This window comes from Salvelinus namaycush, chromosome 21 (genome assembly GCF_016432855.1).
Source record: "Salvelinus namaycush isolate Seneca chromosome 21, SaNama_1.0, whole genome shotgun sequence".
Classification (NCBI taxonomy): Eukaryota; Metazoa; Chordata; class Actinopteri; order Salmoniformes; family Salmonidae; genus Salvelinus; species Salvelinus namaycush.
Genome location: NC_052327.1, coordinates 39,110,694 through 39,254,872, shown reverse-complemented (window position 1 = coordinate 39,254,872; position 144,179 = coordinate 39,110,694). Strand labels below are relative to the sequence as shown.

General features: G+C 43.8%; 2 protein-coding genes across 3 annotated transcripts; one reads left to right on the top strand and one right to left on the bottom strand.

Moving 5' to 3' along the window:
* Window positions 1-43,567: 43,567 nt before the first annotated feature.
* LOC120066361 (ubiquitin-conjugating enzyme E2 H-like) lies at window positions 43,568-77,085 on the top strand. Of its 2 annotated transcripts, XM_039017676.1 has the most exons (7): window positions 43,568-43,856; window positions 65,893-65,969; window positions 66,583-66,657; window positions 66,800-66,839; window positions 67,017-67,069; window positions 74,656-74,784; window positions 74,858-77,085. In XM_039017676.1, the coding sequence occupies exons 1-7, from the start codon at window positions 43,804-43,806 to the stop codon at window positions 74,977-74,979; spliced, it is 549 nt and encodes a 182-aa protein (XP_038873604.1). In that variant the 5' UTR covers window positions 43,568-43,803; the 3' UTR covers window positions 74,980-77,085. The 2 variants fall into 2 exon arrangements, with proteins under 2 accessions (XP_038873604.1, XP_038873605.1); XM_039017677.1 differs by lacking the exons at window positions 43,568-43,856; window positions 65,893-65,969 and adding an exon at window positions 65,976-66,415.
* A 10,552-nt stretch (window positions 77,086-87,637) lies between these two features.
* Window positions 87,638-115,068, bottom strand: LOC120065899 (genetic suppressor element 1-like). Its single transcript, XM_039016942.1, has 14 exons — window positions 114,927-115,068; window positions 114,084-114,286; window positions 100,127-100,299; window positions 99,719-99,907; window positions 97,601-97,762; window positions 96,894-97,153; window positions 96,414-96,702; window positions 92,588-93,207; window positions 92,343-92,455; window positions 91,973-92,255; window positions 91,556-91,669; window positions 90,746-91,402; window positions 90,455-90,558; window positions 87,638-87,775 (listed from the first exon to the last, which is right to left on the bottom strand). Exons 1-14 carry the CDS (start codon window positions 115,066-115,068, stop codon window positions 87,638-87,640), a joined length of 3,447 nt encoding a protein of 1,148 aa, XP_038872870.1.
* Window positions 115,069-144,179: the final 29,111 nt, after the last annotated feature.

Below are 144,179 nucleotides of genomic sequence, written 5' to 3'. Positions count from 1 at the left end.
TTGCAGCCATAAGAAGTTAACTATAGATTCATGTACATACTACCTCAATTAGCCCGACTAACCGGTGCCCCCGCTACCTGGACTATCTGCATTGTGTCCCGCCACCCACCACTCGCCAACCCCTCTTTTACGCTACTGCTAGTCTCTGTTAATCATATATGCATAGTCACTTTAACCATGTACATACTACCTCAATTAGCCCGACTAACCGGTGCGTGTATATAGCCTCGCTACTGTTTTAGCCTCGCTACTGTATATAGCCTCGCTACTGTTATTATTCACTGTCTTTTCATTGTTGTTTTTTATTTCTTTACTTATCTATTGTTTACCTAATACTTCTGATAATGGGATTTATTTGATCATGTGAATGATTAGAATATTTTACCCTGAAACCATATGATTGTATGAAATTGATTAGAATCATGAGATTATTCTAATGGTGTGTGTGGTTTTAGTCAGTAGAATTATATATCCGTGTGTGTAGGTTATATCTATTATAGTATCTTAAAAACAGACTGTCTGAGCAAGATTTGGTGCCGACTTTGGCTGGGGCCACAGAGTACTTCCCCGGGTCTCCCTATCTTGAGGGAGGATGGGGAGTAAGTCTCACGGATTCCTCTAATCTTTGTCGGCTGGGTAGCAGGACATTGTGTGCTAATGTTAGTGTGAATGTGTGTGCGTATGTTAGTGTGAATGTGTGCGCGTGAGAAGCCAGTATAAAATGAATTGTTTTGTACAACAGACCAGCGCTCTCGTAAATAAACTTTCTGACTATTGTAGCTGGGCCTCCGTCTGATTCATTTCAACCAGTTTCTTACAAATTCTGGGTTTCAGAATAGAGACGTCGTAAATTCCTGAGAATCTCCTCATGGCTAAACAGTATTAGAGAGAGGGTAAACTTTCAGGACAAAGGAAGTTTCCTCCACCTCACAGAACTTGAGGTACGAACATATTTCATGTTCCGGAAAAAGTATTAAAGCTCGGTGGAGATTCCAGCTATGAACCGATCCGTTTGTCCCCATGTGGGAAACTCATGAGAGACGGGGTGGCTGCATTACCATACCGCTGTTTATATAATAACCTCAGATATGAGGTTTACATCTGTTTGTTGTATAAAATGAATGAGTGAGTATGATACTGTTTGTATAATATGATTTTGGACTGTTTAATGAAGAAAAATACAAATCCCGTTTGATTTGAACTGAACCCGAGGACCCGCCCCTGAGCCAGTTGGGTCAGACATCCAAGGACAGCCCCTCTCTGCTATCCGAATAAAAGCTCAACTCTGAGAAATTACCATTAGACCATGTTTTTCTCCATTAGGAGGAGAACGAAGGTTAAGTAACATTGCTGAATCTTTAACCATACCACGTGGTTAAACTCTTAGACGAATAAGAACAAGTCGTTGATATTGACTACTAGTCTGCTGCTAGGAATTCGGTATCATTGAACGCGAAGAAGACAACCGCCGAGACATCCATTCTATAACAAATGTCACTCTGAACTATCCACAATAACTACGGCAGAAGGAACTCCAACAAAACGAACTTCTCTCCAACGATCAAGACGACACACACCGAGCGTAACTATATATATATTGATTGCAATTGTTCCCGAATGAGTGAGCGTTCATGTGTAAGGATTAGCATGTCAATTGTTATAAAGAGTATACTCTGTAGTGACTTCTGAATCGACCCCCCATTTTCCCTTTTGTCTAACAAGCCGCCATGCCGGTTCAGCCACTAGGGCATATTTCTCCCATTTCATGTAACCAATTTTAAGTTTGTTTGTTTGTTTATGCATTTCTGTGAATTAATTAGTTAGTAATAAATAAATGATTTAAGACAATTGATGTATGGATGACTCATAGTGAAGACTGGGTTCGTGCAGATAACCAACAATTTGCGACGTTTGGAATGAGACTAACGTGAGGTAAAAATAGATAAATCATTAATCAGAAGACTATTGATCAGATATGAAAATATCTGAAAGGTTATATTGGGAAATTATAACTTTGTAATCTGACTACTTTCCCTGGTGCCCTCGAATTCATAGTTAATTAGTTACGTTATTACTCAGTTGATCACGTAATCCCTAATTACAGGAATCTTTGATAAAAACTATAAGTCTTCAATTTAATGATAGCAAAGACACGACACTGCACTGTCGGAACCAGAAGCACAAGCATTTCGCTACACTCACATTAATATCTGCTAACCACGTGTATTTGAAAAATACACTCTGGCAGGTCATGGCTGGCTGGCGGCTCTGGCGGCTCCTGGCTGGCTGGCGGCTCTGGCGGCTCCTGGCTGGCTGGCGGCTCTGGCGGCTCCTGGCTGGCTGGCGGCTCTGGCGGCTCCTGGCTGGCTGGCGGCTCTGGCGGCTGCTGGCTGGATGGCGGCTCTGGCGGCTCCTGGCTGGCTGGCGGCTCTGGCGGCTCCTGGCTGTCGGGCGGCTCTGGCGGCTCCTGTCTGGCGGGCGGCTCTGGCGGCTCCTGTCTGGCGGGCGGCTCTGGCGGCTCCTGACTGACGGACGGCTCTAGCGGCTCCTGACTGACGGACGGCTCTGAAGGCTCAGGACAGACGGGCGGCTTTGAAGGCTCAGGACAGACGGGCGGCTTTGAAGGCTCAGGACAGACGGGCGGCTCAGACGGCGCTGGACAGACGGGCGGCTCAGGCGGCGCTGGACAGACGGGCGGCTCAGGCGGCGCTGGACAGACGGGCGGCTCAGGCGGCGCTGGAAAGACGTGCGGCTCAGGCGGCGCTGGACAGTCGGGCGGCTCAAGCGGCGCTGGACAGACGGGCAGCTCAGGCTTGCCGAGGCGCACTGTAGGCCTGGTGCGTGGTGCCGGAACTGGTGGTACCGGACTGGGGACACGCACCTCAAGGCTAGTGCGGGGAGAAGGAACAGGATGTACTGGGCTGTGGAGGCGCACTATAAGCCTGGTGCCGGAACTGGTGGTACCGGGCTGGGGACACGCACCTCCGGGCGAGTGCGGGGAGGAGAAACAGGGCGTACAGGGCTCTGGAGACGCACAGGAAGCCTGGTGCGTGGTGTAGGCACTGGTGGTACTGGGCTGGTGCAAGGAGCTGTCACAGGCGGACTGGTGCGTGGAGAAGGCACCGGATAAACCGGACCGTGGAGACGCACTTCAGGTCTCGAGCACCGAACCTGCCCAACCCTACCTGGCTGAACACTCCCCTTAGCCAGGCCAGTGCGGCGAGGTGGAATAGCCCGCACTGGGCTGTACTGGCGAACCGGGGACACCATGCGTAGGGCTGGTGCCATGTACCCCGGCCCAAGGAGACACACTGGTGACCAGATGCGTAGAGCCGGTTTCATGGCACCTGGCTCGATGCCCACTCTAGCCCGGCCAATACGAGGTGCTGGAATGTACCTCACCGGGCTATGCCCACGCACTGGGGACACCGTGCGCTCCACCGCATAACACGGTGCCTGCCCGTCCGTCAGTCAGGAGCCGCCAGAGCCGCCCGCCAGTCAGGAGCTGCCAGAGCCGCCCACCAGTCAGGAACTGCCAGGGCCGCCCGCCAGTCAGGAGCTGCCAGAGCCGCCCGCCAGTCAGGAGCTGCCAGAGCCGCCCATCAGTCCGGAGCCGCCCTTCAGTCTGGAGCTGCCCTTCAGTCCGCAGCTACCCCTCAGTCCGGAGCTACCCCTCAGTCCGGAGCTACCCCTCAGTCCGGAGCTGCCCGTCAGTCCGAAGTTAGCTTCACGTTCGTCGTTTATTGTTTTGTATTAGTCTGTCAAGTGTTCTTCATTTTCGTCTTCGTTAAATAAATCAAGAATGTATTCATTTCACGCTGCGCCTTGGTCCTCCTCTCTTCAACGTTACGACGATCGTGACACCTGTACTCCACACACAGAGTACACTCGCCCTCCATTTGGTAAATCTGACCACAATTCTATCCTCCTGATTCCTTCTTACAAGCAAAAATTAAAGCAGGAAGCACCAGTGACTCGGTCTATAAAAAAGTGGTCAGATGAGCAGATGCTAAACTACAGGACTGTTTTGCTATCACAGACTGGAACATGTTCAGGGATCCTTCCAATGGCATTGAGGAGTAAACCACATTAGTCACTGGCTTTATCAATAAGTGCATCGAGGACGTCGTCCCCACAGTGATTGCACGTACATACCCCAACCAGAAGCCATGGATTAGAGGCAACATTTGCACTGAGCTAAAGGGTAGAGCTGCCGCTTTCAAGGGACTCTAATCCGGAAGCTTATAAGAAATCCTGCTATGCCCTCCGACGAACCATCAAACAGGCAAAGCGCCAATACAGGGCTAAGATTGAATCGTACTACACCGGCTCCGACGCTCGTCTTATGTGGGGCTTGCAAACTCTTACAGGCCACAAAGGGTAGCACAGCCGCGAGCTGCCCAGTGACACGAGCCTACCAGACGAGCTAAATCACTTCTATGCTCGTTTCGAGGCAATCAACACTGAGGCATGCATGGGAGCATCAGCTGTTCCGGACGACTGTGTGATCACGCTCTCCGTAGCCAACGTGAGTAAGACCTTTAAACAGGTCAACATTCACAAGGCCGCGGGGCCAGACGGATTACCAGGACGTGTGCTCCGGGCATGTGCTGATCAACTGGCAGGTGTCTTCACTGACATTTTCAACATGTCCCTGATTGAGTCTGTAATACCAACATGTTTCAAGCAGACCACCATAGTCCCTGTGCCCAAGAACTGAGCTAAGGATCCTGGGACTAAACACCTCCCTCTGCAACTGGATCCTGGACTTCCTGACGGGCCGCCCCCAGGTGGTGAGGGTAGGTAGCAACACATCTGCCACGCTGATCCTCAATACTGGAGCCCCTCAGTGGTGCGTGCTCAGTCCCCTCCTGTACTCCCTGTTCACCCACGACTGCGTGGCCAGGTACGACTCCAACACCATCATTAAGTTTGCAGATGACACAACAGTGGTAGGCCTGATCTCCGACAACGACGAGACAGCCTATAGGGAGGAGGTCAGAGACCTGACCGGGTGGTGCCAGAATAACAACCTCTCCCTCAACGTAACCAAGACTAAGGAGATGATTGTGGACTACGGGAAAAGGAGGACCGAGCACGACCCATTCTCATCGACAGGGCTGTAGTGGAGCAGGTTGAGAGCTTCAAGTTCCTTGGTGTCCACATCACCAACAAACTAGACCGCAAGGCACTACAGAGGGTAGTGCGTACGGCCCAGTACATCACTGGGGCTAAGCTGCCTGCCATCCAGGACCTTTATTCCAGGTGGTGTCAGAGGAAGGCCCTAAAAATTGTCAACGACCCATCTCAGTCATAGACTGTTCTCTCTACTACCGCATGGCAAGCGGTACCGGAGCGCCAAGTCTAGGACCAAAAGGCTTCTCAACAGCTTTTACCCCCAAGCCATAAGACTCCTGAACAGGTAATCAAATGGCTCCCTGGACTATTTGCATTGTCCACCCAACCCCTCTTTACACTGCTGCTACTCTCTGTTTACCATAAATGCATAGTCACTTTAACCTGTTTGGGCTGAAGGGGCAGTATTGAGTAGCCAGATAAAAGGTGCCCATTTCAAACGGCCTCGTACTCAATTCTTGCTCGTACAATATGCATATTAGTATTACTATTGGATAGAAAACACTCTCTAGTTTCTAAAACCGTTTGAATTATATCTGTGAGTCAAACAGAACTCATTTGGCACAAACTTCCTGACCAGGAAGTGGAAAGTCTGAAATCGGGGCTCTGTTCTACTTCCTGCCTATAAATGGGCATGATACGTAAGAGTATACGTGCACTTCATAGACCTTCCCCTGGATGTCAAGAGGCGGTGAGAGAAGAAATTTAGTGTTTATCTTGGTCTGAAGTGGAATACAAGCTCTTTGTATGACGTGTCCCCCATTTCCGGTTTTCTGGAGAGCGCGCAGGGGGACTTGGATTTGCCTTCTGTTTAGCTGCCGTTATAGGCGACTAATATCTCCGGCTTTGATTTTATTTAATACATGTGACCATATCATCGTAAAGTATGTTTTTTCAATATAGTTTCATCAGATTATTGAACATTTTTCGGGAGTTTTGCCGTGTTCCGTTCTCTTCCGTTTGTTGACATGGAGAGCGTCGTGCCACTTGGCTTGTGTGCTTGCTAAATCGAGAGGGATAATGGACGTTCCAAATCCAATGTCACGTTCCTGACCTGTTTTCTCTTGTTTTTGTATGTGTTTAGTTGGTCAGGGCGTGAGTTGGGGTGGGCATTCTATGTTTTGTGTTTCTATGTTTAGGTCAGTGGTAATTAGCCTTATATGGTTCTCAATCAGGGACATGTGTTTGACGTTTCCTCTGATTGAGAACCATATAAAGGTAGGCTGTTCACACTGTTTGTTTGTGGGTGGTTGTCTTCCGTGTTTGTGTCTGTGCACCACACGGGACTGTTTCGTTGGTTCGTTCGTTTGTTGTAGTCTGTACCTGTTCGTGCGTTCTTCGTGTTATATGTAAGTTCTCATAGTTCAGGTCTGTCTACGTTCGTTTTGTTATTTTGTAATCATTTCAAGTGTTCTTCGTGTTTCGTCTTTTCTTTAATAAACGTAATTATGGATTCAACATATGCTGCGCTTTGGTCCAATCCCTACTCCTCCTCTTCTTCCGATGGTTATATGGTTTCTTCTTCGCTAACTTTTGGCTTGTCTTTCTGGCTATTGTGGTAAGCTAATATAACGCTATATTGTGTTTTCGCTGTAAAACACTTAATAAATCGGAAATATTGGCTGGAATCACAAGATGCCTGTCTTTCATTTGCTGTACACTATGTATTTTTCAGAAATGTTTTATGATGAGTAATTAGGTATTTGCCGTTGGTGTCTGTAATTATTCTGGCTGCTTTCGGTGCAATTTCTGATTGTAGCTGCAATGTAAACTATGATTTATACCTGAAATATGCACATTTTTCGAACAAAACATAGATTTATTGTATAACATGTTATAAGACTGTCATCTGATGAAGTTGTTTGTTGGTTAGTTTGGTTGGTTCTTGGTTAGTTAGGTTGGCTTTGTGCATGCTACCTGTGCTGTGAAAAATGTCTGTCCTTTTTTTGTATTTGGTGGTGAGCTAACATAAATATACGTGCTGTTTTCGCTGTAAAACATTTAAAAAATCGGACATGTTGGCTGGATTCACAAGATGTGTACCTTTCATTTGCTGTATTGGACTTGTTAATGTGTGAAAGTTAAATATTTAAAAAATATATATTTTGAATTTCGCGCCCTGCACTTGAGCTGGCTGTTGTCATATTGTGGGCGGCCTCGGGCTTGCAGCCATAAGAAGTTAACTATAGATTCATGTACATACTACCTCAATTAGCCCGACTAACCGGTGCCCCCGCTACCTGGACTATCTGCATTGTGTCCCGCCACCCACCACTCGCCAACCCCTCTTTTACGCTACTGCTAGTCTCTGTTAATCATATATGCATAGTCACTTTAACCATGTACATACTACCTCAATTAGCCCGACTAACCGGTGCGTGTATATAGCCTCGCTACTGTTTTAGCCTCGCTACTGTATATAGCCTCGCTACTGTTATTATTCACTGTCTTTTCATTGTTGTTTTTTATTTCTTTACTTATCTATTGTTTACCTAATACTTCTGATAATGGGATTTATTTGATCATGTGAATGATTAGAATATTTTACCCTGAAACCATATGATTGTATGAAATTGATTAGAATCATGAGATTATTCTAATGGTGTGTGTGGTTTTAGTCAGTAGAATTATATATCCGTGTGTGTAGGTTATATCTATTATAGTATCTTAAAAACAGACTGTCTGAGCAAGATTTGGTGCCGACTTTGGCTGGGGCCACAGAGTACTTCCCCGGGTCTCCCTATCTTGAGGGAGGATGGGGAGTAAGTCTCACGGATTCCTCTAATCTTTGTCGGCTGGGTAGCAGGACATTGTGTGCTAATGTTAGTGTGAATGTGTGTGCGTATGTTAGTGTGAATGTGTGCGCGTGAGAAGCCAGTATAAAATGAATTGTTTTGTACAACAGACCAGCGCTCTCGTAAATAAACTTTCTGACTATTGTAGCTGGGCCTCCGTCTGATTCATTTCAACCAGTTTCTTACAAATTCTGGGTTTCAGAATAGAGACGTCGTAAATTCCTGAGAATCTCCTCATGGCTAAACAGTATTAGAGAGAGGGTAAACTTTCAGGACAAAGGAAGTTTCCTCCACCTCACAGAACTTGAGGTACGAACATATTTCATGTTCCGGAAAAAGTATTAAAGCTCGGTGGAGATTCCAGCTATGAACCGATCCGTTTGTCCCCATGTGGGAAACTCATGAGAGACGGGGTGGCTGCATTACCATACCGCTGTTTATATAATAACCTCAGATATGAGGTTTACATCTGTTTGTTGTATAAAATGAATGAGTGAGTATGATACTGTTTGTATAATATGATTTTGGACTGTTTAATGAAGAAAAATACAAATCCCGTTTGATTTGAACTGAACCCGAGGACCCGCCCCTGAGCCAGTTGGGTCAGACATCCAAGGACAGCCCCTCTCTGCTATCCGAATAAAAGCTCAACTCTGAGAAATTACCATTAGACCATGTTTTTCTCCATTAGGAGGAGAACGAAGGTTAAGTAACATTGCTGAATCTTTAACCATACCACGTGGTTAAACTCTTAGACGAATAAGAACAAGTCGTTGATATTGACTACTAGTCTGCTGCTAGGAATTCGGTATCATTGAACGCGAAGAAGACAACCGCCGAGACATCCATTCTATAACAAATGTCACTCTGAACTATCCACAATAACTACGGCAGAAGGAACTCCAACAAAACGAACTTCTCTCCAACGATCAAGACGACACACACCGAGCGTAACTATATATATATTGATTGCAATTGTTCCCGAATGAGTGAGCGTTCATGTGTAAGGATTAGCATGTCAATTGTTATAAAGAGTATACTCTGTAGTGACTTCTGAATCGACCCCCCATTTTCCCTTTTGTCTAACAAGCCGCCATGCCGGTTCAGCCACTAGGGCATATTTCTCCCATTTCATGTAACCAATTTTAAGTTTGTTTGTTTGTTTATGCATTTCTGTGAATTAATTAGTTAGTAATAAATAAATGATTTAAGACAATTGATGTATGGATGACTCATAGTGAAGACTGGGTTCGTGCAGATAACCAACAATTTGCGACGTTTGGAATGAGACTAACGTGAGGTAAAAATAGATAAATCATTAATCAGAAGACTATTGATCAGATATGAAAATATCTGAAAGGTTATATTGGGAAATTATAACTTTGTAATCTGACTACTTTCCCTGGTGCCCTCGAATTCATAGTTAATTAGTTACGTTATTACTCAGTTGATCACGTAATCCCTAATTACAGGAATCTTTGATAAAAACTATAAGTCTTCAATTTAATGATAGCAAAGACACGACACTGCACTGTCGGAACCAGAAGCACAAGCATTTCGCTACACTCACATTAATATCTGCTAACCACGTGTATTTGAAAAATACACTCTGGCAGGTCATGGCTGGCTGGCGGCTCTGGCGGCTCCTGGCTGGCTGGCGGCTCTGGCGGCTCCTGGCTGGCTGGCGGCTCTGGCGGCTCCTGGCTGGCTGGCGGCTCTGGCGGCTCCTGGCTGGCTGGCGGCTCTGGCGGCTGCTGGCTGGATGGCGGCTCTGGCGGCTCCTGGCTGGCTGGCGGCTCTGGCGGCTCCTGGCTGTCGGGCGGCTCTGGCGGCTCCTGTCTGGCGGGCGGCTCTGGCGGCTCCTGTCTGGCGGGCGGCTCTGGCGGCTCCTGACTGACGGACGGCTCTAGCGGCTCCTGACTGACGGACGGCTCTGAAGGCTCAGGACAGACGGGCGGCTTTGAAGGCTCAGGACAGACGGGCGGCTTTGAAGGCTCAGGACAGACGGGCGGCTCAGACGGCGCTGGACAGACGGGCGGCTCAGGCGGCGCTGGACAGACGGGCGGCTCAGGCGGCGCTGGACAGACGGGCGGCTCAGGCGGCGCTGGAAAGACGTGCGGCTCAGGCGGCGCTGGACAGTCGGGCGGCTCAAGCGGCGCTGGACAGACGGGCAGCTCAGGCTTGCCGAGGCGCACTGTAGGCCTGGTGCGTGGTGCCGGAACTGGTGGTACCGGACTGGGGACACGCACCTCAAGGCTAGTGCGGGGAGAAGGAACAGGATGTACTGGGCTGTGGAGGCGCACTATAAGCCTGGTGCCGGAACTGGTGGTACCGGGCTGGGGACACGCACCTCCGGGCGAGTGCGGGGAGGAGAAACAGGGCGTACAGGGCTCTGGAGACGCACAGGAAGCCTGGTGCGTGGTGTAGGCACTGGTGGTACTGGGCTGGTGCAAGGAGCTGTCACAGGCGGACTGGTGCGTGGAGAAGGCACCGGATAAACCGGACCGTGGAGACGCACTTCAGGTCTCGAGCACCGAACCTGCCCAACCCTACCTGGCTGAACACTCCCCTTAGCCAGGCCAGTGCGGCGAGGTGGAATAGCCCGCACTGGGCTGTACTGGCGAACCGGGGACACCATGCGTAGGGCTGGTGCCATGTACCCCGGCCCAAGGAGACACACTGGTGACCAGATGCGTAGAGCCGGTTTCATGGCACCTGGCTCGATGCCCACTCTAGCCCGGCCAATACGAGGTGCTGGAATGTACCTCACCGGGCTATGCCCACGCACTGGGGACACCGTGCGCTCCACCGCATAACACGGTGCCTGCCCGTCCGTCAGTCAGGAGCCGCCAGAGCCGCCCGCCAGTCAGGAGCTGCCAGAGCCGCCCACCAGTCAGGAACTGCCAGGGCCGCCCGCCAGTCAGGAGCTGCCAGAGCCGCCCGCCAGTCAGGAGCTGCCAGAGCCGCCCATCAGTCCGGAGCCGCCCTTCAGTCTGGAGCTGCCCTTCAGTCCGCAGCTACCCCTCAGTCCGGAGCTACCCCTCAGTCCGGAGCTACCCCTCAGTCCGGAGCTGCCCGTCAGTCCGAAGTTAGCTTCACGTTCGTCGTTTATTGTTTTGTATTAGTCTGTCAAGTGTTCTTCATTTTCGTCTTCGTTAAATAAATCAAGAATGTATTCATTTCACGCTGCGCCTTGGTCCTCCTCTCTTCAACGTTACGACGATCGTGACACCTGTACTCCACACACAGAGTACACTCGCCCTCCATTTGGTAAATCTGACCACAATTCTATCCTCCTGATTCCTTCTTACAAGCAAAAATTAAAGCAGGAAGCACCAGTGACTCGGTCTATAAAAAAGTGGTCAGATGAGCAGATGCTAAACTACAGGACTGTTTTGCTATCACAGACTGGAACATGTTCAGGGATCCTTCCAATGGCATTGAGGAGTAAACCACATTAGTCACTGGCTTTATCAATAAGTGCATCGAGGACGTCGTCCCCACAGTGATTGCACGTACATACCCCAACCAGAAGCCATGGATTAGAGGCAACATTTGCACTGAGCTAAAGGGTAGAGCTGCCGCTTTCAAGGGACTCTAATCCGGAAGCTTATAAGAAATCCTGCTATGCCCTCCGACGAACCATCAAACAGGCAAAGCGCCAATACAGGGCTAAGATTGAATCGTACTACACCGGCTCCGACGCTCGTCTTATGTGGGGCTTGCAAACTCTTACAGGCCACAAAGGGTAGCACAGCCGCGAGCTGCCCAGTGACACGAGCCTACCAGACGAGCTAAATCACTTCTATGCTCGTTTCGAGGCAATCAACACTGAGGCATGCATGGGAGCATCAGCTGTTCCGGACGACTGTGTGATCACGCTCTCCGTAGCCAACGTGAGTAAGACCTTTAAACAGGTCAACATTCACAAGGCCGCGGGGCCAGACGGATTACCAGGACGTGTGCTCCGGGCATGTGCTGATCAACTGGCAGGTGTCTTCACTGACATTTTCAACATGTCCCTGATTGAGTCTGTAATACCAACATGTTTCAAGCAGACCACCATAGTCCCTGTGCCCAAGAACTGAGCTAAGGATCCTGGGACTAAACACCTCCCTCTGCAACTGGATCCTGGACTTCCTGACGGGCCGCCCCCAGGTGGTGAGGGTAGGTAGCAACACATCTGCCACGCTGATCCTCAATACTGGAGCCCCTCAGTGGTGCGTGCTCAGTCCCCTCCTGTACTCCCTGTTCACCCACGACTGCGTGGCCAGGTACGACTCCAACACCATCATTAAGTTTGCAGATGACACAACAGTGGTAGGCCTGATCTCCGACAACGACGAGACAGCCTATAGGGAGGAGGTCAGAGACCTGACCGGGTGGTGCCAGAATAACAACCTCTCCCTCAACGTAACCAAGACTAAGGAGATGATTGTGGACTACGGGAAAAGGAGGACCGAGCACGACCCATTCTCATCGACAGGGCTGTAGTGGAGCAGGTTGAGAGCTTCAAGTTCCTTGGTGTCCACATCACCAACAAACTAGACCGCAAGGCACTACAGAGGGTAGTGCGTACGGCCCAGTACATCACTGGGGCTAAGCTGCCTGCCATCCAGGACCTTTATTCCAGGTGGTGTCAGAGGAAGGCCCTAAAAATTGTCAACGACCCATCTCAGTCATAGACTGTTCTCTCTACTACCGCATGGCAAGCGGTACCGGAGCGCCAAGTCTAGGACCAAAAGGCTTCTCAACAGCTTTTACCCCCAAGCCATAAGACTCCTGAACAGGTAATCAAATGGCTCCCTGGACTATTTGCATTGTCCACCCAACCCCTCTTTACACTGCTGCTACTCTCTGTTTACCATAAATGCATAGTCACTTTAACCTGTTTGGGCTGAAGGGGCAGTATTGAGTAGCCAGATAAAAGGTGCCCATTTCAAACGGCCTCGTACTCAATTCTTGCTCGTACAATATGCATATTAGTATTACTATTGGATAGAAAACACTCTCTAGTTTCTAAAACCGTTTGAATTATATCTGTGAGTCAAACAGAACTCATTTGGCACAAACTTCCTGACCAGGAAGTGGAAAGTCTGAAATCGGGGCTCTGTTCTACTTCCTGCCTATAAATGGGCATGATACGTAAGAGTATACGTGCACTTCATAGACCTTCCCCTGGATGTCAAGAGGCGGTGAGAGAAGAAATTTAGTGTTTATCTTGGTCTGAAGTGGAATACAAGCTCTTTGTATGACGTGTCCCCCATTTCCGGTTTTCTGGAGAGCGCGCAGGGGGACTTGGATTTGCCTTCTGTTTAGCTGCCGTTATAGGCGACTAATATCTCCGGCTTTGATTTTATTTAATACATGTGACCATATCATCGTAAAGTATGTTTTTTCAATATAGTTTCATCAGATTATTGAACATTTTTCGGGAGTTTTGCCGTGTTCCGTTCTCTTCCGTTTGTTGACATGGAGAGCGTCGTGCCACTTGGCTTGTGTGCTTGCTAAATCGAGAGGGATAATGGACGTTCCAAATCCAATGTCACGTTCCTGACCTGTTTTCTCTTGTTTTTGTATGTGTTTAGTTGGTCAGGGCGTGAGTTGGGGTGGGCATTCTATGTTTTGTGTTTCTATGTTTAGGTCAGTGGTAATTAGCCTTATATGGTTCTCAATCAGGGACATGTGTTTGACGTTTCCTCTGATTGAGAACCATATAAAGGTAGGCTGTTCACACTGTTTGTTTGTGGGTGGTTGTCTTCCGTGTTTGTGTCTGTGCACCACACGGGACTGTTTCGTTGGTTCGTTCGTTTGTTGTAGTCTGTACCTGTTCGTGCGTTCTTCGTGTTATATGTAAGTTCTCATAGTTCAGGTCTGTCTACGTTCGTTTTGTTATTTTGTAATCATTTCAAGTGTTCTTCGTGTTTCGTCTTTTCTTTAATAAACGTAATTATGGATTCAACATATGCTGCGCTTTGGTCCAATCCCTACTCCTCCTCTTCTTCCGATGGTTATATGGTTTCTTCTTCGCTAACTTTTGGCTTGTCTTTCTGGCTATTGTGGTAAGCTAATATAACGCTATATTGTGTTTTCGCTGTAAAACACTTAATAAATCGGAAATATTGGCTGGAATCACAAGATGCCTGTCTTTCATTTGCTGTACACTATGTATTTTTCAGAAATGTTTTATGATGAGTAATTAGGTATTTGCCGTTGGTGTCTGTAATTATTCTGGCTGCTTTCGGTGCAATTTCTGATTGTAGCTGCAATGTAAACTATGATTTATACCTGAAATATGCACATTTTTCGAACAAAACATAGATTTATTGTATAACATGTTATAAGACTGTCATCTGATGAAGTTGTTTGTTGGTTAGTTTGGTTGGTTCTTGGTTAGTTAGGTTGGCTTTGTGCATGCTACCTGTGCTGTGAAAAATGTCTGTCCTTTTTTTGTATTTGGTGGTGAGCTAACATAAATATACGTGCTGTTTTCGCTGTAAAACATTTTAAAAATCGGACATGTTGGCTGGATTCACAAGATGTGTACCTTTCATTTGCTGTATTGGACTTGTTAATGTGTGAAAGTTAAATATTTAAAAAATATATATTTTGAATTTCGCGCCCTGCACTTGAGCTGGCTGTTGTCATATTGTGGGCGGCCTCGGGCTTGCAGCCATAAGAAGTTAACTATAGATTCATGTACATACTACCTCAATTAGCCCGACTAACCGGTGCCCCCGCTACCTGGACTATCTGCATTGTGTCCCGCCACCCACCACTCGCCAACCCCTCTTTTACGCTACTGCTAGTCTCTGTTAATCATATATGCATAGTCACTTTAACCATGTACATACTACCTCAATTAGCCCGACTAACCGGTGCGTGTATATAGCCTCGCTACTGTTTTAGCCTCGCTACTGTATATAGCCTCGCTACTGTTATTATTCACTGCCTTTTCATTGTTGTTTTTTATTTCTTTACTTATCTATTGTTTACCTAATACTTCTGATAATGGGATTTATTTGATCATGTGAATGATTAGAATATTTTACCCTGAAACCATATGATTGTATGAAATTGATTAGAATCATGAGATTATTCTAATGGTGTGTGTGGTTTTAGTCAGTAGAATTATATATCCGTGTGTGTAGGTTATATCTATTATAGTATCTTAAAAACAGACTGTCTGAGCAAGATTTGGTGCCGACTTTGGCTGGGGCCACAGAGTACTTCCCCGGGTCTCCCTATCTTGAGGGAGGATGGGGAGTAAGTCTCACGGATTCCTCTAATCTTTGTCGGCTGGGTAGCAGGACATTGTGTGCTAATGTTAGTGTGAATGTGTGTGCGTATGTTAGTGTGAATGTGTGCGCGTGAGAAGCCAGTATAAAATGAATTGTTTTGTACAACAGACCAGCGCTCTCGTAAATAAACTTTCTGACTATTGTAGCTGGGCCTCCGTCTGATTCATTTCAACCAGTTTCTTACAAATTCTGGGTTTCAGAATAGAGACGTCGTAAATTCCTGAGAATCTCCTCATGGCTAAACAGTATTAGAGAGAGGGTAAACTTTCAGGACAAAGGAAGTTTCCTCCACCTCACAGAACTTGAGGTACGAACATATTTCATGTTCCGGAAAAAGTATTAAAGCTCGGTGGAGATTCCAGCTATGAACCGATCCGTTTGTCCCCATGTGGGAAACTCATGAGAGACGGGGTGGCTGCATTACCATACCGCTGTTTATATAATAACCTCAGATATGAGGTTTACATCTGTTTGTTGTATAAAATGAATGAGTGAGTATGATACTGTTTGTATAATATGATTTTGGACTGTTTAATGAAGAAAAATACAAATCCCGTTTGATTTGAACTGAACCCGAGGACCCGCCCCTGAGCCAGTTGGGTCAGACATCCAAGGACAGCCCCTCTCTGCTATCCGAATAAAAGCTCAACTCTGAGAAATTACCATTAGACCATGTTTTTCTCCATTAGGAGGAGAACGAAGGTTAAGTAACATTGCTGAATCTTTAACCATACCACGTGGTTAAACTCTTAGACGAATAAGAACAAGTCGTTGATATTGACTACTAGTCTGCTGCTAGGAATTCGGTATCATTGAACGCGAAGAAGACAACCGCCGAGACATCCATTCTATAACAAATGTCACTCTGAACTATCCACAATAACTACGGCAGAAGGAACTCCAACAAAACGAACTTCTCTCCAACGATCAAGACGACACACACCGAGCGTAACTATATATATATTGATTGCAATTGTTCCCGAATGAGTGAGCGTTCATGTGTAAGGATTAGCATGTCAATTGTTATAAAGAGTATACTCTGTAGTGACTTCTGAATCGACCCCCCATTTTCCCTTTTGTCTAACAAGCCGCCATGCCGGTTCAGCCACTAGGGCATATTTCTCCCATTTCATGTAACCAATTTTAAGTTTGTTTGTTTGTTTATGCATTTCTGTGAATTAATTAGTTAGTAATAAATAAATGATTTAAGACAATTGATGTATGGATGACTCATAGTGAAGACTGGGTTCGTGCAGATAACCAACAATTTGCGACGTTTGGAATGAGACTAACGTGAGGTAAAAATAGATAAATCATTAATCAGAAGACTATTGATCAGATATGAAAATATCTGAAAGGTTATATTGGGAAATTATAACTTTGTAATCTGACTACTTTCCCTGGTGCCCTCGAATTCATAGTTAATTAGTTACGTTATTACTCAGTTGATCACGTAATCCCTAATTACAGGAATCTTTGATAAAAACTATAAGTCTTCAATTTAATGATAGCAAAGACACGACACTGCACTGTCGGAACCAGAAGCACAAGCATTTCGCTACACTCACATTAATATCTGCTAACCACGTGTATTTGAAAAATACACTCTGGTAGGTCATGGCTGGCTGGCGGCTCTGGCGGCTCCTGGCTGGCTGGCGGCTCTGGCGGCTCCTGGCTGGCTGGCGGCTCTGGCGGCTCCTGGCTGGCTGGCGGCTCTGGCGGCTCCTGGCTGGCTGGCGGCTCTGGCGGCTGCTGGCTGGATGGCGGCTCTGGCGGCTCCTGGCTGGCTGGCGGCTCTGGCGGCTCCTGGCTGTCGGGCGGCTCTGGCGGCTCCTGTCTGGCGGGCGGCTCTGGCGGCTCCTGTCTGGCGGGCGGCTCTGGCGGCTTCTGACTGACGGACGGCTCTAGCGGCTCCTGACTGACGGACGGCTCTGAAGGCTCAGGACAGACGGGCGGCTTTGAAGGCTCAGGACAGACGGGCGGCTTTGAAGGCTCAGGACAGACGGGCGGCTCAGACGGCGCTGGACAGACGGGCGGCTCAGGCGGCGCTGGACAGACGGGCGGCTCAGGCGGCGCTGGACAGACGGGCGGCTCAGGCGGCGCTGGACAGTCGGGCGGCTCAAGCGGCGCTGGACAGACGGGCAGCTCAGGCTTGCCGAGGCGCACTGTAGGCCTGGTGCGTGGTGCCGGAACTGGTGGTACCGGACTGGGGACACGCACCTCAAGGCTAGTGCGGGGAGAAGGAACAGGATGTACTGGGCTGTGGAGGCGCACTATAAGCCTGGTGCCGGAACTGGTGGTACCGGGCTGGGGACACGCACCTCCGGGCGAGTGCAGGGAGGAGAAACAGGGCGTACAGGGCTCTGGAGACGCACAGGAAGCCTGGTGCGTGGTGTAGGCACTGGTGGTACTGGGCTGGTGCAAGGAGCTGTCACAGGCGGACTGGTGCGTGGAGAAGGCACCGGATAAACCGGACCGTGGAGACGCACTTCAGGTCTCGAGCACCGAACCTGCCCAACCCTACCTGGCTGAACACTCCCCTTAGCCAGGCCAGTGCGGCGAGGTGGAATAGCCCGCACTGGGCTGTACTGGCGAACCGGGGACACCATGCGTAGGGCTGGTGCCATGTACCCCGGCCCAAGGAGACACACTGGTGACCAGATGCGTAGAGCCGGTTTCATGGCACCTGGCTCGATGCCCACTCTAGCCCGGCCAATACGAGGTGCTGGAATGTACCTCACCGGGCTATGCCCACGCACTGGGGACACCGTGCGCTCCACCGCATAACACGGTGCCTGCCCGTCCGTCAGTCAGGAGCCGCCAGAGCCGCCCGCCAGTCAGGAGCTGCCAGAGCCGCCCACCAGTCAGGAACTGCCAGGGCCGCCCGCCAGTCAGGAGCTGCCAGAGCCGCCCGCCAGTCAGGAGCTGCCAGAGCCGCCCATCAGTCCGGAGCCGCCCTTCAGTCTGGAGCTGCCCTTCAGTCCGCAGCTACCCCTCAGTCCGGAGCTACCCCTCAGTCCGGAGCTACCCCTCAGTCCGGAGCTGCCCGTCAGTCCGAAGTTAGCTTCACGTTCGTCGTTTATTGTTTTGTATTAGTCTGTCAAGTGTTCTTCATTTTCGTCTTCGTTAAATAAATCAAGAATGTATTCATTTCACGCTGCGCCTTGGTCCTCCTCTCTTCAACGTTACGACGATCGTGACACCTGTACTCCACACACAGAGTACACTCGCCCTCCATTTGGTAAATCTGACCACAATTCTATCCTCCTGATTCCTTCTTACAAGCAAAAATTAAAGCAGGAAGCACCAGTGACTCGGTCTATAAAAAAGTGGTCAGATGAGCAGATGCTAAACTACAGGACTGTTTTGCTATCACAGACTGGAACATGTTCAGGGATCCTTCCAATGGCATTGAGGAGTAAACCACATTAGTCACTGGCTTTATCAATAAGTGCATCGAGGACGTCGTCCCCACAGTGATTGCACGTACATACCCCAACCAGAAGCCATGGATTAGAGGCAACATTTGCACTGAGCTAAAGGGTAGAGCTGCCGCTTTCAAGGGACTCTAATCCGGAAGCTTATAAGAAATCCTGCTATGCCCTCCGACGAACCATCAAACAGGCAAAGCGCCAATACAGGGCTAAGATTGAATCGTACTACACCGGCTCCGACGCTCGTCTTATGTGGGGCTTGCAAACTCTTACAGGCCACAAAGGGTAGCACAGCCGCGAGCTGCCCAGTGACACGAGCCTACCAGACGAGCTAAATCACTTCTATGCTCGTTTCGAGGCAATCAACACTGAGGCATGCATGGGAGCATCAGCTGTTCCGGACGACTGTGTGATCACGCTCTCCGTAGCCAACGTGAGTAAGACCTTTAAACAGGTCAACATTCACAAGGCCGCGGGGCCAGACGGATTACCAGGACGTGTGCTCCGGGCATGTGCTGATCAACTGGCAGGTGTCTTCACTGACATTTTCAACATGTCCCTGATTGAGTCTGTAATACCAACATGTTTCAAGCAGACCACCATAGTCCCTGTGCCCAAGAACTGAGCTAAGGATCCTGGGACTAAACACCTCCCTCTGCAACTGGATCCTGGACTTCCTGACGGGCCGCCCCCAGGTGGTGAGGGTAGGTAGCAACACATCTGCCACGCTGATCCTCAATACTGGAGCCCCTCAGTGGTGCGTGCTCAGTCCCCTCCTGTACTCCCTGTTCACCCACGGCTGCGTGGCCAGGTACGACTCCAACACCATCATTAAGTTTGCAGATGACACAACAGTGGTAGGCCTGATCTCCGACAACGACGAGACAGCCTATAGGGAGGAGGTCAGAGACCTGACCGGGTGGTGCCAGAATAACAACCTCTCCCTCAACGTAACCAAGACTAAGGAGATGATTGTGGACTACGGGAAAAGGAGGACCGAGCACGACCCATTCTCATCGACAGGGCTGTAGTGGAGCAGGTTGAGAGCTTCAAGTTCCTTGGTGTCCACATCACCAACAAACTAGACCGCAAGGCACTACAGAGGGTAGTGCGTACGGCCCAGTACATCACTGGGGCTAAGCTGCCTGCCATCCAGGACCTTTATTCCAGGTGGTGTCAGAGGAAGGCCCTAAAAATTGTCAACGACCCATCTCAGTCATAGACTGTTCTCTCTACTACCGCATGGCAAGCGGTACTGGAGCGCCAAGTCTAGGACCAAAAGGCTTCTCAACAGCTTTTACCCCCAAGCCATAAGACTCCTGAACAGGTAATCAAATGGCTCCCTGGACTATTTGCATTGTCCACCCAACCCCTCTTTACACTGCTGCTACTCTCTGTTTACCATAAATGCATAGTCACTTTAACCTGTTTGGGCTGAAGGGGCAGTATTGAGTAGCCAGATAAAAGGTGCCCATTTCAAACGGCCTCGTACTCAATTCTTGCTCGTACAATATGCATATTAGTATTACTATTGGATAGAAAACACTCTCTAGTTTCTAAAACCGTTTGAATTATATCTGTGAGTCAAACAGAACTCATTTGGCACAAACTTCCTGACCAGGAAGTGGAAAGTCTGAAATCGGGGCTCTGTTCTACTTCCTGCCTATAAATGGGCATGATACGTAAGAGTATACGTGCACTTCATAGACCTTCCCCTGGATGTCAAGAGGCGGTGAGAGAAGAAATTTAGTGTTTATCTTGGTCTGAAGTGGAATACAAGCTCTTTGTATGACGTGTCCCCCATTTCCGGTTTTCTGGAGAGCGCGCAGGGGGACTTGGATTTGCCTTCTGTTTAGCTGCCGTTATAGGCGACTAATATCTCCGGCTTTGATTTTATTTAATACATGTGACCATATCATCGTAAAGTATGTTTTTTCAATATAGTTTCATCAGATTATTGAACATTTTTCGGGAGTTTTGCCGTGTTCCGTTCTCTTCCGTTTGTTGACATGGAGAGCGTCGTGCCACTTGGCTTGTGTGCTTGCTAAATCGAGAGGGATAATGGACGTTCCAAATCCAATGTCACGTTCCTGACCTGTTTTCTCTTGTTTTTGTATGTGTTTAGTTGGTCAGGGCGTGAGTTGGGGTGGGCATTCTATGTTTTGTGTTTCTATGTTTAGGTCAGTGGTAATTAGCCTTATATGGTTCTCAATCAGGGACAGGTGTTTGACGTTTCCTCTGATTGAGAACCATATAAAGGTAGGCTGTTCACACTGTTTGTTTGTGGGTGGTTGTCTTCCGTGTTTGTGTCTGTGCACCACACGGGACTGTTTCGTTGGTTCGTTCGTTTGTTGTAGTCTGTACCTGTTCGTGCGTTCTTCGTGTTATATGTAAGTTCTCATAGTTCAGGTCTGTCTACGTTCGTTTTGTTATTTTGTAATCATTTCAAGTGTTCTTCGTGTTTCGTCTTTTCTTTAATAAACGTAATTATGGATTCAACATATGCTGCGCTTTGGTCCAATCCCTACTCCTCCTCTTCTTCCGAAGAGGAGGAGGACAACCATTACAGAACCACCCACCAAACAAGGATCAAGCAGCGGGGAAAAGGGCAGCGACAGCAACAGCAGAAATCCCAGGACTCCTGGACATGGGAGGAGATCTTGAACGGAGAAGGACCCTGGGCACAGGCTGGGGAGTATCGCCGCCCCAAAGCTGAGCTGGAGAAAGCGAGAGCTGAGCGGCGGCGATATGAGGAGGCAGCAAGGCAGCGCGACAGGTACGAGAGGCAGCCCCATAAATTTTTTGGGGGGAGGCTAGAGAGGAGTGTGGCTAAGCCAGGTAGCAGACCTGAGCGCACTCCTCGTGCTTATTATAAGCAACGCGTCACTGGTCAGGCACCGTGTTATGCGGTTAAGCGCACAGTGTCGCCAGTGCGTGCCCATAGCCCGGTGCGCTATAGGGCAGCCCCCCGAAAGTGTCGTGTGAGTGTGGGCATCCAGCCGGGGCGTATTGTGCCTGCTCAGCGCGTCTTGTCTCCGGTACGCAGTTTCGGTCCAGGGTATCCTGCGCCGGCTCTGCGTGCTGTGTCTCCGGGGCGCTGGGAGGGTGCAGTGCGTCCTATGCCTACGCTTCGCTCGTACCGGGCAAATGTGGGAGTGGAGCCTAAGGGAGAGGTGCGCGTAGTAGGCACTAGATCTCCAGTGCTCATCCACAGCCCGGTTCAACCTGTGCCTGCACTCTGGAGGGTACGGGCTGGAGTAGTACTCCAGCCTGGGGGAGTGGTGCCAAGGCTGCGCACCAGAGCTCCAGTGCTCCCTCACAGCCCGGTCCTTCAGGTGCCTTTTAACATCAAGCCTCCTGTAGGTCTCTCCAGCCTGGTGGGTCCTGTGGCAGCCCCACGCACCAGGCTGTCTCTCCGTCTCCTCCCTACAGGTGTGCCAGTCTGCCCAGAGCCGCCTGCACTGCCAGTCTGCCCAGAACTGCCCGTCTGTCCCGAGCTGTCAGAGCTGCCCGTTTGTCCCGAGCCGTCAGAGCTGGCCGTCTGCCCAGCGGCGCCTGAACTGCCCGTCTGCCCAACGCCGTCTGAACTGTCCGTCTGCCAAGCGCCGCATGAACTGCCCGTCTGTACTGAGCCTTCAAAGCCGCCCGTCTGTACTGAGCCTGCAAAGCCGCCCGTCTGCCATGAGCCTTCAGAGCCGTCCGCCAGACAGGAGCCGCTAGAGCCTTCCGCCAGACAGGAGCCGCTAGAGCCTTCCGCCAGACAGGAGCAGCCAAAGCCTTCCGCCAGACAGGATCGGCCAGAGCCTTCCGCCAGACAGGATCAGCCAGAGCCTTCCGCCAGACAGGATCAGCCAGAGCCGTCCGCCAGACAGAATCCGCCAGAGCCAGCCAGCCAGGATCCGCCAGAGCCAGCCAGCCAGGATCCGCCAGAGCCAGCCAGACAGGATCCGCCAGAGCCAGCCAGCCAGGATCCGCCAGAGCCAGCCAGCCAGGATCCGCCAGAGCCAGGATCCGCCAGAGCCAGCCAGCCAGGATCCGCCAGAGCCAGCCAGCCAGGATCCGCCAGAGCCAGCCAGCCAGGATCCGCCAGAGCCAGCCAGCCAGGATCCGCCCCTCAGTCCGGAGCTGCCCCTCAGTCCGGAGCTGCCCCTCAGTCCGGAGCTGCCCCTCAGTCCGGAGCTGCCCCTCATTCCGGTATTGCCCCTCATTCCGGTATTGCCCCTTAGTCCGGTATTGCCCCTTAGTCCGGTGCTGCCCCTTAATCCAGTGGGGTTAATTTGGAGGGTGGTCATTGGGAGGAGGCTAAAGAAGCGGGGATTGACTATGGTGGGCTGGGGACCACGCCCAGAGCCTGAGCCGCCACCGTGGACAGATGCCCACCCAGACCCTCCCCTAGACTTTTGGTGGTGCGTCCGGAGTTCGCACCTTGAGGGGGGGGGTTATGTCACGTTCCTGACCTGTTTTCTCTTGTTTTTGTATGTGTTTAGTTGGTCAGGGCGTGAGTTGGGGTGGGCATTCTATGTTTTGTGTTTCTATGTTTAGGTCAGTGGTAATTAGCCTTATATGGTTCTCAATCAGGGACAGGTGTTTGACGTTTCCTCTGATTGAGAACCATATAAAGGTAGGCTGTTCACACTGTTTGTTTGTGGGTGGTTGTCTTCCGTGTTTGTGTCTGTGCACCACACGGGACTGTTTCGTTGGTTGGTTCGTTTGTTGTAGTCTGTACCTGTTCGTGCGTTCTTCGTGTTATATGTAAGTTCTCATAGTTCAGGTCTGTCTACGTTCGTTTTGTTATTTTGTAATCATTTCAAGTGTTCTTCGTGTTTCGTCTTTTCTTTAATAAACGTAATTATGGATTCAACATATGCTGCGCTTTGGTCCAATCCCTACTCCTCCTCTTCTTCCGAAGAGGAGGAGGACAACCGTTACATCCAAACAACGATTGTTCTTGACAAAGGACACCTTGTCCAACATTCTGATGAAAGATCAGCAAAAGTAAGAAACATTTTATGATGCTATTTCATATATCTGTCGTACATGTGAACTAGTCGCCGACGCCCAACGTTTGGGTACTCTAGCTATACCGAAGCTGCATATCGTAATGAAGTTATTTTTAGAATTCTAACACTGCGATTTCATTAAGAACTAATGGATCTATCATTTCCTATACAACATGTATTTTTTAGTTATGTTTATGAATAGCTATTTGGTCAGAATATGTGTGTCAGAAAAAGTGTCAGAAAAATATCCGGATGTTGTGGGAAAAAGTAGCTAAGTTAGCACAATGTGTAACCACTGATTTCAGCTCTAAATATGCACATTTTCGAACAAAACATAAGTGTATGTATAACCTGATGTTATAGGACTGTCATCTGATGAAGAATATCAAGGTTAGTCAAAAAATATATATCTTTTACTGGTTTGTTACGATCGCTAACTTTTGCTACGCTAACTTTTCGCTAACTTTTGGCTTGTCTTTCTGGCTATTGTGGTAAGCTAATATAACGCTATATTGTGTTTTCGCTGTAAAACACTTAATAAATCGGAAATATTGGCTGGAATCACAAGATGCCTGTCTTTCATTTGCTGTACACTATGTATTTTTCAGAAATGTTTTATGATGAGTAATTAGGTATTTGCCGTTGGTGTCTGTAATTATTCTGGCTGCTTTCGGTGCAATTTCTGATTGTAGCTGCAATGTAAACTATGATTTATACCTGAAATATGCACATTTTTCGAACAAAACATAGATTTATTGTATAACATGTTATAAGACTGTCATCTGATGAAGTTGTTTGTTGGTTAGTTTGGTTGGTTCTTGGTTAGTTAGGTTGGCTTTGTGCATGCTACCTGTGCTGTGAAAAATGTCTGTCCTTTTTTTGTATTTGGTGGTGAGCTAACATAAATATACGTGCTGTTTTCGCTGTAAAACATTTTAAAAATCGGACATGTTGGCTGGATTCACAAGATGTGTACCTTTCATTTGCTGTATTGGACTTGTTAATGTGTGAAAGTTAAATATTTAAAAAATATATATTTTGAATTTCACGCCCTGCACTTGAGCTGGCTGTTGTCATATTGTGGGCGGCCTCGGGCTTGCAGCCATAAGAAGTTAACTATAGATTCATGTACATACTACCTCAATTAGCCCGACTAACCGGTGCCCCCGCTACCTGGACTATCTGCATTGTGTCCCGCCACCCACCACTCGCCAACCCCTCTTTTACGCTACTGCTAGTCTCTGTTAATCATATATGCATAGTCACTTTAACCATGTACATACTACCTCAATTAGCCCGACTAACCGGTGCGTGTATATAGCCTCGCTACTGTTTTAGCCTCGCTACTGTATATAGCCTCGCTACTGTTATTATTCACTGTCTTTTCATTGTTGTTTTTTATTTCTTTACTTATCTATTGTTTACCTAATACTTCTGATAATGGGATTTATTTGATCATGTGAATGATTAGAATATTTTACCCTGAAACCATATGATTGTATGAAATTGATTAGAATCATGAGATTATTCTAATGGTGTGTGTGGTTTTAGTCAGTAGAATTATATATCCGTGTGTGTAGGTTATATCTATTATAGTATCTTAAAAACAGACTGTCTGAGCAAGATTTGGTGCCGACTTTGGCTGGGGCCACAGAGTACTTCCCCGGGTCTCCCTATCTTGAGGGAGGATGGGGAGTAAGTCTCACGGATTCCTCTAATCTTTGTCGGCTGGGTAGCAGGACATTGTGTGCTAATGTTAGTGTGAATGTGTGTGCGTATGTTAGTGTGAATGTGTGCGCGTGAGAAGCCAGTATAAAATGAATTGTTTTGTACAACAGACCAGCGCTCTCGTAAATAAACTTTCTGACTATTGTAGCTGGGCCTCCGTCTGATTCATTTCAACCAGTTTCTTACAAATTCTGGGTTTCAGAATAGAGACGTCGTAAATTCCTGAGAATCTCCTCATGGCTAAACAGTATTAGAGAGAGGGTAAACTTTCAGGACAAAGGAAGTTTCCTCCACCTCACAGAACTTGAGGTACGAACATATTTCATGTTCCGGAAAAAGTATTAAAGCTCGGTGGAGATTCCAGCTATGAACCGATCCGTTTGTCCCCATGTGGGAAACTCATGAGAGACGGGGTGGCTGCATTACCATACCGCTGTTTATATAATAACCTCAGATATGAGGTTTACATCTGTTTGTTGTATAAAATGAATGAGTGAGTATGATACTGTTTGTATAATATGATTTTGGACTGTTTAATGAAGAAAAATACAAATCCCGTTTGATTTGAACTGAACCCGAGGACCCGCCCCTGAGCCAGTTGGGTCAGACATCCAAGGACAGCCCCTCTCTGCTATCCGAATAAAAGCTCAACTCTGAGAAATTACCATTAGACCATGTTTTTCTCCATTAGGAGGAGAACGAAGGTTAAGTAACATTGCTGAATCTTTAACAATACCACGTGGTTAAACTCTTAGACGAATAAGAACAAGTCGTTGATATTGACTACTAGTCTGCTGCTAGGAATTCGGTATCATTGAACGCGAAGAAGACAACCGCCGAGACATCCATTCTATAACGAATGTCACTCTGAACTATCCACAATAACTACGGCAGAAGGAACTCCAACAAAACGAACTTCTCTCCAACGATCAAGACGACACACACCGAGCGTAACTATATATATATTGATTGCAATTGTTCCCGAATGAGTGAGCGTTCATGTGTAAGGATTAGCATGTCAATTGTTATAAAGAGTATACTCTGTAGTGACTTCTGAATCGACCCCCCATTTTCCCTTTTGTCTAACAAGCCGCCATGCCGGTTCAGCCACTAGGGCATATTTCTCCCATTTCATGTAACCAATTTTAAGTTTGTTTGTTTGTTTATGCATTTCTGTGAATTAATTAGTTAGTAATAAATAAATGATTTAAGACAATTGATGTATGGATGACTCATAGTGAAGACTGGGTTCGTGCAGATAACCAACAATTTGCGACGTTTGGAATGAGACTAACGTGAGGTAAAAATAGATAAATCATTAATCAGAAGACTATTGATCAGATATGAAAATATCTGAAAGGTTATATTGGGAAATTATAACTTTGTAATCTGACTACTTTCCCTGGTGCCCTCGAATTCATAGTTAATTAGTTACGTTATTACTCAGTTGATCACGTAATCCCTAATTACAGGAATCTTTGATAAAAACTATAAGTCTTCAATTTAATGATAGCAAAGACACGACACTGCACTGTCGGAACCAGAAGCACAAGCATTTCGCTACACTCACATTAATATCTGCTAACCACGTGTATTTGAAAAATACAATTTGATTTGATTTGAGATTTGGCCTTCTCAGTCCACCAGGTACTGGAGCCAACCCACACGACGTTGGGAGACCAGGAGGGATCTGACAGCATAGGCAGGGCTTCCGTCGATGTGGATGGGGTGTTGTGGGGGACAGCCTCAACCAGGGGACCAGGAACCACCAGGAACCACCGAGGGTGAGATCTGGTAGTCACTGGGGAGCTGTAATCTATATGTCACCTCATTGACCCTCCGGAGGACCTTGAATGGCCCCACAAACCAGGGACTCAGCTTATTACAGGGCAGGCAGAGTGGGAGGTTCCTGGTGGAGAACCAGACTCGATCACCAGGATGGAACACGGGAGCCTCACTGCGGTGGCTATCCACCTGATCCTTAAGGTGGCGGACAGCACACTGGATCCTCACGTGGGCATCGTTCCAGACCTCTTTTGCATGCCTGATCCACTCGTCCACCGTAGGAGCTTCGGTCTGGATCGGGGTCCACGGAGCCAGGGCTGGCTGATAACCCAGAAAACACTGGAAGGGAATCAGCCCGGTGGAGAAGTGACGTAATGAATTCTGGTTGTACTCCGCCCAGGGAAGGAATCGGGCCCACTACACCTGCCGGTCCTGAATGTGACTCCTCAGGAACCTCCCCAGCTCCTGGATCAACCTCTCCACCTGCCCGTTAGACTGAGGCCGGTACCCGGAAGTGAGGCTGGCCATGAGCACCAACTTCTCCATGAAGGTCCTCCACACCCGTGACATGAATTGGGGGCCATGGTCGGAGCCCATGTCCTCTGGAAGGCTATAGTGTCGAAAGACCTGCTGGAACAGTGCCTCAGCGACCTGGAGGGCGGTAGGGAGATCAGAAAGAGGGAGAAAACTGCAGGATTTAGAAAATCTGTCCACAACAACCATAATAGCGATGAAAACAACAGATGAATGAAGATCCGTGACAAAATCTATGGACAGATGGGACCAAGGCCTCTGAGGCATGGGAAGGGGGCGGGGTTTCCCTGCTGGAGTGTGCCAGGGAGATTTTGTTTGGGCACAGACGGGGCATGAATTAAAATAACGGACGACATCCTGTGCCAAGTTGGGCCACCAGTACTTAGCGGAGATGGATTGACTAGTGCGGGTGATACCTTGGTGTTCAGCGGCGAGGGATGTGTGTGACCAGGTCAACAGCCGATCCCCCTCCGTGGGGGCGTAGATGCGCTCAGGAGGACAGGTTGCAGGCACACACCCCTAAACATTGTTGGTTAAGGGCTTGTAAGTAAGCATTTCACGGTAAGGTGAGAAATAATCATAGATTTGATTTTGATTTGATTTATGGGGGTTATTAGTCAGAGTTAAATTAATCAATGAAGAGTTAACCTCTTGAGAATATAGGGGGTGCTGTTTCGACTTAGTGAAAATTGGTCTCCAAATTAAACTGCCTCGTACTCAATTCTTGCTCGTACAATATGCATATTATTATTACTATTGGATAGAAAACAATCTCTAGTTTCTAAAACCGTTTGAATTATGTCTGTGGGTGAACCAGAACTCTTTCTGCAGCGAAATCCATGACAGGAACTGCGAAGGTCTGAAAATGAGGCTCTGTTCTCAGATCAGTTTAAAGCTCTGTATGTATCCTATGGGTCGACATGAACTGCACCCGCCTTCCCCTGGATGTCAGTAACCAATGAGAAGTGGAATGGAGTTTCTACGTAGTTCTCAGAGTTTATAAAAGGCCAAGGAACGAGGGGAGCTCTCTTTTCGACGTTTGTCATTGCGCAAAGCAGGACCTCAGGATGGCATTTTGAAACGCTCAGTTATCGACCTTAGATATATCCGTCTGTAATTTAATTCGATATAGGTGTTAGAAACATCATAACGAAGTTATTTTAAACCGAGTTATATCAGTTTATGCGAGTATATTGCTATTTTCGGAATTTCCTTAGTATTGCGTTTGGAGGATTTGGGCATGTTGTGGCCACATAGCTATTCTTAGCTGCTAATTCCGAAGTTGAAGACGACGTTTTACAACCAAGCAACGATTCTTTTGGACAAGGGACCACTTGCACAAGATTCTGATGGAAGCTCGTCCAAAAGTAAGAGCTATTTATGATGTTATTCCGTATTTATGTGGAAAAATGTAAACGGATTTGTCCGCCATTATTGCGGCACTAGTCTGGCTGTAACGCACACTGTATGTCTAGTAACGTTAATTTTAAAAATCTAACTCAGCGGTTGCATTAATAACTAATGCATCTTTCATTTGATGTCCAACCTGTATTTTTTAGTCAAGTTTACGATTATTTATTGATTAGATTAGGTGCCTTTCCAAGATGGCGCCGGCCAGAATGCATGACCTGTTGCCACTGATCACATTGTATAACCACGATTTGTGCTGCTAAATATGCACATTTTCGAACAAAACCTATATGGATTGTGTAATATGATGTTACAGGACTGTTATCTGAAGAATTCTGAGAAGGTTAGTGAAAAATTAATTTATTTTGGTGGTGAATACGTTATCGCTGTGTTTGGCTGGAATCAATGCTGTTGTCTGGTTTGCTATTGTGGTAAGCTAATATAACAATATATTGTGTTTTCGCTGTAAAACACTTAGAAAATCTGAAATATTGTCTTGATTCACAAGATCTGTGTCTTTCAATTGCTGTACGCTGTGTATTTTTAAGAAATGTTTTATGATGAGTAATTAGCTAATACACGATGGTCTCTGTAGTTATTCTAGTCATTTTAGTGAGAGTTGTGATGGGGGCTGCAATTGTAAACTATGATTTATACCTGAAATATGCACATTTTTCTAACAAAACATATGCTATACAATAAATATGTTATCAGACTGTCATCTGATGAAGTTTTTTCTTGGTTAGTGGCTATTTATATCTTTATTTGGTCGAATTGGTGATAGCTACTGATGGAGTGAAAATATGGTGGAGTAAGAAAAATTGTGTCTTTTGCTAACGTGGTTAGCTAATAGATTTACATATTGTGTCTTCCCTGTAAAACATTTTAAAAATCAGAAATGGTGGCTGGATTCACAAGAAGTGTATCTTTCATCTGGTGTCTTGGACTTGTGATTTAATGATATTTAGATGCTAGTATTTACTTGTGACGCTATGCTAGGCTATGCTAGTCAGCTTTTTTACTGGTGGGGGTGCTCCCGGATCCGGGTTTGGGAGGAACTAGAAGTTAACAGGTTTTTCACATTTAGCCGGGGAGGGTTTTGAGATCAGTTGAGTAAGATTAATATGAATGCATATTCTATTGATCTGAGTCCTGGGAAATCCCCTAAAATGACCAGCTCCGAGGACAGAAAATGTGTTAAACACAGATATAGCACCAAAACCATCTGCCATGGCAGCAGGGGTGCGGTAAATCCCAGCAACAAATACATGTGTATTCTGGTTTATGGACACATCTACAACAAAATACATTGTAATCATTTACTTCAAGCCTTTATCAGAGACAGAACCATTTAACCATATTTCTGAGAGAACCCGAATGTCAGGACATGAGTCCTGTACCCAAATGTCACTTTGCTGATTTTTGAAATCATACTATGCATATTAAGGTACAATAGCTCAAACCCCCTACGAGATTTAAAGTCAGAGGGGGTATTAGGCTCATTCAAATAAGAGCTAACAGGCAGCTATTTGTTGATGGGGGTGGTTCGATAATGCCAGGGGTTGCTTTGCTGCCTCTGGTACTGGAGGGCCTTGATGGTGGTGGTGCAGCACGTCATGGTGCAGCACGTCTTCCGGATCCATGGACTGCCGTGGACATGGTCTCCGACCATGGCCCTCAGTTCTCGTCCGGTTCTGGAAGGTGTTCTGCACCCTCATTGGGTCGTCGGCCAGCCTGTCCTCTGGGTTCTACCCCCAGTCTAACGGCCAGTCTGAGTGAGCCAACCAGCACCTCGAGACCATTCTACACTGCCTGGTCTCCGCCAACCCCACCACCTGGAGCCAGCAGCTGGTAAGGGTGGAATACACCCGCAACACGGGCCAATCACTGTTTGAGTGTTTCCTGTGATATCAGCCCCCGCTCTTCCCTGAGCAGGAGAGCCCGGTCGGCCCTCCTCAAGACCACCTCCAGGTATCGACAACAAGCGGATCGCCATCGCTCCCCGGTATCGTCTCATGCAGAAGGTATGGCTATCCACCCAGGATCTCCCCCTGGTTAATCGGCCCGTTCCCCGTCTCCAAGATCATTAGCCCCTCTGCTGTTCATCTTCTGTTGCCCAGTATCCTTCATTTCCATCCCATCTTTCATGTGTCCAGAGTCAAACCCATGTCTCACAGCCCATTGTCTCCTGTTTCCAGGCCCGCCTGCCTGACCACTCTGCCTGCACCTGACCCAGCGCCTGCCTACCGACCTGTACCTTTGCCCCCCGCTGGATTTTTTACCTCTGCTTTTCCTGAGCCTGCCTGCCGTCCGGTACCGTTGCCCCACCTCTGGTTTACGGACCCCTGCCTGCCTTGACCTGTCTATTGCCTGCCCCTATTGGATCATTAAACTATTGTTTATTCAACGTGGTCTGCATCTGGGTCTTACCTTCATACTTGATAGAAACGCAGGAGAAGATGGCTTAAGATGTTTTTTTCATTGTGTCCCAGACCATGAAGGACACAATACACTTAGAATTGGTCTAGGAGACATGTTTTCTGTAGTTTATATGTGTTAGACTAGGCACAAGACAAGTCTAACACTTACTTATACTCAGGCAGACCTACCCCGGACATTACTTTTCCATATACGTGTAGCTCCCGCTCTTCCCCCCCGGCGCTCGAGGGCATCAGGCTCCCCAGCATTGCGTACTCCTGCCACCATTATTACGCACACCTGCCTTTCCCCCGTCACGCGAATCAGCGATTATTGGACTCAATCACCTCTGTCATTACCTTCCCTATATATGTCTGGTTCCCCGCTCTGTTCCCTGCTTCAGCATTGATTGTCATATGTCCTTGTTTACCCGTGTGCCGACGCTGTGCCTATCTTGTTACCTGTTTGTTGCTGATTAAATGTTGACTCCCCGTACCTGCTTCTCATCTCCGGCGTCGGTCCTTACAATACAAGGGGTCACAAGATGTACAGCAGCTCCACAAGTTCACAAGAAAAATTCCCAACTGTATCACATTTTTCAAACACAATTTCTTTCAGTTCAACAAGGTCACCTCACATCAATCATCAGGCCATTACTTTTATTGCAAACATTTGCTTTACTTCAAAGAAACAGCTGCACTACCACGTTACATAAGCACACCATAAACAGCATGAGGACATCCGGAAAGGACATGGACACAGAAATAGCTCATCAATACCTTTTTGACACATACCGTCTACTATATTATCTCTGGTGTGCATCAGCAGCAATGTGATCATCCTATGCAGTAGGTTTGACTGTAACAAAGTAAATAACTTGACAAGGTAATTATGTGTCAGTTATTCACTTTGACCAATCTAATCTTTTTAGATCAGAGGCCAGAAAGGAAAGGAGATAAGGAAAGGAAGCCATACAGGACTATTGGAACATACCACAGCCCAGGTTTGAAGCTAACCGCTAACTCTCCACAGACCACACAATGCGTCAGTGGGGAGCAGATGACAGCTCTTTACCTGTAGATTTGGTTGGGTTTCTTCCCTCGGCAGTTGAGCAGGTTCCAGCGTTTGGTGTGAACGTTGCAGACGCATGTCATTCCCGTTGCTTTCTCCAAAAGGAATCCCAGTGTCCCCAAACACCAATAGATTGTTGCTGTTTAAGACAGCTGTGACACAGAGAAAAACCCAAAACTGTTCAACTGTCTGCTCTTAGTCTGACCAGGGACTGAAATTAATGGTTTAACAAGTTAATTCTGCAATGGATAGTTGTACATATAATGGACAGAAAGACAGACAATCTCCAACTCTTTCCCGACATGGAGGCCAGCTCGGTGGGCATGTAGCCCTCTGTGTGCACCTGTTGCCAGGTAGCCGTGGCGAAGTGGAATCTCCACAGCTCCCTGTACAGAGGGTAGTCCTCGTTCTCTGAGCCGCATGCCTCCTCAAAATCAGGGTTGTACCCTCCAAACACATACAGGTTGGCACTGTCTGCCACACACCGGTGCCCACTGCGCGCTAGGGAGACACAGTGACCTGAGGTGGGGGAGATAACCATGTAGATGTAAGCAATAGCGCCACCTAGTTTTGATCTGACATATTGTTTTCACTGATTTAGTCCAGCCATATCCATGAGGGGGGTGAGGTCAGGAGGGAACCATAGAGCGGAGGGAACCGTTATGGAATGCAACCCTGAAACATTGGCTAGATTCCAATCTAAAAATGTGTATCCTGCACCTCTACCCTTGTTGACTTGACCTCCCCTACATGTTTTGCATGGGCTGGAGAGCCATAGATGTGTAGGCCTAGACTCTGTCATTTCTCATCAGTGTGTTATAGACAGCCGATCTAGAGACATAAATTAGTATAATAAACTGCGGTGAAGTAATCCAGTGGGTTTCCAGCAGATTTCTACCCAGAGCCATTATCCCTCTAGTAATTCTATAATCTGCTGCACAGATGACCAAGAACATGACTGCACTGAACTGTGTACACCTACACAAGCAGGCAGCTTTTAAGATGCATATGCTTAAATATTTTGGATTGTTTAAGAATCTAGCTAAATAGGGCTAGCGATCACACGAAGTAAACATCAGAATAGCAAGCATTTGTTTAATGTGCTCTCTATACGACAAGTTAATTTGGAAATAGTCACCAGGTTAAATGAATAATCAACTATTTCTTATTGACATGCTTTGTAACATCTGCACTGTGGATGGGGAGGTAGTTTAGTTCTGTGTGTATTGATTAACTGCCCATCCGTCATATCAGTATGATGAGGTGTATTTAAAAATTTCAGACACTGGAAAATAGGGGGCCACACAGGTCTATTGTTTCCTATAATGATTATGACAATAACCACAACATAACAGACTCAGAGATAAATAGAACAGAGAAAGCGAGACATCGGAGAACACCACTCCATGACAAACGTACATCCAAACCCAGAGACAGACACTGAAGGAGAGAAAGCCTCCCTGGTCCAAAAGTGAAAGCTGGAGAGGAGCTCTGCAGACTGTAAGAGGGGAGGTGGGATTGAAGAGGAAGACAGTGCTTGACCAAGTGTAGGAGAGATAGTTTACATTCGATTTCAAACCAGGCTGCCTCCTGGGCATGAGCCGGGTGCCCATTTCTGGCTGACATCGAATTAGGCTGAAAACAAAAGTGATGTAGGTTAAGCACGTGGAGTAATGAGTAGGATCCGGGTTTTACATGCAAAAGTGATTGCTTTTGAGAAAAACGCTTTATCTGCATAACCAATGAAATCTACTTTGAAAATTGAAACATATATTTTATGTAAATAAGATTTTTGTTTCTGAACAATGCATCATGCTGCCTTGTAGACAACATGACCGAGCGGCGCAGATTACTGTTCAATTTGAGCAGGGTGCGCCTCCCTCACTGGCTTCGCCCGGTCAAGTGACTGGCCATAATGTGTTTTGTCCTATATACAGTATATATATATTTTTAATCTCAGCCCCAGTCCCCGCAGGAGGCCTTTTGCCTTCTGGTAGGCCGTCATTGTAAATAAGAATTTGTTCTTAACTGAATTGCCTAGTTAAATAAAGGTTAAATAAAAATACAATTAAAAAAAAAACTGTTTCAACCCGGGCCAGTTTAATCTAATCCCATCATTCTTTAGCGGAGTCTGAATGAACTAAAGTTGCGTTAGTATTGGTCTGTGAAGAGAGCGCTGATAGTCGGGAAACTAGTTCAGGGAGTGAGTGTTTTAATAAAATAAAACATCATACAAAATAAGAAACTCGAACAGCACACAGACATGAAACAGAAACAATGACGCCTGGGGAAGGAACCAAATGGAGTCACATATATAGGGCAGGCAATCAAGGAGGTGATGGAGGCCAGGTGAGTGTCATAATGCGCTGATGCGCTTAACGATGGTGACAGGTGTGCGCCATAACGAGCAGCCTGGTGACCTAGAGGCCGGGGAGGGAGCACACATGACAGTACCCCCTCCCCGGCAAGCGGCTCCAGCTGCAGGACGCCGACCAAGATGATGATCCTGGGAATCAGGAGCGGACCGGTCACCTCTACTAAGGCACTGCATGGGTGCTGTGTGGGAACCTATGGCTTAGTCTGTCTCTCTCAATCGCACAGGTAAAAACATGCACAATGTGAATATTTTTGTCTTATCTGTGATATTTTGGTAAAATATTCCATGAAATAAAACAAAATACAACATGAATTCTTACTAGTAATACATGTATTGTTTTAAAAACATTACAAAGCATGCTAATCCATTTTTGGGGCTTTTTGTTAGTGTAATTTTAGCAGGCCAAAATATTTTGGCTGGTAAACAATCTAAGTGGCTGGTAGATTTACCTGACACAGTGGCTGGTAGACCAAAAAGTACATTTCAGGCCCTGACTAAAAGTGAGATTCACTCAATTTGGTCTTAGGACTCATCACAAAAGAGAAAATAACATGAATGCATTCAAAGATGGCCACGCTATACCAGTATATTCATATGCACATACGCTAATATGCTAAAATATACAAAAAATACTTAACTCTTATGCTCGTGAACCATAGGACCAAATGACACCAAATTTGGAATGGTAAATGTCTTAACTTAGTTTGAGAAAAGCTAAGCGATTGGTAAAAAAATGGCTGACTGATTGACTTTTGCATTTTACATGTCCATTTTAACCACTGTAAATCCACTCCACAGTGGCCTATCAATTTGAAACTGGTCGCCTATATAAACTCAACACAAGTGATGCCAATAAAAAATGACCGGCTGATTACCTGCTGCACAGTGGCGAACAGCTAACTTCCTGCAATTCTACACTTTTTAACATGTGCCAAATATCAAAATGTTCTGTTTTATAGCTAATCTCATCCCACTGGGCAAAAACTGGTTGAATCAACATTGTTTCCATGTAATTTCAACAACAAAAAATAAATGTGATGACATTGAATCAACGTGGAATACTGATTGGATTATTAAAAAGTAATCAATTTAAGGGAATTTCATATTTTTTTTACTTAACTTTTAACCTAAATCCAATGACACAGTGACCTTTTTTTGTTGATTTGTCATTGAATTCACGTAAATTGACAACTCAACCAAATGTAAATCAAAACTACACATTGAACTGACATCTTTGCCATAAGGCTCAGAGAAAATGTTGCTGTTACACATTTTAGTAAAAGGCATAAGCTGATGCACACCCCCTAATATTTTTGAGAAGCTTACTAACAGAAAGTATACTATAAAAAGAAAGTCGCACACTCTAATTATGCTCCCAAGCATTTAATTGGTGTAGCAACCAACGTTTTGGCATGCAGTGCCTTCCTCAGGGTTACATGGTAAATGCTTGAAGCAGGTTATGTAGACAAACAGTACAATTAGTGCAGCCAAGTAACACAGTGAGGGGTGTGTCCAGGGCCTGAAACTAACTTTTTGGTCCACCAGCCACTCAGATTTTTTACCAGCCAAAATAAAATAAAATCGCTAAAATTACACCAACAAAACACACAAAAAAACGGATGAGCATGCTTTGTAATGTTTTCAAAACAGTACCTGATTTGCTAGTAAGAAGTACTCTGCCTCACCTGCCCTGAATGACGGGTCGCCTCTGACCCTAATACATGTTCATGTCATCATCCTCAATCAACTGCATGACAGTTAAAAACGACGTTGACTATCACCACCAATTTCTGTATGCTAGCTATGCTACCAGATTTTACGAATGGGAGTTGGCCAATTCAGTGTCATTCTCTCCCCCACGGTCTGCATTCAATTGGTCAATTACGATGCAATGTCGCAGAGTATTTGAATAAAGTTCATTTTATTCAAGGTTATGGATATACTGACAAGATACTCGTCTCTCCGCCCTAACATTGGGAGTCATTGTCCACAAAGCGGCACGACGGGCTGTCTAGCTCCTGCCTATCCTTTCTTTGGATTGGTGGAACAAACTAATTATTGTAATCTTTTTTTAATATTTGATGAGGGTTGTTGATGTCAACCGCCGGTATTCAATGGAGAGAGATGCTGTGCTACTACTGTAGCCCATGACATGAATATGCATAGCCATCTCGAGACAACTCCAATATAAAGTGTATTTTCTCAAAGTTGCCAGAATGTCATGTGTCCTAATTATATCAGTATACTCGTAACAACTTATGCATTACATAGCTTATTTGATCTAATAAAAGTTTTCTTCTTTTGTTGACCAAATTCGACACTATCATTGAAAATGTATGGGCTTCAGTTGTTTCATCGCGCCCAACTTGCTATGTGGATATCTTGTGTGACTAGCAGCCATGTAGTCTTCTCTTTCCCGGCAGTTGAAACTCAAACATTGAAAAACAAACTAACTTGTGAACGAAACAATGTAAATAGCCAAAAAAAAAACACAAGGACAAGGTCTCACGTCAGTAGACTTCGTTTCAAGTAAATTAGACCAATTTTTATGCCTGTGCACAGTGCTCCTAAAAATTAACTCAGCACTTCACTTGTTGTGCCAGGTGGGATAGGCTAGGATTTGCAGTTCTTTGACTTTGTGCGATTAATTTACCAGCTATGAAACAAAATGGCCGAAATACTTTGAAAACAGCAACTGCAGCATTTATTTAGGTATAAATGTGATCATACTTCACAATTATTTATTCACAAATTAAAGTGAAATGCATTAAATTGATCTTTCGTCTCCCTGTGTTTCATAACTTTCCTTCAATTAGCAAGAGGCTTAATATATCTCACCGGCGAAAGCATCCGAGCGAGCGAAACAGCACCCCTCTGTCTCTGTATGTTTTGTCCATCTATCTGATGCTGTCTGGCCAAAAAAGTATGACCTACTTGTAGAGAGACAGAGGGGCTCTGTTTCACTCGCTCGGATGCTTTCTCATGTGAGATACATTCAGCCTCTTGTGAATTTAAGGAAAATCATGAAACACAGAGAGACGAAAGATAAATAATGTTATGTTTTATTTTTTATTTTAAACATGCGGCTATTCTGTGTCGAGTGGTTAACAAAGAAATAGGTACTCCTATATGCTTAATTTAGAGTTATTAATGTAACTTTAGTTGTTCTACAAACATTTTCACATGATTAGATTTTTAACACATTGTATGGTTGCATGATCCGAATTTAATGATCCGACTTTGTTTGAAAGGCATGAGCTCTGCTTTGTTTTTTTTGCGCAGGCTGTACACACTTCATCAGTCTCTCATTCACAATTTGACAAGCACGTGATAATGCCTCAAATTTCCTGGCGGCATCCCCTTTGTGGCTGTAATGCCCCCTAAAAAAATCCATGCCTTTTGCGGCCAGTGGCCGGGGTTCCCTTGGGCTAAATATAATAATTATAATTCCCTTCTCATTGAGTGTTGCGTGCTCTGAAGCACCTCTCACTCACTTGGTCTCCATCACGTGATCGGGTCTTTCTCACAGGCTACAAGTGAAGATAGACACATCCGAGATGCAAATGTGCTCGTTCTTATCCAATTCCGAGATACGTATTGAAGATATTGGAAGAACTGTACACATTTACTTTCCGTCAGTAAACAACATGAGTAGGTCTAGCAAACAGCTAAAGCACTAGCCTATGTCAATCTACTATCCCCCATAGTACAAAAGTTGACCTATTCTGTGCAAGAAATAAATATTCCAACCACAGTCTGGGACAGTCGTGGGATGCGATAGATCACAAATTAATACAACTACTAGCATCAAAAAAACTTTGGCGCAATGATGCTGACGCAACAGATCAGAATGTTTAGCTTAAAATGTTGATAAACTATTAGGCTATTTCTTCAAATTATAAGCGCAGCAATGCGCACACGGCAGTAGGCTATAAGCACGAATATTCCATTAGCTGGAAACACCATTATCAAAATTGACCGCAAGTGTGATTATGCATGTAATGCTTTTATTATAAAGGTGCATTTTTATAGGGAAAATTATCTTCCTCAAACTTGAAACTCACACACTGCTTATGTATGCCAGTTAGGCTCTACACTCCTTGTAAAGCAGATTAATGTGCTTAATTTAAAAAAGTTATTTGGCCCCTTTAGTTGTGGTACAAACCTTATCAAAACATATAGGCCTATGGGCTAGGCTAGATGAGGTGTGAGACTTTGATTTGAAAAAGTTACAACAAAAAAAGGCATTGTTTCTTGCCTTACGCTGGGCATCATTCACAAGTGATAATATACAATTTACAAGTGATAAGCTAATATTGTCACCCATCAGACTATTCTTTATTTAATCTTGTCTTTACATATACTAAATAATATGTGTGAAATTATTTTTGATTTAGAATGGACCATTATCATGCACCTGTCTCAAAAAAGGGGGGGAAAAATGTAATCTATGCACTTAAATAGCTAATGGAGGACGCTTTCCCGTGGTTCATTTTCATGCCAGCCTGGTAGGCTATATTCCTGTTAAGAGAAGCAATGTGCTTAATATTACAAAAGTTGAGAAATAAATATAGTAGGCCTAGCCTATAGAAATCTGATGTGATCCTCTTCTTTTTAATAGAGGCCATCACTGTTTTCTCACGCAGTTGCATAGCCTATAGAAATGTTGCGCAACATGAGCACATGCTCTCATGAAGTGTTTGTTTAGATTTTTGGTTAAATTTGCATTGGTGTCATAGTGATTAGAGGGACAATAGAGTGCTGAGTACCTGACAGGTAGCAAGTTTGGTAGGCTACTAATGACCATCAGCAGCATCAGAGCTTGGAGAAGCCTAATTACTGTGAGTAAATGTTTACGTGGAATTTGAATGCTTTCATGAGACGTGACCGCCTGTGTGGTGGTAATACGGTCACTGTAACAGCCCTACTCATCACTACATTTAGCCAGTGGTGACCCATCATTCAGGTGAGGCAGAGCCCCACCTGCCTAGCTCAGTGCTTTCTGTGGTGGTGGGGCAAGCCAGAAGAAAATACGGAGCGTTGCGCCGTGATTGGCTCAGTGTTCTGTCACTCATGGAGACACTATGTCACCGCCAAGTCTAATGGTAGAGCTTGAAAATTCAAGCCCCTTGGGTGCTGCCATAGAGTTAAATTAGAAGTGCCCATCCACGAAGGCTCAAGGTCATTGGCAACAGATAAAATGATGTCAAATCACGTTATATCAACAGTAGCTTTGATTGGACTGATCATGTCAACGTCACACTTTCAAAATGTTAGCTAGCAGTCATCATCATGAATCAAGTCGACAATCTTCTGGCAAATACTTTTTAATCCTTGTCATATGAAGAGAAATTATAGATCAAATGTATCGGTGCTCACCGGCCATTGGACATAACCATTACACAACAAGTTGGAAATTGCCAGTGGTGTAAAGTACTTAAGTAAAAATAATTTTAGGTACTAGTTAAGTAATTTTGGGGGGTATCTGTACTTTACTATTTATATTTTTGACAACTTTTACTTCACTATATTCCTAAAGAAAACAATGTACTTTTTACTCCATACATTTTACCTGACACCCAAAAGTACTTTTTGAATGCTTAGCAGGACAGGAAAATTGTCCAATTCACGCACTTATCAAGACAACACATGGTCATCCCTACTGCCTCTGATCTGGTGGACTCACTAAACACAAATGCATCTTTTGTAAATTGTGTCTGAGTGTTGGAGTGTGCCCCTGGCTATCCATACATTTTTAAAACAAGAAAATGGTGCCGCCTGCTTTGCATAATTGAAGAAATTTGAAATGACATATACTTTTACTTTTGATACTTAAAAGTATATTTAGAAACAAATACTTTTAGACAAGTAGTATTTTACTGGGGGACTTTTACTTGAGTAACTTTCTATTAAGGTATCTATACTTTTACTCAAGTATGACAATTGGGTACTTTTTCCACCACTGGAAATCGCAAATTCAACAATGAGTGGTTTGGCTAACTTCAAGCATTGCAAAGCAATCATTATCCTGCTATTCAGTGGAGTGTCTGTGTGGTCCCAAGTCTAAGATTAGTTATAAACATTCAACATCGGCCATGCTGTCAATGAAGCATGATTTGTGCCGTGCTCCAAACAACTGTAAACTCGGAACTGCAAAATCTGACTTTAGTGAGTTCAAGACAACTGGGAACTCAGGAAAAATGAGCTACAACTGGGAAAATAAGTTTTGAACTTTCAACCAAATCGAATTGTAAATTGGGAACTTGGGGCTCTTTCTAGAGCTACAACCTGAAGATCACTGATGTCATCATGATTCAACCTCTTAAATCACCTCTTAATTTCGCATACTGTTCTGACTTGGTGGTGCACATGTAGCCTATAACCTGTTTTTGAGAAATGTAATCATTGAATATTGTAAGAGCATTCATTGTCTGCTTATATGCCCCCTTTATTTATCATATGGTTTCTGACTTGGTGTTCAGGGAGAACACTATAAGAATGGCCTATGTTCTAAATTCTGTCGCTGTACATTTCAAAAGTGCTGAACAAATAGTTCTATTGACTACATCCGTCCTAGCTCGCTCATTAATGTCTTAATAGATATTACGGATTGCCTCTTATCCGCTTGTTGTCCCCTTTATGCCATAGCTTGTACATCTCCAATTGTCAGAAGAAACCACATTTGTTTAAGCAAGTCAGCCATATCAGCTATGTTTTTAAAAAAAAGGCAATAATAGCTGATAGCAAGGTGTAGCAGTGGTAAGGTGTTGGGACTGCTGTTGGGACAGCTTTATGTAGGCCCTAACAGTTAGTGGGCACCGCTTGTCACCATTATAGTGCAATTAATGTATTGTTTTATGTTGTATAGTGGTTTTGCTGGCATGCATACCACTTTTTTTTTTTTGCCCCACCAAGATTTTCATGCTAACATCGCCACTGAATTTAGCTAACATTACATAGTTAATCCAGAGATTCTTACCTTTGCCTCAATTCGGCAGTCTCGTCCAGGTCATCATGGCATTTGTAGTTATTTATGATACCCACATTATCAGCTAATTAACATTTCATTTGTTGGGGGTAAATACAGGCAAATATAATAATTTACTTTCATATTTGTTTTATTATCTTCTTGTGGTTCAAACATTATGAACATCATCAACATGGGAAACATGATATGCAGTTTAAGCTAATAAACTGTGGACAAATTATGTTCATTGGGTTGAAATGTTCATAGAAAGGGCCTGAGATCAAATGCAATATTCAAACCACTAGAGGTCCACGTTTTTAGGTAGGAGCTCCAGCTGTTACACATTTTTTCATGGGGCAGAGAGAAACATTTGCAGTTTTACAGATAATCTTATGCTGTTCTACATGTTTTGCCATGAGACTGAGACATTTTTGAATTTTTAAAGCAAATGTACTGCTATACTACACTTTTTTTTTATAAGGGTGAGAGAAAATGTTTCAGTATTAAAGCAAATTTCCTGTAATTCTAAACATTGCCATGGCTTCTTCTACTACACTTCACTTGCGTAATCCTTGTGGTATTGAGAGATAAACATGGTAATGCTTTCACTGATTGAACATAAACTTTGAAAAGCTGTGACCAACGATGGTTTACGATTTGACAAGAGTGATCTGCTCTAACGTGCCCAGGAAGTTGGTGAAGAGCAACTACAGAAACTTGCAGTGGACTGCAGCAAAGACTGGGCACGTTCGAGCAGATCACTTTTGATAAGTCGTTACCAACATGATCATAACCTTTCAAAGTGTGTTGCATTATGGGGATAAACATTTTCCGACTTGTGCCTACATGTTGACTGCATGAACTTTATAAAAATAATTTGATCAAAGGTCATGACGTTTTGACTGCAGTCGACTTCAAATTTCTGCAGTTGTTCTTCACCAACTTCATCCTGCAGCAATCACCTGCATTGTGGGAGGCTCTATTGTCAACCAATCATGGGGGTGTTTTTGTTTGACCCACGTGAACATGATCAAAGACATGACTGAAACAGGAACCAACTTTGCCTCAATTCATGTATACAGTGGATATGTACAAATTAATGTGTTATGAGTCTCTCTCTCACCAATTGATTGTACACACATTTTCAGCTTGAGTGTGTGATATGGGGGTTTGAGACATGTTTATTTCATTATAAAGAACAACTTTTATAAACAATGGCAACACTGTCATGTTGCACTGATCCTTGCTGTTGGAAAACCACACAGTGTCTGTATTTCGGCTTTCCCAGATGCACTTCCCCCAACTTTTGTCTACAGTTGGTTGCTTTTGCCTTACCATTCAAACAAGGCAGGTGGGCTGCCTTAATCGACCCATTGGGGGGCAGTGGGTTAATTGCCTTGTGCAGGGGCAGTATGACACATGTTTACCTTGTCACCTTGGGGATTCAATCCAGCAACTTTTCAGTTCCCGGCCCAACACTCCTACCCACCAGGCTAACTGCCGTTTTGCCTCTTCTGCTCTGACTGCAAAACGTAGTGTACTGTGATCACATGATTTCTGCTCATGCAGTCCACATATAGGCACAAGTCAGATCATTTATATCCCCATAATGCAACACACTTTGAAAGGCGTAACAAAAGTAATCTGCTCAAACGCGCCCAAAGCTTCAGGACAGGACAGGAACGAACTAGGTAGAGAGAGGGAGAGCGACATACATTATCTACTGTTAAGAGAAAGTGCAGATTTAGATCGATGGACAAACGTGAAAGGGATACGATATATTTGAAGTATTGAGCTAGCATCGGATTTAACGTTATTACGTTGACACTTCTCAAAGGAATACAACAATGTCGTCGCCAAGTCCAGGCAAGAGGCGAATGGATACCGACGTGGTAAAACTGTATCCTTTTCTGAACATAAACAACAGGCAGGCGAAAAATCGGTCGTATTTTAACTAGTTAGTGACAGGTCTCTAGCATTGATTGTTTATTGATTAAAGACAACTGACGTGTTGTGTAAGTGAACAATAACTGCTGATGGTTGTTAGATTTTCTGACAAGAAAAGCAGATTTTGTTTTTGTTTTGATCAGGCATCACACGATTAGTTTCAGTTCTGTAAGGTTAACGTTACATTGTTGCCAGATATAGGTTAAATATTTTACCCAACAGTAATATTTGCTAGATATGTGTGATCAAACATTTTTGCATGTTTGCTCAGATCAGAAAACTACAGGTGCCAGTAGGCCTATTGGATGACATTTGGGCACTTATCAAGCAATGTAATTTTGGCTTGCTTAATAGTGACGCTCTCATCAAAACAGCCCTTGATTGTTTTCAACAATGAATAATTTATTTTATGCAAAATTAATATAGCTTTATCCTTCAAACGACGATGGCTAGAAAAAGCTAAACAATGACGCTGGCCTTGTTGAGCACCATTTTCTGCGAGCTATGATCGTCAACCGTCCAAATGTAATGGTCTTTCTTTACAATCTAATAATGTTTCCTTGACTTTATGTCTGGGTATTTAGCTAATATATCTCGATTTTGTAAAGTCATTTCGGTTGACAGTCCCGTCATTGTAACGTTAGCTGATCAATATATCATCGAATCAGTATTGACATTGCACGCGTAGCTAACGTAGTCTTGTTTACAAGTCGTTTACATGTCCCCTGTCAAGTTTGCCAGTTCGCTACAGACAGGCCTACTTCTGTTTTCCACCCGTGAGTCATTGGGAAATTATATTATACAATGGGGAAATGTTTGTGGTAAAAATGTATTCCCATCTTAAAGTAGTAAATATTGTAGTTGCTAGTTATTATTGTTATATTTTTGCATTTGTGTTTTCCTCCCTAACAAAGCTATGATGTAGTGGTAATTGAATTACTAATATAATCCAAGCTCTCATTAACACTAGTTCTTAAACATGTATTGTAACCTTTTACACCGAGGTATCAGAATGTAGACATTATATTTTATCTCACGTCTAGTTATTTAAGTTTGACTGAAAGGTTCAGACGGCATGAGTTGAATTGTTTTGTTTTTGTGCTCCTGCAGCGTGAGCTAGCTCCTCGATTGGTCAACCTGTTACTACCCGGAAACTGGTAGAGGGCGGGACTAGATAAGCAGCTGATCAAGTGACAACAAACCCTGCTTGCACAGGATGGGGGGGCTGGGAATTGACCGAATGTACTAGTTAGTAGCTAGGCCTATCGGTCTTTAAGATGCGGCTCACCTGCCATATGAAATCAATCCAGTGGAAATTAATCATTGTGTCTATTTGTCTCTGTATATAATCTGCAGAATGGCCCTGTCTAATTTCAAAATATGTTTTATTTTGGTGTAAAATGCATGCTGTTGAATATTTGAGTAATATTTGACACTATAGGCCATTTTTGGAGAAACTGTTAGACGGTTGGTGTTTAAAAAAATATAGTATCCTAATCTCATGACGTGTGTGTGAGAGATTTCTGATTCATGATCACTCTATATGTCAGAATAGGAGCATTTCAATGTAAAAAGAAATTCATAGAAGCAGGTCAAATTGGGTGCCAAATCAAAGCTAAGAGTCTTATTTTTGAGAGATTAAGGCTACCATTTTCCATCCCACAAATTAGGAATAAGCAAAGGCTTTGATTTCTGGTCAAACAGATGGAAAAGTGGTCTAAGAAAACATCTACCAGAAAAAGTCTTAGAAGGTATTAAGAATACATCAAAACACAATAATGTTGAAGACCCCTGCCAACTAATATCAACACTTAATTTTTACAAAACTAAATATATTTGCCTTCTGTAAATTTAAGAAATATTGTCATTCTGTTACCAAAAACCCACATATATTTAAGATACTTTAATTTCTCTCCCTTATGAGGGAATATAATAAAACTTCAGAAGTAACAAGTAAAGGTTTACCTACCAATTAGTTGTTTTTACTGATAAGTTTGTTTATGAATTATTAAGTGATTTAAAACTCACTGAAAATCAGTAACCGAATGGCTGCAATTGAATTGGCTACAATGGGAAATCATAGTAGTCACAAACCACAGCTACCTGCTACTGTCCTCTCTTCCACTTAGGTGGTGGGCCGAAGCAGAAAAGAGGGAAGTTGATGGCTCCCCGTCGAGGTAAGAGCAGATTGTCTTGTACAGTGGTTCGTCCTTTAAAAGTTGCAGCGTACTGCAGCACAGCTTGCGCGGTGCTGCAGAATTCTATGGCACGTTATTTAAGTGCCAGCCACTGGTACCATTAATGCTAGTTTGACCACCAGAGGGCATCTTTGAGAAGCATTTGATAGCCTTCAATAGTGGCTGTACTTGAGAATTTAAAACCTTCTTTTGTAAGATCATGGTATATGGGACTGATTTTAAGAAATTTTGCTTAATTGATTTGATTGATACGGTGTTTCTACTCCAAGAAAAATGAAAAACCCTCTGGGTTTCCGTTAGGATGGAACGGAAAATATGGTGCTGTACAACGTGACGGTCGGGAGTTGGCTACAGTGCTGGGCTATTTAGCTAAAGAATCCCTGTGTCGGGCACGTGGGAGACGGGGGTTCAATTCCCCAATGGGGAGGAAAGGAGTAGGCTGTCCTTGTAAATAAGAATTTGTTCTTATCCAGCTGATCCAATTGAGATTATTGTCTTGAGAGCTAATTACTCATGATATCCATGCATTGATTTCAAACCAGACAGTATACAGTGCATTCGGAAAGTATTCTGACCTCTTCACTTTTTCCACATATTGTTATTGTCACGCCCTGACCTTAGAGATCCTTTTTATGTCTCACTTTTGGTTTGGTCAGGGCGTGAGTTGGGGTGGGCATTCTAGGTTTCTATTTCTGTGTGGTTCTCAATCAGAGGCAGCTGTCTATCGTTGTTTCCGATTGAGAACCATACTTAGGTAGCCTTTTCCCACCTGTGTTTTGTGGGTAGTTGTTTTGTTGCACCTTACAGGACTGTTTCGTTCATTCTCTTTGTTATTTTGTTTAGTGTTCTGTTTTAATAAATTAACATCAACACTTACCACGCTGCGCTTTGGTCCGATGATTCCTCATCTTCAGACGACGAACGTTAGTTATGTTACAGCCTTATTATAAAATTCAATAAATGTTTTTTTTCCTCTAATCTACACACAATAACAGATGACAAAAAAAACAGGTTATCATTTATAAAACATAAATATCACATTTACATTAGTATTCAGACCCTTTACTCAGTACTTTGTTGAAGCACCTTTGGCAGCGATTACAGCCTCGAGTCTTCTTGGGTATGACGCTACAAGCTTGGCACAACTGTATTTGGGGAGATTCTCCCATTCTTCTCTGCAGATTCTCTCGAGCTCTGTCAGGTTGGATGGGGAGCGTCACTGCACAGCTATTTTCAGGTCTCTCCAGAGATGTTGAATGGGTTCAAGTCCGGGCTCTGACTGGGCCACTCAAGGGCATTCAGAGACTTGTCCTGAAGCCACTCCTGCATTTTTTTGGCTGTGTGCTCAGGGTTGTTGTCCTGTTGGAAGGTGAACCTTTGCCCCAGTCTGAGGTCATGAGCTCTCTGGAGCAAGTTTCATCAATCTCTCTGTACTTTACACCGTTCATATTTCCCTCGATCCTGACTAGTCTCCCAGTCCCTAGCCGCTGAAAAACATTGCCACAGAATGATGCTGCCACCACAATGCTTCACTGTAGGGATGGAATTGGCCAGGTGATGAGTGGTGCCTGGTTTCCTCCAGACGTGACACTTGGCATTCAGGCCGGAGAGTTTAATCTTGGTTTCATCAGACCAGAGAATCTTGTTTCTCATGGTCTGAGTCCTTTAGGTGCCTTTTGGCAAACTCCAAGTGGGCTGTCATGTGCCTTTTACTGAGGAGTGGCTTCCGTCTGGCCACTCTACCATAAAGGCCTGATTGGTGGAGTGCTGCAGAGATGGTTATGCTTCTGGAAAGATCTCCCATCTCCACAGAGGAACTCTGAAGCTCTGTCAGAGTGACCATGGGGTTCTTGGTCACCTTCCTGAACAAGGCCCTTTTCCCCCGATTGCTCAGTTTGGCCAGGCGGCCAGCTCTAGGAAGAGTGTTGGTGGTTCCAAACTTCTTCCATTTAAGAATGATGGAGGCCAGTGTGTTCTTGGACACCTTCAATGCTGCAGAAATATTTTTGTACCCATTTCCAGATCTGTGCCTTGACACAATCCTGTCTCGGAGCTCTATGGACAAGTCCTTCGACCTCCTGGCTTGATTTTTTTTCTCTGACATGCACTGTCAACTGTGGGATCTTATATAAACAGGTGTGTGCCTTTCCAAATCACGTCCAATCAATTGAATTTACCACAGGTGGACTCCAATCAAGTTGTAGAAACATCTCAAGGATGATTAATGGAAACAGCATGCACCTGGCTATAATTTTGAGTCTCATAGCAAAGGGTCTGAATCAAAGATGTCATCAAGGCAAAGGGTGGCTACTTTGAAGAATCTCAAATATAAAATATATTTTTGGTTACTATTTGATTCCATATTTCTTATTTCATAGTTGATGTTTTCATTATTATTCTACAATGTAAAAAATAAAGAAACTCTGGAATGAGTAGGTGTGTCCAAACTTTTGATGGTACTGTAAGTATTCACACCCGAGTCAATACTTTGTAGAAGCACTTTTGGCAGTGATTACTGCTGTGAGTCTTTCTGGGTAAATCTCTACGAGCTTTCCACACCTGGACATTTTCCCATTTTTTATTTTTTGTTGTTGCTATTCTTAAAACTCTGTCAAATTGGTGGTTGATCATTGCTAGACAACCATTTTCAGGTCTAGATAAATGTTCAAGTAGATTTAAGTCAAAACTGTAACTCGGGCACCCAGGAACATTCACAGTCTTCTTGGTAAGCAACTCCAGTGTAGATTTGGCCTTGTGTTTTAGGTTATTGTCCTGCTGAAAGGTGAATTCATTTCCTAGTGTCTAGTGGAAAGCAGACTGAACCAGCTTTTCCTCTAGGATTTTGCCTGTGCTTAGCTCCATTCAGTTTCTTTTTTATCCTGAAAAACTCCCCAGTCCTTAATGATTACAAGCATACCCATTGCATAATGCAGTCACCACTATGCTTGAAAATATGGAGAGTGGTACTCAGTAATTTGTTGTATTGGATTTTCCCCAAACAAAACACTTCATATTCAGGACAATTATTTTTGCAGTATTACTTTAGTGTCTTGCTGCAAACAGGATGCGTGTTTTGGAATATTTTTTATTCTCTACAGGTTTCCTTTTCACTCTGTCAGTTAGGTTAGTAACTATAATGTTGTTCATCAGTTTTCTCATATCACAGTCATTAAACTCAGTTTTAAAGTCACCATTGGCCTCATGATGAAATCCCTGAGCGGGGGACGCCTGAATCTTTGTAGTGACTGGGTGTATTGATACACCATCTAAAGTGTAATAATAACTTCACCATGGTTAAAGGGATATTCAACGTCTGCTTTTTAAAATTATTATTTTATCTACCAATAGGTGCCCTTTGCGAGGCATTGGAAAAACTCCCTGATATTTGTGGTTAAATCTGTGTTTGAAATTCATTGCTCAACTGAGGGACCTTACAGATAATGGTATGTGTGGGGTACATACTGTAGATGAGCTAGTCATTCAAAAACCATGTTAAACACTATTATTGTAAATACATGCAACTTATGGAACTTAAGCACCTTTTTACTTCTGAACTTATTTATCTTGCTATAACAAAGGGGTTGACTATTTACTGACTCAAGACATTTCAGCTTTTTATTTTAAATACATTTGTAGAAATGTCAAAACATAATTCCACTTTGACATTATGGGATATTGTTTGTAGTCCAGTGACAAAAAACGTCAAATTAATCCATTTTAAATTCAGGCTGTTGCAGCTAAATGTTTCAGCCAATCATAATTCAGGGCTCGAACCACCCAGTTTATAATTAGTGTGTACTAACTAGCTAGTGTGTACTAACTAGCTAGTGTGTACTAACTAGCTAGTGTGTACTAACTAGCTAGTGTGTACTAACTAGCTAGTGTGTACTAACTAGCTAGTGTGTACTAACTAGCTAGTGTGTACTAACTAGCTAGTGTGTACTAACTAGCTAGTGTGTACTAACTAGCTAGTGTGTACTAGGTAGCTAGTGTGTACTAGGCAGCTAGCTAGCGTAGCACAAGAAACACACAGACTGGTATGTGAGTAGCACACTGACGCACTGGAACAAAGCTACTGGACACCGCAATACACAAGACCAACAAACGTCTACAGGTTGCGCGCACACATACCATTTGAGATGCAAAAATACCTTTGAGACACACAAGATGCGCTTCGAAGTTCGCAGACCATGCGGCGTCAGCACACATAATCTGCAGCTGGACTCTTCTCCTTTTATAGGCCTATGCCAACCAAAAAACATTGATTGCAACATTAAACAAACCATACAACTCTATGCACCGGGACTACTTTTAACAATCTCACAATTTCTTTAAACAAAAACAAAAACACAGATGCAAATGTGGGTCAAATCTCCCTCAGTTTTTTGTGACCAAGTTTTCCAAACTCTTAAATATTTACTCAAAATTAAGATTCAAAGATGTCTGCAAAAATATTGGGGTGTCAGCTGTAATATGATACCTTGAGTTAAAAAAAAAAAACTGTTATTGAAGTACAGTAAGTGAAGTGGATTAAGATATAGAGCAATTTCAGTGTCAACAGAAACTGATTTTGAATGTAATATTTTTTTATTTGTAATGCACATTTAATCTTTGAATTCATAAATTGAATTTATTTCATGATTCAAGACTGAATTGAATGAATATTGCATTCAGTTTTCAAATTTAATATTTAAATATGTATTCAGATTTCAAATAAAGTTCTCTAAATTCAGATTTAAAACAAGAAACAACATCCTGGTACTTTGCCAGAAAGGGATGGTAGAAGAGAATAGACAGAACCAAACACTCTGTGTTAAACAGGTTTCTGATGCCAATGTGGCATATTGAATTGATTTTCTCCTATGAATTTGGCTCTAGCATTTGAACTGTTTTGGCTATAAGCTATTTTACGTAAGCACCCACCAAATTATTATTATTATGACCCCAATCTTGAAAGCTAAGGATCTCTGGAACATGGTAGTGCCTTCTCTTCCCCTCCATGAGTAGGTTTACATGCACACTAATAACTTGATATGAAATGGATTATGGCAGTATGCAGCTTATGCAATAGTCATGTAAACACCTTACACTGATTTTAAGATAAGTAGAGTAAGGTCAAAATCGAAGTAAGCATACGCCGATTAAAACACCTGGTTTTCTGAGCAAGCATTAGAATTACTGGAGACCTGAAAATAACTGTGCAGCAACGCTCCCCATCCAACCTGACAGTTTGAGTGGATCTGCAGAGAAGAATGGGAGAAACTCCCCAAATACAGGTGTGCCAAGCTTGTAGCGTCATACCAAGGAATCGAGGCTGTAATCGCTGCCAAAGGTGCTTCAACAAAGAACTGAGTAAAGAGTCTGAATACTTACACTGCATTCGGGAAGTATTCAGACCCCTTTACTTTTTCCACATTTTGTTATGTTACAGCCTTATTCTAAAATTGATTAAATACTTGGTTTTCCTCATCAATTTACACACAATACCCCATAATGACAAAGCGAAAACAGGTTTATAGAAATGTTTGCAAATATAAAAACATAAATACCTTATTTACACAAGTATTCAGACCTTTGCTATGAGACTCTAAATTGAGCTCAGGTGCATCCTGTTACCATTAATCATCCTTGATGTTTCTACAACTTGATTGGAGTCCACCTGTGGTAAATTCAATTGATTGGACATGATTTGGAAAGGCACACATCTGTCTATATAAGGTCCCACAGTTGACAGTGCATGTCAGAGCAAAAACCAAGCCATGAGGTTGAAGGAATTTCCGTAGAGCTCCGAGACAGGATTGTGTTGAGGCACAGATCTGGGGAAGGGTACCAAAAACTTTCTGGAGCATTGAAGGTCCCCAAGAACACAGTGGCCTCCCTCAATCTTGAATGGAAGAAGTTTGGAACCACCAAGACTTCCTAGAGCTGGTCGCCCAGCCAAACTGAGCAATCAGGGGAGAAGGGTCTAGGTCAGGGAGGTGTCCTAGAACCCAATGGTCACACTGACAGAGCTCCAGAGTTCCTCTGTGGAGATGGTTGTCCTTTTGGAAGGTTCTTCCATCTCTGCAGCACGCCACCAATCAGGCCTTTATGGTAGTGGCCAAACGGAAGCCACTCCTCAGTAAAAGACACATGACAGCCCGCTTGGAGTTTGCCAGAAGGCACCTGAAGGACTCTGACCATGAGAAACAAGATTTAACTAATTTGCCTGAATGCCAAGCTTCACATCTGGAGGAAACCTGGCACCAGAAAATGTGTAAGAATTGAAGGTACCAACAAATGTTATAGTCATCATAAGAATGTTTTACCATCATATACAGTGGTTGCTCCACTAAAAGTTTTGCGATTATGCTGCGGTACTTAAGAGGTAATTTGTGGTTTAGTATTTTGTGGTTCACCATTTCATTGCTCCAGACCAGCGCAAGGGGCAGATGGATGCAAAAGCATAATCAGTGCTCTTACTGTGTCTCTAACTGACAATGAATGGGTGACATAAACCTAAATATAAACTGATAATTGTGCACAACTTCTGTATTACTTACTAAAACTGTTGTTACACTAAGTTTTTTATTATTTTAATGTTAGGATTATTTTGCTCTTACTGTAGTACTGTAGCCCACTCCCGACCGGTCACATTGTATAGCGCCTGAGTGGCGCAATGGTCTAAGACACTGCATAGAAGTGCAAGCTGTGTTGCTACAGATGCTGGTTCAATACCTGTGCCGGCCTCGACTGGGAGACCCATGAGATGACTGTAGCAACACAACACAGACTGTTTTTGGTTTCTCTCCCTCTAAAAACAGAAATAAATAATTCTAAGTAACAAACTGGCTTTATTTACAAATTAGTAATAATGTCTCACTCCATGTTCAAGAATGGCCTTGTTCTCGCTCATTTTACGTTATTTGAAAACTAAATCATCTCCAATACTGTTATTTTTTAAACAAAGCGATTATTATTAATTTATAATTATATAAAAGCCCCTTGGATATTCTCAGATATATTATTAACCCTGTTATTAGCAGGACAATATACACTGCTCAAAAAAATAAAGGGAACACTAAAATAACACATCCTAGATCTGAATGAAATATTCTTATTAAATACTTTTTTGTTTACATAGTTGAATGTGCTGACAACAAAATCACACAAAAATTATCAATGGAAATCAAATTGATCAACCCATGGAGGTCTGGATTTGGAGTCACACTCAAAATTAAAGTGGAAAACCACACTACAGGCTGATCCAATTTTGATGTAATGTCCTTAAAACAAGTCAAAATGAGGCTCAGTAGTGTGTGTGTGGCCTCCACGTGCCTGTATGACCTCCCTACAACGCCTGGGCATGCTCCTGATGAGGTGGCGGATGGTCTCCTGAGGGATCTCCTCCCAGACCTGGACTAAAGCATCCGCCAACTCCTGGACAGTCTGTGGTGCAACGTGGCGTTGGTGGATGGAGCGAGACATGATGTCCCAGATGTGCTCAATTGGATTCAGGTCTGGGGAACGGGCGGGCCAGTCCATAGCATCAATGCCTTCCTCTTGCAGGAACTGCTGACACACTCTAGCCACATGAGGTCTAGCATTGTCTTGCATTAGGAGGAACCCAGGGCCAACCGCACCAGCATATGGTCTCACAAGGGGTCTGAGGATCTCATCTCGGTACCTAATGGCAGTCAGGCTACCTCTGGCGAGCACATGGAGGGCTGTGCGGCCCCCCAAAGAAATGCCACCCCACACCATGACTGACCCACCGCCAAACCGGTCATGCTGGAGGATGTTGCAGGCAGCAGAACGTTCTCCACGGCGTCTCCAGACTCTGTCACGTGCTCAGTGTGAACCTGCTTTCATCTGTGAAGAGCACAGGGCACCAGTGGCGAATTTGCCAATCTTGGTGTTCTCTGGCAAATGCCAAACGTCCTGCACGGTGTTACAACCCCCACCTGTGGACGTCGGGCCCTCATACCACCCTCATGGAGTCTGTTTCTGACCGTTTGAGCAGACACATGCACAGTTGTGGCCTGCTGGAGGTCATTTTGCAGGGCTCTGGCAGTGCTCCTCCTGCTCCTCCTTGCACAAATGCGGAGGTAGCGGTCCTGCTGCTGGGTTGTTGCCCTCCTACGGCCTCCTCCACGTCTCCTGATGTACTGGCCTGTCTCCTGGTAGCGCCTCCATGCTCTGGACACTACGCTGACAGACACAGCAAACCTTCTTGCCACAGCTCACATTGATGTGCCATCCTGGATGAGCTGCACTACCTGAGCCACTTGTGTGGGTTGTAGACTCCGTCTCATGCTACCACTAGAGTGAAAGCACCGCCAGCATTCAAAAGTGACCAAAACATCAGCCAGGAAGCATAGGAACTGAGAAGTGGTCTGTGGTCACCCCCTGCAGAACCACTCCTTTATTGGGGGTGTCTTGCTAATTGCCTAATTTCCACCTGTTGTCTATTCCATTTGCACAACAGCATGTGAAATGTATTGTCAATCAGTGTTGCTTCCTAAGTGGACAGTTTGATTTCACAGAAGTGTGATTGACTTGGAGTTACATTGTGTTGTTTAAGTGTTCCCTTTATTTTTTTGAGCAGTGTATTTTGGTCATGGCTCCCGAGTGGCGCACAATGGGATTGCCTTGCAGTTCTCCATTTGTATCTACTGAAAGTGCGCGAGGCTCAATGCACGAGGGCAGGGGGCACGGGATGGGCCATAGAGCCGCACACAGAAGACAGACTTAGCCCATGGGGAACGGAGGAGGGAGGGAGTTGGACCCCCACCCCGCCACACTGGGTAGCACAGAGCAACACTTTAAGGGGCATTGCACTAATAATGGCGCTGACTAAGGAAACGTTGTAGCAGGTAGCTGGACAATAGACTTGCCAAGATGGAGGGTAGGGGGAGAATTATATCGTAACACCGTTTTAGCTCTGTTTTGCGCTGCTCTGAGACAAGCATGGGGACTGGTCTTGATAAATCAATGAGATTTTTATTTTGACTGAATCTCAATTTGTGTATTGGTTAGACTAAAATTATGGTGTAGAAATGTCTAAGCAAGTCAGTTAAGAACAAATTCTTATTTACAAGGACAGCTTACTCCTTCCTCCCTGTTGGGGAATTGAACCCCGGTCTCCTGTGTACGACACAGGGATTCTTTAGCCAAATAGCCCAGTACTGTGTAGCCTACTCCCAACCGTCATGTTGTACAGCGCTATAGTTTCCATTCCATTCCTAACAGAAAGCCAGAGGGTTTTTTGTTTTTCTTGGAATATAAACACCATAATATTAATCCCAAACTCTAAAAGTAATTGGAAAGGTAGATACAAGTTATTTGTGACATTGTAGTTACAATAAAGAATGTAAACAAGATGCTGTGCTTTTATTTACAGTAGTGATGGACATCTGGTAGCATTTTGAAAATAGGTTTTCAAACACTTGTAGCCCAATTATCAGGACAATAGACTCTTCATAGCCCGGCTAATTTTGGTGTGAACATCACCCTACCTGCAATGTATTCGATGCTTAAGTACTCTGAAGTGTTACATTTCTAACTCAAAACACTGGTACAGTATTTTTCATCAACATCTTCATGCTTTCGTTAATAAAATAACTAGAAAAAAGACACTCAAAATGCAGATGGTTATTTAAACTACATTTTAGTTGCAGTTCCACCCTGCTCCACGACCACGGGTAAAACCTTGCTGAGATGATCAATGTATATGTTGCATTGTAGTATCATCAATTTCTCTAGCCAAAATGTCTAAAAAGTTTGGACACACCTACTCATTCCAGAGTTTCTTTTCTTTTTACTATTTTCTACATTGTAGAATTATAGTGATGACATCCCAACTATGAAATAACACATCTTAAACTTCTTATGGCTGCAGCCCGACACCGGTACACTTATGACAACAGCCAGCTCAAAGTGCAGGGCGCGAAATTCAAAAGATATTTTTTAAAAATATTTAACTTTCACACATTAACAAGTCCAATACAGCATATGAAAGGTACACATCTTGTGAATCCAGCCAACATGTCTGATTTTTAAAATGTTTTACAGGGAAGACACAATATGTAAATCTATTAGCTAACCACGTTAGCAAAATACACTTTTTTTACTCCATCAGTTTTTTACTCCATCAGTAGCTATCACAAATTCGACCAAATAAAGATATAAATAGCCACTAACCAAGAAACAACTTCATCAGATGACAGTCTGATAACATATTTATTGTATAGCATATGTTTTGTTAGAAAAATGTGCATATTTCAGGTTTAAATCATAGTTTACATTGCAGCTACAATCAGAAATTGCACCGAAAGCAGACAGAATAATTACAGACACCAACGCCAAATAACTAAATACTCATCATAAAACATTTCTGAAAAATACATAGTGTACAGCAATTGAAAGACAGGCATCTTGTGATTCCAGACAATATTTCCGATTTATCAAGTGTTTTACAGCGAAAACACAATAGAGCGTTATATTAGCTTACCACAATAGCCAAAAACACAAGCAATTTTCCAGTAGCAAAAGTTAGCGATCGTAACAAACAAGCAAAAGATATATAATTTGACTAACCTTGATTTTCTTCATCAGATGACAGTCCTATAACATCAGGTTATACATACACTTATGTTTTGTTCGAAAATGTGCATATTTAGAGCTGAAATCAGTGGTTACACATTGTGCTAAAGTAGCATCTTTTTCCCACAACGTCTAAACAGCAACGATATTTTTCTGACACGTTTTCTGACACACATATTCTGACCAAATAGCTATTCATAAACATAAGTAAAAAATACATGTTGTATAGGAAATGATAGATCCATTAGTTCTTAATGAAATCGCAGTGTTAGAATTCTAAAAAATAACTTCATTACGACATCCAGCTTCGGTATAGCTGAGTACCCCAAAGTTGGGCGCCCACGACTAATTCACATGCACGACAGATATATGAATTAGCATCATAAAATGTTTCTTACTTTTGGTGATCTTCCATCAGAATGTTGTAGAAGGTGTCCTTTGTCAAGAACAGTCGTTGTTTGGATTTAAAACGTTAATTTTCCCTCTCGATTTAGCATGCGCACTTGCCAAGTGGCACAAAGCTCTTCAAGTCAACAAACGGAAGAGAACGGAACACGGCAAAACTCCCGAAAAATTTTCAATAATCTGATGAAACTATATTGAAAAAACATACTTTACGATGATATAAAATCATAGCCGGAGATATTCGTCGTCCATAACGACAGCTAAACAGAAGGCAAATCCATGTCCCCTTTCGCGCGCTCCAGAAAACAGAAAATGAACGGTCACGTCATACAAAGAGCTTTTATTCCACCTCAGACCAAGATAAACACGAAATTTCTTCTCTCACCGCCTCTTGACATCCAGGGGAAGGTGTATGAAGTGCACGTAGACTCTTACGTATCATGCCCATGTATAGGCAGGGAGTAGAACAGAGCATCGATTTCAGATTTTCCACTTCCTGGTCAGGAAGTTTGTGCCAAATGAGTTCTGTTTGACTTACAGATATAATTCAAACGGTTTTAGAAACTAGAGTGTTTTCTATCCAATAGTAATAATAATATGCATATTGTACGAGCAAGAATTGAGTACGAGGCCGTTTGAAATGGGCACCTTTTATCTGGCTACTCAATACTCCCCCTGCAGCCCAAACAGGTTAAGGATCGGCGTTCCGTCAACGGGACAGTTGTAAATCATTCAGCACGTTATGTCAAGATCACAGATTTTAGAGAAACAACAAATGTCGATACATATAAGTGTCTTATATCTGCTGAAAGCTTAAATTGTTGTTAATATAACTGCACTGTCCAATTTACAGTAGCTATTACTGCGAAAAAAATGCCATGCTATTGTTTGAGGATAGCTCCTAACAACAAAACACTTTATTCAACGCGATAGGTTTGATAAATTCACCTCTGAAGTTGAAATGTGTACTTACATTCTGAAATCTTGCTCTGATTTATCATCCAAAGGGTCCCAGAGATAACACGAAGTGTCGTTTTGTTAGATAAAATCCTTTTTCATATCCTAAAAAGGTCCCTATAGCACGCACAATCGATGTTGTATTTCCACTCGTTCAATTTCCAAAGAAAGGAATCTGTGAAAATCTCACCCTAAACGTTGTTTGAACGAGTCAAATCACGTTCGTATCTATTCTTCAGAGATCCTAGAAGGTAACAAGACTTCACTATTTCATTAGGGGTGTAGTATATCCTATACTACACCCCTAATGAAACCATATCTGGTCAGAGAGCACCAATCGGCGTCAAACAAAGCTAGCTAGATAGCCAATGAGCTGGGCTTTACGGGAGTATCCGGAAACCATGTATATGTCGTAAAATGTAGCTACTAACCTTGTACGACCGCATGCCTTTTCATTTTGGACAAAATTATAAGAATATTCAGTTATGAAAACTGGTTGTTTGCAAATGTTGAATTTATAATATGGCTACTAATACTTGGAAAGCTAAATCAAAGTCCAAGTATACAGATTTGATGATATTCTTGCAGAAAAATGAAATATGAATGTGAATGTCTCCTTCACAATTTGCCCAAATGTACCTGGGGACTTCACACTAAAATTATTGTAGGTCAGTCATTCTTCAAGTTATCCATCTTAAACTTTGCACGTACACTGCTGCCATCTTGTTGACACTATCGGAATTACAACCAGAGGGATGGCTAGAACTATGAACTTTCTCTTGCATTTCAAAGACGGTGGTAGAAAAAGGCCGGTTGTTTTTTTCTTTGTATTTTCTTCTAACAGATCTATTGTCTTATATTCTCCTACATTCAATTCACATTTCCACAAACTTCAAAGTGTTTCCTTTCAAATGGTGCCAAGAATATGCATAACCTTGCTTCAGTGCCTGAGCTACAGGGCAGTTAGATTTGGGTATGTCATTTAGGCGAAAATTTAAAAAAAGGGTGCTATCCCTAAGACGTTTGGGGTTTAAAGGATGGATTTGGGCTGTATCAACTAAATGAGCAGTGGCCTATTGAGTGGGGCAGGGGTCTGTCTGAGGGGTCTGTCTGTATATGCAGGAGACTGGCTGATCTAACAGGCAGCTGGGGCTCCCTGAGCTGAGCTGCTGCATTCTGTGATGCCTGGGAGCAGGTTCACACACACACAGCACTTTTGAGTGTTGGAAAGGGAGATATACTCTCATCTTGATATTTGAGCATGTTTGTTTTTTGCCTTTGGATATTTAGTGTTTTCTGTGTTTGTGTGTGCATGCATGTTTATGCACTTGTGGGTGTTCCTGAAGCTTAGCAGCAGGTGGGGTCTGGTTTTTGCGGTAAATCCTTCCTTTCTTTTTGTCAAACCAGCATTGTCTGTTGCCTTTACTCAGTCATTAGGACTTGTATGTTAGTCTCTGAGCTCTCAGCTCTCTTCATCTGAAGAGCCTGGTAGAAAAGCCTGCACACAGTAAATTGAGTGTTTTTAGCCCAGCACCTGTGGAGAAATGTGGCATGTCCATGATATCAGCCACCCAGTGTGAGGCCTGGCTGGTGTTTACTCTAGGCAGCAGAAGACCTGTGAATGTAGAGTGTGCTCAATGTAGAACACAGCACATGACTGTGTTTGTCAGGCCCTAGTCTCTTCCCTTTGCACCTTCTGGTTCTTTCAGTGTTTGCTTATGTCTGTGGGTGCACCACGGGAGGCTGGTGGCACCTTAATTGGGGATGATGGGCTCATGGAAATGGCTGGAGCAGAATTAGTGGAATGGTATCAAATACGTTGTTTCCAGGTGTTTGATGCCATTCCATTTGCTCTGTTCCGGACTTATTATGAGCCATCCTCTCAGCAGCTTCCTGTGTTGTGTGCACAACAGGTTGGACCCTAGGTCTATTTGGGCAACCCCCTGTGGAAAGACAAGACCGAGATACACCGTTCCAAACTGCATCATTGTAACCAGGCTTATTTATAGGTCCTGTCTGTTGTAGGTCACCGCTGCCTGCATTGCCTCAGTCCTTTATTCTAGGCCATTGTTCTTTAACCCGGCTTCTAGGGACCGCAGGCTTTTGTTTCAGCCCAACACTAACACACCACCTGATTCAACTAATCAGTGGCATCTGCCCTGTCCTCTAGGTTAGTATTTCCTAAACCCAATAAAAAAAAACATTTTCTTTAGACCCACAGACACGCAACCACAACCTAAGTGTTAGCCTAGCTGCAACTCAAGACAAGCTAAGTACAACCCAACTGTGGGTCCTCCTGATTGACATGAAAAGACACCATTTTGGTAAAGCTAATTTACCAGGCCCTCTGCTCTGGGTGTAGGTGGAGTCTGTGTTTAACAGACAGGTTATTCCAGGTCTGAGTATAGCTCAGGGTTCATGTTTGCATCTGATTACCATAACAGTGAGGTCAATAGAAGGTCTGTGGCAGTTAGCTATCAGGTTTATATATACAGTGGTCAGAAAAAGTATGTGAACCCTTTGGAAATACCTGGATTTCTGCATAAACTGGTCATAAAATTTGATCTGATCTTCATCTAGGTCACAACAATAGACAAACAGTCTGCTTAACTAAAAACACACAAATAATTATATGTTTTCAAGTCTTTATTGAACACACCGTGTAAACATTCACAGTGCAGGGTGGAAAAAGTATGTGAACCCTTGGATTTAATAATTGGTTGACCCTCCTTTGGCAGCAATAACCCCAACCACATGTTTTCTGTAGTTGCGGATCAGACCTGCACAGCGGTCAGGAGGAATTTTGGACCATTCCTCTTTACAAAACTGTTTCAGTTCAGCAATATTCTTGATGTCTGGTGGGAACTGCTCTCTTGAGGTCATGCCTCAGCATCTCAATCGGGTTGAGGTCAGGACTCTGACTGGGCCACTCCAGAAGGCGTATTTTCTTCTGTCGAAGCCATTCTGTTGTTGATTTACTTCTGTGTTTTGGGTCTTTGTCCTGTTGCATCACCCAACTTCTGTTGAGGTTCAATTGGCGGACAGATAGTCTTACATTCTCCTGCAATATGTCTTGATAAACTTGAATTCCTTTTTCCGTCAATAAGAGCAAGCTGTACAGGCCTTGAGGCAGCAAAGCAGCCCCAAACCAAGATGCTCCCTTCACCATACTTTACAGTTGGCATGAGGTTTTGATGTTGGTGTGCTGTACCTTTTTTTTCTCCACACATAGTGTTGTGTTCTCATTCCAAACAACTCAACTGTAGTTTCATCTGTCCACAGAATATTTTGCCAGTAGCACTGTGGAACATTCAGGTACACTTTTGCAAACTTCAGACGTGCAGCAATGTTTTTTTTGGACAGCAGTGGCTTCTTCCGTGGTGTCCTCCCATGAACACCATTCTTTTTTAGTGATTTACGTATCATAGACTCATCAACAGATGCTAGCATGTTCCAGAGATTTCTGCAAGTCTTTAGCTGACACTCAAGGATTCTTCTTAACCTCATTGAGCATTCTACGCTGTGCTCTTGCAGTCATCTTTGCAGGATGGCCACTCCTAGGTAGAGTAGCAACAGTGCTGAACTTTGTCCATTTTATAGACAATTTGTCTTACCGTGTACTGATGAACGTCAAGGCTTTTAGAGATACTTTTGTAACCCTTTCCAGCTTTATGCAAGTCAATAATTCTTAATCTTAGGTCTTCTGAGATTTTCTGTTCAAGTCATGGTTCACATTAGGCAATGCTTCTTGTGAATAGCAAATTCACATTTTGTGTTTTATTTTATAGGGCAAGGCAGCTCTAATCAACATCTCCAATCTCGTCTCGTTAATTGGACTCCAGGTTAGCTGACTCCTGACTACGATTAGATTTAAGAAGTTATTAGCCTAGGGGTTCACATACTTTTTGCAACCTAAAATGTGAATGTTTAAATTATGTATTCAATATAGATAATAGAAATACAATAATTTGTGTGTTTTTAGTTTAACCTCTAACGAGTCACCATCCGGGATCCTCCTCATCAAAAAAGCTGACTAGCATAGCCTAGCCTAATGCGACAGGGATATCATATAATATAATTTCATGAAATCACAAGTCCAATACAGCAAATGAAAGAAACATCTTGTGAATCCAGCCATCATTTCTGATTTTTAAAATGTTTTACAGCGAAAACACAATATATATTTATATTAGCTCACCACAATAGCCAAACACACAACGCCATTTATTCACTGCCAACATAGCTTTCACAAAACCCAGAAAGAGATAAAATTAATCACTAACCTTTGGACAACTTCATCAGATGACAGTCTTATAACATCATGTTATACAATACATTTATGTTTTGTTCGAAAATGTGCATATTTAGAGCTACAAATCCTGGTTTTACATTGTGAATAAGTAGCCATGATGCACCAAATTGTCCAGAGCAATTTTGGACAGTCACGTAATCTAACCAAAAAACTCATCATAAACTTTACAAAAAAATACATGTTGTGCAGCAAATGAAAGATACACTGGTTCTTAATGCAACCGCGGTGTTAGATAAAAAATAAAAAAACTTTAGTACAACATACAGCATGCAATATTGTGAGACAGCGCTCACCTATTCTCCGCCTTGTTGGAGCCAACATATTCCACAAAAATACGAAATAACATCATAAATATTCTCTTACTTTTGATCTTCCATCAGAATGTTGTGCAAGGAGTCCTAGTTCCAGAATAAATCGTTGTTTTGTTTTAGAATGTCCATTTCTTCTGTCGAATTAGCAACTTTGGCTAGCCATGTGGAGGGCACATGTCCAAGAAATCTTTGCGCACTGAACGAAAAATTCCAAAATTCCCAATCAACGTCGAATACACTGGTCAAACTCGGTTGAAAATCCTACTTTAGGATGTTTTTCTCATATGTATCCAATAAAATCAGAGCCGGAGCATTTCGTTGTGTATATGTAACGCATTTCAGAAGACAATGTTAGGTTCCCTGGTGCGCAGTTCAATACTGACAAAAAAGCGCGCCTGTCACTCCAAGCTCTCATTCGGTCTCAGATCAAGCTAGACACCCCATTCAACATTCTACTGCCTGTTGACATCTAGTGGAAGGCGTATGAAGTGCATACAGATCCATAAATATAAGCCAGTTGAATAGGCAGGCCCTGACAGAGCCCCATTTTCAGAATTTTCACTTCCTGTTTGGAAGTTTGCTGCCAAATGAGTTCTGTTTTACTCACAGATATAATTCAAACAGTTTTAGAAACTTCAGAGTGTTTTCTATCCAATAGTAATAATAATATGCATATTGTATGATCTAGAACAGAGTACGAGGCCGTTTAATTTGGGCACGATTTCTTTCCCAAAGTGAAAACAGCGCCCCCTATTAAGAAGTTAAGCACTATGTTTGTCTATTGTTGTGACTTCGATGAAGATCAGATCAAATTTGATGACCAATTTAGACAGAAATCCAGGTAATTCCTAAGGGTTCACATACTTTGTCTTGCCACTGTAGAAGTACAGGTGTGAGCGGCAGATTTCAGATCCTAGGGGCAAGCCGGCAGCCGAGGTGAATGTTGGATGAATCCTTTCCTGCTTCAACTTGCTTTTCAGCCTGTTTGAGCTGTCAGAATGAAGAGGATAAGACTTGAGGTCCCCCCCGAGGAGTGTAAGACACATGAGGTAAAATACATCAACCCATATACAGTACACAACAAGCTAGCATTTTTGCCTTCTAGTGAGCTGGAATAGGCTCTATGACTGCCTTAATTGAGAAGGGAAGTTTAGGAGATCATGTCATGTTTTTCATTGGGAAGGAAGTGACAGGATGATGAAACATGGAATAACTGTTGCTACTGGTGTGTGTGTGTGTGTGTGTGTGTGTGTGTGTGTGTGTGTGTGTGTGTGTGTGTGTGTCAAGTGAGAGTAACAGACACACTAAGGTCTGGATTCATGTCACACACTCAACATGTCCCTGGATTCTCCTGCTCGGTCACCAACACATCCTGTAATCATGACACATCCTCCCTACAGCAGCACCTTCCTCCCAACCACCACCTGTGGGCAGTGGAAGAACCCAAGAACTCATGTTGTTTCTAGTCCCCTTGGTCTGAATGACAGATTTCTTCACACGGAAATATCTGGATCATACTGTACTGTGTAGTCACACTGGAAAACAGTGGATGCTACACAACTGCCCAGCACACACACACACAACCATGTGTCAGCCATGTCTCTGATGCTGCAGAATGGAAACCTTTCTACCCTGGTCGTCTCTCTATCTTTCTCTCTCTCTGAGGTTCAGCTGCTGCTGTATGCCAAACTCTCTTCCCCATCTCCTCCTCTTTCAAATTCTCAGTTTTTCTATTTCTCTTTATTTTTCTTTTCTTTCCCATTATTTTCCCTCCCTGAGCCTTCTCTTTACCCTGGTGAACTAGAACATTGGCCAACTGAGCTGTAACAATTCATTGGTCTAAACAATACCAGGACACAGGTGTCAGAATGTGGAAGGTCATTCCATCCATAAGGCTGGAGAGGCTAACTCCAGCCCCAGAACCCCAGTGATTGATGCCCAGCGTGTAGCATCAGGGCAGGGATCCTCATCAGTCCAGAACCTGGTCTCCCAGAGCCCTAGTTGATGGGACACTGGTCATTTCTTATTGTTTTGGTTCCTATTCTCCCCAGGAGAGAAGCTTATACCTACAGTTAGTTCTGGGTAGAGTCTGAGGTTGTCGTGGGTGTTAGTTCTGGTTAGGTTATATTTACATTTGGTGTTTCTGATCCACTGGTTGACCTTTTCTTCTGACAGCAGGTCACACATTTTGCTGCTGGGATTGCACACTGCAGTATTTCGCCTAACATACAGGAGTTTGTCAATGTGATTTGTTTGAATTCTTTGGGGTTTGTGTAATTTGAGGGATATGTGTCTCTTATATGGTTGTACATTTGGCAGGAGGTTAAAGTGCAGCTTGGTTTCCACCTCATTTTGTGGGCAGTGGGCACATATTCTGTCTACTCTTGAGAGCCAGGTCTGCCTATGGCGACCTCGCTCAATATCAACGCTATTATTCAGGTATTCTGCCACTGTGTACTCTCTGTTTAGGGCCAGATAGAATTCCAGTTTGTTCTGTTTTTTGGTTGATTTTTTTCCAATGTGTCAAGTAGTTCTCTTTTTTTATATATATAATTTGGTTGGGTCTAAATTGTGTTGCTGTCCTGGGGTCTGTTTGTATTTGTGAAAAGAGCCCCATAACCAACTGGCTGAGGGGACTCTTCTCTAGGTTCATCTTGCAGGTTAGGGCTTTTTGATGGAAGGTTTGGGCATCACTTTCCTTTAGGTGGTCGTGGAATTTAACGTCACTTTTCTGGATTTTGATCATTAGTGAGTATAGTCCTAATTCTGCTCTGCATGCTTTATTTGGGGTTTTGTGTTGTACTCTGAGAATACTTTTGCAGAATTCTGCATGTAGAGTCTCAATTGGGTATTTGTCCCATTTTGTGAATTCTTGGTTGATGAGTGGACCCCAGACCTCACAGCTATAGAGGGCAATGGTTTCTATAACTGATTGGAGTATATTTCTTGCCAGATCTTAATTGGGATGTCAAATGTTGTGTTCCTTTTGATGGCGTAGAAGGCCCTTCTTTCTCTCACTCACTCACTCATTCACTCACAGACCACTAATGTCACACTATTTAGTGTACTACTTTGGACCAGTACCATTTCTCCCAACGAATTGTATCTTATTTGTAGCTCATTTAATTTGCTTGCTTACAGACATTTCAACATTTGTTTGTACTGTTTCCCTCTCCTTGGTAGTTCATTTTCAGTTGTGTCATTTCCTTAACAAGTGCTCAGCATCGAGAGCAAGCATGAGGTCACCATCCTCAGTGGACTCAACGAATTTGTGGTCAAGTTCTACGGCCCACAAGGAAGTAAGTAACCTTGAGCCAGAACGGCTCATAGGGCAGGAGTCTCCTGTTTCTGTAGCACGAGGCAGCTTGATGTACAAGTACACCCCCTGGACCGGATCTATCGCAGGGCAATACCCCATAATGCTGAGGGCCAACCAGAGATGCATCAGGTCCCATTGTTATAGTCTTCGGTATCCCGGGGCAGCATGTAGCCTAGTGGTTAGAGCATTGGGTCAGTAACCGAAAGGTTGCTGGATCGAATCCTGAGCTGACAAGGTACAAATCTGTCGTTCTGCCCCTGAACAAGGCACTGTTCCCCTGTAGGCCATCATTGTAAATAAGAATTTGTTCTTAACTGACTTGCCTAGTTAAATAAAGGTTAAATAAAATGAATGACTCAGCCAGGGATTGAACTCACAACCTTCAAATCTCAGGGTGGACACTCTAACCACAAGGCCACTAAGTTGGTAAGTAAGTGTTTTCATAAACATCCTCACTGGCTAATTGTGTCAATGCAAGATATGTATGTTGATATCTGCTATGGTGTGGAGGCAATCTTCCTCCCAGTGTGTGAACATGTGGTTGTATGTGCACGTGTGTGTGTGTGTGTTTCTAATCAAATGTTGTTTTTTAGCACCGTATGAAGGAGGTGTATGGAAGGTTCGAGTAGACCTACCGGACAAATACCCCTTCAAGTCTCCATCTATAGGTACAGTGTGACAATGCATCGGTCACAACACTATGTAATATACAATTATAAACACAACTGGTGAAAGCATTATGGAAATGACAGTAACACCTTTTCAAGCCACAGGTTTTCTATGCAGACTGACTTATTGTTCTCCTCGCAGGATTCATGAATAAAATATTCCATCCCAATATTGATGAAGCGTAAGTTCTTATGATGATTATCGTTTTAGTAGTTAGCAATTAATCCATGTTGACGTATAGGCCTGGACAATCTTATCAATTATCCATGATGTTTGTTTGATGTTAGCCTATATCACAAAAGGATTCTCACAATTTTGATAATTTTATTCTTTCTCTCTCATCTCCCCTCTCCTTCAGGTCTGGTACGGTGTGTCTAGATGTCATCAACCAGACATGGACAGCCCTGTACGGTGAGTAACAGTTCCAAAATGTCTACTTGGATATATAATGGACATGGTACCACCTCAGTTTGACAATGTTTGAAACCTACTGAATGGTTTGTTCCATGACATGGGTACATACCTTTTCTCTCATCAAATCTGGACTGTTGGCTGTAAGGAGCAGCTGTGACAAGCTGATATAAGAGGGACAGACTGGAAAAACAGGTATAGAATGTCTGTATAAACTTAAGTAGCTCCCAACTGAACATGATTGTCAAAAATCTTGGTCGACCGAAAGTCATCTGTTCTTTCCACCAATTGAAGGGTTGAAATTTTTAAACGTGCATCTTTCCTTATATAGACACACCGTATGTGTTTGAATAAAATCAACTACACTGCTCAAAAAAATAAAGGGAACACTTAAACAACACAATGTAACTCCAAGTCAATCACACTTCTGTGAAATCAAACTGTCCACTTAGGAAGCAACACTGATTGACAATACATTTCACATGCTGTTGTGCAAATGGAATAGACAAAAGGTGGAAATTATAGGCAATTAGCAAGACACCCCCAATAAAGGAGTGATTCTGCAGGTGGTGACCACAGACCACTTCTCAGTTCCTATGCTTCCTGGCTGATGTTTTGGTCACTTTTGAATGCTGGCGGTGCTCTCACTCTCGTGGTAGCATGAGACGGAGTCTACAACCCACACAAGTGGCTCAGGTAGTGCAGCTCATCCAGGATGGCACATCAATGCGAGCTGTGGCAAGAAGGTTTGCTGTGTCTGTCAGCGTAGTGTCCAGAGCATGGAGGCGCTACCAGGAGACAGGCCAGTACATCAGGAGACGTGGAGGAGGCCGTAGGAGGGCAACAACCCAGCAGCAGGACCGCTACCTCCGCCTTTGAGCAGGAGGAACACTGCCAGAGCCCTGCAAAATGACCTCCAACAGACCACGACTCCATTTTGTTGCTCCCAGCCTATAGACAGACAGTAAAACAGGAAGCACCCGTGCTCAGGTCTGTTCAACGCTGGTCCGACCAATCGGATTCCACGCTTCAAGATTGCTTCGATCACGTGGACTGGGATATGTTCCGCATATTGTCGAACAACAACATTGATGAATACGCTGATTAGGTGAGCGAGTTTATTAGCAAGTGCATCGGTGATGTTGTACCCACAGCCTCTATTAAAACCTTCCCCAACCAGAAACCGTGGATTGATGGCAGTATTCGTGCAAAACTGAAAGCGCGACCCACTGCTTTTAATCAGGGCAAGGTGACCGGAAACATGACCGAATACAGTGTAGCTATTCCCTCCAAGGCAATCAAACAAGCTAAGCGTCAGTATAGAGACAAAGTAGAGTTGCAATTCAACGGCTCAGACACGAGAGGTATGTGGCAGGGCCTACAGTCAATCACAGACTACAAAAGGAAAACCAGCCCTGTCGCGGACCACGATGTCTTGCTCCCAGACAAATTAAACAACTTCTTTGCTCGCTTTGAGGACAATACAGTGCCACTGACACGACCCGCTACCAAAACCTGTGGGCTCTCCTTCACTTCAAACTCAAGACCCTGAGTCTCGACCCCGCCCTGTGCAACTGGGTCCTGGACTTCCTGACGGGCCGCCCACAGGTGGTGAGGGTAGGTAACAACATCTCCACCCCACTGATCCTCAACACTGGGGCCCCACAAGGGTGTGTTCTCAGCCCTCCTGTACTCCATGTTCACCCATGACTGCGTGGCCATGCACGCCTCCAACTCAATCATCAAGTTTGCAGACGACACTACAGTTGTAGGCTTGATTACCAACAACGATGAGACAGCCTACAGGGAGGAGGTGAGGGCCCTCGGAGTGTGGTGTCAGGAAAATAACCTCACACTCAATGTCAACAAAACAAAGGAGATGATCGTGGACTTCAGGAAACAGCAGAGGGAGCAGCCCCCTATCCACATCGACAGGACAGTAGGGGAGAAGGTGGGAAGTTAAGTTCCTTGGTGTACACATCACAGACAAACTGAAATGGTCCACCCACATAGACAGTGTGGTGAAGAAGGTGCAGCAGCGCCTCTCCAACCTCAGGAGGCTGAAGAAATTTGGCTTGTCAATCAAAAACACTCAAACTTTTACATATGCACAATCGAGAGCATCCTGTCGGGCTGTATCACCGCCTGGTATGGCAACTGCTCCGCCCACAACCGCAAGGCTCTCCAGAGGGTAGTGAGGTCTGCACAACACATCACCGGTGGCAAACTACCTGCCCTCCATGACACCTACACCACCCGATGTCACAGGAAGGCCAAAAAGATCAAGGACAACAACCACCCAAGCCACTGCTTGTTCACCCCGCTATCATCCAGAAGGCGAGGTCAGTACAGGTGCATCAAAGCGGGGACCGAGAGACTGAGAAACAGCTTCTATCTCAAGGCCATCAGACTGTTAAACAGCCATCACTAACATTGAGGGGCTGCTGCCAACATACTGACTCAACTCCAGCCACTTTAATCATGGAAGAATTGATGGAATAAATGTATCACTAGCCACTTTAAACAATGCCACTTTCTATAATGTTTACATACCCTACATTACTCATCTCATATGTATATACTGTACTCTATACCATCTACTGCATCTTGCCTATGCCGTTCGGCCATCACTCATTCATATATTTTTATGTACATATTCTTATTCATTCCTTTACACTTGTGTGTATAAGGTAGTTGTTGTGAAATTGTTAGGTTACTTGTTAGATATTACTGCATAGTCAGAACTAGAAGCACAAGCATTTCACTACACTCGCATTAACATCTGCTAACCATGTGTATGTCACATAAAATTTCATTGTTTTGATTTAGATAGGTTGTTGTATTGTAGGTGATAACAGAAAAGAGACCTCTAGTGGTCGTTTATTATCATGACAGAACTGGATATGAAATGCGAAACTGCAAGGCCAACTAACCTCCAATGAAATACTTGGGATGGGGTGTTTTTTTTATTGTAGTTCCTGTGTGACCGCTAGTGGAGCGGTAATGAGTCATGACCGCAGTCAAATTCCATGTGACCGTTTATTCACGGTAACAAGGCTTCTCCAAAACTGTGCTCTGATGCCTCTGATGGTCATTAGTAGCCTACCAGACTTGCTAACTGCCAGTCGATAATGGCCTGGTACTCAGAGCTGTATTGTCCCTGTCATCAATGCAAATGCATCCAAAATCAAACACAGAGCCCATGACCTCACTTTGCGCAACATTTCTATAGGCTATGCAATTGCTTGAGAAAACAGATTTCTATAGGCTAGGCTTACTATATTTATTTCTCAACTTTGCTAATATTAAGCACATTGCTTCTCTTTACAACAGGAGTATAGCCTACCTGGCTGGTAAGAAAATTAACTGCGGGAAAAGCGTCCTCCATTCGCTATTTAAGTGCATACGGATGACATGCATTTTTTCCCCCCCTTCCCCTGTTCCAACAGGTGCATGATAACAGGCCATTCCAAATCAAAACTAATTTCACATATTATGTATTATATGTAAAGACAAGATTAAATTGAGAATAGTCTGATGGGTGACAATATTATCACTTGTGAATGATGCCCTAAAATATGCTATCTTAAGGCAAGAAACAGCGCATGCCTTTTTTTTGCAACTTTTCAAATCCTAGTCGCACTAATCATGTAGTCTAGTCCATAGGTTTATATGTTTTGGTAAGGTTTGTGTCACAACTACAGTACCAGTCAAGAGCTTTGACACACCTACTCATTCAAGGGTTTTTCTTTATTTTTGCTATTTTATACATTGGAGGATAATAGTGAAGACATCAAAACTATTAAGTAACACATATGGAATCATGCAGTAACCAAAAAAGTGTTATTTTACATATATTTTAGGTTCTTCAAAGTAGACACCCTTTGCCTTGATGACAGTTTTGCACACTCTTGACATTCTCTCAACCAGCTTCACCTGGAATGCTTTTCCAACAGTCTCGAAGGAGTTCCCACACATGCTGAGCACTTCTTGGCTGCTTTTACTTTACCACTCTGTGGTCCAACTCATCCCAAACCATCTCAATTGGGTTGAGGTTGGGTGATTGTGGAGGCCAGGTCATCTGATGCAGCACTCTCCTTCTTGGCCATATAGCCCTTACACAGCCTGGAGGTGTGTTGGGTCATTGTCATTGATAGTCCCACTAAGCGCAAACCAGATGGGATGGCGTATCGCTGCAGAATGCTGTGGTAGCCATGCTAGTTAAGTGTGCCATGAATTCTAAATAAATCACTGACAGTGTAACCAGCAAAGCACCCGCACACCATCACTCCTCCATGCTTCACGGTGGGAACCACACATGCGGAGATCATCTGTTCACCTACTCTGCGTCTCACAAAGACACGGCATTTGAAACCAAAAATCTCAAATTTGGACTCATCAGAACAAAGGACAGATTTCCACCGGTCTAATGTCTATTGCTCGTGTTTCTTGGCCCAAGCAAGTCTCTTCTTGTTATTGGTGTCCTTTAGTAGTGGTTTCTTTGCAGCAATTTGACCATGAAGACCTGATTCACGCAGTCTCCTCTGAACAGTTGATGTTGAGATGTGTCTGTTACTTGAACTCTGAAGCATTTATTTGGGCTGCAATTTCTGAGGCTGGTAACTAATGAACTTATCCTCTGCTGCAGAGGTAACTCTGGGTCTTCCTTTCCTGTGGCAGTCCTCATGAGAGCCAGTTTCATCATAGCGCTTGATGGTTTTTGCGACTGCACTTGAAGAAACTTCTTGAAATTTTCCGGATTGACTGACCTTCGTGTCTTAAAGTAATGATGGACTGTCGATTCTCTTTGCCTATTTGAACGGGTCTTGCCATAATATGGACTTCGTCTTTTACCAAATAGGGCTATCTTCTGTATACCACCCCTACCTTGTCACAACACAACTGATTGTCTCAAATTTATTAAGAAGGAAATAAATTCCGCAAATTAACTTATAACAAGGCACACCTGTTAATTGAAATGCATTCCAGGGACTACCTCATGAAGCTGGTTGAGAGAATGCCAAGAGTGTGCAAAGCTGTCATCAAGGCAAAGGGTGGCTACTTAGAAGAATGTCAAATATAAAATATATTTTGATTTAACACTTTTTGGTTACTACATGATTCCATTTGTGTTATTTCATAGTTTTGATGTCTTTACTATTATTCTACAATTGAGAAAATAGTAAAAATAAAGAAAAATGCTGTAATGACTAGGTGTGTCAACTTTTGACTCGTACAGTAAATTGGCTAAATAACTCCAAAGTAGCCTATAGACTAGGCCTCGGACCCCTGGAACACGGTTGGAGAGCACATAGCCTACATACAGCCTAGTGAAACATGTTCTTATAAGCCCAGTCATTGCACAATCATGTGTGAAAACAGTTTTAACCGGACATTATTTCAAAGAGGATCCCATCTTAAAATTAAGCACATTACAACCAGTGTAGCCTACCTGGCATACATAGGCTGCATGTAAGTTTCAAGTTTGGGGATGCTAATGTTCTTCATAAAAATTCACCTTTATAATAAAGCATTCCATGCATCATTGCATTTGCAGACTAAGATAGCCTTCTCTTTGTAATGTGATGAGCAGATTGGATAGTCATCATTTCGGCTAGTAATGTAAATCACTGTTTGCAAAAAAAGACAGTTCAATGCATGGCTGAGTGCATATAGTGTAGAGCAGGCTACAGGCTATATCAGACGTGTTTTCTTTCTTTGCATGGGAAAAATGTTGCTTTTTTATAAACACATTTCATGCAATTCTACTACACTTTATATGACTGGTGACATTATCAGAATCTTTTTTTAATAAGACAAATTACATGGTAGCCTACTCTGCTGACACTGACAAACCGATCAATAAAAATGATGTACATATAATAGGCCTACACAAATAGAATATGATGTTCATCTTAACTGGAGGAGGAAATGATTGTCCCCCCCCCCATTTTTTTTTTTACCCCCTTCTCCCCAATTTCGTGGTATCCAATTGTTAGTTAGTAGGTACTATCTTGTCTCATCGCTACAACTCCCGTACGGGCTCGGGAGAGACGAAGGTCGAAAGCCATGCGTCCTCCGAAACACAACCCAACCAAGCCGCACTGCTTCTTAACACAGCGCCCATCCAACCCGGAAGCCAGCCGCACGAATGTGTCGGAGGAAACACTGTGCACCTGGCGACCTTGGTTAGCGTGCACTGCGCCCGGCCCGCCACAGGAGTCGCTGGTGCGCGATGAGACAAGGATATCCCTACCGGCCAAACCCTCGCCGGCTGCGACAGAGACTGGGCGCGAAACCAGAGTCTCTGGTGGCACCGCTAGCGCTGCGATGCAGTGCCCTAGACCACTGCGCCACCCGTGAGGCCCCAAAAACAAACTTTTAAGTAGCACTCAATGATAAATAGTGAATATGCGCAGTGCACACTCACCGGGGATATTGGGATGCTGTCCGCTGGTGGCAATTAGATAGGCTATACTTTTGTTCACTCAATTAAGGTGAGCATTTTGATAACTATAAGACAGATTAGTCTTTTCAATGTCTTCTCTTTACAGCAATAATACTTTTCTTTCCAAACTGTTTTCCCGTGATTGTATTTTGTGATATGCCTGGCTTGGGCTCTCTACTTTTCACAGACAGTCACAACTCAACAATAATCTGCCCAAATTGCGCATGTCTTTCCTTCCAACTGTAGGCAAAGTGATTTAAAACAATCCACAAATAAAAAATTATTCCACAGATACAGTATATTAGTAGGCTATATGTAAAGACCAGATTAAATTAAGAATAGTCTGATAGGGGAGAATATTATCAAGTGCTTGTCAAATTGTGAATGAGAGACTGATGAAATGTGTACAACAGGGCAGAGCTCATGCCTTTCATGCAACTTTTTCGCATCATGCAGCCTTGGAATGTATAAAAATCTAAACATATAGCCTAACTTTTGTATCACAGCTAAAGTTGCATAAATAACTCTAAATTAAGCATAGAGGAGGATCTGTTTCTTTTAACGGCTCAACACAGAATAGCCCGCATGTGCGCACTCCATCAGCAATCGTTTGGGGGAAAATATCCTTTCTATTTTATTCAGCAGTTGAATTCTTCATACTATAAAATAATGCCATGGAATTCTAAGCAAATCTTGTCTGCTAAATGAACAAGTGTAGCCCACAGCCATACGACATAGCCAGATCAGGGCCTAACGTAAGGACATCTCAGAATGTTCTGTTATACTGAAATAGGCTGCATTTTCTTCATATCATGTTTCTTTAGACCGGTCTAAAATAATTAATGTGTTTATTGTAATGGTATAGGCTATATTACATGGATGTTTTAGACTTTAAAATGTAGATGTTCCTAAGGTCCGCATCAGTGGCTTGTAGGCTATGCATGGAAGCCAGGAGATGCTAAATGTGTTTAAGTTAATTAACGGTAAATTACCGCGAGACCATTAGTTATTTGCATGACAATCACCGACTGCCACAGCCCTAGTACAGCTCATTGAGTGTTTGCCTTGAGTAGGGTGCACATTATCATCTCTCTACCTCCATAATGTAAAACTCTGGTCATTCCTCCTCCCCTTGCAGACCTGACCAACATCTTTGAGGCGTTCCTGCCCCAGCTGCTGGCCTACCCCAACCCCATCGATCCTCTCAACGGAGACGCTGCTGCCATGTACCTGCACCGGCCAGAGGACTACAAACACAAGATCAAAGGTGAGAGACACACACACACACACACCAGATTTCCCGTCTGACTCCCTCTCTCTTTTCCTTCTCTCTGTTCCAGAGTATCTCCAGAAGTATGCGACAGAGGAGGCTCTAAAGGAGCAGGAGGAGGGAGGCGACTCCTCATCTGAGAGTTCCATGTCAGACTTCTCCGAGGATGAGGCTCAGGACATGGAGTTGTAGTGAAGGGGAGACAAACCCCCACTCCCCTCACACACACAGACTATAATTTCCTAAAGAGCAGAAACAGACTATTATATACATATAAACATGGCCATTTTTTTATTACTAAACAAGGATTTTTATGGATTATATGTATGAGAAGCGGCGGTGTGAAATGTTAAAATGTCACCCTCGTCTAGATATTCTTTATAACTCAGTCATAGTCCCCCTCCACCACCACCTCCACCTTTACCTCCACCACCACCACCACCACATTATTACCCCCTCTTACCCAGAAAGGAGTGCAGCATTCCCAGGATCCTAAATTCCCTCTGCTGTGGTCTGGGTTGTATTCTCATTGACCGTTGACCCACTATCCGCGGGGTAGGCAGAAAGCGGGTTTTTCAGGGATACAATATTTAACATAACTTCCGTTTCCCCTTAAATGGATGTGGGGACTCAGCTCAGGCGCCTGCTACATTAGGTTACCTTTGACCCAACCCTGATAGAACTGATGGGGTGAGACCAGAGAGCCGTGCACCATGGGAAGACGAGTGTCAGACTGTCATTGTCATGACGGAGACAGGGATGGAATGTTTATACTCAGTAACCCGGCCACCCCCCACTCTAATTAGATTTTTAATTCTCAGAATTGTTCTATATTTGATTTAGTGTGTGAATCACTGTTTTGACAGGCACAGCTTTTTACCCTCCCCTTGCTCTCAGAGAAGCTCTCTGGCTCTAGTCCACGGCCCACTGTTTCTGGAGTCATTACCACAATAAGGAATCGCACTTTGAGATCCAATTTCACTTGTTGACTTTCTACATTTTGGGGGTTGGAAGCTACCATCAGGAGCACCACATGATCACTCCTTCCCAAGGATCAGTTAGTGCGTTTAATCCAGACCTATCCAATATGGCTGCCATTGTCAGGCCTCACCCCAGAGGCCAGTACATCCTATCCAACCACCACACCCTGTTTGTCATAGAAACTGTTCTGTAAACAAGCCTTTTAGCCTGTAGTCAGGAGCACCAGCCCACCAACCAAGAGACACCTTACCACACCTAAAAACACCAGAGTTGAAGGTGGACTGAACATCCTTTCTTTTCTTTCTTTTTTCTCCTCTCTGCTCAGTGACTCCTTCAGAGGCTTGCTACTTGTTGTTTTCACAAAGGGAGGGTAGGGGGGTCTCTGTGTCTGTGTGAGAGAGAACCAATCTTATGTTTTCAGACCCAACTGACCCAAATGGAAGTGAACCAGACTACTAGAGCCATAGTAGTTTGTCGTCCTCGGTGACAACCCTAACACACAACACAACATGAAACAACACACTGTTGTCGCCCTGGAGGAGAGAACCACAGAGACTAACTGTCATACCAGGAGCTGTCTGTCACTAAACAAACTCACACAATCATGCACCAGTCACTCCTTTAGCCCTCTTCCTCCTATTTATCCTCTTTCTCCTCTTCCTCCTCTCCGTTTTAGGAAAGTGTTTGTGATTCTCCAAGCATCCTTTGGTACCTTGTGACATGATACAGAAGTGAAGTTGTGTAGGGCATTAAGTTTATATGCTGTAGAAAAAGAGAAACACCTTGTGTGATGGATGGGTTTCTATCTAGATGTCAGCAGTGTCCAGCGTATCCACACTGAGGGCCAGTATATGGCCAGGTTTCATTCCTTCCAAGCACTGTTTGGACCTCTGTCTTCATAGAAGACTATTATTAGTTGAATCAGGTGTGTTAGTGCTTGGTTGAAACAGAAGCCTGGAGCCATACGACTGGTCCTCTGTAGATAAGACTGGACAGTCCTGATCTAGGGGTTGGGTTGGATTGAGTAGTTGTGTGGGCCAGGGCTGGGCTGGGTTGGAAGGCTACCTTGGGACGTGTTGGATGGAATAGGGAGTGACATGGGGTGGGATGGGGAAGGAACTAACCAGGTCCTTGTTGACCTTCTTAACTTTGCCTGTTGCTTATGTTCAACTATAATATGTGTAGCTTAGGGCTTGTTAGTGTGCCGGGTGGTGAGTCGTATTATAATCTATGGTTTTATTTCTTCTATATCAAGCTACTTTCAAAGCTTATCATCCTGTAAAGGTGAACAGATAAATACATTTTGTTTTAATTTGAGTTGACTTGTTTTTTTCTCCTGGTTTGAATCTGATCCTCCAAAGACATGTTGCAACCCTGTCTCCTCTCCCTTATGAAAATACCCCCCTCTGTCTGTATTCTCAGTTCAGTGTGCAGGTGGACTCATCTAGCCTGCGTGTCTGGCTGTTTCTGCTGTAGCCAACTCCTTTTGTTGTTGTTCTTATGTAAATTTGGTCTAAAGCAGAAATGCACTGTCTGATACCCAGGCTAGATGAGTACACCTACATACTCAGACTGGCTAGCAGACAGTGTTTTTGGTTTTCAGCCTGTGTGATCACTAACTCAGAGCACATTGGGAGTGCTCCAGGATTCTTCTCTCTTACTATTGTGATCATTGAGGCTGCTCAACCTACACAGGGTGTCCCATTCCTGCCACAGTAAACTATATGTGCCCAACCCTATCCCAATGTGCCCAATTCTATATCCTATCATCTGTGTGCTTAGTTCTATAATATCCTATAGGTCACATTCTGATTGTTTCAGATAGAAATTGGTCATGATTGTCTATTCCACACGAGAGGATCTTGTCCATTCTGTACATGACAGATCTATCTATGATTTTCTAAACATTGTGCATCAGTTCAATATGCTACACTTAGTGATGTAAGTGAAAGGTCTAGGTCCTAGACTCAATGAGCTGGTTGCATATTACTGGTTTAATGACGGGGACTCTTTGCTCAAAGCAGATGTCAGAACGCTTCAAAACACGTGATAAGACGGACATAAGCCTGCTACAGAAGTGTACTGGCCACCTGTCTTGGGTCAGATGAGAAGAGATGTATCATCCGTATTTCTTTAAGAAAACCAATCTCTTTCATTGGGGACATCCTAGTCGTAAACATTAGAATTGAATCACAATTGATTTAATCCCTTTGTTTTTCTTTTCACAAAATGCAACAACTGTAAAATGTATAATGTTGACAATAATACTTAACGTATTAGGGTTCAGGATTGAAGTTAGATGTACAGATAACATACCGAACCCCCACCTCATCTCTACATTCTGATGCTATTGGTCTAATTTATATTCTGCCTCCATTAAACTAAGAACAGGAGAGTCAATGAAATTCATTTGAAATAATATTGCATTGAAAAACACTGTCTGTACTGACAGGGGGAACTACCTTAGTGTTGAGATGGTTGGAGTTGGCGTTAGAATTTTCATACATTATGATTGTAGGTTTAGCATAACTCTGTCTCAATAACATGGGCACCGGACATATACTGTGGTGTATTGTAATGGTTACCACAGCCATAGTGTGTAACTTCACTACATGACCAAAAGTATGTGGACACCTGCTCGTCAAACATCTCATTACAAAAATCATGGGCATTAATATGGAGTTGGTCCCCCTTTTGTTGCTGTAATAGCTTCCACTCTTCTGGCAAGGCTTTCCACTAGATGTTGGAACATTGCTACAGGGACTTGTTTCCATTCATCCACAAAAGCATTTGAGAGGTCGGGCGCTGATGTTGGGAGATTAGGCCTGGCTCGCAGTCAGTGTTCCAATTCATCCCTGTGCAGGCCGGTCAAGTTCTTTTACACCGATATCGACAAACCAATTCTGTATGCACCTCGCTTTGTGCGATGGCGCATTGTCATGCTGAAACAGGAAAGGGCCTTCCCCAAACTGTTGCCACAAAGTTGGAAGCACAAAATTGTCCAGAATGCTATTGTATGCTGAAGCATTAAGATTTCCCTTCACTTGAACTAAGGGGCCTAGCCCAAACCATTATTCCTCCTCTACCAAACTTAAGTAGGCACTATGCATTCGGGCAGGTAGCGTTCTCCTGGCATCTGCCGAACCCAGATTTGTCCGTTGGTGATTCATCACTGGAGCAGTGGAAACACGTTCTCTGGAGAGTCAAATGGCGGCAAGCTTTACACCACTCCATCCGACGCTTGGCATTGCGCATGGTAAACTTAGGCTTGTGTGCAGCTGCTTGGCTGAAAACCCATATCATGAAGCTCTCGACGAACAGTTCTTTGTTTGCTTCCAGAGGCAGTTTAGAGTATTGCAACAGAGGACAGGTGATTTTTACATGCTATGCGCTTCAGCAGTCCTGTTCTGTGGACTTGTGTGGCCTACCACTTTGCGGCTGAGCCATTGTTGCTCCTAGATGTTTCCACTTCACAATAACAGCACTTAGTTTACCGGGGCAGCTCTAGCTATGCAGAAATTTGTTTAACCAGGCAAGTCGGTTAATAATTTGTTATCTACAATGACGGCCAAACCCGGACGACACTGGGCCAACTGTGTGCCGCCCTATGGGACTCAATCACGGCCGGTTATGATACAGCCTGGAATCGAACCAGGGTTTGTAGTGATGCCTCTAACACAGATGCAGTGCCTTAGACTGCTGCACCACTCGGGAAAGGTAGCTTCCTATTGCAGTGCCACATTGAAAGTTACTGAGCTCTTCAGTATGGCCATTCTACTGTCAATGTTTGTCAAGTTGTCTAGGTGTTATAATTATTTCAGCTCTGCCCAAACTTGAAAACGGCTTGCTCAACACGTGAAGGATGCAAAGGGACAACTCAATTCCTTTTTAGTGTTTTATTATGGTTTTGATGCCATTTGTTGAATATGTTGAAACAGTTGATTCTTTGAATAGAGTAGTTGAATGACAGAGGAATAAGGAATAGGGGATAGGAATAGGATGATAACCTTAAACAGAGAATAAACATGCATTATTTTACACAAACGATGCATGACACAGCAACAAAGCATGGCTTTGAATAAAGTAAACGTTTAAACAATTTAATCTAGCACTTCAAGCAATTACTTCTGCAGTCAGAAAATATCCACACAAAGTCACCACTCCTACCAGAGTTAAACATGTAAATTGTGCTAAGCACTGGATGCAACATAATAAATAATTCCAAACATTACATACCAGTTGCGTCTTTAGGGTTGAACAATGAGCTGTTTGTATGTTGAGGACCCAAGCAAAGCTAAGCCCAAACATTTTATACCCATGCTTATCTGCCAGGTGCGCATGTAAAAGTAGTCCCTCCAGAAATCCTGGCTCAATTTTTTAGTTCCACCCGTGTTTTTGGGTTCTGCCCTCTTGAGGCCTGGAGTTCTTTAAAGGAAGGGCTGCCATTGTGCTCATGTTTTGAGTGTTCTGTTTTTTGACGCAACAATGTTTGTCTATGGAGATTGCATGGCGGTTTGCTTGATTTTATACACTTGTCAGCAACGGGTGTGCCTGAAATAACCGAATCCACTAATTTGAAGGGGTGTCCACATACTTCCGTATATATATATTGTATGTTGTCTATTAGCAACTTTGCACAGAAGCAGACCAAAAAGTTACAAAGTAAAAAAAGGTTATGTCTGCTCTCACTGTTTACTGAGTTGCAAGCTTGTTGAAAGCCGAAATCAGTGACCACGTTTACCTGCGCACCAATATCCCGTTATTATTTGGGATACTCAAGTATTCTATTTTTGAGTTAACACATGTAAACATCATATCCCGTTTACAATAACCCGAAAAAGCTTGAAACCAGGATAAAATGCCTGGGATATGCTGATTTTGGATGGGAACTGTGGCATGTAAACATCTTATCCCATTTTTTTTTTTGCGGTCTGCGCAGGCTGTTTCGCATATCCTGGGTATTGTTTGAAGATGTCATCTCATTGTCAAACAAATCACTTCCAAAAGTAGCAGTTCGATCCATCATAGTAATTTATTTCGCAGATATTCGGTAATGGACCATATAGCCTATTTGCTACTTACCCCTAATTTAGACAACTTTCTGTATATAATTTCCGACATTTGGTAGGCCATTTGTTTGTCTTAGTCTACAACGTGTTACACCAGAAGACTAAATAAAGTAGTGCTCACCAGAATGTCTTACATTGATGGAATGAATGCATGAGTGATCTAGCTAACACCGGTAAAGTTGTCTGTTTCGGGACCGGGAATAAAACGCAATAACTCCAAAACAGTTGAAAGATTTGTCCTGTGCAAAATGTCCAAATGTCATCAGTTTGACCGGTTTAAAGGAAGTTATAAGCTGAGAAAACGATTAAGCACAGCTTCATATAAGACTTCAGTTTGTTTTGTGTGGTTGAAAAACTGTCTGCTGCTTGCAAAACCGTGTCAAAGATAACACATGACATGTTTATTTGCATTTTCTCAAGAGATGCTGACAAAATTAACATTTGTTGTATAATTTTACTGCAAGAAATGCATAATTCTGCATGAGTTAATATTATATTCTGATACGTGTGAGGTTATAGGCCTACAGTCAGTGTCCACATTTGAGTTACTATTCTATTTATGTAAACCGCTTATCCTGAGTAAGACCTTAATTAAGCAGAATATCAGCAACTATCAGGAATACTGTGCACATGTAAACGTGGTCAGTGAGCGGACATTACCCTTTTCCTATGGCTATTTATCATCAGGACACATTAGTCATTACAATATCATTTGAATTATGAGATATATATTTGAAAGCTACATTATTTGTTTGACTTGTTTTAACCCTTCAAGGATGTACAAGACCAGAAATACAGATGTTTGTAAAGGCAAATAAGTGAATAAATAAATGTGCTTCCCTTGTAACGTCTGTAAAGAAATAAGCAAAAATATGAAAAAACTCCTTCAAAATGATCTGTTTTACTACTGTTCTGCGGTCTGATTTTCCTCATTCTCCCTGAAGTTTGCATCTGCTCACGCTCCCGTGTAAATTTCAAAGCATTTTGATTGGTGTAACCATGGTCTAGACTCAATTGTCTACCATATTTCTTTAAACACAGCCTGACAGACAGCAACACCAGAATAAGATAAGGCAGCTGTCATACAAGGTCTGCCCAGCAGAGGGCATAAACTACATATAAGTACTATAAGCCTCTTTACTGAATTTGGTTATACCTATTCTCAGATCAGTGTGTATATACAGGTAACTGCCAAAATAAAGGAAACACTTGATTAAATAAGTGTTACAAAGTATATTGAAAGCAGGTGCCTCAAGTTAAGAAATTAACATCCGATCAAGCATGCTGAATAGACCGGGCAGGTCTAGTCACTACAAAGATAGGCGTCCTTCCTAACTCAGTTGCCGGAGAGAAAGGAAACTGCTCAGGGATTTCACCATGAGGCCAATGGTGACTTTAAAACAGTTACAGAGTTTAATGGCTGTGATAGGAGAAAACTGAAGATGGGTCAACAACATTGTAGTTACTCCACAATATTAACCTAATTGACAGAGGGAAAAGACAGAAACCTGTACAGAATAAAAATATTCCAAAACATGCATCCTGTTTGCAACAAGGCACTAAATTAATCCAGAAAAAAAGATGGCAAAGCAATTCACTTTTTGTCCTGAATACAAAGTGTTATGTTTAGGGCAAATCCTAGACAACACATTACTGAGTACCTCTCTCAATATTTCCAAGCATTGATGCATGCATCATGTTATGGGTATGCTTGTAATTGTTAAGGACTGGGGAGTTGTTCAGGATAAAAAAAGAAACAGAATGGAGATAAGCACAGGCAAAATCCTAGAGGAAAACCTGGTTCAGTCTGCTTTCCACCAGACATTGGGAGATGAATTCACCTTTCAGCAGGACAATAACTTAAAACACAAGGCCAAATCTACACTGGAGATGCTTACCAAGACGACATTGAATGTTCCTGAGTGACCTAATTACAGTATGGCAAGACATGACAGAGCTTGAAGAATTTAAAAAATAATCATGTGCAAATATTGTACAATCCAGGTGTTCAAAGCTGTAATCGCTGCCGAAGGTGATTCTAACATGTATTGACTCAACGGTGTGAATAATTATGCAAATTAGATCCTTATGTACTTCACTTTCAATAACGTTGCTAACATTTCTAAAACATGTTTTCACTTTGTCATTATGGGGTATTGTGTGAGAAAACAAATACATTTCATCCATTTAGAATTCAGGCTGTAACAACAAAATGTGGAATAAGTCAAAGGGGTGTGAATACTTTCTGAAGGCACTGAATATTACATGATAGGCCTATTGTAAGCTAAATATAAAAACTAGAGCATGTAGAAACATGATTTAACAGCATATGTGTGAGTGTGGGGGGGGGGGTAGTGTTTATGTTGGTAGGTTATGTAGGTAGGGTAGGCGTGAGGTAGAGCGAGGCAGACTTTGGCCTTAGACTGGGTATCTGCAATGAACAGGGCTGAGTTCCTCTAGAGTCAATAGGATGTAGAGAGATTACCTGTTATTACAGCAGGGCTCTACGTGACACATCTGCTCCTAAATTGAACAATTTAGGAGCACAATGACAAATATTAGAGGTATTAAAGCGGCAATCCGCAATTTTCCTGGCCACTGTTTCGGTAAAAGGTTAAGGGCCTGGAGAAATGTAACCACACTCAAAGTCATTGACAGAGCCATATATAGATGCAAGGACTGTTCATCCATGATTATAGTTTGAACCATGTTTGGAGGTTATACAGTGTTTGTTTACATTCACTTTGTTGACAAATATTGTAAAAACAAGATCATGGGCTATATTCAATCCATATCACGGAAGTTCAGCATTACAGTGGAGACCGCTTTCACGGTAAACGCTGCATATGTCAGCTCAATCTGAAATGACCTTTACCTTTCTATCACGCAGTCTGTAATGGTTTAGCGATACAGATTGAATAGAGCCCTATATTTTGGCTTCTGATGGGGTACGACAGTGGAACTAAGCTCTGGGGCTCTTATAAGTTAAACTCTTCAATAATCAAAGGATTTACAGTATATCATTCTTTATAAGTCAAAATGTATGTAGTGACTGCAGAGTGCCCCTTTTAATGATGAGAATTGCCAGCAATTACAAAATGCAGGGTTTAGAAGCACCAGAAAAATAGATTTTTAAGATTGAGGCCCTACATTGGTCCTATGAATCCTAGCTTCGTTTGAAGCTCATCTCCATGTTTGCATACTACTGAGGCTATGGGACAGCAAAGATGGAATTATAACTATTATTATTTGGGTGATTTTTTTTTTCTAGGGGCACTGGTGCTCCCAAATTAACATTCCAGGTAGCATAGCAAAATAATTAGGAAAATATGTCCCAAAATGGCAGCACTGTAGAGCCCTTACTAGGATGTACGGTATAGGGTTCTGTGGAAAAACCTGTGGCATATTGGGTAGAATCTGTTTACAATTTTCTGTGTGACTTTGGCACTTCTGTCCTGTGGCTGAAGATATCTCAATGACAGACAGGTTATGAGGGGTTTGTGGCTGAGACTCAGCTTTAAATAATATAAAATAAAATAGCTATCATGATCAAAATATTACACTTCCTGTCCCTCACCTGCAGTGTATTTCTTCCTCACCTTCCCAAAAAATTTTCATTCAGTTTGGGACACTCCACATACAGCTCTTTTAACATGTTTATTTATCTTTAAATAAGTGGAGGGGAGAACGGCGCATAATAATGTCCAGAACGGAGCAGATGGAATGGCATCAAACACCTGGAAACTATGTTTTTGATGTATTTAATACCATTCCACTGATTCCGCTCCAGTCATTACCACGAGCCCGTCCTCCCCAAAAAGGTGCCACCAACCTCCTGTGTTTTAAATACTGACCAGCAGCAGTTCAACTATTGCAAGCGTCTTGTTTAACCCCTAATTTGTATTCTAAAGCGGGCTTTTAAATAACTATAATTAAAATTATAAAAACACACAATTCTGGCTTAATAAGTATTTACATTATCAATGGCAAAACTATTAAAAACATTATTTAGACTTAATTCTTATAAAAAATATAACAGTATATAACCTTATATATATATATATATATATATACACTACCGTTCAAAAGTTTGGGGTCACTTAGAAATGTCCTTGTTTTGGAATGAAAAGCACTTTTTTTTTTGTCCATTAAAATAACAAAAAATGTATCAGAAATACAGAGTAGATGTTGTAATTGACTATTGTAGCTGGAAACGGCAGATTATTTATGGAATATCTACATAGGCGTACAGAGGCCATTATCAGCAACATTCACTCCCGTGTTCCAATAGCACGTTGTGTTAGCTAATCCAAGTTTATAATTTTAAAAGGATAATTGATCATTAGAAAACCCTTTTGCAATTATGTTAGCACAGCTGAAAACTGTTGTTCTGATTAAAGAAGCAATAAAACTGTGCTTCTTTAGACTAGTTGAGTATCTGGAGCATCAGCACTTGTGGGTTCGATTACAGGCTCAAAATGGCCAGAAACAAATAACTTTCTTCTGAAACTCATCAGTCTATTCTTGTTCTGAGAAATGATGCCTATTCCATGCGAGAAATTGCCAATAAACTGAAGATCTCGTACAACGCTGTGTACTACTCCCTTCACAGAACAGTGCAAACTGGCTCTAACCTGCATAGAAAGATAAGTGGGAGGCCCCGGTGCACAACTGAGCAAGAGGACAAGTAAATTAGAGTGTCTAGTTTGAGAAACAGCTGCCTCACAAGTCCTCAACTGGCAGCTTCATTAAATAGTACCAGTCTGTGTTAACAGTGAAGAGGAGACTCCAACATGCTGGCCTTCTAGGCAGAGTTGCAAAGAAAAAGCCGCATCTCAGACTGGCCAATAAAGATTAAGATGGGCAAAATAACAGACACTGGACAGAGGAATTCTGCCTAGAACTCTGCCTAGAAGGCCAGCATCCCGGAGTCGCCTCTTCACTGTTGACGTTGAGACTGGTGTTTTGCGGGTAAAAGACGAAGTCCATATTATGGCAAGAACAGTTCAAATAAGCAAAGAGAATCGACAGTCTATCATTACTTTAAGACATGAAGGTCAGTCAATACAGAACATTTCAATAACTTTGAAAGTTTCTTCAAGTCAGTTGCAAAAACCATCAAGCGCTATGATGAAAGTGGCTCTCATGAGGACCGCCACAGGAATGGAAGACCCAGAGTTACCTCTGCTGCAGAGTTACCAGCCTCAGAAATTGCAGCCCAATAAATGCTTCACAGAGTTCAAGTAACAGACATCTCAACATCAACTGTTCAGAGGAGACTGTGTGAATCAGGCCTTCATGGTCGAATTGCAGCAAAGAAACCATTACTAAAGGACAACAATAAGAAGAAGAGACTTTCTTGGGCCAAGAAGCACGAGCAATGGACATTAGACCGGTGGAAATCTGTCCTTTGGTCTGATGAGTCCAAATTGGAGATTTTTGGTTCCAACGGCCGTGTCTTTGTGAGATGCAGTGTGGGTGAACGAATGATCTCTGCATGTGTATTTCCCACTGTAATGCATGGAGGAGGAGGTGGTATGGTGTGGGGGTGCTTTGCTGGTGACACTGTCTGTGATTTATTTAGAATTCAATACACACTTAACCAGCATGGCTACCACAGCATTCTGCAGCGATATGCCATCCCATCTGGTTTGGGCTTAGTGGGACTATCATTTTTTTTTTCAACAGGACAATGACCCAAAACACACCTCCAGGCTGTGTTAATGCTATTTTATCAGGAAGTGATGCATCAGATGGCCTGGCCTCCACAATCCCCTGACCTCAACCAAATGGAGATGGTTTAGGATGAGTCGGGCCGCAGAGTTAAGAAAAAGCAGCCAACAAGTGCTCAACATATGTGGGAACTCCTTCAAGACTGTTGGAAAAGCATTCCAGGTGAAGCTGGTTGACAGAATGCCAAGAGTGTGCAAAGCTGTCATCAAGGCAAAGGGTGGCTATTTGAAGAATCTCAAATATAAAATATATTTTGATTTGTTTAACACTTTTTTGGTTACTACATGATTCCATATGTGTTATTTCATAGTTTTGATGAAAACTTCACTATTATTCTACAATGTAGAAAATAGTAAGAAAAAACATTGAATGAGTAGGTGTTCTAAAACTTTTTACTGGTAGTGTGTGTATATATATATATATATATATATAAACATTTTCACAACCTCCAGTTATTTTCTTATAGAAACACTGTCTTAAATATTCTACAACTATGTTTTTGCAAGTCCATGAACCCAAGTGAAAAAAAAATCCAGAATAGTAATATCTCTATAGCACAGTGTTTACTGTTCTAGATAGTTCTAACAGCAATGTCACTAGTATGATCCCTAGTAGATCTTCTAGGTCTTTAAGTGCATCTTGGCTGATTCGTCCTTCCAGTTCAGTGGCTGGTTGGCTTGCTATTGGTTGTGCATTCCCTTTTGAGCTTGCTATTGGTTGCTTCCAAACCCTTCAAAATCAAGGAGGGAAAAAAGGAGGATATACTCGTCATTTTATTGTCCCAAATTCTAGAATTGGTTAAAGTGGGTGCCAATATTATGCCATACTCTTGTGTAGCTACGAACTCCAGCTTTTAGACTTCTAGTCTTTCACCAATGGTGAGTCTGACCACACTACAGAGTCTAGGAGTGTGGCACTCCTCCCTTTCTACCATCCTGTCTTCCTTCCCAGTCCAGAGCTCTCTTCCATCTCTGCCTCTGACTGGGAACCAATCCAGTTTCCTCTCTCCAGAGGTCAGTCAGTCTGTCTGTCTGTCTCTGTCAATCTGTCAGGAGCAGGGTAGGGAGTCACCGGGGGAGGCGACCTTTGAGCTGCCCCTTGCCCCAGTGCACGTTGGGAAGGGTCAGACACTTCCTGAAGTGCTCTAGCTGAGCCTGCAGTCGCTCTCTCTCATCTCTCACCCTCTGTCTCTGACTCAGCAGCTCCTAGAGAAAGAGAGAGCGGGAACGGAGCAAGAGAGAGATAAAGAGCGAGAGTGTTTACTAAAAGAGTGAGTAGGGGTGAACAAAGCACATTAGTGTAAACAAACAGTCACAAACAGACAGACAGAGTGCTGATCAAGCTTTAGTTTTTTACTTTTTGATCATAATAAATCAAATTGTATGGACAGATCCTAGATCCTCAAAGTTGATAACTGCTTGGCATCCGACCGCAAGGCACGACAGATGGTAGTGTGTATGGCCCTGTACATCACTGGAGCCCAGCTTCCAGTCATCCAGGACCTCTATACCAGCCGGTGTCAGAGGAAGGCCCTAAAAATTGTCAAAGACTCCAGCTACCCATGTCATAGATTGTTCTCTCAGCTACCGCATGTCTGGAACCAACAGGACCCTGAACAGCTTCTTCCCCCAAGCCACAAGACTGCTAAATAGTTAGTCTGGGTAGCTATTGGCTAACTATTTAACTATCTGCATTGACCTTTTTTTTATCCTGTTGCCTAGTCACTTTATCCCTACCTATATGTACATATCTCCAATCAAATCAAATGTTATTTGTCACATGCGCCGAATACAACAGGTGTAGTAGACCTTACTGTGAAATGCTTACTTACAAGCCCTTAACCAACAATGCAGTTCAAGAAATAGAGTTAAGAAAATATTTACTAAATTTTTTAAAAATTAAATAAAATTAAAAGTAACACAATAAAATAACAATAACGAGGCTATATACAGGGGGTTACCGGTACAGAGTCAATGTGCGGGGATACAGGTTAGTCGAGATAATTTGTACATGTAGGTAGGGGTAAAGTGACTATGCATAGATAATAAACAGTGAGTAGCAGCAGTGTAAAAATAAAGGAGGGCGGGGGGTCAAAGCAAATAGTCCAGGTGGCCATTTGATGAATTGTTTAGCAGTCTTATGACTTGGGGGTAGAAGCTGTTAAGGAGCCTTTTGGACCTAGACTTGGCGCTCCGGTACTGCTCGCTGTGCGGTAGCAGAGAGAACAGTCTATGACTTGGGTGACTGGAGTCTTTAACAAATTTTTTGGCCTTCCTCTAACACCGCCTAGTATATAGGTCCTGTATGGCAGGAAGCTTGGCCACAGTGATGTACTGGGCCATATGCACTTGTAACGGATGTGAAATGGCTAGCTAGTTAGCGGGTACGCGCTACTAGCGTTTCAATCAGTTACGTCACTTGCTCTGAAACCTAGAAGTAGTGTTTTGTGGAGCGATGGGTAACGACGCAATGTTACAGTATAACTTTAAACCGTCCCCTCGCCCCGACCTCGGGCGCGAACCAGGGACCCTCTGCACACATCAACAACTGACACCCACGAAGCGTCGTTACCCATCGCTCCACAAAAGCCGCGGCCCTTGCAGAGCAAGGCGCAACACTACTTCTAGGTTTCAGAGCAAGTGACGTAACTGATTGAAACGCTACTAGCGCGTACCCGCTAACTAGCTAGCCATTTCACATCCGTTACACTCACCCCCCTTTCAACCTCCTCCTTTTCCGCAGCAACCAGTGATCCGGGTCAACAGCATCAATGTAACAGTATAACTTTAAACCGTCCCCTCGCCCCGACACGGGCGCGAACCAGGGACCTTCTGCACACATCAACAACGGTCGCCCACGAAGCATCGTTACCCATCGCGCCACAAAGGCTGCGGCCCTTGCAGAGCAAGGTGCAACCCTACTTCTAGGTTTCAGAGCAAGTGACGTAACTGATTGAAACGCTACTAGCGCGTACCCGCTAACTAGCTAGCCATTTCACATCCGTTACACTCACCCCCCTTTCAACCTCCTCCTTTTCCGCAGCAACCAGTGATCCGGGTCAACAGCATCAATGTAACAGTATAACTTTAAACCGTCCCCTCGCCCCGACCCGGGCGCGAACCAGGGACCCTCTGCACACATCAACAACGGTCGCCCACGAAGCATCGTTACCCATCGCTCCACAAAGGCCGCGGCCCTTGCAGAGCAAGGTGCAACACTACTTCTAGGTTTCAGAGCAAGTGACGTAACTGATTGAAACGCTAGTAGCGCGTACCCGCTAACTAGCTAGCCATTTCACACCCGTTACACTCTACCCTCTGTAGCGCCTTACGGTCAGATGCCGAGCAGTTGCCATACCAGGCGGTGATGCAACCGGGCAGGATGCTCTCGATGGTGCAGCTGTATACATTTTTGAGGATCTGAGGAGCCAATCTACCTCAATTACCTCGTACCCCTGCACATCGACTCAGTACTGGTACCCTGTGTATATAGCCAAGTTATAGTTACTCATTGTGTATTTATTCCTTGTGTTATTATTCTGTTATTTCTCATTTTTTATTTCTTCATTGTTGGGAAGTGTCCATAAATAAACATTTCACTGTTGGTCTACACCTGTCGTTTACAAAGCATGTGACAAATAACATTTGATTTGATTAGATCAGTACTCCTACTCTGAGATACTTTGTGAATATGTGAGCTGTGTGGACACTTTGTGGATATGGGAGCTTTGTGGACACTTTGTGGATATGTGAGCTTTGTGGATATGGGAGCTTTGTGGGCACTTTGTGGATATGGGAGCTTTGTAGACATGGGAGCTTTGTGGACACTTTGTGGATATGGGAACTTTGTGGACACTTTGTTGATATGGGCCCTGAGTTTCTTACCGCCATGCTGTGTGAGAGTTGTTCAGCTGTCAGACGGAGAGTGTAGTTCTGAGTCTCCAGCCTCCTGCACTGACTGTGGAGAACCTGTCTCTCCATACCCCGCTCTGAGAGAGAGGGGGAAGAGAGAAATAGAGAGAGCGACAGGAGGGTAAAGGGGAGACATGGGGTCATAGAGGGAGGAAGACAGACAGGGAGATGGGCATAGATAGAGGATGAGAAATTGTGTGTTGGGGGAAGAGAAAGAAAATTTGACAAAAAACAAAAAACAATTTGTAGATGAAAGGTTCTCACCATCCACATACTCCTGATACGCCTCAAAGACTGACTCTATGCCCTTCCACTTCCTAGGGGTTTCTTCGTCCTCCTCTTCATCCTCCTCTTCCTCATCTTCCTCTGAGCGCTCAACCCGTACGCCATCAGGGTCATGGTGGGGTGGAGAAGGGTAGGGATGATGCCCATTGGTGGGGTGTGGAGGTGTGTGGAGGGGGTCTGGTCTCTTCAGAGGGGGGATGTTGTAGGGCGCTGAGGGCTCGGGCTCAGACTTTATACTGGACTCTGGAACGCATATGGAGCTACCCAGTGTCTTGTGGGTAGACTGCAACACAGCCTGGTGGAAGTGTTGGGCGAAGTCCTCCCGGATGAATCTTTCCCAGGGCTTGTTCTGCCCATTCTGCCCAGCCAGGGGCACCTTCAGTTGGGGAGGATGGCCAAGGTGGCCCGCTCCGATCTGGAGACCTTGGAGCCTCTTAGATGGGTGACGTTCGCACAGTCCTGCCCTGTCGGGGTGGAGGCCCAGGGGAGGGGGGTGGCAGGGTGGAGGGGGTTGGGGGTTTAGTGGGTCTGTGTGAAGTTTGTCGGGATGGTGGGGGTAGGGGGGCAAGGGGCTTGGGGAGTCTGGGTAGTGTAGACCGTTTGACTTGCAGGCTGGGAGGTCAGGTGTGTAGTCTGCTGAAAACATAAACACAGTATAAGGATCTCATGGGTGTTACCCTTTGTTTGTGTGTGTGTGTGTGTGTGTGTGTGTGTGTGTGTGTGTGTGTGTGTGTGTGTGTGTGTGTGTGTGTGTGTGCAAGCGCGCATGAGTGCGTGTGTGCGTCTTACCAGTTGAGAGAACAGGAGTGCTGCTACAGAGGGGTAATGGGTTGTATCTGATGGTGTCCAATGTCACACTCTTTAGCTTTATAGCCTTCAGCAACCCCTCCATCTTTTCCTTATCTACAGAGCAAGAGAGAGATAGAAAAAGAGAGCAAGGGGGAGGGGTGAAATTCAAATATGGACCTCAAAGCCAGTTCCACAGTTTTTTTTTATTCTTCTCCTCTAATCAGGGAGAGATTTAGACACCAGGTTGGTGCAATTAACTATCAGGTAGAACAAAAAAACAGCAGTACTTCGGAACTCCTAGGGTAAGATTTTAATACCCAATGGATAGGGCATTAGAGTACACTAGGTTGTAGTGGATAGGGGTTGGAGAATAAGAGCTAGGGTGTACTGTGCTGGGGTTAGTGTACTGTATTTTACCTCTCCTCTGCTGGCTCGTGACATGGGACAGGCTAAGCATGTTGAGGAAGTGTTTCTTGTCCTCCAGTTGGGGGAAGCAGTTCATCTCTTCAGGGGTGAGAGTGGTGCTGAGGGGGGGAACGGGTGCCACAGTAGAACAAGGGGTCTTCCTCTTGCCTTGTACAGGAGGAGGGGAGTTGCTGCGCTCTCTCAGCATCCTCCTCCTCTTCCTCCTCTTCTGATGAAACAGCTGGTCACGATGGGCCAGCGTGGTCAGGCCACACACATGCAGAAAACACACCTTCTACAGAGAGACAGATTACAGAGAATTAAATCATACAACGATATAATAGAAGAACAAGTGAAAATTGTTAATGTGTGTGGTAGTTACCTCTGAGGATGTGTCTAGTTTTAGGGGGGGCTGCTCTGCAACCCTTCTGAGGTGGGCCCTCACTTCCTCCTCATCACTCTCATCATACGAGTCATCTAGATCATAGTAATACCCTGGGGGAGGGGAGAGGGAGAAAGAGACAGACCAGATTTTTGTTAAAGCCCAACCAGATCTCGTCTTATCCCGTCTTGAATGCCCACTCTCCTCACCTCTCTCCCTCCCTCTTACGTCCCCTTTCTTCTTACCTCCCTCCCTGGCCTCTCTCCTCCTGCTCTCCTCCAGATCCAGCTTGCTGACCAGCCTGTGCTGCTGCTGAAGGATCTTATCGTACACCACTGGGTTTTGAGGCTCCTGGCCTGGCCGCTCAGACTTCTGGAGGTCCCTGGAGGGAGAGGGGGAGCTGGACGGGCGCTGAACCCCCAGGTCAGAGCTGGGGCTGGGGGAGGACAGAAGCAGTGAGCCCTGCTGGTGGAGGTGGTTATGGTGGTGGTTACTGTGAGTGGATCTTTCAAGCTCAGCCATGCTCCAGAGGCCAGAAACCTGCAGAACGGGTCCCCTGATGAAGGAGAACCTCTCTGGACCCTCCCCCGTCCTCCTGCATCCCTCCTCCCCCCGCTCCCAGCTGGGGGGCCACTCAGCTCTGGTCAGACCAGGAGGAGGGCGGGAGGGGGGAATAGGGGAGTCAAACCTGCGACGAGGGTCTGCGGGGGTCTCTGTGAGAGAGGCAGGGTTCCAGAGGGTGGTGGGAGGGACAGGGGGGTGGGGGAGGAGGTGAGGGTGAGCTTTGGGGGAGATGAGTGGAGGTGGGGCTCCTAGGTGGGGTTGAGACTCTCTGTTGCCTGGGTCACGCTGGCTGGCGTTGGACCTGTGAAGACAAGAAAAACAATATAGTCACACACAAACAGACACACTTGGTTTTTATCAGAGTTGACCTTGATGATGCAGCCAAGCTAAAAGCAGATGTCAGCAGAGTAGAAAGAGTACTGACTCGGAGGACACTGCAGTGTTACCTTAATACATGCATTAACGCACGCACATCAGTGTTTCATTTGTAAAAGTGAGCCCGAGAGGGGGGGGGGGGGGTGACGTGGGGGGCTCTGAAGTACCAGAAAAAAATCACCTTTATAATAATAAATCATTGCATGCATTACCAATGCTTTTGCGTTACCATTGCTTTTGCATTACCGTTGCTTTTGCGTTACCGTTGCGTTACCGTTGCTTTTGCGTTACCGTTGCTTTTGCGTTACCGTTGCTTTTGCGTTACCGTTGCGTTACCATTGCTTTTGCGTTACCATTGCTTTTGCATTACCATTGCTTTTGCGTACTGGCATAGAGCAGTAGAGTAGAGGTGCTTGCAGAAGTTGCACACATGGGGGAAAAAATGTGGAGCCTAGGGTCTAGGAAAAATGTTGTCTTTTAGAAACACATTTCACACAATTCCACATCATTTCTGATGACTGGATACTTTAGCAGAATCTTTTTTTGTTACCTCACAAATGATCAGAATGACAGGCTACTTTGACATTGACAAACTGAGAATCTCAGATCAATAAAAATAGTCTAAGCCTAGGTGTGAGGAGACACACAGTGTACAATACGAGGAGGAAACGATAGTCCTAAAAAAGCTTTCCAGTTTCACTGACTCAGCCAATGATGCACAGCTCACTCACCAGCGATGGTCAATGCGCTCGTGCCTAAAGCTCATCTCTCTCTTGTTTTACTTTGTAAAACAATGCTGTTCACTTAACAGGCCTATTTGGAAGTTGATCAAATATTTTGGTCGATTTATAGACAGATTAGTCTTCTCTTTTCAGCAGGAGCCATATGCTTTCCAACGATTGTATTTGAAACATTGCGAAAGGCCTGTTTTGGCTAGATGCTGTTCACTGACAGATTTGCCACGCTATTTCTCCTCTGTGGCTAAATTAAAGGCATAGGCCCACTCCTGGTGTAGTATTCTGAATGATTCCCTTTCTTTCTGAACTGACAGCAGTAATTCTATAACTTTGGCAAATGTATTTCAATTCATCAGGAGTGCTGTGGCTCCTCCAGCACCCTTCCGCGGCTATGATTATGATTCTATAAGGAAATAAATGATGAAGTGCAACACTGGAGAGATGAGAGTTGCAGGCTCATGTCTATCAGAGCAGAGAGAGATCATAGACAGTGAATATCATTCTAGTTCTGTGAGAGTTACAGGCACGCTGCTCTCTCTCACCACAGCAATGACCACTCGTTGGTCTATAGCAGGGGTGTCAAACTCATTCCACGGAGGGCCTAGTGTCTGCAGGTTTTTGGTTTTTCCTTTCAATAAAGCCCTAGACAACCAGGTGTGGGGAGTTCCTAACTAATTAGTGATGTTAATTCATCAATCAAGTACAAGGGAGGAGCGAAAACCCGCAGACACTCGGCCCTACGTGGAATGAGTTTGACACCTGTGGTCTATAGTAAGGGTACTGAACTCTTACACTACGAGGTCCGGCACCTGCTGGTTTTCTGTTCTACCTGATGAATAATTGCACACACCTGGTGTCAGTCCCTGATCAGTCCCTGACTAGGGGGGAAACAATGAAAAAATGCAGTGGAACCAGCTTCGAGGTCCAGAGTTAAGTTTGAGGGGTCATAGGCTACAACAGGGGTGTCAAACACATTCCACAGAGGCCCGAGTGTCTGCCGGTTTTAGCTTTTTCCTTTCAATTAAGACCTTTACAACCAGGTGAAAGGGAGTTGCTTACTAATTAGTGACCTTAATTCATCAATAAAGTACAAGGGTGGAGCAAAAAACCCGCAGAAACTCGGCCATCCGTGGAATGATTTTGACACATGCTACAATGTTGCGTAAACCATAAACCCGGGCCGGCCAAACACAAATCAATTCTAAGAAAATCAGCCACTATTCACATGACGTTTTTAGGGGGCAGGAGAATTACAGACAAAGCAACTTGAATGAGCTCTGATTGTTTTTATTTTAAAAATTACATTACAAACAGTGATAAGCAGTGGCGGAAAAAGTACCGAATTGTCATACTTACAAAAGTAAAGATACTTTAATAGAAAATTACTCAAGTAAGAGTGGAAGTCACCTAGTAAAATCCTACTTGAGTAAAAGTCTAAAAGTATTTGGTTTTAAAAATACTTAAGTATCAAAAGTAAATGTAATTGCTAAAATATACTTAAGTATCAAAAGTAAAAGTAAGAATAATTTCAAATTCCTTATATTAAGCAAATCAGACGGCACCATTTTCTTTTTTTCTTTTATTTATGGATAGCCAGGAGCACACTCCAACGCTCAGACACCATTTACAGATAGCCAGGGGCACACTCCAACGCTCAGACACCATTTACAGATAGCCAGGAGCACACTCCAACGCTCAGACACCATTTACAAATAGCTAGGGGCATACTCCAACACTCAGACACCATTTACAGATAGCCAGGAGCACACTCCAACACTCAGACACCATTTACAGATAGCCAGGAGCACACTCCAACACTCAGACACCATTTACAGATAGCCAGGAGCACACTCCAACACTCAGACACCATTTACAGATAGCCAGGAGCACGCTCCAACGCTCAGACACCATTTACAGATAGCCAGGAGCACACTCCAACGCTCAGACACCATTTACAAATGAAGCATGTGTTTAGTGAGTCCGACAGATCAGAGGCAGTAGGGATGACCAGTGATATTCTCTTGATAAGTTTGTGAATTAGACCATTTTCCTGTACTGCTAAGCATTCAAAATGTAAAGAGTACTTTTGGATGTCAAGGAAAATGTATGGGGTAAAAAGTACATAATTGTATTTAGGAATGTAGTGAACTAGAAGTAAAAGTTGTCAAAAATATAAATAGTAAAGTAAAGTACAGATACCCCAAAAACTACTTAAGTAGAACTTTCAAGTATTTTCACTTAAGTACTTTACACCACAAGAGGTAACGGATCCTAGAAAATGGGTTCCGGAACGAAACATTTAAAACTGAAAGGTGCCGGATCCTGTTCCTGCTGGGGAAACTGATTAACTTATGCATTTCTCAACTGCTTGTTCCTTGCCTGATTAGACACTAACCTGTAGCTGTGTCTCCTAGGCTCCACCCCTTCCCCAGGTGACCACGCCTCACTCTCCTGCCCCTGCCGGCGCTGATTTGACAACCAGAGATTCTCCCCATTGGCCTGTTGGAGCTTCATTGCAGAGGCCAGTGTTCCATGGAGCCCCCCGATAGAGGCTGAGGCAGTGTGTGCATTCCCCATCTGAGAGGGCACCAGGGTGGGAATGGGGTGAGAGGCTGACCCCCTGGAGGACTGGAGGTCTGGCTGTAGAGGTTTAGGGACTGGGAGGGCAGGGAGGGGGGGCTTACCTGGGGAAAAGAGATGAAGTATTATAATTAAACACTACATTATGCACTTTATAATGCATGATATGGATGGTGATCAGTCTACTTTCAAGAGAAATATCTGGTGCTTAATTAACGGGAAATCAACCAATCAGTGTGTGTATTTCATCTTTACTGTATATGTGTGTGTATGTGTGTGTGTATGTACACCGCACCCAGTCTTTTGGGTGTCAGTCTCTCCCCAGGTAAGACCCTGTCCTCCGGCGGAGCCGTGAGAGCCTTCAGTCCAGCAAGGTACTGGGTCCCCACCGCTTTCACCATCTCCCTCTGCCTCTCTTTCTCCCTCTGCCTCTCTCTCTCCCTCTTCCTTTCTCGCTCCCTTTCTCTCTCTCTGTCCCGCTCCCTCTCTCTCTCCCGTTCCAGCTCAAGCTCCCTCTGTTTCTCTCGTTGGCGAAGGTCTTCCTCCATCTGTAGTCTGTGGGGAGGTTAAAAGATACACACACATCCACACACCACAGACACATGGGAGAGATGATGAGAGATGCAACACCCAACATGGGGCAGATTAACCACACACTGTTAAACACATACCTATGCACACACATGCCCACGCTTGCAGGCGCGCACACACACACAGAGCATTAAGACAGCATGAGTGAGCAAGAGAAGATGAACAATTAATAGGTAACAACAGGATATAAACACACACAGACACCGATGTGTGTATTGGTGTGTGTGATGTGTATATGGTAGCAAAATATAACACAGTCAGCAACCTGTGCTTTTCCTGCAGAGAGATTACAAAGTGTGTGTGCATGTATGAGTGTAACACCTCTCAGCCAGAGTGATTGTTCAGCTTCCAAAGGTAGCAGCCCTCAGGGCAGGTGCAGGTGTGTGTGTGTATTATAAGAGTGTGTGTTACCTCTCAGCTATTGCGCTGTGTGTGTGGCTGAGCTCCCCAGGGTAGCATGCCCCAGGCACGTGCATGTGGAGGGCAGAGGGGTGGAGGGTAGAGAAGGCTCCGCCTGCTGGTACAGAGTAGAACTGAGAGCGCAGTGCAGACAGACACAGAGACTCCTCCATCCTGGAACACAGAGAGAGAGAGACAAGGGGAAAAGAAATGGCAGGAGAGGCAAAGAGAGAGGGAGCAATTAATTTCAACCTTTGGCACATTTTGGGGTTCAGTCACCATTTATACATCCCAACCCGGACACACAAACACAAAGGCTGCTTCAAACCTCTGTCTCCCTGTCTGTCGCTCTGTGTCCCTGTCTGTCTCTCTGTCTCCCTGTCTCTCTGTGTCCCTGTCTGTCTCTCTGTCTCCCTGCCTGTCTCTTTGTCTTCCTGTCTGTCTGCCTGTCTCTCTGTGTCTCTGTCTCATCTGTAGAACACTGATTCTATAGAGTCCGACTGAGGTGGTCTATAGACTGACCTGTGTAGGTGGTGGAGGAAGGCATGGGAGTCTATAGACTGACCTGTGTATGTGGTGGAGGTAGGAAGGGTGGTCTATAGACTGACCTGTGCAGGGGGTGGAGGGTGGTCTATAGACAGACCTGTGTTTGTGGTGGAGGTAGGAAGGGTGGTCTACAGACGGACCTGTGTTTGTGGTGGAGGTAGGAAGGGTGGTCTATAGTCTGACCTATGTATGTGGTGGAGGTAGGAAGGGGAGTCTATAGACTGACCTATGTATGTGGTGGAGGTAGGAAGGGGAGTCTATAGACTGACCTATGTATGTGGTGGAGGTAGGAAGGGGAGTCTATAGACTGACCTATGTATGTGGTGGAGGTAGGAAGGGGAGTCTATAGACTGACCTATGTATGTGGTGGAGGTAGGAAGGGGAGTCTATAGACTGACCTATGTATGTGGTGGAGATAGGCAGGGTGGTCTATAGACTGACCTGTGTAGGTGGTGGAGGTAGGAAGGGGAGTCTATAGACTGACCTGTGTATGTGGTGGAGATAGGCAGGGTGGTCTATAGACTGACCTGTGTAGGTGGTGGAGGTAGGAAGGGGAGTCTATAGACTGACCTGTGTAGGTGGTGGAGATAGGCAGGGTGGTCTATAGACTGACCTGTGTAGGTGGTGGAGGTAGGAAGGGGAGTCTATAGACTGACCTGTGTAGGTGGTAGAGGTAGGCAGATTGGTCTATATACTGACCTGTGGAGGTAGGCAGGGTGGTCTATAGACTGACCTGTGTAAGTGATGGAGATAGGCAGGGTGGTCTATAGACTGACCTGTGTAGGTGGTGCAGGTAGGCAGGGTGGTCTATAGACTGACCTGTGTAGGTGGTGGAGGTAGGCATGGTGATCTATAGACTGACCTGTGGAGGTAGGCAGGGTGATCTATAGACTGACCTGTGTAAGTGGTGGAGGTAGGCAGGGTGATCTATAGACTGACCTGTGTAGGTGGTGGAGCTAGGCAGGGTGATCTATAGACTGACCTGTGTAGGTGGTGGAGGTAGGCAGGGTGATCTATAAACTGACCTGTGTAGGTGGTAGAGGTAGGCAGGGTGGTCTATAGACTGACCTGTGTAGGTGGTGGATGTAGGCAGGGTGATCTATAGACTGACCTGTGTAGGTGGTGGAGGTAGGAAGGGTGGTCTATAGACTGACCTGTGTAGGTGGTGGATGTAGGCAGGGTGATCTATAGACTGACCTGTGTAGGTGATGGAGGTAGGCAGGGTGATCTATAGACTGACCTGTGTAGGTGGTGGATGTAGGCAGGGTGATCTATAGACTGACCTGTGTAGGTGGTGGAGGTAGGCAGGGTGATCTATAGACTGACCTGTGTAGGTGGTGGAGGTAGGCAGGGTGATCTATAGACTGACCTGTGGAGGTGGTGGAGGTAGGCAGGGTGATCTGTAGACTGACCTGTGTAGGTGGTGGAGGTAGGCAGGGTGATCTATAGACTGACCTGTGTAGGTGGTGGAGGTAGGCAGGGTGGTCTATAGACTGACCTGTGTAGGTGGTGGATGTAGGCAGGGTGATCTATAGACTGACCTGTGTAGGTGGTGGAGGTAGGCAGGGTGATCTATAGACTGACCTGTGTAGGTGGTGGAGGTAGGCAGGGTGGTAGTAGGCAGCAGTAACATGGGCAGCAGTGACGGGGTCGAGCCCCAGGTGCAGCGAGGGTAGGCGGAGGTCGTCTGAGGTAGCAAAGGGGCGGAGTCCTCTCAGGTACTCCTCTGGGACCGTCCCCGAGGGAACCGCAGGGTGTACCTGACCGGGTAGACTACAGGAGGGGGAGGAGTTGGGGATTAGATTGCAAAATTGAGTCTGCTGTTTTGGGGTGAACGGAGGATAGTGCATATGTGGTTTAAGCAAGAGAGACTTATCCGTTGCACTGTTGATGTGTGTGTGTGTGTGTGTGTGTGTGTGTGTGTGTGTGTGTCTGTGTACATGTGTGTGGGGTATTTGTATGTGTGTGTATAGACATCTAGGAGTGATTCACCTAAGGCCCTGTAGTCGCCGGTCCTGCATGACAGAGCTGGGGGTGAGGCTGAAGGGGTAAGAGGGGTGAGCCAAGACGTGAGGAGAGGGGACAGGATAACCTCCTTTCTCCTGGGTAGGGCTGAGCTCAGACCCAACACTCTCCCTACTCACTCCACAAACACCTGACTCAGCCTGACAGAGAGGGGGAGAGGGAGGGAGAAGAAGAGAGAGACGGAAATAGATCATGTTTGTTAAGCAAAATAAAAAAATCTCCCACTCACAACATGTGAAACTATTTTCATGTCAGGATTTGTCCCTTAATGTTGAGCTAACCATAGCATGTTAACACTGTCATTGGCTATCAATGTAGCTACTCCAACCCCCCACTCTGTTTGGAACACGCATCACTGAATCCCCTGCCAGCAATGCTCTCATCCCTACTCTGACACCCCTGTCATGTCTGTCCCCTACACACACACACACGCTCGCCTGCGCGCACACATCACCTTCTTCTAGGTCACAGCAAGAGACTCTCATGTTAATAGCTCTATGAGCTTGAGGCAAGGAAGGAGATGGGAATGGAGGGAGAGGGGAACGGAGGGAGTGGGGGACAAGGGAGAAGGGAATGGAGGGAGAGGGGGGCGGAGGGTGAGGAGAGTGGAGGGAGAGGGTGACGAAGGCAGAGGGGAACGGAGGAAGAGGGGAGCAAAGGGAGAGGGGGCGGAGCGAGAGGGGGTTGGAGGGAGAGGGGGACAGGGGAGAGGGGGAAGGTAGTGGAAAGTGGAAGAAGGAGAGGGGAAATGGAGCAGGGGGAAGAAGGGAGAGGGGGACAGGGGAGAGGGGAAATGGAGCAGGGGGAATGAGGGAGAGGGGGAGAGGAAGAGAGAGGGAGGATGAAATAGATGAAAGGGAGGGGAGATGACCTCTCAGCTGCGAGCTAAAAGCCCACCCGGGTGGAGAAGTGCTTCTGATATGTCAGAGCAAGTTAAGATCAGGGCAGGAGGCAACATCCTAAAACTCATCCTCTACTACCCCCTTCATCTTTCTCTGCTGTCTACCTCTCTCCCCATCAAGTATAAACAACCACACACTCACTCACTCTACCAAACTACTCCCACACATGAGTAACCTTGCTGAGGACATATTAGCTCCCAGTGCTAATGCCTAGGCTTAAGCTGAGTTGAATAATACAGTCTAGAGCAGTGGTCACCAACTGATCGATCGCAATCCAAGTCATTCCTAGTTGATCACCAAACACTGGTGTAAAAAGAACTTGAACGCACAGCAAAGTTGATACTGTGAGATTTCTAAACTTTTAAAACCATGACTAGAGAGAGACTCAATGAATACAGCAAAGAGATTCTGTTTTTATGAGTAAGTTCATGATTAAGTTGTTGTTCAGCACTGTCAACACTTCGTTCAACACTTTAATAAGCCATAAAAAGTGTGTTCTCCCTCCTTCCACTCACACTACAACCAGCACTGCAGCTGCAATGAATTACTATAGCAAAGTGTTCCCATACGCTTGTGTTATTAGCAGCTTGTGTATTTTTAATATCTATGAATATTTCACTTTCTCTGGTCATAGTAAAAACATGAATTGGTGCATGAGTCAACTGGAAGACCTTGTCCCCATTTCTCAGCGGAGGGACGGTGTCGGTGAGTCGGGTGAGAGGCAGACTCACCCCTGCTCCCTCCCTCCCCTCAAACTGACCATCATATGCAGGCCGTCAGTGTCCCCCCCCCCAAAAGAAAACAATATATACTATGCTCATTCAGCTTTGCCTCACAAGAAATACAACAAATGATCTATTACCAGTGTGCGGGGCCGTGAGTGTTGTTGGGATTATCTGGTGAAGACAAAATCGCAGCAGCCCCCAGAACACACCTTGACCCCTGACCTTGCTGATAGCCAATTAGCCTCCACAGGCTGTCCTTATTAGTTGAACTGGATGTACTCTGACTGGATGTGTTGTGTTCTGGGAGTCATTCTGAATAGAAACACCTGCTACATCCATGTAGAGAAAGTCAAAACATCACATCCTTTCAGTCCTTAAAGTGAAACTGACAGCATTTTAACTACTTTGCAGATTTGAAACAAACAGACAATTGTAATATCAGTCAAAAATATATCAAATAACCAATTTATGCTACAAAACCAACTTAAGAAGAGGTTTTTAAAATAGGTTATATTTGACTCAACATTGCATGACGTACACTAAGGCATTGTTGGCCTTAGTGGAGGCAGTTCAATGCATGATTTATATAATTCACCAATACATTTCTTGGTAGTCCAAAAAATATTGCTATCGGGTTGTAAATCACAGCTGGCCTGGTACATTGTTGGCTGCCTCCATTCGGGATGCACTGTTTCCCTTTCAATGACTCAATACTTTGGACAAAAACGGACTACTGTAACTAATGCTGGGAATGTCAATACAATCAAACTAGCAAGGGCAATGATCCCAAGTCAGTCATAACGTGGCTAAAAGACTAGCATATCTAATTATGTAGCAAGCTAAAAACACTGAGCCTAATGTTAGATAGATAGCTAGCTGCTAGGAGGATGTCATGTCATGTCATTGTAGGAGTGGGTGAGTGACTGACTTTTTCCCCTCATATTGTTTTTCGGTGGCTATACACAGCTAGAGATGCAGGTGTCATTTGGTTAGCTAGCAAGAACTTGAATGACTGTTATCCAGTTAGCATATCTCTTGCATTCGCAAATTCACTCTGGCCATCTACTCCGATTTCAGAGCACTCTCGTCTGAGTGTGCCAGAGCGCAGAATAACTGAGGAATTTATGAACTTGCAATACCTGCTTGATACAGTTGAAGTCAGAAGTTTACATACACCTTAGCCAAATACATTTAAACTCAGTTTTTCACAATTACTGACATTTAATTCTAGTAAAACTTCCCTGTCTTAGGTCAGTTAGGATCACCACTTTATTTTAAGAATGTGAAATGCCAGAATAATAGTAGAGAGAATGATTTATTTCAGCTTTTATTTCTTTCATCACATTCCCAGTGGGTCAGAAGTTTACATACACTCAATTAGTATTTGGTAGCATTGCCTTTAAATTGTTTAACTTGGGTCAAACGTTTCGGGTAGCCTTCCACAAGCTTACCACAATAAGTTGGGTGAATTTTGGCCCATTCCTCCTGACAGAGCTGATGTAACTGAGTCAGGTTTCTAGGCCTCCTTGCTCGCACATGCTTTTTCAGTTCTGCCCACTAATTTTCTATAGGATTGAGGTCAGGGCTTTGTGATGGCCACTCCAATACCTTGACTTTGTTGTCCTTAAGCCATTTTGCCACAACTTTGAAAGTATGCTTGTGGTCATTGTCCATTTGGAAGACCCATTTGCGACCAAGCTTTAACACTTCCTGACTGATGTCTTGAGATATTGCTTCAATATATCCACATAATTTTCCATTCTCATGATGCCATTTATTTTGTGAAGTGCACCAGTCCCTCATGCAGCAAAGCACCACCACAACATGATGCTGCCACCCCCATGCTTCACTGTCGGGATGGTGTTCTTCGGCTTGCAAGCTTCCCCCTTTTTCCTCCAAACATAACGATGGTCATTATGGCCAAACAGTTTTGTTTTTGTTTCATCAGACCAGAGGACATTCCTCCAAAAAGTACCATCTTTGTCCCATGTGCAGTTGCAAACCGTAGTCTGGCTTTTTTATGGCAGTTTTTGAGCAGTGGCTTCTTCCTTGCTGAGCGGCCTTTCAGGTTATGTCGATATAGGACTCGTTTTACTGTGGATAAAGATACTTTGTACCTGTTTCCTCCAGCATCTTCACAAGGTCTTTTGCTGTTGTTCTGGGATTGATTTGCACTTTTCTCACAAGTACGTTCATCTCTAGGAGACAGAACGCATCTCCTTCCTGAGCAGTATGGTGGCTGCGTGGTCCCATGGTGTTTATACTTGCGTACTATTGTTTGTACAGATGAACGTGGTACCTTCAGGCATTTGGAAATTGCTCCCAAGGATGAACCAGACTTGTAAAGGTCCACAATTTTTTTCTGAAGTCTTGGCTGATTTCTTTTGATTTTCCCATGATGTCAAGCAAAGAGGCACTGAAAAACTAGTTTTAATGACTCCAACCTGAGTGTATGTAAACTTCTGACTTCAACTGTATGACCGGTGTCAGTAAACCTAGGCACAAAAAACAAATAGTTAGTCAAGAACGCTCTAGATAACATGTAAACAGCCTAACCAGCTCTGCTATGGCGAGTAAAATGGTCAGAGTGAGGTGTTTTCTCATTTGTGTCTGGAAGTAGCTTGCTAGCAAGCTAGCCAACTTTAGCCAGTTAGCTTGGGTGATTGGTTGGGACAAGAATTAATGCATTGTCAAGCAAGCTGCAGAAGGACGAGTAGGCTACATTCCCCATCGTTTATCAGTGTACTTATGATGGGCAACTAGATAAAAAAAGTTTGAAAGGGTTTATCTAATTTTCCTTCGTTAGATTTTAGTTTATCTTGTTGTTGTTGATGTGCATAACTGAGGGAGAGAGAGCCTTTTCATGGTTGTTTGCTCAATAGGACTGTAATGTTCCCAAATATAAGAAGACTCCCGTGGTATTTACTTATTTGTAGAAATACTTTCAGGTGTAATTTGTGGCTTTTGGCGAATGTGTTCTAATTATCTAATGTTGCGCTGTTGCAACTGCCTGTAAACACACAGTTCAGTTCAAAGTGAATGATGGCAGGTCCATGTGGCAAATGGCTTGTTGGCATAAAGGCCTACTGTAGCTCTGGTTGGCTATTGCGCACCGATCTGCGTAGACTCTGGTCTTGGACGAGACCAATGTTTTTATTCGGTTTTATTTGCATTTAACGCATGGACTTTCCCACTCTATATGGTTATAGAATTTTCACAAATGCCTTAGTATACGTAATTCCCAAACATTCTAAGAATTTTGAAAACGTGGAAATGACCATATCTAAGTGCTCGCTTGGCAGAAAATGTTTTTAAAAATAAAAATATTATTCCTGGGGATGTATATGAACAGATTTTAAAAATATTTAATGTTGCTAAAATGCTGTCAGTTCCACTTTAACTTCCTTCATACTTACTTTCCTCGATCCCCTGTCCCCCTTTCTTTTTCACTCAGTCCAACTCCCTCTGATTATACCCCCCCTCTCTCTTTCTACCACACTCTGTCCATTTCCCTGCCTCTTCCTTCCTCTTCCTCTCTTTAACCCTCTCTCTCCTTGCTCTCTATTTCTCTCTTCCACTCCCCCCTCTCTGATTAGGAGCCCTAGGGTAGGAGGCCGAGCCAGACAGACTGCTCTTTGTGAGGGGGAGAAAGGCTGCTCGGGGGGCTAACCCCTGGATTGTTTAGAGGGCCTAGTTCCTCACTCCATCTTAAATACAAACACAAATACACACAGGGCTCTTGGGACACAAGGGACACAAGAAAATGCACACAAAGCTCACTATTCACAGCATACTGCACACACACACAACAACATAGGAGACAGTGTTTACAGCTACCACTTTTCTTTCCAGTATGGGTCCACTGGGTGACTCTCTCTCTCTCTCTCTCTCTCTCTCTCTCTCTCTCTCTCTCTCTCTCTCTCTCTCTCTCTCTCTCTCTCTCTCTCTCTCTCTCTCTCTCTCTCTCTCTCTCTCTCTCTCTCTCTCTCTCTCTCTCTCTCTCTCCCACATTATTTTAAGTGCATCTTATGAAGGCTTCATGAAGCATTCATATAGGCTCCATGAGCACTACATAAAGTGTGCAGCAGAACACTGTATCCTGGAAACACTTATTTTTTATTAAAACAAAACCGCTATTCATTAAATACAAATACCGAACTTGTTTTTGTTTGGATTCCGCGACACGGTTAGCTTTTAACAGCTAGGACCGCTATTTCTTGTCCCGGTATCCCGCTTAACAGACAGGTTGAAGCCTGCTTGACTGAGACGTTAAGCTGCTAGCCATCAAGCGAACGAAGTTGGTACCAGATGAGTTTTGCAATGGGGCCCTCTTTGTCTGGAGAAATAAATGAACAGTTCCAGGGCTGTATCTACTACGCTTTGTTTTGGAACACACCGGATCACTCAGCGTTCCAATGTGGCAATTGTTTGCTTGCCCAGGATTATAGGCTTGAGGTGGCTTCCTTAATCACGCAGGTCACCAGCCTACGTAAGAAACTGGGGAAAACTCAGAGTGGAATGTTTACATTTTCTCCGCCGGTGGCTGGACGCCGTTCGCGCTTGTTGGATGCATCTCCGCCTTGTCGTTATCCGACTGGCCGGTGTTGCCTGGAGCTCCCCTATCTGATAGCAGAGTCAAAGGATGTCACGTGATTATTGCAGCTCAATGTGTAACTTCTGTTGACAATTGCGATACCTTTTGGAAACAAAACACGTTTTATAAGGAGGATGGGATCCACCCAAATCATTTGGGATCCTGGATCGTTTCACAGCATTATAAGGCTGCGTTGAGACAATTACTTTTCAATGACTAAAGCCCAGCTCAGTTACTTCCTACCATTGTGACGCAGAGTTGTCATAATGCTTCAGCAATTGTACATTACACCAGGGGCGTCAGTAGACACAATATAAATAACCTAATTTATTTCCCTCTAACTGTCCTGAATGCCTCTACTGATTCTACAGATATTGTATGCAGCAATCATGTGCCTATGAACCAGAGTTATACTGTTAACACTGAGGCAGTGTGCCCTAGGAGCAAGTCCACTGTGTGCAGCTCACCCTGCACTAACATAAATAACATGAGCATATCTACTTCTGCTAAGCTTCCCAGTAAAGCAATGAAAACAAGTAAGCATCCCAGAAGAAAAGTGCTAAAAATAGCCCACGTTAACATATGTAGCTTAAGAAACAAGGTTCCTGAAATCAATAATTTGATAGTAACAGATGACATTCATATTCATATTCTGACTCTGAAACTCACTTAGATAATACCTTTGATGATACAGTGGTGGCAATACAAGGTTATAACATTTACAGAAAATATAGAAATGCCAACGGTGAAGGTGTTGCTGTTTATATTCAGAGCCACAATACTGTTGAAGTAATATGGCTACAGGTTCATCTGCCTCACCTAAAGCCCATTCTTGTGGGAAGCTGCTATAGACCACCAAGTGCTAACAGTCAGTATCTGGATAACATGTGTGAAATGCTTGATCATGTATGTGACATCAACAGAGAGGTATATTTTCTGGGTGATTTAAATATTGACTGGCTTTTATCAAGCTGCCCACTCAAGAAAAAGCTTAAAACTGTAACCAGTGCATGCAACTTGGTTCAGGTTATCAGTCAACCTACCAGGGTACTTACAAACAGCACAGGAATTAAATCATCAACATGTATTGATCACATCTTTACTAATGCTGCAAAAATTTGCTTTAAAGCAGTATCCAGATCCATTGGATGTAGTGATCACACTATAGTAGCCATATCTAGGAAAACCAAAGTTCCAAAGGCTGGGCCTAATATAGTGCATAAGAGGTCATACAAGAAGTTTTGTAGTGATTCCTATGTTGTTGATGTAAATAATATTTGTTGGTCTGTGTTGTGCAATGAGGAGCAAACAGACACTGCACTTGACACATTTATGAAATTGTTTATCCCAGTTACTAATAAGCATGCACCCATTAAGAACATGACTGTAAAAACTGTTAAATCCCTGTGGATTGATGAAAAATTGTATGGTTAAGAGGGAGGAGGCAAAATGAATGGCAAATAAGTCTGGCAAACGTATTGCAAATTGAGAAATCATGTGACTAAACTGAATAAAAAGAAGAAGAAACTACACTATGCAACAAATATAAATGACATAAAGAATGATCATAAAAAGCTTTGGAGCACCTTCAATTACATTTTGGGAAAAAAGGCAAACTGAGCTCCATCATTCATTGAATCAGATGGCTCATTCATAAAAAGATTGTGGGGGCTGTTAAGTTAGACTTCAGTGGCCAGTTACCGAGGTTACCTAGCCAGCTATCGAGGTTACCCAGCCAGCTACACTTTCAAACAAAGTCAACAACGCAGCCACTGCTAGCCAGCCTACTTCAGCAGTACTGTATCATTTTAATCATTTTAGTCAATAAGATTTTTGCAACGTAAGCTTAACTTTCTGAACATTCGAGACGTGTAGTCCACTTGTCATTCCAATCTCCTTTGCATTAGCGTAGCCTCTTCTGTAGCCTGTCAACTATGTGTCTGTCTATCCCTGTTCTCTCCTCTCTGCACAGACCATACAAACGCTTCACACCGCGTGGCCGCGGCCACCCTAACCTGGTGGTCCCAGCCCGCACGACCCACGTGGAGTTCCAGGTCTCCGGTAGCCTCTGGAACTGCCGATCTGCGGCCAACAAGGCAGAGTTCATCTCAGCCTATGCTTCCCTCCAGTCCCTCGACTTCTTGGCACTGACGGAAACATGGATCACCACAGATAACACTGCTACTCCTACTGCTCTCTCTTCGTCTGCCCACGTGTTCTCGCACACCCCGAGAGCTTCTGGTCAGCGGGGTGGTGGCACCGGGATCCTCATCTCTCCCAAGTGGTCATTCTCTCTTTCTCCCCTTACCCATCTGTCTATCGCCTCCTTTGAATTCCATGCTGTCACAGTTACCAGCCCTTTCAAGCTTAACATCCTTATCATTTATCGCCCTCCAGGTTCCCTCGGAGAGTTCATCAATGAGCTTGATGCCTTGATAAGCTCCTTTCCTGAGGACGGCTCACCTCTCACAGTTCTGGGTGACTTTAACCTCCCCACGTCTACCTTTGACTCATTCCTCTCTGCCTCCTTCTTTCCACTCCTCTCCTCTTTTGACCTCACCCTCTCACCTTCCCCCCCTACTCACAAGGCAGGCAATACGCTTGACCTCATCTTTACTAGATGCTGTTCTTCCACTAACCTCATTGCAACTCCCCTCCAAGTCTCCGACCACTACCTTGTATCCTTTTCCCTCTCGCTCTCATCCAACACTTCCCACACTGCCCCTACTCGGATGGTATCGCGCCGTCCCAACCTTCGCTCTCTCTCCCCCGCTACTCTCTCCTCTTCCATCCTATCATCTCTTCCCTCTGCTCAAACCTTCTCCAACCTATCTCCTGATTCTGCCTCCTCAACCCTCCTCTCCTCCCTTTCTGCATCCTTTGACTCTCTATGTCCCCTATCCTCCAGGCCGGCTCGGTCCTCCCCTCCCGCTCCGTGGCTCGACGACTCATTGCGAGCTCACAGAACAGGGCTCCGGGCAGCCGAGCGGAAATGGAGGAAAACTCGCCTCCCTGCGGACCTGGCATCCTTTCACTCCCTCCTCTCTACATTTTCCTCTTCTGTCTCTGCTGCTAAAGCCACTTTCTACCACTCTAAATTCCAAGCATCTGCCTCTAACCCTAGGAAGCTCTTTGCCACCTTCTCCTCCCTCCTGAATCCTCCTCCCCCTCCCCCCCCCTCCTCCCTCTCTGCAGATGACTTCGTCAACCATTTTGAAAAGAAGGTCGACGACATCCGATCCTCGTTTGCTAAGTCAAACGACACCGCTGGTTCTGCTCACACTGCCCTACCCTGTGCTCTGACCTCTTTCTCCCCTCTCTCTCCAGATGAAATCTCGCGTCTTGTGATGGCCGGCCGCCCAACAACCTGCCCGCTTGACCCTATCCCCTCCTCTCTTCTCCAGACCATTTCCGGAGACCTTCTCCCTTACCTCACCTCGCTCATCAACTCATCCTTGACCGCTGGCTACGTCCCTTCCGTCTTCAAGAGAGCGAGAGTTGCACCCCTTCTGAAAAAACCTACACTCGATCCCTCCGATGTCAACAACTACAGACCAGTATCCCTTCTTTCTTTTCTCTCCAAAACTCTTGAACGTGCCGTCCTTGGCCAGCTCTCCTGCTATCTCTCTCAGAATGACCTTCTTGATCCAAATCAGTCAGGTTTCAAGACTAGTCATTCAACTGAGACTGCTCTTCTCTGTATCACGGAGGCGCTCCGCACTGCTAAAGCTAACTCTCTCTCCTCTGCTCTCATCCTTCTAGACCTATCGGCTGCCTTCGATACTGTGAACCATCAGATCCTCCTCTCCACCCTCTCCGAGTTGGGCATCTCCGGCGCGGCCCACGCTTGGATTGCGTCCTACCTGACAGGTCGCTCCTACCAGGTGGCGTGGCGAGAATCTGTCTCCTCACCACGCGCTCTCACCACTGGTGTCCCCCAGGGCTCTGTTCTAGGCCCTCTCCTATTCTCGCTATACACCAAGTCACTTGGCTCTGTCATAACCTCACATGGTCTCTCCTATCATTGCTATGCAGATGACACACAATTAATCTTCTCCTTTCCCCCTTCTGATGACCAGGTGGCGAATCGCATCTCTGCATGTCTGGCAGACATATCAGTGTGGATGACGGATCACCACCTCAAGCTGAACCTCGGCAAGACGGAGCTGCTCTTCCTCCCGGGGAAGGACTGCCCGTTCCATGATCTCGCCATCACGGTTGACAACTCCATTGTGTCCTCCTCCCAGAGCGCTAAGAACCTTGGCGTGATCCTGGACAACACCCTGTCGTTCTCAACTAACATCAAGGTGGTGGCCCGTTCCTGTAGGTTCATGCTCTACAACATCCGCAGAGTACGACCCTGCCTCACACAGGAAGCGGCGCAGGTCCTAATCCAGGCACTTGTCATCTCCCGTCTGGATTACTGCAACTCGCTGTTGGCTGGGCTCCCTGCCTGTGCCATTAAACCCCTACAACTCATCCAGAACGCCGCAGCCCGTCTGGTGTTCAACCTTCCCAAGTTCTCTCACGTCACCCCGCTCCTCCGCTCTCTCCACTGGCTTCCAGTTGAAGCTCGCATCCGCTACAAGACCATGGTGCTTGCCTACGGAGCTGTGAGGGGAACGGCACCTCAGTACCTTCAGGCTCTGATCAGGCCCTACACCCAAACAAGGGCACTGCGTTCATCCACCTCTGGCCTGCTCGCCTCCCTACCACTGAGGAAGTACAGTTCCCGCTCAGCCCAGTCAAAACTGTTCGCTGCTCTGGCACCCCAATGGTGGAACAAACTCCCTCACGACGCCAGGACAGCGGAGTCAATCACCACCTTCCGGAGACACCTGAAACTCCACCTCTTTAAGGAATACCTAGGATAGGATAAAGCAATCCTTCTGACCCCCCCCCCCCTTAAAAGATTTAGATGCACTATTGTAAAGTGGCTGTTCCACTGGATGTCATAAGGTGAATGCACCAATTTGTAAGTCGCTCTGGATAAGAGCGTCTGCTAAATGACTTAAATGTAAATGTAAATGTAAGTGCAGCTTTTGTCATTTATCAATCATAGCGAGCTCCCGAGTGGCTTTGCGGTCTAAGGCACTGCATCTCAGTGCTTGAGGTATCACTACAGAAACCGTGGTTCGAATCCCGGCTGTATCACAACCGGCCGTGATTGGGAGTCCGATAGGGCAGCGCCCTATTGGCCCAGCGTTGTCCGGGTTTGGCTGGGGTAGGCCGTCATTGTAAATAAGAATTTGTTCTTAAATGACTTGCCTAGTTAAATAAAGGTAAAAAAATAATCCCAAAACCAACTGATATTGGTAACTACTTTAATGATGTTTCATTGGCAAGATTAGCAAATTTAGGCATGACATGCCAGCAACAAACTCTGACACTAAAACATCCAAGTACACTACCATTCAAAAGTTTGGGGTCACTTAGAAATGTCCATGTTTTTGAAAGAAAAGCACATTTTTTGTCCATTAAAATAACATCAAATTGACCATAAATACAGTGTAGAAATTGTTAATGTTGTAAATGACTATTGTAGCTGGAAATGGCTGTTTTTTATGGAATATCTACATATGCGTACAGAGGCCCATTCTCAGCAACCATCACTCCTGTGTTCCAATGGCACGTTGTGTTAGATAATCCAAGTCTATAATTTTAAAAGGCTAATTGATCATTAGAAAACCCTTTTGCAATTATCTCCAACACAACATGCCATTGGAACACAGGAGTGATGGTTGCTGATAATGGGCCTCTGTACGCCTATTTAGATATTTCATAAAAAATCTGCCGTTTCCAGCTACAATAGTCATTTACAACATTAACAATGTCTACACTGTATTTCTGATCAATTTGATGTTATTGTAAAGGACAGAAAATGTGCTTTTATTTCAAAAGCAAGGGAATTTCTAAGTGACCCCAAACTTTTGAACCAATTTATGTAATTTTAATTCCGAATTCCCTAAGGTGAGTGTGGAAGAGGTGAAAAAATTATTGTTGTCTATCAACAATGACAAGACACCAGGGTCTGACAACTTTGATGGAAAATTACTTGGGATAATCGCGGACGTTATTGCCACTCCTATTTGCTATATTTTCAATTTAAGCCTACTAGAATGTATGTGCCCCCAGGCTTGGAGGGAAGCAAAAGTCATTCCGCTACCTTAGACCCCTTTACTGGCTCAAATAGCCAACCAATCAGCCTGTTACCAACCCTTAGTAAACTTCTTGAAAAAATTGTGTTTGACCAGATACAATGCAATGCAGTAAACATATTGACAACAAACTTTCAGCATGCTTATAGGGAAGGACATTCAACAAGCACAGAACTTATACAAATGACTGATGATTGGCTGAGAGAAATTGATGATAAAAATATTGTGGGGGCTGTTTCATTAGACTTCAGTGTGGTTTTTGACATTATCGATCATATTCTACTGCTGGAAAAACGTATGTGTTATGGCTTTACACCCCCTGCTATATTGTGGATAAAACGTTACAGAACACAGAGGGTGTTCTTTAATGGAAGCCTGGACCAACCTAATCCAGGTAGAATCAGGAATTCCCCAGGGCAGCTGTCTAGGCCCCTTACTTTTTTCAATCTTTACTAATGACATGCCACTGGCCTTGAGTAAAGCCAGTGTGTCTGTGTAGGCAGATGACTCAACACTTTACACATCAGCTACTACAGCAACTGAAATGACAACACTTAACAAAGAGCTGCAGTTCGTTTCAGAGTGGGTGACAAGGAATAAGTTAGTCTTAAATATTTATAAAACTAAAAGCATTTTATTTGGGACAAATCATTCACTAAACCATAAACCTCAACTAAATATTGTAATAAATTATTTGGAAATTGAGCAAGTTGAGGTGAGTAAATTGCTTGGAGTAACCCTGGATTGTAAACTGTCATGGTTAAAACATATTGATACAACAGTAGCTAAGATGGGGGAGAAGTCTGTCCATAACAAAGCTCTCCCTTCTTAACAGCACTATCAACAAGGCAGGTCCTACAAGCCCTAGTTTTGTCGCACCTGGACTACTGTTCAGTCATGTGGTCAGTTGCCACAAAAAAGTACTTGCAATTGGCTCAGAACATGGCAGCACGGCTGGCCCTTGGATGTACACAGAGAGCTAATATTAATAATATGCATATCAATCTCTCCTGGCTCAAAGTGGAGGAGAGATTGACTTCATCATTACTTGTATTTATGAGAGGTATTGACATGTTGAATTACACTGAGCTGTCTCTTTGAAGTACGGGCGCACAGCTCGGACCCATGCATACCCAACAAGACATGCCACCAGAGGTCTTTTCACAGTCCCCAAGTCCAGAACAAACATATGTGAAATCTGTGAATGTATTGTAATGTTTTTTTTTAAATTATAAACTGCCTTAATTTTGCTGGACCCCAGGAAGAGTAGCTGCTGCCTTAGCAGCACCTAATGGGGATCTATAATAAAAGCGAATACAAAATACATAAATGGGTGACAAATCATCTATAAACGTATTTGATTCTTTATAAAGGATCAATAAATGTGAACAACTAAATGGATGCTTATGTCACACAGTTCTGCCACATTATGAATCTTTATAGAGCATGATATACAGTTATAGATTACTTGTGAAGCATCTATGCAGTGCTTTATAAAGCCTTCATAAGATGCACTTCAAATAAAGCGGGACCGTTTCTTCTTACCTGGTGCCCTTCTCCTATCCAGAGAATGTTGCTGGTCTTGCTGTGAATTGGGGCGATGGTGACTACAGGAGGGGTGGAGGGAAGGCTGTCTACCCCACTTGAGGTCTGGAGTGGCCCTGACAACCCCCTCTTAGGAGTGGTGACTGAATTACTGAGACAGGTGGCTGGAGAGGAGACTGAAGACTCACTACTGGGAGAAGAACCTAGGGGAGAGAGGGAGGGATGGATGGATAGATAGAACAAGAGAGAGCGACAGAGACAGTTGGATAGATAGAGAGTGCACGAGAGAGAAAGAGAGAGATGGGGGGAGGAGGAAAAGCAAGGCAGAAAGGCCATCAGAAAGCCATTACTGTAAAAACGAGACATAACACTAATCAACACACACGCATACACACAAAAGCAGCTAATGGGGTTCATCTGAGAGGAATGGGGGTGGAGCGAGATGGCAGGGTAGAGTGATGCCTGAAAAACAAATGGAAGAGATGAGTGAAAGAGAGTGGGATAGTATAAGGGAGAGAGTATAAGGAGAGAGTGTGTGAGATACAGTGAGAAGCAGTGAGAGAGAAGGAAATAGAGGGAGAGAGGGAGAGTAATTGTGGGTAATTACCTCCATTAGGAGCTAACACACAAACACACACCTACACATGCACACACACACACAAACACACAATAGCAGCACGGTTGGACATGAATCTGATGTCAGATCGATGTAAAGGAAAGAGGGGAAGAGTGAGGGGGTAGGAGGGAGGAGACTGTAGATGATGGATGGATTTTGGGTGTGAATAGAATAGATGTTATTGATTTCCTGAGGTAAGACGAGAGAGGCGGGGTCACAGTGCTCACCTCTGGGATCTTCAGCCTGTTTGGCCAATTGACGGAGGGCGGCAGCGAATCCAGAGTGAGCAGACTGAGCAGCCACACTGCCATTGGCTAGCGGGGTGAGAGGGCTGACCGTGGCCGTGGTGCGAGTTGGCGTGGCGATCATTCCTAATGACCGCAACTTTGACTAATGGCTCATACCTGGAGAGATAGAGAGGGTGGAAGGGTGGACAAAAAAGTGAAATGAGGGACAGGAGGGTAGTGAAAGAAAGGAAAGGGAGAATAATATTTATTCTCTATCATAATACAAAATGTGTGTGTGGGAAAGAGAAAGCGAGGGAGCTACTGAGAGGCTGTGTGTGTGTGTGTGTGTGTGTGTGTGTGTGTGTGTGTGTGTGTGTGTGTGTGTGTGTGTGTGTGTGTGTGTGTGTGTGTGTGTGTGTGTGTGTGTGTGTGTGTGTGTGTGTGTGTGTGTTAGCTCTGAGAGGGGGAAAGAGCAGACACTGAGGTCAAGTATCAGGGCAGAGGTCGGGTTAGTCTGTCAGAGCCTTGACACACACGCACATAAAGGCACGCACAATTCTAACATAATTTGTGTTCCCCCACTGCCCTCCTAGTGACCCACATACGCTGCCCCACCCCCTATATGCTGCCCCACCCCCACCTAGGCGCACACACACACACAGCAAAGGCTCGGATCCTTACAGCTGCCTGTTTGTTGAGACATCGTCATATCCTCTCTCTCTCTCCCTCCTGTACCCTCTTCTATCTCTCTCCTATCCCCCTCCTCTCTCTCTGTTTATCTGTTTCACTCACATGCTTCTTTAGCAACAAAAAAACATGCACACTCTCTAACACACATATTTCCCTTCCATGTTCTCTTTGGCTCATTTATCTTTTCTCTCTCTCTCAGTGTGTCTCTTTTTCTCTCATACAAACACATACACACTGATACACATGCTCACCACACACACACCATGCACACACGCACATGCACACACCATGCACACATACAAACTGACATACAACAAACAAACACTCACCGGCTGGCTCCGTGTTCTTCCTGCTTGCATGATATTTTTTCTCTCCCTCGCGCTCTCTTTCCCTTTCACACTCGCTCTCTCCTCTTCAAGTTCCCTCTCTCTCATTTCTTCTCTCTCGCCCCACTCTCTCTTGTTCTTTCACTCTCTCTCTCTCTGTGTGTCGTTCTCTCTCTCCTCCAGGAACAGCCCTCTCAGTTGTGCAGCTGCTACACTGTCACGTGATTCCCTCATTCTGTCCCCCTCCCTTATCTTTCTCCCTCTCCTCTCTCTCTCCCTTTCTATCTCCATATCCCTCCTACTCTCGCTTTCTCTCCCCCTTTCTCCTACTCCCCCTTCCTGTCTACCCCCTCCCTCTCATACCTCCACTCCACTCTTCTCCCTCTCTCCTCCCCCCTCATTCTTACCCCCTCCTAAGTATGAGGAGGAACAGGAGGAGGAGGATGGAGGGAGGCGGAGAGGTAAACTTCATCCATCACTCTGTCTCCACCCATCAGCCCTGTCTGCTGCAGGGGCACTGACAGTGACCTATCACCTATGCGTGGCCAGGGGGACAGGGGCTGACGAGGGACGGTGAAGTGTTTAGAGTGGACAACATGACAGCCCAGCACTTTAGACACATATGGTATAAACAAAAAACAACTCAGCCCTCTGTCTCTCACACATACACACTGTGTGGCAGGGGACCTGCTCTGCCCTCTCAGCTCATAAAAGCTGGAGTGTGTGTGTGTATTTATGTATTTGTGCGTGTGCGTGTGCGTGTGTGTGTCATTAGGATTGGAGAACAAGCAATTACACCACGGAAGAGAATGGAACACACACACACAAACACATCTCCCTCCTCTGTAAACACATCTCCCTCTTCCGTAAACACATCTCCCTCCTCTGTAAACACATCTCCCTCTTCCGTAAACACATCTCCCTCCTTCGTAAACACATCTCCCTCTTCCGTAAACACATCTCCCTCCTCCGTAAACACATCTCCCTCTTCCGTAAACACATCTCCCTCCTCCGTAAACACATCTCCCTCCTCCGTAAACACATCTCCCTCTTCCGTAAACACATCTCCCTCCTCTGTAAACACATCTCCCTCTTCCGTAAACACATCTCCCTCCTTCGTAAACACATCTCCCTCTTCCGTAAACACATCTCCCTCCTCCGTAAACACATCTCCCTCTTCCGTAAACACATCTCCCTCCTCCGTAAACACATCTCCCTCCTCCGTAAACACATCTCCCTCTTCCGTAAACACATCTCCCTCCTCCGTAAACACATCTCCCTCCTTCGTAAACACATCTCCCTCTTCCGTAAACACATCTCCCTCCTCCGTAAACACATCTCCCTCCTCCGTAAACACATCTCCCTCCTCCGTAAACACATCTCCCTCTTCCGTAAACACATCTCCCTCCTTCGTAAACACATCTCCCTCTTCCGTAAACACATCTCCCTCCTTCGTAAACACATCTCCCTCCTCCGTAAACACATCTCCCTCCTCCGTAAACACATCTCCCTCCTCCGTAAACACATCTCCCTCCTCCGTAAACACATCTCCCTCCTCTGTAAACACATCTCCCTCCTCCGTAAACACATCTCCCTCTTCCGTAAACACATCTCCCTCCTCCGTAAACACATCTCCCTCCTCCGTAAACACATCTCCCTCCTCCGTAAACACATCTCCCTCCTCCGTAAACACATCTCCCTCTTCCGTAAACACATCTCCCTCTTCCGTAAACACATCTCCCTCCTCCGTAAACACATCTCCCTCTTCCGTAAACACATCTCCCTCCTTCGTAAACACATCTCCCTCTTCCGTAAACACATCTCCCTCTTCCGTAAACACATCTCCCTCCTCTGTAAACACATCTCCCTCTTCCGTAAACACATCTCCCTCCTCTGTAAACACATCTCCCTCCTCCGTAAACACATCTCCCTCTTCCGTAAACACATCTCCCTCCTCCGTAAACACATCTCCCTCCTCCGTAAACACATCTCCCTCCTCCGTAAACACATCTCCCTCTTCCGTAAACACATCTCCCTCTTCCGTAAACACATCTCCCTCCTCCGTAAACACATCTCCCTCCTCTGTAAACACATCTCCCTCTTCTGTAAACACATCTCCCTCTTCTGTAAACACATCTCCCTCCTCCCTCCATGTCAGTGTTATACAGTAGCTGGCAGAGTATTTTATGTTCCACTGACTCAGAGAGTAGATTCTGAGCCAAACACGTTTACAACCCTTGTAAACATGTCTATAACATCATTCAGTACAATGTGTGATTGTGTGTGCATGGGGAATTTTAATATGTTGAGTTAACAGCCTCACAATCACATAACATAATGATGTCAGTTACACTGACATCTTAAGCGCACACACGCAGGCGCGCAAACGCACACGTACGCAAATGCACACACACACTACCTGCTGACTCAGTATTTGTGTATCATGTATCACACAACGTATGGCCCTAATCATCTAATCTCCAGGGACAACACTGCCAGCTAGCATCTTCAACGCTGAGGAGCTGAGGAAATGTAGGGTTTAGTAAAAACTATATACTAGTAGATAACTAAACAGAGTGCAAACATAAAAATATATATTTATGTTTTATTGTCACATATACCAGATACTGTAGGTGCAATGAAATGTGTTGTTTTACAAGGTCAAATAAAAAGCATAAGCTGGCACACACCCAGAGAAAATGATTTATTGTAGAGGTGCTGAATAACGGTGAATAAACTGGAAGCTATAAAAACAAAGAGAGTCGCACACTCTATGTATAAACTCCAAATCATTTATTAGGTAAACCATCAATGTTTCGGCATTACTGTGCTTTCTTCATTGTCAGCCATAGTAGTACGGCGCCCCTGGAGCAAATTAGGGTCAAAGGCACATCAACAGATTTTTCACCTTGTCAGCTGAGGTATTCAAACCAGCGACCTAGTTCGAATACTGTATGGCTCAGTTGGCAGAGCATAGTGTTGCAATGTTAGGGTTGTGGGTTTGATTCCCATGGGGGACCAGTAAAGGGAAAATGTATACATTCACTACTGAAAGTCACTCTTGATAAGAGTGACTACTAAAATGTAAGTGGTAGACTACCTGCCACCCTTTATTTAAACCCCCCACTGATATGTGCACTGTTAAAATGAAGTGTTTTGTAACTGCAAAACTTGTGGCAACTGAGCTGCTACCAACGCAAAGGAGACTAAACCTTATCTTTGCTGGAGTATCGAAACACATAATCCTGAGATGTTTTGAAACATGACACGGTATGTTGTAACACCACTTAATCAAGTGTTGTGCAACATCTTGCCAGGGACTGGGAGCATTACCAGAAAAGGTTGAAAACACTATTTTGGTGTTTCAAATCCTGTCTAGTGCAGAATTAGATCACTTCTTCTGGTGTATTTTCATTGATTTATGTATCGGACCATTTGCCAGTTTAACCCATTTTGGCAGGCAAAGTAGAGGTTTTACAGCAGGCAGTAAAAGTTGGAAATGTGTCAATGGGTCGTCTCATCCTTGATGATAATTTTGCCTGTCATTTTGCTTGACGGTTTGGATACCCTTTCAACATGATCCATTATACCTCATGGCACAACAAACTGATTAATACTATTATTTCGAAGTATTATTTTCTTTCTTCAAACATGCAACATTGTGTAAAACAATCAAAGTTTTAAAATGTTGAATTACCCACAATCCTCAAAAAACAGAGCCATGTGACAAGATAGGAACTGTAAGGAGATTAAAATACTTTAATTAGTTCAATCACTCAATGTTCTCTATCTTTGGTTATCCTCACATAAAATATATGTACATTTAGAGAAACATATTAAGTTGTATTTATTCAACAACCAAGAATTCACAAAATGGGACAAACACCAAATTGAGACTGCATGCAGAATTATGCAAAAATATCCTCTGTGTACAACGTAAAACACCAAATAATGCATGCAGAGCAGAATTAGGTTGATACCCGTTAATTAACTAAATTCAGAAAAGGGACATTAAATTCTACAACCACCTAAAAGGAAGCGATTCACAAACCTTCCATAACTGCAGATTTTAGAGAAACAACAAATGTTGGTACTGTCACGCCCTGACCTTAGAGAGCCTTTTTATTTCTCCATTTGGTTAGGTCGGGGTGTGATTTGGTTGGGCATTCTAGTTTTTTTCTAGCACCTTTAGTTTGTGGGATCTTGTTTGTGTGTAGTTGCTTTCTGCACTGCATGTAGCGTTACGTTCGTTTTTATATTTTGTTGTTTTTTCGGGTGTCATTTAAATAAAAGTAAAATGTACACCTACCACGCTGCACCTTGGTCCAATCCATCTCTAAACGATCGTGACAGGTAGATATAAGTGTCTTATATCGGCTGAAAGCTTAAATTCTTGTTAATATAACTGCATTGTCCAATTTACAGTAGCTATTACTGCAAAAAAATGCCATGCTATTGTTTGAGGAGAGCTCCTAACAACAAAACACTTTATTTACCACGATAGGTTTGATAAATTCACCTCTGAAGGTGAAATGTGTACTTACATTCTGAAATCTTGCTCTGATTCATCATCCAAAGGGTCCCAGAGATAACATGAAGTGTCGTTTTGTAAGATAAAATCCTTTTTCATATCCTAAAAATGTCCATATAGCATGCACGATCGATTTTGTATTTCCACTCGTTCAATTTGCAAAGAAAGGAATCTGTGAAAATCTAACCCTTAACGGTGTTCCAACCGGTCAAATCACGTTCATATCTATTCCTCAGAGATCCCAGAACGTAACCAGACTTCACTATATCATTAGGGGTGTAGTATATCCTATAGGACACCATATTTGGTCAGAGAGCGATGCCTTCATGGCACGACAATGACGCGGCCGGTCTTCATTTGATCGACTGTATCTTTGTCAAATCAGCACCAATTGGGGTCAAACAAAGCTAGCTAGATAGCCAATGAACTGGGTTTACGGGAGTAACCGGAAACCCTGTGTCTGTCGCAAAATGTAGGTGCTAACCTTTTGCGACCGCATGCCTTTTCCTTCTGGACAAAAATTATAAGAATATTCAGAGTTATGAAGTTATGAAAACTGGTTGTTTTGCAAATGTTGAACTTATAATATGGTTGCTAATACTGGAAAAGCTAAATCAAAGTCCAAGTATACAGATTTGACGATATTCTTGCAGAAAAATGTAATATGAATGCAAAGGTCTCCTTCACAATTTGTCCAAATGTACCTGGGTGACTTCACACTAAATGTCATGGAGAACGCTCATAAGTTATCCGTCTGAAACTTTGCACATACACTGCTGCCATCTTGTGGACACCATCGGAATTACATCCAGAGTGATGGCTAGAACTGGGACCGTTCTCTTGCATTTCAAAGATGGTCGTAGAAAAAGACTGGTTGTTAATTTCTTTGTATTTTCTTCTACCAGATCTATTGTGATATATTCTCCTACATTCAATTCACATTTCCACAAACTTCAATGTGTTTCCTTTCAAATGGTACCAAGAATACGCATATCCTTGCTTCAGGGCCTGAGCAACAGGCAGTTAGATTTGGTATGTCATTTTAGGCTAGAATTGTACTGGATGAAAACACAGCAAGAAAACACAGGCCAATATGTAATAGTCGTCTATATTATTGCAGTACTGGTGGTTGGTTCAACAACAACTTGTTTTACTAGAGGGGGAAAAAACTGAATACGCATAACCCATATTTAATATTCATGCAGTGACTGAACAACAACTCCATTCCCACCACCACCTCTAAAGGCATAGAATCATGGCAGGTCACCTGTCAAGTCGCCTGTCATGTCAGTCAGTCACTAATTGCTGCAGATGTGCTCAATAGTGCTTGAGCATATGATACTCCTCAAAGCATGGTGAAACACAGAGGTGTATCACAAGCTAAACACATGTATTTTGTCAACTTCCTCTGCTTACTTCTCCTAGTGCCAGACAGGCAGACTTTGCAGTGCCTCCGTGTGCAACTACCTTGAGCAGCAGTTTGAGGGACTTTGCAGGGAAAATGCTGTGCAGTGAGGTGTAGGGGATTGTCTGCAGCAGGACGACCCCCAGAGGATGGGCACCAAGGGGTGTGGTGCTCCTGTACTTCATCCACTTCATCACCACCAGCATCTTCAAAGGGACCTGGGACTTCGTCAGTGGACAAGGGATCCTCAGATTCAGGGTTCTCAATGGCTACAAGGTTGGGGGGCAGCTCCTCACTGTCACTGTCAGAATCTGATTCCTGACTTTCATACTCAGAAATCTCCTGAATTTCCACATTTGTGAGTTGTCTCCATTTGAAAGACATTGCTAATGCTACAGTTTAGCTCACTAGCTACATACATAAACAACAACACTGAATGGCTCAGAGTGGGAGTTTATGTGATTGACTGCCGGCACGCACCACTTGTATCAATAAATCACTATCAGAAAATGTTTTGTGTGGTAATTATTTCTATATTTACTGTTTTATTCACATTTTTTCAATTACCGTTGACAAATCATGCATTCCAATTCTTGCATAGATTGTAATGGGCACATATTATGTGTGTAAAATTCTTTTTTGAAGGTTGTACTGATTATGATGAGCTAAGCTAATTCCAGCTATGTGTAGCCATGTTTGTTGACATACAATGCATTCTGGGTTTCACGTAATCGTCTGTTGGACCAAAGATGTTATAACAAAATGAGGTGAGTAAGGGTTCACAAATTTTTTGAGGACTTCCGGAAATGAATGGTGGGATGTGAACGATGGTAGACAACACCCCCCCTTGAACATGCATACTATAAACAGACCAAACTCATATTGTCTCCTCTTATTATCTTTGGTTTCTGTGAGGGGGAAAAAGCATGGCAGCGTGCATAAACTACCCATCGTCGGATTACTTTCGATTTCTAGAGAGTGTTTTACTCAATTATTACCCGTGATGTGATTAATTATAAATAGTCATCTCTATTGGCTAATTCATATTGTAGTTTGTCAGCAAGAGTTATTCAAATATGACCGCTTGTGTTACTTCAATCTTTCCTCAGTTAGCGCTAGGAAAAATGTAGCCTACCTTTTTCCGGTTTGGATGATTGTGTTATGCTGTTGATACTTCTGTGAATGTCTGAACATTGCATCCAAAAAAAAACTGCTCACATTCTGGACATAACTTTGTAAGGACTGTGTTTGTGTAAATAGTTTCTGAAAAAAGTGTGGCCAGCTCAAATGCTGATGGTTGCGTCATTCGAAACTGGCCGTTCTAAATAAGCGTTCTAATCACACGGGTGTGATTGTACGCTTCAGGGACCACTGTAGAATGATCACACCCGTGTGTTGGTACATGTGTAAAGGTTAACTATTTGCACATCGTTACAACACTGTATATATACATAATATGACATTTGAAATATCTTTATTTATTTTTTTACTTCTGTGAGAGTAATGTTTACTGTTCATTTTTTATTGTTTATTTCACTTTTGTTTATTATCTACTTCACTTGCTTTGTTTCCCATGTCAATAAAGCCCTTAAATTGAAATTGAATTGAGAGCGAGAGAGCGGGGAAAAAAGAAAGTGAGGGAGGGAGGATAGTTAGCTAGTAAAACATGGCCCACAAGGGACCTGCATGGATATCTGGCCAATCATCAGAACAGGAGGCTGTGTCCTAATAGTTTTGAATCTCATCCTCTCTCCCTGACAAGATTCTCTTCTGTTTTGAACACTGATCTGACAGGACTAGATAGGTTAAATCTATACTGCTGTATCCAGCAGGTAGCCTAACAGTTAAGAGTGTTGGGCCAGTAACAAAAAGGTTGCTGGTTTGAATCCCTGAACCGACTAGGTGAAAAATCTTTTAATGTGCCCTTGAGCAATTAACCCAGATTAACCATAAACCAGGAAAGAAGAGCGCAATGAAGGGTGAGGGGAAGTTGTAGAATTGTGATATGACTCTGGTTCTGTTCCTGGAGTCTCCCATTGAGGGAAGATAACAGATTAAAACCTTTCTATGGGCAGTTTGTCAGCAATCTCACTGTTTCTCTTATGGTCTCCAGGATTAGGAGAGATCTTATGAAACGGTGCAATATTCTCTCTCTCGCATTCTCTGAGTGTGTATGTATGTTGTGTTTGCTCAGGAGGTTGTGGTCTAGCCAGAGTGGTTAGCCACCTGGTATAACCCAGCCTTAGGGCCTAGGACTGACTGTCTGTATCTCAGCAGTCTATAGTGGAATCATCCTCATCTTGTCTCCACACACAAACCGCTCCCCACAGACAGGTGTTTAATACAGAGAGTATTAAAAGGTACAGGAAGCAAGTCTGGTACTGTATTCGATTTGAATAAAGAGCTATAAAGCATAACTAGAACAATGTATTAGATGGTATGCTTATAATCTGTTTATAAACCATTATTAGTTAACTTGTTTACCATTTGTAAATTGTTTGTAAATCAATCATTATCATACCAAATCAAAGTGCAAAGGTAAGGATTCAAATAGAATAGGCCTATACAGTTTTGTAAATTGAAGTGAAAGGTAAAGGACCAGTGTAGTGCGCCAGTTTACACATAAAAGTTAGCATTTATAAAAAATGTACTTGATGTGACTATGTGTTCACCTCCCCGCAAAAAAATTAGGCCATGGGTACACACATCTGCTAGTGGTTGAAATATTGTATTGCAAGCTGGCACGTAAGGATTTTGTGCAAATGAGGGATATGAAAAGATTATTAATCAAAAAGCTAAAAATAGGAAAACATTTAACAAGAATGCAACCATTTACCATTAGTGAGAAGAGTGAAAATCTGTGTTTGATTTTTAGAATAAAATAATTAAACATAGGAATCTTATAATTTGACATAGGAATCGTTTTCCTATTTATACAATTTTCATAACTGTTGCAGAATATATTCCTCAACTTTTGTGGCCATGATTACCGCAACAAATTACAATGTGCATCTAATTAATTGGACCTAGTATCCTAGTAAATAGATATGATATTACAAATTTCAAATAGATATAGCCTAGGTATCAGGATTTATAATAGCAACAAGCTCTCATAGTCTTATGTCAGAATTAGACGTTCATCCATGTTTCTCAAACATAAAATGTTGATGTTGTTCCAAATGTCAAATTTCAGAGTGTTTAAGGTTAAGTTTAGGCATTAACTCCGAAATCTTAAGGTTAGGCATTAACTCAGAATGGTTAAGGTAAGGGTTAAGGTTTGGGATAGGCTCAAAACAAAAATCTCAAAAACAATATTCTATCCTGGATTCTAACATGTAACCTTTGTCACCAGAGGCAGATGCCTACACCCCTCCGCCATCCCTGTCCACAATGCCCTAGCAAAACCAAAACTTACTTGAAGGTAACAGCGCCCACTGTTGCCCCTAGTGGCCAGTTTCCGCATCATCTCCCCGATTTCCTCAGACATCGAATAGTGACTTGTATCACAGGTGACCTGGCTGATAATACCCGTATACAGTCGAATTTAACAGCTGATCTTTAACCCTGAAGTAGGCCCAGAGATGGAAAAAGTACTCAATTGTCATACTTGAGTAAAAGTAAAGATACCTTAATATAAAATGACTCAAGTAAAAGTAACCCAGTAAAATACTACTTGAGTCTAAAAGTATCAGATTTTAAATGTACTTAAGTACAGTGGTGGAAAAAGTACTAAAAGTTAAAATAAATGCTATACATCAAATTCCTTATATTTAGCAAACCAGACAGCACAATTTCCTTTTTTATTACTTTTTTGACAGACAGGGGCAACGCCAACACTCAGACATCATTTACAAAGGAAGTATTTATGTTTAGTGAGTCCACCAGATCAGAGGCAGTAGGGATGACCAGGGACGTTCTCTTGATAAGTGTGTGAATTTGACCTTTTTCCTGTACTGCTAAGCATTCAAATTGTAACTAGTACTTTTGGGTGTCAGGGAAAATGTATGGAGTAAAAAGTACATAATTTTCATTAGGAATGTAGTGAAGTAAAAGTAAAAGTAGTCCAAAATATGAATAGTAAAGTAAAATACAGATACGTCAAAAAACGACTTAAGCTGTACTTTAAAGTATTTTTACCTAATAAATACTTTACACCACTGAGTAGGCCTATCTATCAAATTTGTATTGTCACGTGCACAAGTACAGTGAAATGCCTTTTTTTGCTTGCTCTTTCACAACAATGCAGTAATGAATATCACTAGTACTATTTAAAAAAGTAAAGTAGAACAAAAACACAAGATAAATAGAATTGTAACTACTGTTAATACTGTAATTGTATTTTTTGGAGTAGCCGGCCCTACAATTTTTCTGAATTCGCGGGTAGTCCACCATATTTAGGTTGCGGGAAAAGTCGATATAAAACATTGTTGAATTCAAACGTTCTGCTGATAGGTCCATTTCAATTTGCCATTGTTTTCTCGTTCAGAAACGGACAGTCCTTTTCCAGATACAGCATACACTCCTGCTAAAGATTAAAACATTCTGCCAGCACAGTAAATAGACTGGTAGTTTATGTAAAATATTTGACAGAATGGGTAGGCTACCGTATTGCTGTGCGATAGGAGCAATACGTCATTATGTTTATAAATTAAATATTGTCTACTAGTGAAATTTGACATTACAGTATTAAGATGTAGCCTACAATGCCAACGGAAAGGGTGAACCTCTGTTCTACTGTTAAACTGCGCTTCGGATCGGATGAATATAGAAAAATACTTCAACTAGTTCATCTATTTACTACTGTGAAGTGGGTCTAATTATTAAGTGAGAGATGGGACGAATGGTAGCCTAGCCTATATTTCTCCAGTATGAAACAATCGCAGACGGAAAAGGTGAGGAATTTATTCTGCGATGATCAAGGAAATTAAATAATAATAGGAAATAGATCATTATTTCAAACAATTTTTGAATGCAATGATAAAATAAATCGATTTTCGCTGTCCTCACTAACAGAAAATTATTGCCTCTTGGTATTATATTTATCTACCTTTTTGTTAGGAATAAGAGTGTCATCATATATCCCCCATTTGCACAAGGCTATGCTACTTTTATGCAACGTTCATAAATGAGGCCCCAGAGCCTTAACAGAAGAGGACAGAATTGTTGTTGGTTTAGTGTAGGCTACTCTACCCCATACTGAACAGCTGCTCTTGCAGCTCAGCAGCACATGGCACACCGTTGTGTGTGTATGTGTGCGTGCATGCGCGTCTGTGAACTCCACCTGCGGGCTGTGTAGGCCTACACACAACGCAACGTGATCCGCTGTATGAGGCTGGTGGCATTAACTCAGATAAACAAAGTGGTGCTGTTAAGGTCCCGTCTATCTACAGACGAACTCATGTAACATATAACCTGATGCGTAGCAACTACTCTTCATGGAGTAATGACTTTCCAACCACACAGTTAAACAAAACGACTTGCTTGGCCCTCTGGCTAAGGACTAGTTTGGCAGCCACTGAACTTCCACAGCAAACATTTACACACAAGCTATTATAGACAATAGGTTGGTCTAGACTTAAATTCTATAATATAATCATACACGGGTATTAAATTAATCATGTAAAACACACAAGAGCGAGAGAGAATGAGAGAGATCCATCCCCTCACTACAGACAAAGCACACATAGGTAACCTAGTCTACATGAAGAGCAGAGATGAAGACGGCCGAGGCATCATCAGCAGTGTGTATCTTTCCCTCTATCTGATTTAAGGAACTTCTGGAGTGATAACACATATTTCACATGTAGGATAACAGAAATTAACGAGGGGGGACATTAAACGCCCATATACTACTTCAATGACTTTAGGCTACTCACCACGTAAATGAAAATCCTCGTTTTTAAATTAATCCCAGTATAGAAAAATATCCATAGGCTACCGCTGTTCCTTGGCGTAGACTCAAATGAAAGTGATGTGTGAAACCGCTACCGCCTCACACACACGCTCTCTCTCGCTCGCTCGCTCTGGCTGCACGATCGAGAGGCGGGTCTTCGTTGCAGAGGGTGGTAGGGTGGGAGGGCAAGCACCTGCTCAGATGGACACGCCCCTAGAGACACGGCTGCAGACTGACATCAAGGAAACAGATTGATAGATCAGATAAGATACACAGCAAATTCTCCAGTGTTAAATCAACACAGAGTGTTACAGTGTCTATATGGTCCAACATTTTCAGTGTTTGATTAACATACTGCTTAGTGTAAAGCCTTATTTGCATATTTCCCCTTGTGCCTTTCAAGTGAATTGTAGACTTACCACCCTTGACTGTATTTGTTAGTGACAGAGACATAGCTGTTGCATGCAATTATGTTTAGCGCTGAGGCCTTCACCAAGTGTGATTCTAAGCGAATATTTTATCATAAAAATGTAATTATTCAGTTAAAGACAATACATTAAGTCCTTATTTTGGTAGCCTAGTTTCACCCTAATACAGTGGCTCATGGTTTACAGGCCACATCAGGCCTGCAAGTTCTATTATGCTGGCTTGCAAAGTGATGTATAATTCCTATTGGAATCAAGCCAGAGTGGACATATCCAACATTTGGACATTTTAGTCACCCGCAACCTGCATTCAGATTGACTTCCATGGTTGGGGAAACTAAGCTATGAGACTACTTAAAGCATATAAACTGGAACAACCATTTCAGTAGCGGGTGCAATAAATCCAAGTAACAGATTGGATTAATTTAGAAAAAAAATGTTATTTATATTTGAGTATCATAAGGTCAATTAATCAATAAATGTACATTTAAACACATAGATATTGAAACAAACTATTCTCAAAAATCAACCTGCAACTTGGTATGCTGGGAAATATGATAATGATGGGTGTGGGTCTGGTTATTAACACCAACACTAGGGTTATTTTAAACTAATGAGTGTTAATTTAACACTTAAATAGTTCATTTAACTCTTGGATAAACACTATAAATGTTACACTGAAAAACCAACACTAGGTAACAGTGGCCAATTTGATGTGTAGCAACAAAGCCCATTACTGAGAGTCTATGGGCGAATCCCATTGTGAGGAAGAAATCATCAGTATTTTATAATCCTATATTATCATTAGTCATCAGTCACCACTCTAATTTCTACAAAAACAGAACAAAATGTGTAGACTAAAGAGGCAGGCCCATTGCTTCAAAGGCCAACATGAGCTGACTTTAATGTGTGCCAGGTATACAAGGCCCATGTGTGTTTTAGGGTTGTTATAACACTGCTGTAATAGCATGGCCAGGCAGTAACTATCTGGTAACACTCACACCCGATACATGTATAACTTATCTCTACGTGTCCTAGGTAAGAGACAGCAAATAGGAAAAGGACTATACAGGGCTATACATCAGTTACATTATTAGATTATAGTGAAGGACCCTTGGAGAGATTGATGGGTGTTTTATCACAAAACTATTGACAAAACGTACATTTTGGGGGATAAGCAGCATAAGCCATGTAAAATAAATGAACGAGCTAATGAATAAATTAAAGGATTTCCACTTCATGATCCCACCTCATGCACTTCATAACCTGCCTCACCTATCATCTCCTCAATCTCTCCTGAGATGTCTGCCTCCTCCCTCTCCTCATATCGTTCTCTCTCTCTCTCTCTGTCTGTCTGTCCATTCTCTCTCCTGTACCTTACATGCCCTCCTCTCTCTTTCCATTCACATGTCCCTCCTCCTCCTCCTTCTCTCCATCCTTCCATCTCCCTATGTCTCCTGAGCAGCTATATAGAAGCTAGCTTGCATATATTTCCCCTCATAATTCCAGTTCTCTCTCTCTCCATCCTACCTCCCTCCCTCTTTTTCCTTCCTGTTGAAACATATAATAAGATATTCTATGCACAGTAAGAGCATGCATGCCCTCCTCTTTTTTCTCTCACTCTCTCAAACGCACACGCACGCACACACACACACACACACACACACACACACACACACACACACACACACACACACACACACACACACACACACACACACACACACACACACACACACACACACACACACACACACACACACACACACACACACACACACTCACACACACACACACACACACAAAGAGAGAGAGAGAGAGAGAGAGAGAGAGAGAGAGAGAGAGAGAGAGAGAGAGAGAGAGAGAGAGAGAAAGAGAGAGAGAGAGAGACAGAGAGAGAGAGAGAGAGAGAGAGAGAGAGAGAGAGAGAGAGAGAGAGAGAGAGAGAGAGAGAGAGAGAGAGAGAGAGAGAGAGAGAGAGAGAACAAGACACTATTAACAGTCATGGGGATAAACACCTACCAGGAAGCAACAACCTTTCCCTCCCCACATACCCCCACCGAAACAACTATGACAAAGTGAAAAACAAAAACGGAGCACAGCTCCTGAAGCTCTGTCAAACACTGGGTCTGTACATAGTCAATGGCAGGCTGAGAGGGGACTCTTTTGGTAGGTACACCTACAGCTCATCCCTTGGCAGCAGCACTGTAGACTACTTCCTCACTGACCTAAACCCAGAGTCTCTCAGAGCCTTCACAGTCAGCCCACTAACACCTCTCTCAGACCACAGTAAAATCACAGTGTATCTGAGAAGAGCAGAACCCAACCATGAAGCATCACGGCCCAATAAATTACATGGTACTAAACAGGCCTATAGATGGAGTGCAAACAGTACAGACATCTACCAAAAAGCAATTAGTAGCCAAAAAATACAATCTCTCCTGGACAACTTTTTAGCCTTAACATTCTCCTTCAGCAATGAAGGTGTAAATTTGGCCGTTAGCAACATAAACTTTATATTTGACAAATTAGCCTCCTTGACTAATTTAAAGAAGCATAAGAGCAAACCAAAAATAACAGATAATGAAAAATGGTTTGATAATGATTGCAAAAATCTAAGAAAGTAATTGAGAAATATATCTAATCAAAAACACAGAGAACCAGACAACAAAAATATCCGCCTTCAATATGGGGAAACACTGAAGCAATACAAACACACCCTAAGAACAAAAAAGGAACAGCACATTAGAAATCAGCTGGATGGAATTGAGGAATCCATAGAATCAAACCACTTCTGGGAGAATTGGAATAAATTAAACAAACCTCATCATGAGGAATTGGCTATCCAAAATGGGGGTATGTGGGGAAATCACTTTGCAAACCTCTACAGCAATATAACAAAGAGCCCAGAACAAAAATATATACAAGAAAAATTACAAATCCTTGAATTAGCAGTCAAAGACTATCAGAATCCTGTGGATACCCCAATTACAGAAGAAGAATTATTGGAAAAACTATGCACTCTCCAACCCAAAAAGGCCTGTGGTGCTGATGGTATTTTAAATGAAATGATCAAATATACAGACCACAAATTCAAATTGGCTATACTCAAACTCTTCAACATTATCCTCACTGCAGGTATTTTCCCCGATATTTGGAACCAGGGATTGATCACACCAATCTATAAAAATGGAGACAAATTTGACCCAAATAATTACAGAGGAATTTGCGTTAACAGCAACTTGGGGAAAATTCTCTGCAGTATTATAAATAGCAGACTACATAATTTCCTTGACGAACACAACGTCCTGAGCAGAAGCCAGATTGGATTTCTAAAAAATTATCGTACAACAGACCACATTTACAACCTCAACACTCTAATTGATAAACAAGTTAACCAAAACAAAGGCAAAATCTACTCGTGTTTTGTAGATTTCAAGAAAGCATTTGATTCAATTTGGCACGATGGTCTTTTTTATAAACTAATAGAAAGTGGTATTGGAGGGAAAACATATGATTTTATTAAATCAATGTACACTAAAAACAAATGTGCGGTTAAAATTGGCAACAAGCAAACAGACTTCTTCTCTCAGGGGCGGGGAGTGAAACTGTGCTGCCCAATAAGTCCAACACTATTTAACATCTACATTAATGAATTGGCAAAAACATTAGAAAAATCGGCAGCACCTGGTATCACCCTACACAACACTGAACTCAAGTGTCTGCTGTACGCAGATGACCTGGTGCTGCTGTCTCCCACTAAAGAGGGGTTACAGCAGCACCTAGATCGTCTTCACAGGTTCTGTCAGACCTGGGCTCTGACCGTTAACCTAAAAAAAACAAATATAATGATATTCCAAAAAAGGTCCGGAAATAAGGATGACAAATATAAATTCTATTTGAACACAGTTCTATTAGAACACACCAAAAACTACACATATCTTGGACTAAATATCAGCAACACATGTAGCTTTCACATGGCTGTGAATGAGCTGAGAGACAAAGCAAGAAGAGCATTCTATGCCATTAAAAGGAACATCAAAATCGAAATTCCAATTAGAATCTGGCTCAAAATGTTTCAATCAGTTATAGAACCAATTGCTCTATATGGCAGTGAAGTATGGGGTCCACTCTCTAATAATGAATTTACCAAATGCGACAAACATCCAATCGAAATACTGCATGCAGAGTTTTGCAAGACTGTATTGCAAGTACAAAGAAAAACTCCAAATAACGCATGTAGGGCAGAATTGGGCCAATACCCCCTCCTCATTCGAATAGAAAAAAGAGCCCATCAAATTTTACAGCCATCTAAAAACAAGTGACCCCAAAACATTCCATCACACAGCTCTACAATGTCAAGAGATGAAACAAGAGAAGAGTCCCCTCAGCCAGCTGGTCCTGAGGCTCAGTTCACCAACCCAAACCAACCCCATAGAGCCTCAGGACAGCCCTCAGAAAATCTGGCCCAACCAAATCATCACAAAACAAAAAGAAAAATATATCACCTATTGGAAAGACACCACAAAAAAATCGAAGTAAACTTCAATGATATTTGGCTCTAAACAGACAGTACATGGTGGCAGACTATCTGACCACTGTGACTGATAGAAAACTGAGGAAAACATTGACTAGGTACAGACTCAGTGAGCACAGTCTGGCTATAGAGACCGGTCGTCACAGACAAACCTGGCTGCCCAGAGAGGACAGGCTGTGCTCACTCTGCTCCAGGGGAGAGGTAGAGACAGAGCTGCATTTCCTATTACACTGTGACAAATACTCAGACCTAAGAGAATATTTATTTCCCAAAATTATAATTCAATACAAAGAATTTGAAACTATAAAAGATGAAGAAAATGAATATTTATTGGGTGAAAAGCCAAAATGTGCAGTTTTGGTAGCCAAATACAGTGGGGCAAAAAAGTATTTAGTCAGCCACCAATTGTGCAAGTTCTCCCACTTAAAAAGATGAGAGAGGCCTGTAATTTTCATCATAGGTACACTTCAACTATGACAGACAAAATGAGAAAAAAAATCCAGAAAATCACATTGTAGGATTTTTAATGAATTTATTTGCAAAATATGGTGGAAAATAAGTATTTGGTCAATAACAAAAGTTTATTTCAATACTTTGTTATATACCCTATGTTGGCAATGACAGAGGTCAAACGTTTTCTGTAAGTCTTCACAAGGTTTTCACACACTGTTGCTGGTATTTTGGCCCATTCCTCCATGCAGATCTCCTCTAGAGCAGTGATGTTTTGGGGCTGTTGCTGGGCAACACGGACTTTCAACTCCCTCCAAAGATTTTCTATGGGGTTGAGATCTGGAGACTGGCTAGGCCACTCCAGGACCTTGAAATGCTTCTTACGAAGCCACTCCTTCGTTGCCCGGGCGGTGTGTTTGGGATCATTGTCATGCTGAAAGACCCAGCCACGTTTCATCTTCAATGCCCTTGCTGATGGTAGGCTTTGTTACTTTGGTCCCAGCTCTCTGCAGGTCATTCACTAGGTCCCCCCGTGTGGTTCTGGGATTTTTGCTCACCGTTCTTGTGATCATTTTGACCCCACGGGGTGAGATCTTGCGTGGAGCCCCAGATCGAGGGAGATTATCAGTGGTCTTGTATGTCTTCAATTTCCTAATAATTGCTCCCACAGTTGATTTCTTCAAACCAAGCTGCTTACCTATTGCAGATTCAGTCTTCCCAGCCTGGTGCAAGTCTACAATTTTGTTTCTGGTGTCCTTTGACAGCTATTTGGTCTTGGCCATAGTGGAGTTTGGAGTGTGACTGTTTGAGGTTGTGGACAGGTGTCTTTTATACTGATAACAAGTTCAAACAGGTGCCATTAATACAGGTAACGAGTGGAGGACAGAGGAGCCTCTTAAAGAAGAAGTTACAGGTCTGTGAGAGCCATAAATCTTGCTTGTTTGTAGGTGACCAAATACTTATTTTCCACCATAATTTGCAAATAAATTCATTAAAAATCCTACAATGTGATTTTCTGGATTTTTTTCTCTCATTTTGTCTGTCATAGTTGAAGTGTACCTATGATGAAAATTACAGGCCTCTCTCAACTTTTTAAGTGGGAGAACTTGCACAATTGGTGGCTGACTAAATACTTTTTTGCCCCACTGTATGTGTCCTCCTGCCACAACCTGAGGGACAGCCAGTGAAAAGTGCAAAGTAATGTTGATAATATTTCCCATCTTGTTTTGTTTTGTCTTTCATACCAGGTCATGTGTCTTCTCAGTCATGTTGACACTGGTCTACTACCAGGTCATGTGTCTTCTCAGTCATGTTGACACTGGTCTACTACCAGGTCATGTGTCTTCTCAGTCATGTTGACACTGGTCTACTACCAGGTCATGTGTCTTCTCAGTCATGTTGACACTGGTCTACTACCAGGTCATGTGTCTTCTCAGTCATGTTGACACTGGTCTACTACCATGTCATGTGTCTTCTCAGTCATGTTGACACTGGTCTACTACCAGGGAGAGAGAGAGAGAGAGAGAGAGAGAGAGAGAGAGAGAGAGAGAGAGAGAGAGAGAGAGAGAGAGAGAGAGAGAGAGAGAGAGAGAGAGAGAGAGAGAGAGAGAGAGAGAGAGAGAGAGAGAGAGAGAGAGAGAGAGAGAGAGAGAGAGAGAGAGAGAGAGAGAGAGAGAGAGAGAGAGAGAGAGAGAGAGAGAGAGAGAGAGAGAGAAAAGCATATAGGTAGTAGGATCTCCCACAGAATAGGATGTGTGTGTTTGTTTGCGTGCGTGAGTGTGTGTGTGCCTGCCTGCAGAGAGTAGCCACAGAGATGATTAATGGTGTAGCTGTGTAGGCGGACACTCTCTATTCCCCTCAGAGAGGTGGGGGTCCAACCTTCTCTACTCCGCTTTGACCTTCTACACACAGGGATCACAGTGTGTTTGTGTGTGTGTGTGTGTGTGTGTGTGTGTGTGTGTGTGTGTGTGCGCCCTCCTTTAAGAAGTGTGTAACTGAGGCCATTATACTGTGTAAATCTACAGTGGTAATAATAACATTAATAGTCTTACTGCTGCTGGAGACCCAGTCATTAGCCTACTACACCCATAAACTCCTCTCATAAACCTTTTTCTCACACACACACACACACACACACACACACACACACACACACACACACACACACACACACACACACACACACACACACACACACACACACACACACACACACACACACACACACACACACACACACACACACACTGTAACTTAGCCTACAGCAGGGGAGGAGGATACACATAATTGATTTGGCAAATGACAGCAAGCACTGTCACAGAAGCTCTCTCTCTCTCCCTTTCCAGTCCCTATTTTTCAACACATCATTCAACACTGGCAGCTGCAACGTGTTGTGAGAGACACAGAGACAGAGAAAGAGACAGAGAAAGACAGAGAGAGAGAGAGAGAGAGAGAGAGAGAGAGAGAGAGAGAGAGAGAGAGAGAGAGAGAGAGAGAGAGAGAGAGAGAGAGAGAGAGAGAGAGAGAGAGAGTAGTGTGACCTTTAGAGAGAGATGGAAGAGAACAAGAAAGGGATGTCATGTTAGATTGTTGAGATGCAGTCCAACTAACCCAGCCAAGAGAGAAATGCCTGAGACATTACTGTAGCCATTACTAAGGAAAGACACACAGCGAGAATGACAGAGCGTTGCTTCAGCAATGTAAACATGTGTCCCATGCTAATAAAGCCCTTTTGAGTTGAATTGAGTACAATAGACTACTTTATCACTGACCTCAATCCAGAGTCTCTCAGAGCTTTCACAGTCAGCCTACTGACACCCCTGTCAGATCACAACAAAATCACAGCCTGCTTGAACAGAATAATACTCAATCATGAGGCATCAAAGCCAAAGGAACTGAATAAGTTTTAAGAAATACTATAGATGGAAGGAGTAGTGTAAAAACCTAAGAAAAACAATGAGGCAACAACAAATTCAATCCCTTTTAGACAACTTCCTGAACAAAAAATGTCACTTTATAAGTGAATATGTAAACTTGTTTGTAGAAAACCTAAACAGTATATTATTGGTAGGTTCAAATATTAATGAACCTACCAGGTACAACCCCAAATCCGTGAACACAGGCACCCTCATAGATATCATCCTAACCAACCTGCCCTCCAAATACACCTCTGCTGTTTTCAACCAGGATCTCAGCGATCACTGTCTCATTGTTTGCGTCCGTAATGGGTCTACGGTCAAACGACCACCCCTCATCACTGTCAAACGCTCCCTAAAACACTTCAGCGAGCAGGCCATTCTAATCGACCTGGCCTGGGTATTGACCTCATTCCGTCAGTAGAAGATGCCTGGTTATTCTTTAAAAGTGCTTTCCTCACAATCTTAAATAAGCATGCCCCGTTCAAAAAATTTAGAACCAGGAACAGATATAGCCTGTGGTTCACTCCAGAACTGACTGCCCTTGACCAGCACAAAACATCCTGTGGCGTACGGCATTAGCATCGAATAGCCCCCGCGATATGCAACTTTTCAGGGAAGTTAGGAACCAATACACACAGTCAGTTAGGAAAGCAAAGGCTAGCTTTTTCAAACAGAAATTTGCATCCTGCAGCACTAACTCCAAAAAGTTTTGGGACACTGTAAAGTCCATGGAGAATAAGAGCACCTCCTCCCAGCTGCCCACTGCACTGAGACTACGAAACACTGTCACCACCGATAAATCCACAATAATTGAGAATTTCAATAAGCATTTTTCTACCGGCGGGTCATGCTTTCACCCTGCCCACCCGGTCAACAGCCCTGCACCCCCCACAGCAACTTGCCAAGCCTCCCCCATTTCTCCTACACCCAAATCCAGATAGCTGATATTCTGAAAGAGCTGCAAAATCTGGACCCCTACAAATCAGCTGGGCTAGACAATCTGGACCCTCTCTTTCTAAAATTATCCGCCACAATTGTTGCAACCCCTATTACTAGCCTGTTCAACCTCTCCTTCTTATCGTCTGGGATCCCCAACGATTGGAAAGCTGCCGCGGTCACTCTAGACCCAAACTGCTACAGACCTATTTCTATCCTACCCTGCCTTTCTAAGGTCTTCGAAAGCCAAGTTAACAAACAGATCACTGACCATTTCGAATCCCACCGTACCTTCTCCGCTATGCAATCTGGTTTCCGAGGTGGTCATGGGTGCACCTCAGCTCAAGGTCCTAAACAATATCATAACCGCCATCGATAAGAGACAATACTGTGCAGCCCTCTTCATCGACCTGGCCAAGGCTTTCAACTCTGTCAATCATCACAATCTTATCGGCAGACTCAACAGCCTTTGTTTCGAAAATGACTGCCTCGCCTGGTTCAGCAACTGCTTTTCAGACAGAGTTCAGTGTGTCAAATCGGAGGGCCTGTTGTCTGGACCTCTGGCAGTCTCTATGGGGGTGCCACAGGGTTCAATTCTCGGGCAGACTCTTTTCTCTGTAAACATCAATGATGTCACTCTTGCTGCTGGTGATTCTCTCATCCACCTCTACGCAGACGACACCATTCTGTATACATCTGGCCCTTCTTTGGACACTGTGTTAACTAACCTCCAGACGAGCTTCAATGCCATACAACTCTCCTTCCGTGGCATCCAACTGCTCTTAAATGCAAGCAAAACTAAATGCATGCTTTTCAACCGATCGCTGCCCGCACCTGCCCGCCCGTCCAGCATCACTACTCTGGACAGTTCTGACTTAGAATATGTGGACAACTACAAATACCTAGGTGTCTGGTTAGACTGTAAACTCTCCTTCCAGACTCACATTAAGCATCTCCAATCCAAAATGAAATCTAGAATCGGCTTTCTATTTCGCAACAAAGCCTCCTCCACTCATGCTGCCAAAGATACCCTTGTAAAACTGACTATCCTGCCGATCCTTGACCTCTGCGATGTCATTTACAAAATAGCCTCCAACACTCTACTCAGCAAATTGGATGCAGTCTATCACAGTGCCATCCGGTTTGTCACTAAAGCCTCATATACTACCCACCACTGCGACCTGTATGCTCTCGTTGGCTGGCCCTCGCTTTATATTCGTCGCCAAACCCACTGGTTCTAGGTCATCTATAAGTCTTTGCTTGGTAAAGCCCCGCCTTATCTCAGCTCACTGGTCACCATAGCAGCACCCACCCGTAGCATGCGCTCCAGCAGGTATATTTCACTGGTCACCCCCAAAGCCAATTCTTCCTTTGGCCGCCTCTCCTTCCAGTTCCCTGCTGCCAATGACTGGAACAAATTGCAAAAATCACTGAAGCTGGAGACCCATATCTCCCTCACTAACGTTAAGCACCAGCTGTCAGAGCAGCTCACAGATCACTGCACCTGTACATAGCCCATCTGTAAATAGCCCATCCAACTACCTCATCCCTATACTGTTATTTTTTGTAGTTGTTGCTCCTTTGCACCCCAGTATCTCTACTTGCACATTCATCTTCTGCACATTTATCACTCCAGTGTTTAATTGCTAAATTGTAATTATTTTGCCACTATGGCCTATTTATTGCCTTACCTCATTTGCACACACTGTATATAGACTTTTTCCCTATTGTGTTATTGACTGTATGTTTGGTTTTCCATGTGTCACTCTGTGTTGTTGTTTGTGTCGCACTGCTTTGCTGTAAATGAGAACTTGTTCTTTATTTAGCGTACCTGGTTAAATAAAGGTGAAATAAAAAAATAAATGCAAATATTTGACCTCTCAGCTCACCTATCAAATCAAAAACTTTCAAGCAGACAACAATGACACATGGTTTGATGAAGAATGCAAAAACCTAAGAAAGAAATTGAGAAACCTATCCAACTAAAAACATAGAGACCCAGAAAACCTGAGCCTACGCCTTCACTGTGGTGAATCACTAAAACGATACAGAAATACACTACGGAAAAAGAAGCAACAGCACGTCAGAAATCAGCTCATTGTAATTGAAGATGCCATAGAATCTAACCACTTCTAGGAAAATTTAAACACACTAAACTAACAACAACACAATTTCCAAAACGGAAATGTATGGATAAACCACATCTCCAACCATTTTGGCCCTATAACAAAGAACAAACAGCAAAAACAAATACATGATCAAATCTAAATCTTAGAATCAAACATTAAAGACTAACAGAACCCACTGGATTCTCAAATTACATTGAATGAACTACAGAACAAAATACAAACCCTCCAACCGAAAAAGTCCTGTGGTGTTGATGGTATCCTACATTAAATAAAATATACAAACTCAAGTCTTCTCATGCTTTGTTGATTTCAAAAAAGCGTTTGACTTAATGTGGCATGAGGGTCTGCTGTTCAAATTGATGGAAAGCGGTGTTGGGGGGAAAACATATGACATAAAATCCTAGTACACAAACAACAAATGTGCGGTTAAAATTGGCAAAAAACACAAACATTTATTTCCTCAGGGTTGTGGGGTAAGACAGGGATGCAGCTCTTCAACATACATATCAACGAATTGGCGAGGGCACTAGAACAGTCTGCAGCACCCGGCCACACCCTACTACAGTCTGAAGTCAAATCACTACTGTTTGCTGATGATCTGGTGCTTCTGTCCCCAACCAAGGAGGGCCTATCGCAGCATCTTCTACACAGATTCTGTCAGACCTGGGCCCTGACAGTAAATCTCAGTAAGACAAAAATAATGGTGATCCAAAAAAGGTCCAGGTGCCAGGACCACAAATACAAATTAAATCTAAACGCTGTTGCCCTAGAGCACACAAAAAACTATACCTACCTCAGCCTAAACATCAGCGCCACAGGTAACTTTTACAAAGCTGTGAACGATCTGAGAGACAAGGCAAGAAGGGCCTTCTACTCCATCAAAAGGAACATAACATTTGACATATCAAATCAAATCAAATTTATTTATATAGCCCTTCTTACATCAGCTGATATCTCAAAGTGCTGTACAGAAACCCAGCCGAAAACCCCAAACAGCAAGCAATGCAGGTGTAGAAGCACGGTGGCTAGGAAAAACTCCCTAGAAGGGCCAAAACCTAGGAAGAAACCTAGAGAGGAACCAGGCTATGAGGGGTGGTCAGTCCTCTTCTGGCTGTGCCGGGTGGAGATTATAACAGAACATGGCCAAGATGTTCAAATGTTCATAAATGACCAGCATGGTCAAATAATAATAATCTAGAAGAAAAAGAAACGCACACCTATTTAGGCGAGGTGCTGGCTAGCGGAGTAGAAAACTTGAAAATAAAGGAGAGCCGCACACTCTAGGAGCTCAGATGCAAAAATTTAATTACCAACGTTTCGACAGCCAAGCTGTCTTCATCAGGGTATAATCACAAACACTGCGGGATGACTCGTTTATATAGTGTCAAAAGACACACAGGTGTCTGTAATCATGGCCAAGAGTAGCCTAATATCATTGGTTAATTCTCAAATATTAAAATGGCATACAAAGAGCAGCATACAAAAAACAAATGGATAGCATACGATCATAGATTCATTTTAGACTACTACTACTACTTTGAGACCGAGTCTGCGTCTCTCACATGGGTAGGCAGACCATTCCATAAAAATGGAGCTCTATAGGAGAAAGCCCTGCCTCCAGCTGTTTGCTTGGAAATTCTAGGGACAATTAGGAGGCCTGCGTCTTGTGACCGTAGCGTACGTGTAGGTATGTGTAACAGTTTAACTTTATACCGTTCCCTCGCCCCGACCCGGGCGAGAACCAGGGACCCTCTGCACACATCAACAACAGTCACCCACGAAGCATCGTTACCCATCGCTCCACAAAAGCCGCGGCCCTTGCAGAGCAAGGGGAACCACTACTTCTAGGTTTCAGAGCAAGTGACGTAACCGACTGAAAGGCTGCTAGCGCACACCACCGCTAACTAGCTAGCCATTTCACATCCGTTACACTCACCCCCCTTTCGACCTCCTCCTTTTCCGCAGCAACCAGTGATCCGGGTCAACAGCATCAATGTAACAGTATAACTTTACGTCCGTCCCCTCGCCCCGACCCGGGTGCGAACCAGGGACCCTCTGCACACATCAACAACAGTCACCCACGAAGCATCGTTACCCATCGCTCTACAAAGGCCGCAGCCCTTGCAGAGCAAGGGGAACCACCACTTCTAGGTTTCAGAGCAAGTGGCGTAACCGACTGAAAGGCTGCTAGCGCGCACCACCGCTAACTAGCTAGTCATTTCACATCCGTTACATATGTACGGCAGGACCAAATCGGAAAGATAGGTAGGAGCAACCCCATGTAATGCTTTGTAGGTTAGCAGTAAAACCTTGAAATCAGTCCTTGCCTTAACAGGAAGCCAGTGTAGGGAGGCTAGCACTGGAGTAATATGATCAAATTTCTTGGTTCTAGTCAGGATTCTAGCAGCCGTAGTTAGCACTAACTGAAGTTTATTTAGTGCTTTATATATATACCAATTAGGATCTGGCTAAAAATACTTGAATCAGTTTTAGAACCCATTGCCCTTTATGGTTGGGAGGTCTGGGGTCCGCTCACAAACCAAGAATTCACAAAATGGGACAAACACCAAACTGAGACCCTGCATGCAGAATTCTACAAAAATATCCTCTGTGTACAGCATAAAACACCAAATAATGCATGCAGAGCAGATTTAGGCCGATATCAGCTAATTGTCAAAATCCATAGAAGAGCCGTTAAATTCTACAACCACCTAAAAGGAAGTGATTCCCAAACCTTCTATAACACAGCCATTACCTACAGAGAGATGAAACTGGAGGAGTCCCCTAAGCAAACTGTTCCTGGGGCTCTGTTCACAAACACAAACAGACCCCACAGAGCACCAGGACAGCAACACAAGTAGACCCAACCAAATCGTAAAAAAAGAGAATTACTTGACACATTGGAAAGAATCAACAAAAAACTGAGCAAACTAGAATGCTATTTGGCCCTAAACAGAGAGTACACAGTGGCAGAATACCTGACCACTGTGACTGACCCAAAATGAAGGAAAGCTTTGACTATGCTTTGACTCAGTGAACATTGCCTTGCTATTGAGAGCACAAAATGAGGTGGAAACTGAACTGCACTTCCTAACTTCCGGATGAATGTCTGACCATATTAGAGACACATATTTCCCTCAGATTGCACAGACCCACAAATAATTCGAAAGCAAATCAAATTTTGATAAACTCCCATATCTTTTGGGTGAAATACCACAGTGTGCCATCACAGCAGCTAGATTTGTGACTTGTTGCCACAAGAAAAGGGTAACTAGTTAAGAACAAAAACCATTGTAAATACAACCCCACTGTATATAGACATAATACGACATTTGAAATGTCTGTATTCAGTTGGAACCTTTGTGAGTGTAATGTTTACTATTCATAATCTATTTCACTTTCTTTGGCAATATAAATATATGTTTCCCATGCAAATCAAGCCAATTGAATTGAGAGAGAGAGAGAGAGAGACAGATCCACAAAGAATTCAAAAAACAAATCAAATTTTGATAAACTCCCATATCTACTGGGTGAAATTCCACAGTGTGCCATCACAGCAGCAAGATTTGTGACCTGTTGTCACAAGAAAAGGGCAACCAGTGAAGAACAAACACCATTGTAAATACAACCCATATTTATGCTTATTTATTTTAACTTGTGTGCTTTAACCATTTGTACATTGTTACAACACTGTATATATATAATATGACATTTGTAATGTCTTTATTGTTTTGAAACTTCTGTATGTGTAATGTTTACTGTTAATTTGTATTGTTTGTTTCACTTTTGTGTATTGTCTACCTCACTTGCTTTGGCAATGTTAACACATGTTTCCCATGCCAATAAAGCCCCTTGAATTGAATTGAATTGAATTGAATTGAGAGAGAGAGAGAGAGAGAGAGAGAGAGAGAGAGAGAGAGAGAGAGGTGGGTGGGGGAGAGAGAGGGATAGTTCTTGATATTTTCAACAGTCTTTGTTTCAACTAATGGGTTTAGCTGCTTGTGCTGTTTATCTTAAGCAACACACACACACACTGCCACACACACTGCTGTTAGATGAGCTATAATCCTGTTCATTACCCTTCCCCACACACCCCTGCCCTCCGCACACAACCAGCTTACTCCTGGGGGCTAAGAGAGAATAAAGGGGAGGAGCGTGTGTGTGTGGCGTGTGTATGTGTGTTTTCTCTGCTCTTTTGAAGTGTACTGTCCGTGTCCTATAGAGAGAGAATTACCTTCCTTTGTTTGTCTGTGCAGCAGATACAGTGGCAATATCACACACACACACACACACACACACACACACACACACACACACACACACACACACACACACACACACACACACACACACACACACACACACACACACACACACACACACAGATGAAGATAGAGGGAACGAAGGAGTGTGTGTGAGATGAAGACTAGAGAGATAGAAAGAAATTAAGTAAGAGTGAGATGAAGAAGCGCGAGAGAGAGATGAAAAAGATGGATCCCTGTACTATGGTCTTTATGCAGATAGATTTTTCTGCATGACAACAGCAGTACATTAGAGGGATTAATTCTATTCTCTTCTCTCCTTTTCCCTCCTCTCTCCCTTCCCATTCTTCTCTGACTCTTGTCTCCTTTCTCCATCCATCTTCCTCCCCTTGTCCTTTCCTTCTTCCCTTCCCTCCCTACCTCCCCCTCCCTCTTTCCCTCCCCTCTTCTCATCCCCCTCACACATACCCTCCCCTCTTTCCTTCCTTTCACTCTCTCCCACTCCCTCCTTCCCTCTCCCTGCTCCATCCCACCCTCCCCCCTCCTCTCCCTGCTCCATCCCACCCTCTCTCTTCCTCTCCCTGCTCCATCCCACCCTCTCTCTTCCTCTCCCTGCGCCATCCCACCCTTTCTCTCTCCTCCTCCTCTTCTCCAACCCACCTTCCTCCTCTCCAGATGAGGTTGATGTAGAGGAGCAGCTTGTAATGGTCAGGCCAATTAGTGAAATCATTATCATCTCCTACTAAACCAC

Bases quoted from the DNA above. Each gene is read 5' to 3' on its own strand.
- LOC120066361 (XM_039017676.1), top strand. From the start codon at position 43,804: ATGTCGTCGCCAAGTCCAGGCAAGAGGCGAATGGATACCGACGTGGTA. The intron at 66,658-66,799 runs GTACAGTGTGAC...TTCTCCTCGCAG, and splicing joins CTTCAAGTCTCCATCTATAG to GATTCATGAATAAAATATTC. The intron at 66,840-67,016 runs GTAAGTTCTTAT...CCTCTCCTTCAG, and splicing joins CATCCCAATATTGATGAAGC to GTCTGGTACGGTGTGTCTAG.
- LOC120065899 (XM_039016942.1), bottom strand. From the start codon at position 115,068: ATGATCGCCACGCCAACTCGCACCACGGCCACGGTCAGCCCTCTCACC. The intron at 97,763-99,718 runs GTCAGTCTATAG...TCTGTGTTCCAG, and splicing joins TACCTCCACCACCTACACAG to GATGGAGGAGTCTCTGTGTC. The intron at 97,154-97,600 runs GTAACACACACT...ACCTCCCCACAG, and splicing joins CACAGCGCAATAGCTGAGAG to ACTACAGATGGAGGAAGACC.